Source organism: Scomber scombrus, chromosome 8 (assembly GCF_963691925.1).
Source record: "Scomber scombrus chromosome 8, fScoSco1.1, whole genome shotgun sequence".
NCBI classification, from domain to species: Eukaryota; Metazoa; Chordata; class Actinopteri; order Scombriformes; family Scombridae; genus Scomber; species Scomber scombrus.
In genome coordinates, this window is record NC_084977.1 from 5,052,123 (window position 1) to 5,169,596 (window position 117,474).

Below are 117,474 nucleotides of genomic sequence, written 5' to 3' on the forward strand. Positions count from 1 at the left end.
CAGTGTCTCAATACCATGTAAATAGCTCAACGTACACACACTGATTTTTCATGCATCATGTCATCAAACACAAACAGCCAAAGGGAGTTCTTTTAACAATGTCCAAACTCTCCTTATAGTGCTTTATAAGCCACAGAGTTTAAGGCCCATTATCAGTAATTGTATGTCGACCTTATGCCTTAGAGCAATATCCTTTATTAGAAAAGATGGCATCCTTGACAAACTATGGAAAAAATTCTAACAACAAAAACAACAACAACAACACCACCGATGGAGCTTTTAAACCCCTCAGTTCATTTAAGAGCAGGAGGTTGCGTTATCTGCATCAAAGACTGCTCAAAAATACATTTGAATTTTTAAAAAAAGATTAAGTGGACTCTTGCTTTTGTACCACAGACTGCTAATTTGAAAGTGCTGTATAGTCAAGTGGTTGGAGTCAAATTCAAGATTTAATTTGAGATTTTTAAGCCAGCAGTGCTCTTGTGTGGCAACTTTGTAATTTACATTTGTGACCTATATAGAAATAAAAAGTTTTTTGGAGTCCATAGAAACACTGCAACTTTTCAAATTGTCAACATATCCTAGGACTCTAGGTTTTTATATTTTTAGTTGCACAATTTAAACATATTTTCTAATATGGGAAGGGGAAGTACATTATATAATAAAAATAGGTCTCAGACAGAGGATTTATATGTCTTCAAGATTCAAATATTTTCTTATTTCACATGAATATCTAGTTTATCTTTCTCAAATCACATTACCCGTTTGTGCTCAACAAGAAGAGCGAACCAATGGCCCCTCTTCACACATTGACTTTAGAGAGCAGAAATCACACATTCTACCGCTTTGAAATAACATTCATGAGAATAATAATGCTTCTTTTGTGTTAAGTAGAATTGGTGAGCAATAAAATGCATCCTTGCTCAATTCAATAAACTCAGAGCTTTTGCTGCTACAGCCTTACATGGTCTTGTTTGACAAGTAGCGTGGGTGGCTATTGTTAGCTGATGTTAGCAAACTCAATAGCGCACATTACTGAGTTAGTTTGCTGACTTTATAACTCTTTTCTACTTGTGCTACTGTGATGATATCTTAGTATTTTAGCTAAATGTTAGCTTAGCATTTTAGTTTAGAGTTAAGAGATACGTCTGCTTTGACAAGAATATGAAAATGAACAATGCCGCTTAATGAAGAATGTGAAATGGGTGACTACTCCATTTTATTGTCTGTAACAGTCTGTTTTTGTGTTCTGTTGGGAGGGAATTATTTTCTAAGGCATCTGCAACGGCTCGGGCTACATAAGGAATCGACTAACACAGATGTAGCAAGACCTGTTGTTATAGCAGCATTTTGGTTGGTTAGCTAGCTTGTGAATGGCATAGGGCACTTGTGTAGAAATCATGTGGTGTTTCAGTGTGACAGAATGGGCTTTGACACGGGTTGCATATCCACTAGAATTACCAAGCGGAACAAATAGATACAACAAAACCAAGATACCAAAAGCGTAACCAGTTCAATGTAAATAAGAGTACATTCAACAGCAAAAATTCAAAGTTAGCTGACTCTTTGTCTTTGCTGTCCAACATAAGCCTGCTTCTTTATGGACTACATTGGTCAAACTGTCTTACTGCCCTGATATAACCAATATAACATCAACAATTGTATAATAATGCTGGTTCCAAGAAATATTTTTTGTTTTTGAGAAACTAACAAACCACGACTGAATAAATGCGCATTTTTATGACATTTCGGTCACATTATGTATTCTTAGATTTCATTTTTTGAATTTGAACTGTAGATCCTGCATTTGGGTCATTCTGAAAACAGAGGCCCAGGTGAAATGTATTTAATTCCACAGGACAACAATATGCTACGTGCTAACTTTGGACTAGCCATCTGCTCAACCCAGTGGTTCATGCACAGAATAATGAACAACAGTATTTACTGAAGCACCGGAAGACTATTTAACATTACGTTTTATCCATGTGGATCAGATTGTACCAGCTTTACATAAATCCAATACTAAGACTGTGTGTAATGTCCTTCCTAACTACTTAGCTATTAGCTAGTTTTAAAGTGGTGACTTACTAAATATGTTAGACCATTAGAGGTTCATGTCTTAGCTTGTAAAGACGTTAGTAATGTGTAAATTAATTTCTTGGAAACACTGGTAGTCTAATCAAAAGCAATTAACTATGCTAGCAGAAAGTGACTATAGTATCAATAGCCGTAATATTTCAGTCAAAAATATCAGTTTAGGAGAGCTAAAAACATATTAAACCTTACTGCCAATCATTTGACTTTCATTTTTATTTTATCTGTATATGCACACATGGAGAAATGTGTTTATGTAATTTTGAATGAGAGGGAAATATCAGGTTATGCTAACCTAACCGACATTACTTTGTCATTTAGCTGAATGCTATTCGCACTGCATTTTGTAATTTGTGGTATTGTGTTATTCTTGTGAAATCTAACCTAAAATATTCCCATACATTTCATCTAATTTTTAAACAGCATTTTGTATCTATCATGCTTGAACATATTCCATTAACTTTTTTACTCTTAAATATTAGCGTGTCATATATTAGCAATCTAACGTTAATTTAGTCAAGTCAGTTAGCTACATAACAGTTCAAACTGGCAATTACTGGGTGTAATATTTAGTAACTAATCTCTACATAAGAATTAGTTTGAATGTTTCCAACTATTTTAATTAAGTAATGCTCCACTTATTAAATATTTACGTTATAACTAGGCTATGTTTGAACGTACGATCAACTGGTACAACCAACTCCTCGCAGGGTAGGCTAGCCACTGCAGAAATCTCCCTCCTGGCATCTTGCAAAGTCTTTAAAGCCACCATGTGTAGGATTTGAAAGTATCAGCTGTTGGCAAAAGCAGCACATAAACTGCACCAATTTCGACCAGTATTGTCTCATCTGTGCTAACAAAAACTTTCAAATAGTTTAAAACATGCTGTAAAAATGCCACACATTGCGTCTTCTAACTATTCCTATTGTCACAGAGCAACAGTTGAGAATGTGCAACTGCTACTGTATGTCTGCTTTTTGTATCATCTCAATGAGACTCTGAATAGTGATATACTGCTCAACACTTTTTCTATAGACTTTGATTCATAATACACCATCTCTACAAGGTAAAACGAAAGTGTACGTGGCTTTAATAATTAGAAGACATTTTCTACTGCAGACCATTTTCTAACCTCACAAGACAAACAAATGTGTTGTCATGTGTTTCAGTGTTGCTTTGCAATCACAAACCTCACTTTATCACCATCCTCATAAACGAGAGCATAATAGACTGTTGGTATAAATATACTCCGAGAATGTCTTTTGTAAATAAAAAGCTACAAACCATAAGGCTACAGGACAGAGCACTAACTGTCCATGGCTTGCTCAGATAATGGCAGAGTGACTGAGTGAAAATTACCAGCTGGTGGAAGAGTCACTCAATACCATCTCTCACTGAAAACCACCTAAGGAGATGGCAGAGACACCTATCCCCTTGTACCATGCAGTTCCCCCTAATTAACATAACAAATATAATTAGGCAACAATAATATGATAATTAATATTCATGTAACAACACTATCTTTTGCCAAAGGGTATATTCAGCTTACAGGGATGCGATTTTCAGGGTATTTTTGTTATCAGGATTTTAGGTTTTAGATATAAAACTCCCATTCATGCATTTACCTGATCACATCCCTGACTCAACTGATGAGATAAAGTGTTTCACTTATGATTTAGCTAAAGAGATGCAACTATTTAGATGTCATGTAGATAGAGGATTCTCCAACTTGATCACGTCTGAGGCACACTAGACTACCATTTGATAAATACTTCCCATCTACGATTCCTCATCAGAGCAGATTTCAGTCACTATTACACATCCTCTCAGCTAATCCTCTTAATGAATGAGAGTGAAACTGAATTAAACAAGACATATGCAGGTCACCTTGAAGCACTGGATGGATATGCAGTAATAAGAGTATCGCACAGACTGGATGCGGCAGAAATGAGCTGTTTGGTGTATGCTCCTCACAGCTCAGTTCAATTTACACTCTGCATGAAACAAAGATTTACTGTGGAAAACCACAAGGATAACATGCAGAATGTTTAACTACACTCATTTACATTAAAGAGAATTCTTCGGACTTAAACTGCAGGGTAACCACTCGTGACTTTGTGTTAATTGTAGCTATTTTTAAAGAAGGAAATCTTCCTTCTGTTTAAAAAAAAAAAAACATGCAAACAATGCAGAAGTGTAAATTGAGCTTTAGGATTTCATTGCACTGTCTGGTACAAGTAACCTCTTTTATAGGCGCTGAGAGGGTAGAAGGTGGCCACGACAAACTTCCCATCAAACGTTCGGCCAGTCAGCAGCCTCTGAGCTTCTTTGGAGTCACTGGAGTTAGCATACTCTACAAACACCTGGGGGACACACAAAAGACATGTGGAAGAAGGGAATTATTAAGCATTTCAGTAATTACTTCCATTCCAGACGTATATAAAATACTCTTCTTAGATTAATAATGTGTCTAATATGTTTTTTCAACAAAAAACTGTTCATTTATCTCGTTAAAGTCTTTAAACAATGTGTCTATCTATTGCAGACTGTGGATATATACATGCTTTTAATTTAAAAAATGTTGAACTGGTGGACACAAGATGTCTCCTACTTCACTGTAAAGTCCATTCTCAGTGTTCGTGCACTGGAGGTTTCAGGTTTCCACATCACACTTATATAAGTGATTTGCTCTAAACTAATAGTGATGTCACAAAATCTGTTTTTAAGTACATGCCTTTAACTCAAATCACTGCATTCTAAGTTATTTAGTTATTAATTATATTTTTATTTCTATTGAGCTGGTGCAAATGAATGAGGAAGACTGCCAAACCAAATTTCGTTGTATATGTTCTTATGCAATGACAATAAACTTATCTTATCTTTCAGCAGATAAATATGAAAACAGCTTTCTGGTGTTAAACTCTGCACATACATCATTCTGCAGAATGAAGCTCAAACTTTCAACTGTAGGAACAAGAAAAAAAACTATTTTTGAGAGGAAGGGGACTTTAAGTCACTTAAAAGAATTACACAGAATAAATCTGCTAAAAAAATCCCCTGCATATTGAAATGTGATGGAAGGATTGTGTCAGTGCCACAAAAGAGTGAGATCACCCTTTTTCATCACATTTTAAATCTGATCTTTTGTTTTTATGGCAAAAAAAAAAAGTGTTGTGTGGTGTGCTACTTCCTGATGAAGACTACAGAATGTTTGAAACACGTTTTTTGTTGGGTTTTTTTGACAATGAAATAGCTGTGAAAGATTGTTTTTGTTTTCCAACAGCTGAACTGAAACTGTTCTAAAGTGGCATCCTCATTAAATAGAACAACAGTCTTACCTGTCCTTTCCCTGGGTTCTCCTTGGGGATGAGCAAGGAAACCACTGAGCCGTACTTCTGACACTCCTCTTTCATGTCCTCCAGGATGTCTGTGAGGAACAAAGACAGACACTTTCATTTCTAGTCACTATACACTCATAGGACTCAAGACATTCAAACTTCAACTTAACAGATAAATTGCTTTGTAGTACCTTCATACTCTTCTTCGTTGTGCAGATGGCTGTCATCAATCAGGTTGAGCAGACGCAGGACAGGAGAGGGCAGCAGAACCAGGTCCTCAATGTGAGGAGCTAGAAGACAAACAAACAGCAGAGGTAAATATAGCTGCTGAGAGATGTGTTCATCGTGGTAGACGTGTCAAATATTAAAACATACCAAAGGGAATACTGAAGAATGGGCTCAGCAGGGCAGTTTCAGCTGTGCATCTCTGCTTTGGGTCATTGAGAAGCATGCTGCGTGCACAAAGTGACAAACATCAAGTATAAATCAATGACATTATTATTATTATTATTATTATTATTAATACAGATAATATTCCACTGCACAGTACGGCACATACCATAATAGTCATATCTGAATTACAGTAAATTCATTACAACATGTGGGTGAAATTACCTTTTAATAAGGTCTCTGAGGTGATAGACTGGGATGGCAGGGCACACCAGACTGTTGCTAGCAAATATGTGGTCGACAATGGCCAAACAGTTGTCCTGAAGGAGAAAACACAGAGTGTAGAATATTATTTTACATTCACAACAAGGAAGGACTTTTCCTCACAAATAATATTCAACATTTGTAAAACAATTCAACCATTTCCTGCAGTTTTTTTAAAGCTATTTTGATACTCTGCTTGCAGCACATGATGGTGTTAAGGTGTTAAAACTGACTCAGGTTGGTGGGAAGTGTGTCGTGTGTATATTTGTATATATTTTTTTCTTTTTCAAATAAGCTGAACTGCTCCACAATCTTTCCAGTTTCTGAACAACTGCAGAAGTATTGTTGAGAAACACTAATCTAGTCTCACTCTGTTTACTCTCCATGCTAGAATGCAACTTTTTGCAACACATGAACACATTTCAAGACTTACTGTGACCTTTAAATAATATATTCATACACTGAATTACTGAGTAGGGTTTCGGTTTACCTTCCACTCCTGTGAGCGGACGGTGTCTTTAAGTTTCATTCCTGAGAACATCTCCAGCAGGATGATGCCCAGGCTCCACAAGTCCACGGCGGATGTGCAGCCTGAGTCTCCGTCCATCTCCACCCCGGCCTGGGCCAGACTGTTCTGTAGCTCGGCCTCTGGAGCGCGATACCCGTCTGTCTGGATGTACTTAACGTCCTGCAGGAAGTCACAACGGTTAGAAACATAGTCAGCAGATATCCCAGCTCATCTTTTCCAAATCTATGAATTCCCACACACATACACACACACACCTGGTTTCCTTCTTTGAAGCTGAGGCCAAAGTCAATGAGCTTGAAACACTCGTCGTCAGCGCTCCAGAGGATGTTGCGCGGCTTGAGGTCTGCGTGGACGTAGCCTTCCCTGTGAAGGAAGGCGAGGGCCTCCAGGATGTCTCTGGCACAGTGCTGGACGAGCCACATGGAGTGACCCTGCTGGGGTCTGCCGAAAATACATCATGACATGAAATTAAACACAAAGCTCCTTTGTATATGACAGCTTTATTTATTATATGATCTTTCAATAGTTGTGAGACATTCTTTCAGGTCTGAATGGCTACAGAAACAAGTACATACAGTATACAATTAAAATACTCACATGCTAGGAGGCTTTGTTTTTGGTCTGCACTATAAGGCAGCATTACACTAAATTGCCTCAGTTCATGAATAGCATTAGACCAATTTATCTTATTAATTTCTGCCTTTATTTAATATTGAATCAGTCTGTAAAACCAACATTGAAGATATTTTTTCTTTATCAGTGTTTATCTGTTTAATGAATATTTCTCACTTTATATTTTATCAAGATTTATTCAGTAAAAGAAAAAATTTAAGTCGACAAAAAACACACCAGTACACAATTCACAATAGGGGAACTAAACCAGTTTTGGCCATTAAGCTATTTGCACCACACAATGCTGCATTATGTGTCATGTACTAAATCCATGTGCTGGTATTTGCAGCATATTTGTTTTACCAGTAGATGGAAGTCTGCACAGTGCTTCATTTCACAATCACATACTTGAATGCTCTGAGAAGCAAAAGCACACTTCCATTTAGCTCCATTATATTAAGGGTAGCATTAGATGTTTGTAATGATATTGCAAAACCGGGGCAAATACAGTAGAAACTACCTGCATGGTAAGATGCTAGTGGAAAATAATGAAAATGAATGTTGTCTGGTAACTCGATTGAAGTAGAACATTGATATGGAACAAATGCACAAAATATCAAACATTTTTCAGCAGTTCACGTGTCATCACTTCACGTACCTGCCACCCTGGGTACCACCAATGCCTCTCACCAACAGCTCTGACACGCTGACATCTAAGAGCTCCAGCAGGAGACAGCGGGTGGCAACGCCCATACAGCTGTGGTTGGTGAAGACCCCGTACAGTGTGGCTGCATCGAGAGGAGAGAACAGACGCATCACTGTAAAACACAACGGCCTGTACTGTTGCATTCAGACGACATTAATATATAACCTTAAAATTAGACATTCACTTCAGCTGCTGCAGCATTATACTCAACTAAGAATCATGATTTAGGATTTGATACAAACTGATAATCATCCCTGATCTTTTGTGTGGGAGAAATGTGTGGTACAGCTCATCTGCAGAGTTACACATACAGCTACACATACAGTTTTACAATATGTTATTTACAGAGCTCTCTATTATCAACCATTTTATGCAACAACACAATGACATTTGAAGATTGATATATTAGTGAAATAAATTCTTATTTCCTAGATTATCATAAGCAGAATTTTAAAACATACCCTGACATGTTTTAAAATATCTTAGAGAATACCAGGACTAGTATACAGCATTGACGACAATCAGGTTGCTGTTAAATTGATAGATTTTCTAATGGAGTTTGGCATCTTCCCATTTTAAAGTACTGTAACACTAAAGCAACACATACAGACTATAAACAGGCTTGATTAAAACAATCTAGCTATCATTATTGCAATGCCATCATCATGCAATGTTTCTGTCTCTTATAGAGAGGGTTATAATGACATTTAAACTCCATGTCAGCTAATCCAGGTCTGCTGACAGGTGTTACCCTGCAGGCTTACCGATGTTTTTATGTCCCTGGATGTCCTCCAGCACCGATCTCTCCTTGTGAAACCCGTAATCTCCTCCCTGAGTGTCGGCCTGAAACTCCTTGACGGCGGCGGTGGTGGCTCTGCCTGAGCTGACCCGGTACACCGAGGCCGACACTCCCTGGCCGAGCCGCGACTGGACGGTCCAAATCTCGCCGAAGATCTCAAAGAGCACCGGCTTCATGCTCTGGTCTACGCCGCCCTGCGACCCCATGATAACGGCGCCATTGTCCGGACGAGGTGGCTGCTGTACCTTCGCGCTGGGCTCGGAGGAACCGCAGTGAGCCATCGGGAGACAAGAGGAGGAGGAGGAGGAGGTGGTGGAGGAAGAGAGGCAGCTAGTTGACAGGCGGGAGCAGCTGTAGGAGCATAGCGAGCTAACAGGGTTCAAACATGAACCTTTAGCAACGAGCAGAGGAGCCTTCTACACCCGCAGCCTGCTTCAAACTAAGCACAAAGTCATAGCTGAGCATATTACACCACTGTTTGCTTACTGGAGCTGTCAAAATGAGTTCACAGCAGTCAGCTGACTAAACCTGAGCTAACTGAGCTCCTCTAAATGACTCAACTAGCCTCCGAGTTTACGAACAGAAACAAACCACTTCCACGACGTGCAGGAAAACACCTCCCCCATAACGTACCGGGCTTTATTACGACATTTAGCGAGTTAATAGCTCGGTGGAGTTTATTTGTTCCCACTCCAATGAACTTTTGCTTGAGTTGTGGAAACTCAGGTTGTTGATATTAATCTGACATCCGTTTCTGCTTTCCTGTCAGCTGGTTTGCGGTGCGTGTTTTCCTGCAGTCTGCCCCCTGTCGGTCAGGAGTGTCCCTTCACCTTTCCCTCTATCACCATAATACTGTCCTGCTTCTATCATCACTGTTTTGTAGTGCAAGCCATTACATATGAAATGTAGTTTTGCTTTATCTTTAATCAAGAATCACTCATTATTATTATTATTATTATTATTATTATTATTATGAAACGATAATCATTACCTAATGTTTTAGTAATATACAGTCTCTTTAGTCACCTACGCCCGTTTCGAACATTGAATGGTTATTATTTAAAATAGTTTTTACCGAAAGTTTAAAGTTATTCATATTTATTTATTTCGCTGCCTATATATATATATACATATACATATATATATAAATACTTTTTTTAAAACCTAAACTATTATCTTCTAGCCTTTTAGTCCTAGATTCAGAGCACTAATTCATCAATTAATGAATGTTAACTCACAGTTACTTCATATATTCCTTTATATGTCACCACATGAATTGAGCCGTTCCAACATGTTGAGTGATTATCAGAATTCATGTGTAGAATCCACTTCATATCAATATGTTGAGTATCAGTGACTTGCTCCAGGTGAGTTGTCATGTTCAATAGTGAATAAGTCATTCAAATAATCCTGAAAAAGAAGGCTGAGAAAGGGATTGTATAGATGTAAATTGTCACACATTGACAGATTAAACTAAACTATGAGAACTATGAAACTATGAGTGTCAGGAAGAATCACAGCCGGTCCTCATCCACACAGAAACACCCATGTGAGTGAATCATGGAGGCTGTCGCTTTGTCAGCAGCTCAACCGTGGGCCCCTGGGGGTCTGTGGCCCCTGAACAGTTGACCTCTTTGACCAGTTTGTAACAAAGCCTTACTGCAAAATAACAGTTGAAATCTCTCATCAGCATTCTAACAATGAAGAGCAAAGAGTTAATTTATTACAACTTATTTTGTATAAACCTGTGTATTGATTTTGGTGGTAAAGATATTTTGTATAGATTTTTCTTTTGAATTTTTAATAGATTGAAATGTATTCAGTTCTTGGCAAGTTTTTTATTATGTTGCTCTCAAGGTCTAAAAATATTACACAGTATTATACAAGCTTCATTTCCTGACATCCTGTCAGGTAGGAAATACCCATCAGAATGACCTACTACCCATTATATTGTGCTAAAACCATGGGTAGCACATACTGTCAGGTAGGAAATATCTATCAGAAAGACCTACTACCCATTATATTGTGCTTAAACCATGGGTAGCACATACTGTCAGGTGAAATATCTATCAGAATGACCTACTACCCATTATATAAAGACGATACCCATTTTTTTCACAATTAGCTCATGAGCTAAGTGCTAAATCATTTTTTGTGTGCAAATTTGTACAAATTTCATTTAATTTACCCGTTGATCCACTTCGGCAAGATAGACTATCCTGTAGATCCACTTCAGCAAGATAGACTTTCCAAGGTAGGTTACAATTATGGGCGGGTCCTCTGTGAACTCTGTCAACGCACTGCACATGCGCACATCATGTAGGTAGGTCATTCTGAGAGGTAGGTTACATTTTCAGAACGCAGGTGTTGTATCGAGCTCTGTTTCCCCGTCGAGATGTGTTTCCCCTAGTCCTCAAATGACCCGAAGGGCGAAGGAAGCGCGCGTTCACAAAAAGCTCGCCCACGAGCTGCTGTGCTCGTACACAGAGGCACTTTGGAGAGAGCTAAGGTTCAAAACTGACTTTTTTTTAACGAGTTTTATCTGAAGATGTTGTATTGTAGAAGTGAAATCCAAATTTCATGACTGTCTAGTTATATTTTTAAACTGCACATATGTTTGCGTTTGTATGTCTTTATTAACACAACCAACGATTATCATAGGAAAATCACAGGACTTATCTGTTGTGGGGAAAAGAAGTCAGCAGTATGAATTTGAAAGATGTGTGAGCCTCCTTTCCTATGGAACAGAGGGGGAACGCATCCTGACAGTAATATTCCAAGCTGTCAGGATGCGTTCCCCCTGTTTTAAATGGTCAAATTTAGTGATATCAGCCTGAAAATCACAGGACTTATCTGTTGTGGGGAAAGAAGTCAGCAGTATGAATTTGAAAGATGTGTGAGCCTCCTTTCCTATGAAACAGAGGGGGAACAGTATCTGACAGTAATATTCCAAGCTGTCAGGATGCGTTTTAAATGGTCAAATTTAGTGATATCAGCCTGAAAATCACAGGACTTATCTGTTGTGGGGAAAGAAGTCAGCAATATGAATTTGAAAGATGTGTGAGTCTCCTTTCCTATGGAACAGAGGGGGAACAGTATCTGACAGTAATATTCCAAGCTGTCAGGATGCGTTCCCCCTGTTTTAAATGGTCAAATTTATTGATATCAGCCTGAAAATCACAGGACGTATCTGTTGTGAGGAAATAAGTCAGCAGTATGAATTTGAAAGATGTGTGAGCCTCCCTTCATAGTGAACAGAGGGGGAACAGTATCTGACAGTATTATTCCAAGCTGTCAGGATGCGTTCCCCCTGTTTTAAATGGTCAAATTTAGTGATATCAGCCTGAAAATCACAGGACTTATCTGTTGTGAGGAAATAAGTCAGCAGTATGAATTTGAAAGATGTGTGAGCCTCCTTTCCTATGGAACAGAGGGGGAACGCATCCTGACAGTAATATTCCAAGCTGTCAGGATGCGTTCCCCCTGTTTTAAATTGTCAAATTTAGTGATATCAGCCTGAAAATCACAGGACTTATCTGTTGTGAGGAAATAAGTCAGCCATATGAATTTGAAAGATGTGTGAGCCTCCTTTCCTATGGAACAGAGGGGGAACGCATCCTGACAGTAATATTCCAAGCTGTCAGGATGCGTTCCCCCTGTTTTAAATGGTCAAATTTATTGATATCAGCCTGAAAATCACAGGACTTATCTGTTGTGAGGAAATAAGTCAGCAATATGAATTTGAAAGATGTGTGAGCCTCCTTTCCTATGGAACAGAGGGGGAACAGTATCTGACAGTAATATTCCAAGCTGTCAGGATGCGTTCCCCCTGTTTTAAATGGTCAAATTTATTGATATCAGCCTGAAAATCAAAGGACTTATCTGTTGTTGGGAAAGAAGTCAGCAGTATGAATTTGAAAGATGTGTGAGCCTCCCTTCCTATGGAACAGAGGGGGAACGCATCCTGACAGTAATATTCCAAGCTGTCAGGATGCGTTCCCCCTGTCTGTTTTGAATGGTCAAATTTAGTGATATCAGCCTGAAAATCACAGGACTTATCTGTTGTGGGGAAAGAAGTCAGCAGTGTGAATTTGAAAGATGTGTGAGCCTCCTTTCCTATGGAACAGAGGGGGAACGCATCCTGACAGTAATATTCCAAGCTGTGAGGATGTGTTCCCCCTGTTTTAAATGGTCAAATTTAGTGATATCAGCCTGAAAATCACAGGACTTATCTGTTGTGGGGAAAGAAGTCAGCAGTATGAACTTGAAAGATGTGTGAGCCTCCTTAAATATTGAACAGAGGGGGAACAGTATCTGACAGTATTATTACAAGCTGTCAGGATGCGTTCCCCCTGTTTTGAATGGTCAAATTTAGTGATATCAGCCTGAAAATCACAGGACTTATCTGTTGTGGGGAAAGAAGTCCGCAGTATGAATTTGAAAGATGTGTGAGCCTCCTTTCCTATGGAACAGAGGGGGAACGCATCCTGACAGTAATATTCCAAGCTGTCAGGATGCGTTCCCCCTGTTTTAAATGGTCAAATTTAGTGATATCAGCCTGAAAATCACAGGACTTATCTGTTGTGGGGAAAGAAGTCAGCAGTATGAATTTGAAAGATGTGTGAGCCTCCTTTCCTATGAAACAGAGGGGGAACAGTATCTGACAGTAATATTCCAAGCTGTCAGGATGCGTTTTAAATGGTCAAATTTAGTGATATCAGCCTGAAAATCACAGGACTTATCTGTTGTGGGGAAAGAAGTCAGCAATATGAATTTGAAAGATGTGTGAGTCTCCTTTCCTATGGAACAGAGGGGGAACAGTATCTGACAGTAATATTCCAAGCTGTCAGGATGCGTTCCCCCTGTTTTAAATGGTCAAATTTATTGATATCAGCCTGAAAATCACAGGACTTATCTGTTGTGAGGAAATAAGTCAGCAGTATGAATTTGAAAGATGTGTGAGCCTCCCTTCATAGTGAACAGAGGGGGAACAGTATCTGACAGTATTATTCCAAGCTGTCAGGATGCGTTCCCCCTGTTTTAAATGGTCAAATTTAGTGATATCAGCCTGAAAATCACAGGACTTATCTGTTGTGAGGAAATAAGTCAGCAGTATGAATTTGAAAGATGTGTGAGCCTCCTTTCCTATGGAACAGAGGGGGAACGCATCCTGACAGTAATATTCCAAGCTGTCAGGATGCGTTCCCCCTGTTTTAAATTGTCAAATTTAGTGATATCAGCCTGAAAATCACAGGACTTATCTGTTGTGAGGAAATAAGTCAGCCATATGAATTTGAAAGATGTGTGAGCCTCCTTTCCTATGGAACAGAGGGGGAACGCATCCTGACAGTAATATTCCAAGCTGTCAGGATGCGTTCCCCCTGTTTTAAATGGTCAAATTTATTGATATCAGCCTGAAAATCACAGGACTTATCTGTTGTGAGGAAATAAGTCAGCAATATGAATTTGAAAGATGTGTGAGCCTCCTTTCCTATGGAACAGAGGGGGAACAGTATCTGACAGTAATATTCCAAGCTGTCAGGATGCGTTCCCCCTGTTTTAAATGGTCAAATTTATTGATATCAGCCTGAAAATCAAAGGACTTATCTGTTGTTGGGAAAGAAGTCAGCAGTATGAATTTGAAAGATGTGTGAGCCTCCCTTCCTATGGAACAGAGGGGGAACGCATCCTGACAGTAATATTCCAAGCTGTCAGGATGCGTTCCCCCTGTCTGTTTTGAATGGTCAAATTTAGTGATATCAGCCTGAAAATCACAGGACTTATCTGTTGTGGGGAAAGAAGTCAGCAGTGTGAATTTGAAAGATGTGTGAGCCTCCTTTCCTATGGAACAGAGGGGGAACGCATCCTGACAGTAATATTCCAAGCTGTGAGGATGTGTTCCCCCTGTTTTAAATGGTCAAATTTAGTGATATCAGCCTGAAAATCACAGGACTTATCTGTTGTGGGGAAAGAAGTCAGCAGTATGAACTTGAAAGATGTGTGAGCCTCCTTAAATATTGAACAGAGGGGGAACAGTATCTGACAGTATTATTACAAGCTGTCAGGATGCGTTCCCCCTGTTTTGAATGGTCAAATTTAGTGATATCAGCCTGAAAATCACAGGACTTATCTGTTGTGGGGAAAGAAGTCCGCAGTATGAATTTGAAAGATGTGTGAGCCTCCTTTCCTATGGAACAGAGGGGGAACAGTATCTGACAGTAATATTCCAAGCTGTCAGGATGCGTTCCCCCTGTTTTAAATGGTCAAATTTATTGATATCAGCCTGAAAATCACAGGACTTATCTGTTGTGAGGAAGTAAGTCAGCTGTATGAATTTGAAAGATGTGTGAGCCTCCTTTCCAATGGAACAGAGGGGGAACAGTATCTGACAGTACTGCTGACTTCTTTCCCCACAACAGATAAGTCCTGTGATTTTCAGGCTGATATCATTAGATTTGACCATTTAAAACAGGGGGAACGCATCCTGACAGCTTGGAATATTACTGTCAGATACTGTTCCCCCTCTGTTCCATTGGAAAGGAGGCTCACACATCTTTCAAATTCATACTGCTGACTTCTTTCCCCACAACAGATAAGCCTGAAAATCACAGGACTTATCTGTTGTGAGGAAATAAGTCAGCAGTATGAATTACTCCTTTCCTATGGAACAGAGGGGGAACGCATCCTGACAGTAATATTCCAAGCTGTCAGGATGCGTTCCCCCTGTTATAAATGGTCAAATTTAATGACATCAGCCTGAAAATCACAGGACTTATCTGTTGTGGGGAAAGAAGTCAGCAGTATGAATTTGAAAGATGTGTGAGCCTCCTTTAATATTGAACAGAGGGGGAACAGTATCTGATAGTAATATTCCAAGCTGTCAGGATTTGCTTTACCTGTTATATGGAGCTGCATTTAAGACAGATATGATAAAATAGCTATTTAAATTTAGCCTATAAATGAATGAGCACTCTTCCTTCCAAAAGTCCATAATATTCTAAATGAAAAGTCTCTCACAAAAATAATATTTTTTATTGATAGAAATAACAGTCGTTGGTTGTGTTAATAAAGACGTAAAAACGCAAACATATGTGCAGTTTAAAAATATAACTAGACAGTCATGAAATTTGGATTTCACTTCTACAGTACAACATCTTCAGATAAAACTTTTTTTTAAAAAGTCAGTTTTGAACCTTAGCTCTCTCCAAAGTGCCTCTGTGGTACGAGCACAGCAGCTCGTGGGCGAGCTTTTTGTGAACGCGCGCTTCCTTCGCCCTTCGGGTCATTTCGGACGGGGGCGGGACTAGGGGAAACATCTCGACGGGGAAACAGAGCTCGATCTTCTTTTCCTTCCATCTTTCATACACCCTTTCTTCCTTCCATCTGTCCTTTCTTTCTTTCTTTCTTTCTTGTTTCTTTCTTTCTTTCTTTCTTTCTTTCTTTCTCTCTCTCTCTTTCTTTCTTTCTTTCTTTCTTTCTTTCTTTCTATCTTTCTTTCTTTCTTCCTTCCATCTTTCCTTCCTCCCTTTCTTCCTTCCATCTGTCCTTTCTTTCGTTCGTTCCTTCCTTCCTTTCTTCCTTCCTTCCATATGTCCTTCCTTCCTTCCTCCCTTTCTTCTTCCATCTTTCCTTGCTGTCTTCTCTTCCTTCCATCCTTCCATCCTTCCTTCCTCCCTTTCTTCCTTGCATCTTTCCTTTCTATATTCTCTTCCTTCCTTCCTTCCTTCCTTCCTTCCTTCCTTCCTTCCTTCCTTCCTTCCTTCCTTCCTTCCTTCCTTCCTTCCTTCCTTCCTTCCTTCCTCCCTTTCTTCTTCCATCTTTCCTTGCTGTCTTCTCTTCCTTCCATCCTTCCATCCTTCCTTCCTCCCTTTCTTCCTTGCATCTTTCCTTTCTATATTCTCTTCCTTCCTTCCTTCCTTCCTTCCTTCCTTCCTTCCTTCCTTCCTTCCTTCCTTCCTTCCTTCCTCCCTTTCTTCCTTGCATCTTTCCTTTCTGTATTCTCTTCCTCCCTTCTCTTCCTTCCATCTGTCCTTTCTTTCTTTCTTTCTTACTTTCCTGTCTTCTCTTCCTTCCTTCCTTCTATTTGTCTTTCATTCCTTCTTTCCTTCCTTCCATATTTTCTTCCTGTCTTACTTCCTTCCTTCCATCTGTCTTTCCTTCCTTCCTTCCTTCCTTCCTTCCATCTTTTTAATGGACCGGCCCACATAAGGTCAAATTGGGCTGTATGTGGCCCTTGAATGAAGATGAGTTTGACCCCCCTGCTTTATAATCTGTCAAACACCCAAGAAATAGATAAGTTACAGCAGAGTGGAGAGTTATTTTAATTAGTCAGTGGAGATTTCAGTCTAAATCCAGTAGATGGCGGTAATGCGCCACTGCTAACCAATGAGAAAAAGAGGAGGCGCAGTTCATCCATCCTATACACCACTCATATTTTCACAGTGGAGAAAAAAACCATATGTAAACTGTTTTAACCGGAAACAGAGGAACCTGCATCCCGGAAAGGGAAACGTCACCAACATGAGGTGGTGTTTTTGAACATTTGGCAGGAAGAACACAGTATCACACTTGTCCTGTGACTGCAACACTCGAGGACTACAAGAAGAAGAGGAGCTGACCGTCGCAGGTTTTAAAGTGGTGCAACAGTAAGTTAACGTAGTGACTGGATCATGTGATGTGATTTGACAGCCGGACTGAATCAACCATGCAGTCATTGAAATGTCAGCTGCTAAAACAGATGCTCCGTCGTTTGTGTTGTGACACCGGGCGGCGGGTGAGTGAGTGAGTGAGTCCAGCACGGTGAAAATGTGTCGTAGTGAAGGTTGCAGGTGTGAACACAAACAGAACAGATACAGGATAGAGACGTTAAAACAGGTAGCCTACTACAGCTAGCTGCTAGCTGCTGTTATAGGAAGCGGACCTGTGAGCTGAATTTAATGGACAGTTGTTGTTTACAGCGGAAGAAAATAGTCCCCTGACTGACCGTACAATGTGTATCATTTCTGTATTAATACATTCAAAGGTAAGCTCGTGTTGAGCTCGAAGACATGAGCGAGGTGTGGCTGTTGCGCGTGACTCTTCAGGAAAATCAGCTGACAGAGTCGGATTTAGGAAAGATCCGGAAAATGTCTCTTTGTCTTCTGTGTTTCATAACCTACTGTTATTTATTTATTTATCTCAAGCCAACATTTTTACCCCAAATGCTTCTCACGAGATGCGTTACTTACAACCATAACAACCATAGTAATGCATTACAACCATAGTAATGCATTACAACCATAACAATAACAGCAATATTTAGAGCCCGACCGATACTGGAATTTTGGGACCATTGCCGATACCGATATTAGGAAATTTCCAACTGGGCTCTAATATGAATAAAAAAGAGGAACATTAAAAAAAAATAGAATAAAATGGATACATGTAATAGATTATATGACAGGCTCAGTGCAGTGTGATGTTTCCCCAAACAGCAACATCAACTCCTGCTGCTACAGTAGTGCAGTCAGTTGACAGTTTCACATCAGACAACACTACAAACATGATGTACTACAAGCATAAAATAGGAAGAAAAGACAGCAAAATCAGACATAAAGGTACCAGTACCATATAATCCAAAACACTGAGCCAGTGTCAGCCTTATTAATAAGCAGGATAGTCATACAAAATCATACTCTAGTCATTAATACAGCTGAAAAAACAGCCAGCTATTTATATAATCAATTCATATTTTGAGTCATTTTTTAAGAAAAAATCCAGCTTCTCAGATATTTTCTGCATGGTTTATTTTTTTATGATAGCAAACTGCATATTTTTGGGTTGTGGACTGTTGGTCTGGACAAAAGAAAACATTTGAGATTGCATTTTGAGCTTTGGGAAACAGTGATCGACATTTTAATTAATCAGAAGATTATCAACATGAACGATAATTAAAATAAAACACAAGTTGCAGAATGTTTAACCTGTGAATAGAGATATCAAAAGGAAACTGTATCACACAGTTAAATTCACAATCATAAGAATGTGAAGGTCCTAATATCCTGATAAACTCATCATCGGGATCACAGGAAAGAGGAAAACTCTGATCTGCAAGAAAGCCACTAAATTTAGATTTTTAGACCAGATGTTTTGTCTGTTCATGTGCACAGCATTGAATTTAAATATATAGATCTGAGAGTGGGACTAAGTTTATCTCCTCAAGCTTATCTAACACTATCCTGTTTAGTCATTTGGAAAGTTGCAGCAGCACTTTTAAGATATTTTCCATACCTACCTGAAAGCCAGTATAAAAACATGAGGACTAAATGTGCTTAATTTCCTGGCAGCTGCACTCTAAATGTGCTGCAGTGGTCTAGCGCTGTTTTTGGGACAGCAGACAATTATATTAGTCGACCCTGCAGGACATTAATGATTTTTCTCTGAGTCATCTCAGGATATTAAACCTCAAACTCAGACCATTTTAGATAAGAAAAATCAGCTTCCCCTCAGTGTCCTGATTTTGCTGATACAGCTTAGATCTATTAAATCACCCAGTGTTTCTAACTCTGCCTTTAAGTCTTTATAGTTGTGCAGTATAATATAACTTGTGTGTTTCCTGTTTGTTGCCAAATATAATGAATTCTGTCATGTCTTTTTTTAAATCAGAGGAAATTGTTCTGTTTCTGTCTTGAGACCGTAGGGAAGAATAAGTCAGCAGCAGACAGTGGGCCTGGCCTGTTCTGCTGATTATAGTGCAAAAAAACGGAACCCAGTGTTTAACCAGAACAGAGTGGAGCCTTGCCAGTCAGTTTGTTAGTTACATAACTGCAGAATGGGCAAAACCCTTGCACAACTTGATATCTCTACCACAAACATAAACTGCTATGTAAGATTTTGCTACATCAGCATCTAACACAGCTGTCTCGTGACACCGGCTCTCTGATTGCTGCTGTAAAGTCATTTGATTCATCAGGAAAAGGTAAAACATTGGTGTCTGGTTAAAAGGGTTATCACTTTGACTTTAAAGAAGGGTCTGGGAAATGTCCCAATGTGGAGTATTCAGGTTTTGATATTTGGGTGGTTCCACCGAGATCATTTAGTCAATCCAGATTAGTTTGACACATTTTATACTGAACTTTCCTGGAGATTAACAGTCAGTTCCTCTTTTAACCACAGTACTGATTTGTCCCCAGTGCTTGCTTTTGGCAGCCTTGTTGCAATAGATTTGAATTGTTTCTTGCAATTTTCTGTCGGAGATTGTAGAAAAATGAGACAGTTACGCTCGATAAAGAAATAAATGGCGTATATAAAGGGTGTATCTTACATTAAATTCTTGCTGCTGCAGCTTTAAGCATCAGAGTCAGATCGAATCACGCTCTTCTTGTCATTTTTTAAGGTGCTTCTGAGAGGCATGAATGACTTTGCAGTTCTCAACACGGGGCGGAAGATGCCCCTCCTCGGACTGGGGACGTGGAAGAGTGAGCCAGGAAAGGTACAGCAGCTGCGTCACTTTGAATCTCTTGTTTTTAACCTGTTTGAAAAATATGTTCATGTTCATATAGTTATCTCTGTAATGTCAGGTATTTAAGCTGCACCACTCAATATTTTTGTATTTGCACCACACTTTCCATTTGTACTGCAATTCAAAGAACACACAACATAAAGAAAATAACAAGAGTGACAATGAAAGAGCCTCCTTGAATAGAAAGGTTTTCAAGCCTTTTTAAAGAGTCTGGGGTCTGTGCTGCCTTCAGTTGGTTAAGAAGGCTGTTCCACAAGCGTGGTGCAACAGACAGGGGGGGGGGGACTCAGTCTGGTGTGGAGTGCCAATAAAGAGAGCTTGTTTTGCTGCTCTTTAGCTGGAGGAAATTTGTGTCATCCAGGCTTTTATCTCTGTAAAGGTGCAGTGTGTAAGATTTAGTGGTACCCAACAGTGAGGTTGCAGATTGCAACAAACTGAATACCCCCCCCTCTCCATGTGTGTGTGGAAACCTACAGTGGCCATGAAAAACACGAAAGGCCCTCACTAGCGTTAGTGTTTGGTTTGTCCATTTTGGGCTACTGTAGAAACATGTTTGGTGCATCATGTTGGGCTGCATGGAAGAGGACCTATGTATATATAAAGGGTTCATTCTAAGGTAACACAAACTCATTGATTCTTAGTTTAATTGGACACTTATTAAAACAAATGTATGGACATTATTTTTCATTTACTGCCAAGTCTGTTCCACCAGGTGCCACTAAATTCTACACACTCCACCTTTGAGGCAGGTGTCTTCTGTTTGTGTTAATAGGTAACTGTTTGCTAACATGTTTCAGCTTTATCAAGAGATCATATCAGTGTTGTGTCTGCAGTGTGTGTTAATTGCTACCCAAATATGGAAAATCTGTCAAAAATGAGTTAGTTTCCTCTGAATTTGCAGGGACAAACACTACAAGAGTGAATGTGTACTCAAAGTGAAACTAATGTGTGCCAAGTTCCACACCTTACAAACTGACGGTCATGTCTGGTTATGTACCCTGTCAAGTCTGTGTTTATATTTAACAGTTGTCCTATTTTCCTTCGTCATAGGTGAAGCAAGCTGTCATTTGGGCCTTGCAGAGTGGGTATCGTCACATTGACTGTGCAGCCATCTATGGCAACGAGGTTGAGATTGGAGAGGCCATTCAGGAGACACTTGGCCCCGACAAGGTAGAACAACTGAGACATTTCAATCAGTCTTTAAAAAATGTCACTTCTGTTTCACTTTGTTTTATCGTTGTCTGTACTGATGCTGTCTGTGCACCAGGCCCTGAGACGAGAGGACGTGTTCATCACATCCAAGCTGTGGAACAATAAACATCACCCGGACGATGTGGAGCCGTCCCTCTTGAAGACCCTGAAGGACCTGAAGCTGGAATATCTGGACCTCTACCTCATCCACTGGCCCTACGCCTTCCAGTAAGCTCAACCTCCGCTCAGGTTGAACAATGAGATAATTACCTTGTTATCCCACAAAAACTTCCTTTTGTTTCTATAGATAATGAGATAATTAACACGTAATCAGGAGAAAACAGCTTTTTTTAATCCTCAGATAATGTGCAAATGAATGTTATTATTTCAGGATAGTGAGTAGACCTTGCAAAGAGGCCATATTTTGAGAAAATACTTAGAAAACTAGTTTTGAATTGTTTTCCAGTTCAGTATGTTTATAATCTCTCTTTTAATTGTGGCTTCTTCTTGTTATCCCCTAGACGAGGAGACACTAGTTTCCCCAGAAATGAAGATGGCACCTTGCTGTATGATGACATTGACTACAAGCTGACCTGGGCTGCCATGGAGAAGCTGGTGGGGAAGGGCCTTGTCCGAGCCATCGGCCTATCCAACTTCAACAGTCGGCAGATAGATGACGTCCTGTCTGTCGCTAGCATCAAACCAACTGTGCTTCAGGTACGGGGTGTGGGTCGGCAATGTGCTGGCAAGATTATTTAATGTGTACAGCAGGTTAGCTGTACAGACAGCTGTAGAATGTATTAGTCACTCTGGTATCTCTGTGTTTGGTTGGGCAGGTAGAGGGTCACCCCTACCTGGCCCAGGTAGAGCTACTGGCCCACTGTCGGGATCGGGGCCTGGTGTTGACGGCTTACAGCCCTCTGGGATCTCCTGACCGGGCCTGGAAACAGCCAGACGAACCCATCCTGCTCAATGAGCCTTTGCTTGCCACCCTCGCAGAGAAATATAAAAAGTCGCCTGCTCAGATTATTCTCAGGTGATTTCACAAGCAAAGTTTCTTTCCAAATGTAGCACACATTTGCGAATTCATGTGCATTTCTTTCTACGACATGTATGCAAATGTTAAGTTGTTTAAGTGAAACTTGGCTTTTGGCAAAATTTGGGGGGACAGCACAACGAACTGTAAACACTGTAACATGTTATCACCATATAAAGTTGATAAAGCATGGTGTTGGAAGTGCACATTGCTTTCACAAATCTCAGTTGTATTGTCATATAAACTTGGTCAAGGAACTCTCGAGTGACTTTATGTTCCAACAAACAACAAAATATCAGTTGTTACAATCACAAAATGTTTTGTATTTCCAGGTGGCAGACACAGCGAGGAGTGGTAACAATCCCCAAGAGTGTGACAGAGTCCCGGATCAAAGAGAATATTCAGGTGCAGTAAAATTGCAGTCACAGCAGTTCGCTTCCAAATCATGAGACTTTTCTTCCTGCAAGTGCTTCAAAGTTAAATATAGATGTGAATCTCACTTTTTCATACAACTTGTGTTTTTGTCAGGTGTTTGACTTCACCCTTGAAGCAGAGGAAATGAAAAGTATCACGGCTCTAGATAAAGGATGGCGCTACATTGTACCAATGATTGAAGTAAGTAGACTTTATGTACTGAATCTCCAATGATTAGAATGATAGTGTTAGTTAAAAACGTTTTGTTCTCTAGCTCACTTTATAAGAGATAATATACAGGAGCCAGTGATTACCCTGGAAGGTATGTAAGACTGGTGTTGTACGCTGGTTTAACTTTGGTTGGGGTGTTGCAGGTGGATGGAAAGCGGGTTCCCAGGGATGCGGGACATCCTCACTACCCTTTCAACGACCCCTACTGATGACTCACACTACAACCTGAATTTGTGCCTTCAAAGACCCCCCCACCCCCCATCAACACATCACCCTCCTATACTTCACTTAAAAAAAAAAAGAAAAAAAAAATTTCAATGGTTCTGGCTATTGCTATTGGATTATGTCTTTAGATTATGTCAAACCCTGCACTTCAAGTTACTGTTGGTGATGGAGACTGGGAAGTCTGGTATGCCTGTATACATACTGTACTGTACGTGTTATTTTTTAAATAAACATTTTGTTACTTCCCTTGCAAGTGTCTTTATTAAATCAGCTGATCATAGCAAGGTGAATGAAGGAGAGAAACATTGTTGCATTGTGAAACACTCAATTTCCACTTTTGGGGTCTATTTTATTAAACCAATGCAATCTAAAATAAAAATAAAAAAACATCATAAACACTGAATTCTGTAGCAGTCTCAGCATTGATGTCTTACATTATTTCACCAGCAAAATGGAACTGTGAAAAAAAATGATTTCTTTACATATACAAAAGCTCAACATCCCATAATATACACTGACACAGTGACTTTAAATGTATGGCAAGATTTCATGATATTAGAGTGGACTCTTAAAAAAAGTTTTAATTCACACCTCAATGGTTAACAACACACATCTTAATACATCCCATTGTAAAAAAAAAAAAAGTATTAAATAAGTGTGTATAAAACTATTCTTTTAATAAGAAGTGTGATCCAGGATAGTCGGTGCTGGTGCTCACACAGTCTGGCAGTCTTTCATCTCCTGCAGCACCTCCTGTAAGGCTTCCTCCATTGTCTGTTTGGGAGGTGTGTGCTTACGGATGTACTGTGGAAAGAATGAAGAACAGTTGTAGACCGGGGTGTGTGTGTGTGTGAGAGCATTATCTACAGGTTTCAACATTTTAATCTTTTAATGCAGTTTGAAATCCAGAGTAATACTAATTTAAATTTTACAGATCTATCTCATGTTATGTCTACTATGTGCAGGCAGAAAAATTGTGTATCATCATGCAGAGAGATAAATTATGTGAGCTAATGAGGAAGCAATCTCGTGTTGGGAGAAACTTTGCAGTAAAAACTACTCATGTGAAACAAACAGAATAATCAGGTGTGTGTGTGTGTGTGTGTAGTTACCTCCTTGGTGTCTTCCAGAGTGATATATCTATAGTTTGGTGGCTCCAGGCTCTGCAGCAGGCTGGAGTGCAGATGGCGGCTGCTTTCAATGAAACGCCTCGTCATGGTGAGATGCTGTTTTAGAATTTCATTGAGAGCAAACGCAGCTGGATTGAAGGTGCTGAAAGCTGAGAAGAGGACATGGGACACATGTTAAAAGAAAATGGTACACATGTACAAATCATCACAGGAATTGTAGCAAATGCGAACCAATACTTGTGCCAAGACTCTTCCAGCACCACTAGTGTGAGATAACAGCTGGATTTTCTCACTGCTTCACCACACCAGGTATCATCACTCATCTGACAATCAGCTTTAACCAGAATCTACTATAAGTCTCTGTATTAGACTGTGTTCAATCTGTCACAAGGACTTTAGCAAACTTCATACATGTGGCGTTTTAGTACAACGCTACAGACTCTTTGAATCAGAGTTTAACTTGGAGCGGAAAAATATTAAATTGTTGAGTGTGTCGGTTTCACTGCTCAGCCTGTTCTGTGTTTCTCACTGTATAATAATTTGGGTCAAGTACAGGAAGCAGCTCTCTCCTTGAATCTCAACTACACCAGATTACATACATCAGTTTCAAAAGTAATGTTTTGTCCTAAAAAATTCATTCAAATTCATTCATTTACCCTACAAATGCCATCATTCCATTAAAAATCAATAAAAAATTAAATGAGCCCCAAAAAAGTTAGAATTTTGATATTCCATGATGTTTTCCTTTTATTATTATTAATATCATTATTACAGGTGTATCCTATTTGGCTTAACTTTAAGCAGTATTAATTCAATAGTGTTTCACCTACAGATGGCGCCACAGCAACATGATTTTAAATCATTTAAATGGCCTTACCTACCTACCAGTGGTCATTTGATATAGGATTCAGACTGAATCAAGGTTTAAGTTTCCTGTTGTCAAAATGACAATAAAATGGGTGCTTTCCAGTTTTCCTGGTGTGTTTATGTTGTATGTCATTCTGTTTAACTGGGTCTCACCTTCCACAGTATGAGAGGTCACTGGGGTTGGATTCATGTAGGTCATGCCCACTGTAGGACCCAGAGTAGCCATACCTACAGAGAGAGAGAGAGAGAGGGGGAGAGAGAGAGAGAGAGATAGAGAGAGAGAGGATAGCCAAACATCAGAAACAGAAATACCTGTGTGCTCTATATAGAACCTTCACTATGCAATATGTCTTTGTCAGTTTAATGCTGATCATTTAATGCAGATAGTAAGAGAATTTGACCATGGTGGTGACGATTAGTGGTCTCTCCCTTCTTAAAAACAGAAATATGATGAAGAGTATGGCAGACTAACCGGATGACCATGTGGAAAGCTGTGTCTGTACCGCTGCCTCTTTTAAATCTTTTCTAGTTTGAGTACGCTTTCTTGAAAGACGGGATGATTCCCGGTCACTATGTGAGACTGAGGATCTGGAGGATCTGGAGTCTCTGCTTCTGCTGAATGATCTCTGACTGCGATCCGAAATCTGTGAGTCTGTGAAAGTGCTCGAATAATCGTCTTCTGTCCTCCCACGAGAGACATCCGACTCCGATGCCTCCTCTCTGACCTCTGATACGACCTCCTCTTCCTCTCCGTCTCCTGGCAGGTGCTCCGAAACCTGGCTGGTGCTGTAATCTGGCTCCGTCCTGCTCTCGCTCTCAAAGTCGCTTCGGTAGTCCACCTCACCCTCTTGTTCCTCTCCCTCCTCCTTCAATCCCTGTAGCTGCTTATATCGGTTTGGGGATCTAGAAGCAGGGATGCTGTGTCTGGCTACCTTCTGTTTACCCAGCAGGCAGAAAGCAAAAAGATTAGTCTATTGAACCCTTTAGGTTTAAAAAAAAATCTCATATACAGTGCTGTTCAATACTAAATCAACAAAACAATCACATAGGTTAAGGATGTGGGACACACTGTTTTACCATGTCAGTGTATTTTTATTCATTACTGCAGGGCTCTGTGGAAATAAAATGTCTAAATCAGTCAAATTTAGTGCTCTATCCCTTAAAATTCATCTTATTTTCATAGGTTTAACCTTTTAAAATGTAAATCAATCATACAAGAGTGAGAGTTCACATAAGTGGTCAGGCAGGCTTTTAACAGGTTTAATCAAATGATCTATATTAGTTATATGGTTGTGTAAATGAAGGTAAACGTGGAACATTACTCAGACTGTTGTAAATGTCTATTGGCTTCTTCTGTGTTCAATGTTGATCTACCTGCAAAACACTGCTGCATGTGTTCATAGATTAGGTTTTAATTGCAGCTTGTTGCAGTTTTGACTGCTTTCACTTTCACTCTAAAAACCCACTGTATTCTACATGCTTACCACCAATAAACAGCCACACAAAATTAGTAGCTAGCTGGTGAACACAGTGAAGCACATAGGCATTAAGGAGCCAGATGTTTCTTTCAGGAGTTGGTGGAGGCTAAAATGGAGCTAAAAGCAGAGTCAGTATCACACTTGAATTCATCAAATGCCCAGAAACATGACTCCAATTTGCTGCTAATGTCTGCTGGATGTGTATACAGGGCAACTGTTTGCTAGGAGACCAAAACAGAGCTAAAAGGTGCTACAAATGAATGCTAACATTGCTCCATGTCTGTTTGAGCACAACTAATTTGTAACTTTACTTGAATCCCCCGTACTTTGTTGACTTTCTTAATTTCCCATCTCTTTTGCTGGTGTTTCCTCAGAGAATCCAAGAGAAGCTGGGACAAGGTCATCTAATGTCATCACATTAATCTTGAAGTCTGCTGACAAAAAGTCACATTGATAGAATTTAACACAGTGATAAATAGGGTATATCCACTCAACTGGCAACAACAGCACTGCTAGTACTACTTGTCATAGCATATTTTTCTTGATCTCTGTTAGTTATAACTTTATAGAGTGATGACTTCTGTACCTGGTTGTCCATCTAGGGTGCATGAGATCAAGAGTGAAGAATAAAATGGGATTAATGAACAAAATTGAGCACATCATGTATGGAATTAATAGCAAACAATGACTACAATTAGAAAAATTCTCTTAATCATAGTTAATGACGACACTAACAGCGATCTGAACTTCTCTCACCTTCAGAGGAAGCCAAACTGATCTCACTGTGTGGATCTTCGGAGCCAGGCCCAACAGGGAAGAGCTCCTCCAGAGAGAGCACCTCTCCATTAGCCGACATAGAGGAGAGGGAACGTGGTGGACTCTGAGCTCTGTGAGGAGATGGGGAGACAGAGGGAGGAGGGGAGGGAGACAGCACAGAGGGGCTGAAGCGGGCCTGAGCCTGGCCGGTGAATCGAAAAGGAGAACTGTGGCGAATAGGAGAGGCAGGAGAATGAGGTGGTGCTGTGTTGGCAGCAGCAGGAGGAGGAGGTGTGGAGTAGAGCCTCTGACTGCTTCTGCTTGACATCTGTAGAAGACCCAAAAATAAAGATGGAGGAGGGCAATAATGGCGATGAGAGTCAATGGAAAGATGAGGAAGTTTCAAATTTGTGGGACATTTATGGAGAAGTTTCTATTCAAGCCAAACTGAAAGAAAGACCTAATCTCAATGTCCCCCCCGAACCCTAAACCCTGAAGCCTCATAGACTTAACTGACGTCACCTAGTAAGTGCTTGAATGCGAGAGGCTGCAAGGGCTCCGAATGGTATAAATAGGAATGGGACAACACTTCACGTTACCATGACGACATTAAAACATGTTCCAGACTGTTGTGGGTTTGGGACTTTATATTTTACCCTTTGTGATTTTCATCATGGCCCAGGCACTTTAGATACAATATTTAATACTTTATTGTCATATCAACATGAATGATTGGAATTTTGTCTTGGAGGGCTCATTTGAACAAAAACAGAAAGAGACAAAAAGAGTAACACCCAACCCATAAGTTAATCATGTGCACGACAGGTAAGTAAGAGACCAACTGCCTGATTTCTTCCAGGCTCTTGCCTTACTTAGTGGAAAAGAATTATTTGCCCAGTTATCAATTTACTTGTTTTGAACTGAGCATTCATGCCAGTATAATGTGAACTTAGACTTAGAAGCTCAAAATATCCCATCAACATGATTCTTATATCACTGGAACACTAAACCTTGTGTCCATTCATGAACAGATACTTGCTCTGTGTTGAAGACCTGTGGACAAACAGGTAAAGAAAATCCTAACCTGTGTGTGCTGTTCTTGTAGTGAGCCACATCAAAGATCTAAAGATCTAAATCTGAAAGAATTTCAAATCTTAAACTTTGTTATAACATCTTCATAAAAGATCACCTCTAACTCATATAGAGCCACTGACATGCCAGCTGGTTGCATCAGCATAGGCACTCTTGAAAATAGCAATATACTGCATGCCTTGCAGTGACTAAGCCATCAGCCTGTCATTAAAGTTAGAGGATGCATATGGTTTCACAGTTAAAAGGTACCTTGTCCGCCGTTCTCCTAGAAGAGGGTCTCTCTCGTCTTAACAAGCTGTTGTCTGTTGAATCTGAAGAGTCTCCGAGCAATTTCCTCATGTCCTCTTCATCACTTTCCAGACTCACACCTCTCACTATTCTCACTGATTTTGACTCCAAACCCACCGAAGGCACTGATGCAGCTCTGGACCTGGATCTGAAAGCAACATCTGGGCCTTTTGGAGACCCAGGAGCAGCTGCTGCAGTATCAGTACTATCAACAGCTACAGCCGCCTTGCTCTTGAGGAAACGTTTCCCCTTCTGGGTCTCCTCAGTGCTGGACTGTGCTGAGATCAGCACAGGGGCCTCAAGGGACTGGGAGACTACTGGTGGTGGTGAAAACCCCATGTCTGAGGTTAGATTGTGGGCAGGTATTGGCCCCTCTCTTGTTTGTTCCTGAGCCTGCTTCCGACTACGGATGCGGTTCTCAATTTGAGCCAGTCTTCTCAAAGCAGCTGTCTGGGAGCCACGCTGGGAAGAAGACACATATCTGAGCAGAGAGAGTGGAATGAAGAGGGAAATACATATATGAGGTTCAGCAGCAGAGGTGAATATCTGAACCATATAAATATGGATGTTATAACATCTTCCCAAAAGTGAAGCCAAAACATGTCGATCGCCTCCTGGTGGCTGGGTGCAGTATTGGTCATAAGTCCAGCCCCTTCTATGTTAACGGATGGGACATGAGCCAAACAAAAAAAAAATCAAAGTACACTTTAAATCAATTTTTCCCAAAGATGGTTTCTGTCATTTTAGGTTATACTTATCACGCTGATACGTCCAAGTGCTTATTTTTCTTATAAGTCTGTTTTTCATTAGTTATTTGACAGGCGTGAGAGCCACTCTCAGACCTCCGTTGGGTAGCAAGGGGCATCCCACCGATCGACTCTATTGCTCAGACTCTGGCTCCAAATGATATCACACAAGCAAATGATATCTCCTCCCAAAAAGGAGATATTTTGGCTTCACTTTTGCATAGTGGCAGGAAGTGGGGACATACACACATGTCTATATTTACATACATTCAATGATCTGATCTCTTGATTTTAAGTTAAGTATGTTCCATCAACCTGGCCAGGGACTACGGGTGGAAAAAAGCAACTTGCTTAAAACACTTCGGTAAAGTTAGAAAGAGATTGGCAGATTCGAACTTCAGCTATCAATAGCTCACAAACGAAACATTGTTAAAACATAAAAAATGTCTCTTTCCTATCGTAGTAAGGTAGACTATTGACTACAAACTCATTTTCGCCAAAACAAGCCGTCCTCCAGGCTGCAGGAAATATATTGCTCTCTATGCGGAGAGGCGAGCGCTTAGGGACCGTCTACAAAGTGCAGTACCAAAGCGAAAAATATTCAATATCTCCACTTTTATTCACTGTAGTCTCACCAAATTCACTCCACACACCAACGGTCACCTGATAATCACACTACAACAGTTATTGTTACAAAATGTGCTTGTGTATAATACTTCAATATCATCACTGTCATGTGCAGTCGTTCCATTGATTTCCCTTCAATAGCTTCAATATTATACACAGTAGTCTTCACTATATTCACTCCACACAACAAGGGTCACCTGATAATCACACTACAACAGTTATTTCAGAAAAAAAATCTTTTTGCATATTTTTGGGGAATTTTATTGTGAAAAATCATCAATAGCGTTAATATTATACAGTGTAGGATGACCGAAATCAGGATACACAACAAGGGTCACCTGATAATCATACTACAACAGTCATTTCAGAAAAAAAATCTTTTTGTTTATTTTTGGGGAATTTTATTGTGAAAAATCGTCAATAGCGTTAATATTATACACTGTATACTCACCAAAATCATGCTACACAACAAGGGTCACCTGATAATCATACTACAACAGTGATTTCAGAAAAATGTGTTTTTGTTTATTTTTGGGGAATTTTATTGTGAAAAATCGTCAATAGCGTTAATATTATACAGTATATACTCACCAAAATCATGCTACACAACAAGGGTCACCTGATAATCATACTACAACAGTTATTTCAGAAAAATTTGGTTTTGTTTATTTTTGGGTAATTTTATTGTTAAAAATCGTCAATAGCGTATACCCCATCCTGAGGAGGGCGGAAAGGGCGCAGCTCAAGAGATTGGTTGGCGTGGGATTCAGACCAGACCTTAGGATGGAATGCAGGATTAGGGCGCAGCAGCACTCCAGCATTCCCAGGCAAGAAGCAGAAGCACTCTTCATGCACGGAAAGGGCATGTAGCTCACCCACCCTTTTTGTCGAGACAATAGCCAACAAGAATGTAGTCTTGAGCGAAAGCCATTTCAGCTCAACCGTTTCCAGAGGCTCGAACGGCCCATGCCGCAAGGCTGAAAAAACCATCTCCAAATCCCATGGGGGGACACCCGGCCTCCTGGGAGAGGGAGCAACCCTACAAGCCCCCCTAAAGAACTGAGCAATAAGGTCACAACAACCCTGTGCCAGTTTACGAGGCCCAACATGGGCAACCTTTATGGCTGCCACCGTCCCCCTCAACGTCGAGGGAGACTTGCCTGCCTCTAACAGCTCCTGAAGGAACTGAAGGATACCAGGGGCCATACAAGAGAGGGTATCCACGTGTCGTGAGGGACACCATGATTGAAACACCCCCCAACGATAGGAATAAGCAACCCTGGTCGAGGGAGCCCAGGCCCCCTGCAAAGTACCCACTACAGACTGGGGGAATACCAAGGCTAGAAATTCGTCTGGGGCCAATTGGGGGCCACCAGGATGAGGCTGGACTCTCTGTAGGAGTTGGTGCAGGAGGAGGAAGGGAGGGAAGGCATACAGGAGGCCCAGTGGCCACTGATGTGCCATCGCATCCGTCCCTAAGGGAGGATTGTCCCTCCCCATGGAGAAAATGAGGGGACAATGAGTGTTCTCCCTAGATGCAAAAAGATCTGCCACGGCTGTGCCGTAGCGATCCCATATTCCGCTCACAACCTCTGGATGCAGCTGCCACTCTCCGGGGAGGGGTCCCCCCCTGGAGAGCCGATCTACAGCAAGGTTCTCCCGACCCGGCACGTATGTGGCCCTCAGGGACTTGAACTGGGGATGAGCCCACTCCCATATTGCCCGAGCCAATCTGCACAGGCCTAAGGAGAACACAAATGCCCATGACCCTTGTTGTGTATAATGATTTTGGTCATCCTACACTGTATAATATTAACGCTATTGACGATTTTTCACAATAAAATTCCCCAAAAATATGCAAAAACACATTTTTCTGAAATAACTGTTGTAGTACGATTATCTGGTAACCCTTGTTGTATAGCATGATTTTGGTGAGTATACAGTGTATAATATTAACGCTATTGACGATTTTTCACAATAAAATTCCCCAAAAATATGCAAAAAGATTTTTTTTCTGAAATGACTGTTGTAGTATGATTATCAGGTGACCCTTGTTGTGTAGCATGATTTTGGTCATCCTACAGTGTATAATATTAACGCTATTGACGAATGGAATTCCCCAAAAATATGCAAAAACACATTTTTCTGAAATAACTGTTGTAGTACGATTATCTGGTGAACCTTGTTGTATAAAATGATTTTGGTGAGTATACAGTGTATAATATTAACGCTATTGACGATTTTTCACAATAAAATTCCCCAAAAATATGCAAAAAGATTTTCTTCTGAAATGACTGTTGTAGTATGATTATCAGGTGACCCTTGTTGTGTATCATGATTTTGATCATCCTACACTGTATAATATTAACAGGATTGACGATATTTCAAAATAAAATTCCTCAAAAATATGCTTTTTTTTTCCTGTAATAACTGTTGTAGTATGATTATCAGGTGACCATTGTTGTGTAGCATGATTTTGGTGAGTATACAGTGTATAATATTAACGCTATTGACGATTTTTCACAATAAAATTCCCCAAAAATATGCAAAAAGATTTTTTTTCTGAAATGACTGTTGTAGTATGATTATCAGGTGACCCTCGTTGTGTATCATGATTTTGGTCATCCTACACTGTATAATATTAACGCTATTGACGATTTTTCACAATAAAATTCCCCAAAAATATGCAAAAAGATTTTTTTCTGAAATGACTGTTGTAGTATGATTATCAGGTGACCCTTGTTGTGTATAATGATTTTGGTCATCCTACACTGTATAATATAAAAGCTATTGACGATTTTTCACAATAAAATTCCCCAAAAATATGCAAAAAGATTTTTTTCTGAAATGACTGTTGTAGTATGATTATCAGGTGACCCTTGTTGTGTATAATGATTTCGGTCATCCTACACTGTATAATATTAACGCTATTGACGATTTTTCACAATAAAATTCCCAAAAAATATGCAAAAACACATTTTTCTGAAATGACTGTTGTAGTATGATTATCAGGTGACCCTTGTTGTATAGCATGATTTTGGTCATCCTACGGTGTATAATATTAACGCTATTGACGATTTTTCACAATAAAATTCCCCAAAAATATGCAAAAACACATTTTTCTCAAATGACTGTTGTAGTACGATTATCTGGTGACCCTTGTTGTATAGCATGATTTTGGTGAGTATACAGTGTATAATATTAACGCTATTGACGATTTTTCACAATAAAATTCCCCAAAAATATGCAAAAACACATTTTTCTGAAATAATTGTTGTAGTATGATTATCAGGTGACCCTTGTTGTATAGCATGATTTTGGTGAGTATACAGTGTATAATATTAACGCTATTGACGATTTTTCACAATAAAATTCCCCAAAAATATGCAAAAACACATTTTTCTGAAATAATTGTTGTAGTATGATTATCAGGTGACCCTTGTTGTGTATAATGATTTTGGTCATCCTACACTGTATAATATTAACGCTATTGATGATATTTCAAAATAAAATTTCCCAAAAATATGTTGTTTTTTTTTCCTGAAATAACTGTTGTAGTATGATTATCAGGTGACTATTGTTGTGTAGCATGATTTTGGTGAGTATACAGTGTATAATATTAACGCTATTGACGATTTTTCACAATAAAATTCCCCAAAAATATGTAAAAAGATTTTTTTCTGAAATGACTGTTGTAGTATGATTATCAGGTGACCCTTGTTGTATAGCATGATTTTGGTCATCCTACGGTGTATAATATTAACGCTATTGACGATTTTTCACAATAAAATTCCCCAAAAATATGCAAAAACACATTTTTCTCAAATGACTGTTGAAGTACGATTATCTGGTGACCCTTGTTGTATAGCATGATTTTGGTGAGTATACAGTGTATAATATTAACGCTATTGACGATTTTTCACAATAAAATGCCCCAAAAATATGCAAAAACACATTTTTCTGAAATAATTGTTGTAGTATGATTATCAGGTGACCCTTGTTGTATAGCATGATTTTGGTGAGTATACAGTGTATAATATTAACGCTATTGACGATTTTTCACAATAAAATTCCCCAAAAATATGCAAACTTTTTTTTTTCCGGAAATCACTGTTGTAGTATGATTATCAGGTGACTATTGTTGTGTAGCATGATTTTGGTGAGTATACAGTGTATAATATTAACGCTATTGACGATTTTTCACAATAAAATTCCCCAAAAATATGCAAAAACACATTTTTCTGAAATAATTGTTGTAGTATGATTACCAGGTGACCCTTGTTGTATAGCATGATTTTGGTGAGTATACAGTGTATAATATTAACGCTATTGACGATTTTTCACAATAAAATTCCCCAAAAATATGCAAAAAGATTTTTTTCTGAAATGACTGTTGTAGTATGATTATCAGGTGACCCTTGTTGTGTATCATGATTTTGGTCATCCTACACTGTATAATATTAACAGGATTGACGATATTTCAAAATAAAATTCCCCAAAAATATGCTTTTTTTTTCCTGTAATAACTGTTGTAGTATGATTATCAGGTGACCATTGTTGTGTAGCATGATTTTGGTGAGTATACAGTGTATAATATTAACGCTATTGACGATTTTTCACAATAAAATTCCCCAAAAATATGCAAAAAGATTTTTTTTCTGAAATGACTGTTGTAGTATGATTATCAGGTGACCCTCGTTGTGTATCATGATTTTGGTCATCCTACACTGTATAATATTAACGCTATTGACGATTTTTCACAATAAAATTCCCCAAAAATATGCAAAAAGATTTTTTTCTGAAATGACTGTTGTAGTATGATTATCAGGTGACCCTTGTTGTGTATAATGATTTTGGTCATCCTACAGTGTATAATATAAAAGCTATTGACGATTTTTCACAATAAAATTCCCCAAAAATATGCAAAAAGATTTTTTTCTGAAATGACTGTTGTAGTATGATTATCAGGTGACCCTTGTTGTGTATAATGATTTTGGTCATCCTACAGTGTATAATATTAACGCTAATGACGATTTTTCACAATAAAATTCCCAAAAAATATGCAAAAACACATTTTTCTGAAATGACTGTTGTAGTATGATTATCAGGTGACCCTTGTTGTATAGCATGATTTTGGTCATCCTACGGTGTATAATATTAACGCTATTGACGATTTTTCACAATAAAATTCCCCAAAAATATGCAAAAACACATTTTTCTCAAATGACTGTTGTAGTACGATTATCTGGTGACCCTTGTTGTATAGCATGATTTTGGTGAGTATACAGTGTATAATATTAACGCTATTGACGATTTTTCACAATAAAATTCCCCAAAAATATGCAAAAACACATTTTTCTGAAATAATTGTTGTAGTATGATTATCAGGTGACCCTTGTTGTATAGCATGATTTTGGTGAGTATACAGTGTATAATATTAACGCTATTGACGATTTTTCACAATAAAATTCCCCAAAAATATGCAAAAACACATTTTTCTGAAATAATTGTTGTAGTATGATTATCAGGTGACCCTTGTTGTGTATAATGATTTTGGTCATCCTACACTGTATAATATTAACGCTATTGATGATATTTCAAAATAAAATTTCCCAAAAATATGTTTTTTTTTTTTCCTGAAATAACTGTTGTAGTATGATTATCAGGTGACTATTGTTGTGTAGCATGATTTTGGTGAGTATACAGTGTATAATATTAACGCTATTGACGATTTTTCACAATAAAATTCCCCAAAAATATGCAAAAAGATTTTTTTTCTGAAATGACTGTTGTAGTATGATTATCAGGTGACCCTTGTTGTGTATCATAATTTTGGTCATTCTACACTGTATAATATTAACGCTATTGACGATTTTTCACAATAAAATTCCCCAAAAATATGCAAAAAGATTTTTTTTCTGAAATGACTGTTGTAGTATGATTATCAGGTGACCCTTGTTGTGTATCATGATTTTGGTCATCCTACACTGTATAATATTAACGCTATTGACGATTTTTCACAATAAAATTCCCCAAACATATGCAAAAAGATTTTTTTCTGAAATGACTGTTGTAGTATGATTATCAGGGGACCCTTGTTGTATAGCATGATTTTGGTCATCCTACGGTGTATAATATTAACGCTATTGACGATTTTTCACAATGAAATTCCCCAAAAATATGCAAAAACACATTTTTCTCAAATAACTGTTGTAGTACGATTATCTGGTGACCCTTGTTGTATAGCATGAATTTGGTGAGTATACAGTGTATAATATTAACGCTATTGACGATTTTTCACAATAAAATTCCCCAAAAATATGTAAAAAGATTTTTTTCTGAAATGACTGTTGTAGTATGATTATCAGGTGACCCTTGTTGTATAGCATGATTTTGGTCATCCTACGGTGTATAATATTAACGCTATTGACGATTTTTCACAATAAAATTCCCCAAAAATATGCAAAAACACATTTTTTTTCAAATGACTGTTGTAGTACGATTATCTGGTGACCCTTGTTGTATAGCATGATTTTGGTGAGTATACAGTGTATAATATTAACGCTATTGACGATTTTTCACAATAAAATGCCCCAAAAATATGCAAAAACACATTTTTCTGAAATAATTGTTGTAGTATGATTATCAGGTGACCCTTGTTGTATAGCATGATTTTGGTGAGTATACAGTGTATAATATTAACGCTATTGACGATTTTTCACAATAAAATTCCCCAAAAATATGCAAACTTTTTTTTTTCCGGATATCACTGTTGTAGTATGATTATCAGGTGACTATTGTTGTGTAGCATGATTTTGGTGAGTATACAGTGTATAATATTAACGCTATTGACGATTTTTCACAATAAAATTCCCCAAAAATATGCAAAAACACATTTTTTGAAATAATTGTTGTAGTATGATTACCAGGTGACCCTTGTTGTATAGCATGATTTTGGTGAGTATACAGTGTATAATATTAACGCTATTGACGATTTTTCACAATAAAATTCCCCAAAAATATGCAAAAAGATTTTTTTCTGAAATGACTGTTGTAGTATGATTATCAGGTGACCCTTGTTGTGTATAATGATTTTGGTCATCCTACACTGTATAATATTAACGCTATTGACGATTTTTCACAATAAAATTCCCCAAAAATATGCAAAAACACATTTTTCTGAAATGACTGTTGTAGTATGATTATCAGGTGACCCTTGTTGTATAGCATGATTTTGGTCATCCTACGGTGTATAATATTAACGCTATTGACGATTTTTCACAATAAAATTCCCCAAAAATATGCAAAAACACATTTTTCTCAAATGACTGTTGTAGTATGATTATCTGGTGACCCTTGTTGTATAGCATGATTTTGGTGTGTATACAGTGTATAATATTAACGCTATTGACGATTTTTCACAATAAAATTCCCCAAAAATATGCAAAAACACATTTTTCTGAAATAATTGTTGTAGTATGATTACCAGGTGACCCATGTTGTATAGCATGATTTTGGTGAGTATACAGTGTATAATATTAACGCTATTGACGATTTTTCACAATAAAATTCCCCAAAAATATGCAAAAACACATTTTTCTGAAATAATTGTTGTAGTATGATTATCAGGTGACCCTTGTTGTGTATAATGATTTTGGTCATCCTACACTGTATAATATTAACGCTATTGATGATATTTCACAATAAAATTCCCCAAAAATATGCAAACTTTTTTTTTTTCCGGAAATCACTGTTGTAGTATGATTATCAGGTGACTATTGTTGTGTAGCATGATTTTGGTGAGTATACAGTGTATAATATTAACGCTATTGACGATTTTTCACAATAAAATTCCCCAAAAATATGCAAAAACACATTTTTCTGAAATAATTGTTGTAGTATGATTACCAGGTGACCCTTGTTGTGTATAATGATTTTGGTCATCCTACACTGTATAATATTAACGCTATTGACGATTTTTCACAATAAAATTCCCCAAAAATATGCAAAAAGATTTTTTTTCTGAAATGACTGTTGTAGTATGATTATCAGGTGACCCTTGTTGTGTATAATGATTTTGGTCATCCTACACTGTATAATATTAACGCTATTGACGATTTTTCACAATAAAATTCCCCAAAAATATGCAAAAAGATTTTTTTCTGAAATGACTGTTGTAGTATGATTATCAGGTGACCCTTGTTGTGTATAATGATTTTGGTCATCCTACGGTGTATAATATTAACACTATTGACAATATTTCAAAATAAAATTCCCCAAAAATATGCTTTTTTTCCCCCCTGAAATAACTGTTGTAGTATGATTATCAGGTGACCCTTGTTATGTATCATAATTTTGGTCATCCTACACTGTATAATATTAACGCTATTGACGATTTTTCACAATAAAATTCCCCAAAAATATGCAAAAAGATATTTTTTCTGAAATGACTGTTGTAGTATGATTATCAGGTGACCCTTGTTGTGTATAATGATTTTGGTCATCCTACACTGTATAATATTAACGCTATTGACGATTTTTCACAATAAAATTCACCAAAAATATGCAAAAAGATTTTTTTCTGAAATGACTGTTGTAGTATGATTATCAGGTGATTCTTGTTGTGTATAATGATTTTGGTCATCCTACAGTGTATAATATAAAAGCTATTGACGATTTTTCACAATAAAATTCCCCAAAAATATGCAAAAAGATTTTTTTCTGAAATGACTGTTGTAGTATGATTATCAGGTGACCCTTGTTGTGTATAATGATTTCGGTCATCCTACACTGTATAATATTAACGCTAATGACGATTTTTCACAATAAAATTCCCAAAAAATATGCAAAAACATATTTTTCTGAAATGACTGTTGTAGTATGATTATCAGGTGACCCTTGTTGTATAGCATGATTTTGGTCATCCTACGGTGTATAATATTAACGCTATTGACGATTTTTCACAATAAAATTCCCCAAAAATATGCAAAAACACATTTTTCTCAAATGACTGTTGTAGTACGATTATCTGGTGACCCTTGTTGTATAGCATGATTTTGGTGAGTATACAGTGTATAATATTAACGCTATTGACGATTTTTCACAATAAAATTCCCCAAAAATATGCAAAAACACATTTTTCTGAAATAATTGTTGTAGTATGATTATCAGGTGACCCTTGTTGTATAGCATGATTTTGGTGAGTATACAGTGTATAATATTAACGCTATTGACGATTTTTCACAATAAAATTCCCCAAAAATATGCAAAAACACATTTTTCTGAAATAATTGTTGTAGTATGATTATCAGGTGACCCTTGTTGTGTATAATGATTTTGGTCATCCTACACTGTATAATATTAACGCTATTGATGATATTTCAAAATAAAATTTCCCAAAAATATGTTGTTTTTTTTTCCTGAAATAACTGTTGTAGTATGATTATCAGGTGACTATTGTTGTGTAGCATGATTTTGGTGAGTATACAGTGTATAATATTAACGCTATTGACGATTTTTCACAATAAAATTCCCCAAAAATATGCAAAAAGATTTTTTTTCTGAAATGACTGTTGTAGTATGATTATCAGGTGACCCTTGTTGTGTATCATAATTTTGGTCATTCTACACTGTATAATATTAACGCTATTGACGATTTTTCACAATAAAATTCCCCAAAAATATGCAAAAAGATTTTTTTTCTGAAATGACTGTTGTAGTATGATTATCAGGTGACCCTTGTTGTGTATCATGATTTTGGTCATCCTACACTGTATAATATTAACGCTATTGACGATTTTTCACAATAAAATTCCCCAAACATATGCAAAAAGATTTTTTTCTGAAATGACTGTTGTAGTATGATTATCAGGGGACCCTTGTTGTATAGCATGATTTTGGTCATCCTACGGTGTATAATATTAACGCTATTGACGATTTTTCACAATGAAATTCCCCAAAAATATGCAAAAACACATTTTTCTCAAATAACTGTTGTAGTACGATTATCTGGTGACCCTTGTTGTATAGCATGAATTTGGTGAGTATACAGTGTATAATATTAACGCTATTGACGATTTTTCACAATAAAATTCCCCAAAAATATGTAAAAAGATTTTTTTCTGAAATGACTGTTGTAGTATGATTATCAGGTGACCCTTGTTGTATAGCATGATTTTGGTCATCCTACGGTGTATAATATTAACGCTATTGACGATTTTTCACAATAAAATTCCCCAAAAATATGCAAAAACACATTTTTTTTCAAATGACTGTTGTAGTACGATTATCTGGTGACCCTTGTTGTATAGCATGATTTTGGTGAGTATACAGTGTATAATATTAACGCTATTGACGATTTTTCACAATAAAATGCCCCAAAAATATGCAAAAACACATTTTTCTGAAATAATTGTTGTAGTATGATTATCAGGTGACCCTTGTTGTATAGCATGATTTTGGTGAGTATACAGTGTATAATATTAACGCTATTGACGATTTTTCACAATAAAATTCCCCAAAAATATGCAAACTTTTTTTTTTCCGGAAATCACTGTTGTAGTATGATTATCAGGTGACTATTGTTGTGTAGCATGATTTTGGTGAGTATACAGTGTATAATATTAACGCTATTGACGATTTTTCACAATAAAATTCCCCAAAAATATGCAAAAACACATTTTTTGAAATAATTGTTGTAGTATGATTACCAGGTGACCCTTGTTGTATAGCATGATTTTGGTGAGTATACAGTGTATAATATTAACGCTATTGACGATTTTTCACAATAAAATTCCCCAAAAATATGCAAAAACACATTTTTCTCAAATGACTGTTGTAGTATGATTATCTGGTGACCCTTGTTGTATAGCATGATTTTGGTGTGTATACAGTGTATAATATTAACGCTATTGACGATTTTTCACAATAAAATTCCCCAAAAATATGCAAAAACACATTTTTCTGAAATAATTGTTGTAGTATGATTACCAGGTGACCCTTGTTGTATAGCATGATTTTGGTGAGTATACAGTGTATAATATTAACGCTATTGACGATTTTTTACAATAAAATTCCCCAAAAATATGCAAAAACACATTTTTCTGAAATAATTGTTGTAGTATGATTATCAGGTGACCCTTGTTGTGTATAATGATTTTGGTCATCCTACACTGTATAATATTAACGCTATTGATGATATTTCACAATAAAATTCCCCAAAAATATGCAAACTTTTTTTTTTTCCGGAAATCACTGTTGTAGTATGATTATCAGGTGACTATTGTTGTGTAGCATGATTTTGGTGAGTATACAGTGTATAATATTAACGCTATTGACGATTGTTCACAATAAAATTCCCCAAAAATATGCAAAAACACATTTTTCTGAAATAATTGTTGTAGTATGATTACCAGGTGACCCTTGTTGTGTATAATGATTTTGGTCATCCTACACTGTATAATATTAACGCTATTGACGATTTTTCACAATAAAATTCCCCAAAAATATGCAAAAAGATTTTTTTTCTGAAATGACTGTTGTAGTATGATTATCAGGTGACCCTTGTTGTGTATAATGATTTTGGTCATCCTACACTGTATAATATTAACGCTATTGACGATTTTTCACAATAAAATTCCCCAAAAATATGCAAAAAGATTTTTTTCTGAAATGACTGTTGTAGTATGATTATCAGGTGACCCTTGTTGTGTATCATGATTTTGGTCATCCTACGGTGTATAATATTAACACTATTGACAATATTTCAAAATAAAATTCCCCAAAAATATGCTTTTTTTCCCCCCTGAAATAACTGTTGTAGTATGATTATCAGGTGACCATTGTTGTGTAGCATGATTTTGGTGAGTATACAGTGTATAATATTAACGCTATTGACGATTTTTCACAATAAAATTCCCCAAAAATATGCAAAAAGATTTTTTTTCTGAAATGACTGTTGTAGTATGATTATCAGGTGACCCTTGTTGTGTATAATGATTTTGGTCATCCTACACTGTATAATATTAACGCTATTGACGATTTTTCACAATAAAATTCCCCAAAAATATGCAAAAAGATTTTTTTTCTGAAATGACTGTTGTAGTATGATTATCAGGTGACCCTTGTTGTGTAGCATGATTGTGGTCATCTTACACTGTATAATATTAACTCTATTGACGATTTTTCACAATGAAATTCCACAAAAATATTCAAAAACACATTTTTCTGAAATAACTGTTGTAGTATGATTATCAGGTGACCCTTGTTATGTATCATAATTTTGGTCATCCTACACTGTATAATATTAACGCTATTGACGATTTTTCACAATAAAATTCCCCAAAAATATGCAAAAAGATATTTTTTCTGAAATGACTGTTGTAGTATGATTATCAGGTGACCCTTGTTGTGTATAATGATTTTGGTCATCCTACACTGTATAATATTAACGCTATTGATGATTTTTCACAATAACATTCACCAAAAATATGCAAAAAGATTTTTTTCTGAAATGACTGTTGTAGTATGATTATCAGGTGATTCTTGTTGTGTATAATGATTTTGGTCATCCTACACTGTATAATATTAACGCTATTGACGATTTTTCACAATAAAATTCCCCAAAAATATGCAAAAAGATTTTTTTTCTGAAATGACTGTTGTAGTATGATTATCAGGTGACCCTTGTAGTGTATAATGATTTTGGTCATCCTACACTGTATAATATTAACGCTATTGACGATTTTTCACAATAAAATTCCCCAAAAATATGCAAAAAGATTTTTTTCTGAAATGACTGTTGTAGTATGATTATCAGGTGACCCTTGTTGTGTATCATGATTTTGGTCATCCTACGGTGTATAATATTAACACTATTGACAATATTTCAAAATAAAATTCCCCAAAAATATGCTTTTTTTCCCCCCTGAAATAACTGTTGTAGTATGATTATCAGGTGACCATTGTTGTGTAGCATGATTTTGGTGAGTATACAGTGTATAATATTAACGCTATTGGCGATTTTTCACAATAAAATTCCCCAAAAATATGCAAAAAGATTTTTTTTCTGAAATGACTGTTGTAGTATGATTATCAGGTGACCCTTGTTGTGTATAATGATTTTGGTCATCCTACACTGTATAATATTAACGCTATTGACGATTTTTCACAATAAAATTCCCCAAAAATATGCAAAAAGATTTTTTTCTGAAATGACTGTTGTAGTATGATTATCAGGTGACCCTTGTTGTGTATCATGATTTTGGTCATCCTACGGTGTATAATATTAACACTATTGACGATATTTCAAAATAAAATTCCCCAAAAATATGCAAAAAGATTTTTTTCTGAAATGACTGTTGTAGTGTGATTATCAGGTGACCCTTGTTGTGTATCATGATTTTGGTCATCCTACGGTGTATAATATTAACGCTATTGATGATATTTCAAAATAAAATTCCCCAAAAATATGCTTTTTTTCCAACCTGAAATAACTGTTGTAGTATGATTATCAGGTGACCCTTGTTGTGTAGCATGATTTTGGTGAGTATACAGTGTATAATATTAACGTTATTGACGATTTTTCACAATAAAATTCCCCAAAAGTATGCAAAAAGATTTTTTTTCTGAAATGACTGTTGTAGTATGATTATCAGGTGACCCTTGTTGTGTAAAATGATTTTGGTCATCCTACACTGTATAATATTAACGCTATTGACGCTTTTTCACAATAAAATTCCCCAAAAATATGCAAAAAGATTTTTTTCTGAAATGACTGTTGTAGTATGATTATCAGATGACCCTTGTTGTGTATCATGATTTTGGTCATCATACACTGTATAATATTAACGCTATTGACGATTTTTCACAATGAAATTCCCCAAAAATATTCAAAAACACATTTTTCTGAAATAACTGTTGTAGTATGATTATCAGATGACCCTTGTTGTATAGCATGATTTTGGTGAGTATACAGTGTATAATATTAACGCTATTGACGATTTTTCACAATAAAATTCCCCAAAAGTATGCAAAAAGATTTTTTTTCTGAAATGACTGTTGTAGTATGATTATCAGGTGACCCTTGTTGTGTATAATGATTTTGGTCATCCTACACTGTATAATATTAACGCTATTGACGATTTTTCACAATAAAATTCCCCAAAAATATGCAAAAAGATTTTTTTCTGAAATGACTGTTGTAGTATGATTATCAGGTGACCCCTTGTTGTGTATAATGATTTTGGTCATCCTACACTGTATAATATTAACGCTATTGACGATTTTTCACAATAAAATTCCCCAAAAATATGCAAAAAGATTTTTTTCTGAAATGACTGTTGTAGTATGATTATCAGGTGACCCCTTGTTGTGTATAATGATTTTGGTCATCCTACACTGTATAATATTAACGCTATTGACGATTTTTCACAATAAAATTCCCCAAAAATATGCAAAAAGACTTTTTTCTGAAATGACTAGTTTAGTATGATTATCAGGTGACCCTTGTTGTGTATAATGATTTTGGTCATCCTACACTGTATAATATTAACGCTATTGACGATTTTTCACAATAAAATTCCCCAAAAATATGCAAAAAGATTTTTTTCTGAAATGACTGTTGTAGTATGATTATCAGGTGACCCCTTGTTGTGTATAATGATTTTGGTCATCCTACACTGTATAATATTAACGCTATTGACGATTTTTCACAATAAAATTCCCCAAAAATATGCAAAAAGATTTTTTTCTGAAATGACTGTTGTAGTATGATTATCAGGTGACCCCTTGTTGTGTATAATGATTTTGGTCATCCTACACTGTATAATATTAACGCTATTGACGATTTTTCACAATAAAATTCCCCGAAAATATGCAAAAAGACTTTTTTCTGAAATGACTAGTTTAGTATGATTATCAGGTGACCCTTGTTGTGTATAATGATTTTGGTCATCCTACACTGTATAATATTAACGCTATTGACGATTTTTCACAATAAAATTCCCCAAAAATATGCAAAAAGATTTTTTTCTGAAATGACTGTTGTAGTATGATTATCAGGTGACCCTTGTTATGTATCATAATTTTGGTCATCCTACACTGTATAATATTAACGCTAATGACGATTTTTCCCAATAAAATTCCCCAAAAATATGCAAAAAGATTTTTTTTCTGAAATGACTGTTGTAGTATGATTATCAGGTGACCCTTGTTGTATCATGATTTTGGTCATCCTACAGTGTATAATATTAACGCTATTGACGCTTTTTCACAGTAAAATTCCCCAAAAATATGCAAAAAGATTTTTTTCTGAAATGACTGTTGTAGTATGATTATCAGATGACCCTTGTTGTGTATCATGATTTTGGTCATCCTACACTGTATAATATTAACGCTATTGACGATTTTTCACAATGAAATTCCCCAAAAATATTCAAAAACACATTTTTCTGAAATAACTGTTGTAGTATGATTATCAGGTGACCCTTGTTGTATAGCATGATTTTGGTGAGTATACAGTGTATAATATTAACGCTATTGACGATTTTTCACAATGAAATTCCCCAAAAATATGCAAAAACACATTTTTCTGAAATAACTGTTGTAGTACGATTATCTGGTGACCCTTGTTGTATGGCATGATTTTGGTGAGTATACAGTGTATAATATTAACGCTATTGACGATTTTTCACAATAAAATTCCCAAAAAATATGCAAAAAGATTTTTTTTCTGAAATGACTGTTGTAGTATGATTATCAGGTGACCCTTGTTGTGTATCATGATTTTGGTCATCCTACAGTGTATAATATTAACGCTATTGACGATTTTTCACAATGAAATTCCCCAAAAATATGCAAAAACACATTTTTCTGAAATAACTGTTGTAGTACGATTATCTGGTGACCCTTGTTGTATGGCATGATTTTGGTGAGTATACAGTGTATAATATTTACGCTATTGACGATTTTTCACAATAAAATTCCCAAAAAATATGCAAACAGATTTTTTTTCTGAAATGACTGTTGTAGTATGATTATCAGGTGACCCTTGTTGTGTAGCATGATTGTGGTCATCTTACACTGTATAATATTAACTCTATTGACGATGTTTCACAATGAAATTCCCCAAAAATATTCAAAAACACATTTTTCTGAAATAACTGTTGTAGTATAATTATCAGGTGACCCTTGTTGTATAGCATGATTTTGGTGAGTATACAGTGTATAATATTAACGCTATTGACGATTTTTCACAATAAAATTCCCCAAAAATATGCAAAAAGATTTTTTTCTGAAATGACTGTTGTAGTATGATTATCAGGTGACCCTTGTTGTGTATCATGATTTTGGTCATCCTACACTGTATAATATTAACAGGATTGACGATATTTCAAAATAAAATTCCCCAAAAATATGCTTTTTTTTTCCTGTAATAACTGTTGTAGTATGATTATCAGGTGACCCTTGTTGTGTATAATGATTTTGGTCATCCTACACTGTATAATATTAACGCTATTGACGATATCTCACAATAAAATTCCCCAAAAATATGCAAAAAGATTTTTTTCTGAAATGACTGTTGTAGTATGATTATCAGGTGACCCTTGTTGTGTATCATGATTTTGGTCATCCTACACTGTATAATATTAACGCTATTGACGATTTTTCACAATGAAATTCCCCAAAAATATTCAAAAACACATTTTTCTGAAATAACTGTTGTAGTATGATTAACAGATGACCCTTGTTGTATAGCATGATTTTGGTCATCCTACACTGTATAATATTAACGCTATTGATGATTTTTCACAATAAAATTCCCCAAAAATATGCAAAAAGATTTTTTTCTGAAATGACTGTTGTAGTATGATTATCAGGTGACCCCTTGTTGTGTATAATGATTTTGGTCATCCTGCACTGTATAATATTAACGCTATTGATGATTTTTCACAATAAAATTCCCCAAAAATATGCAAAAAGATTTTTTTCTGAAATGACTGTTGTAGTATGATTATCAGGTGACCCTTGTTGTGTATAATGATTTTGGTCATCCTACACTGTATAATATTAACGCTATTGACGATTTTTCACAATAAAATTCCCCAAAAATATGCAAAAAGATTTTTTTCTGAAATGACTGTTGTAGTATGATTATCAGGTGACCCTTGTTATGTATCATAATTTTGGTCATCCTACACTGTATAATATTAACGCTAATGACGATTTTTCACAATAAAATTCCCCAAAAATATGCAAAAAGATTTTTTTTCTGAAATGACTGTTGTAGTAAGATTATCAGGTGACCCTTGTTGTGTATAATGATTTTGGTCATCCTACACTGTATAATATTAACGCTATTGACGATATCTCACAATAAAATTCCTCAAAAATATGCAAAAACACATTTTTCTGAAATAACTGTTGTAGTATGATTATCAGGTGACACGTGTTATGTATCATAATTTTGGTCATCCTACACTGTATAATATTAACGCTATTGACGATTTCTCACAATAAAATTCCCCAAAAATATGCAAAAAGATTTTTTTTCTGAAATGACTGTTGTAGTATGATTATCCGGTGACCCTTGTTGTGTATAATGATTTTGGTCATCCTAAACTGTATAAAATTAACGCTATTGACGATTTTTCACAATAAAATTCACCAAAAATATGCAAAAAGATTTTTTTCTGAAATGACTGTTGTAGTATGATTATCAGGTGACTCTTGTTGTGTATAATGATTTTGGTCATCCTACACTGTATAATATTAACGCTATTGACGATTTTTCACAATAAAATTCCCCAAAAATATGCAAAAAGATTTTTTTTCTGAAATGACTGTTGTAGTATGATTATCAGGTGACCCTTGTTATGTATCATAATTTTGGTCATCCTACACTGTATAATATTAACGCTAATGACGATTTTTCACAATAAAATTCCCCAAAAATATGCAAAAAGATTTTTTTTCTGAAATGACTGTTGTAGTATGATTATCAGGTGACCCTTGTTGTGTATCATGATTTTGGTCATCCTACAGTGTATAATATTAACGCTATTGACGCTTTTTCACAATAAAATTCCCCAAAAATATGCAAAAAGATTTTTTTCTGAAATGACTGTTGTAGTATGATTATCAGATGACCCTTGTTGTGTATCATGATTTTGGTCATCCTACACTGTATAATATTAACGCTATTGACGATTTTTCACAATGAAATTCCCCAAAAATATTCAAAAACACATTTTTCTGAAATAACTGTTGTAGTATGATTATCAGGTGACCCTTGTTGTATAGCATGATTTTGGTGAGTATACAGTGTATAATATTAACGCTATTGACGATTTTTCACAATAAAATTCCCCAAAAGTATGCAAAAAGATTTTTTTTCTGAAATGACTGTTGTAGTATGATTATCAGGTGACCCTTGTTGTGTATAATGATTTTGGTCATCCTACACTGTATAATATTAACGCTATTGATGATTTTTCACAATAAAATCCCCCAAAAATATGCAAAAACACATTTTTCTGAAATAACTGTTGTAGTACGATTATCTGGTGACCCTTGTTGTATAGCATGATTTTGGTGAGTATACAGTGTATAATATTAACGCTATTGACGATTTTTCACAATAAAATTCCCCAAAAATATGCAAAAAGTTTTTTTTCTGAAATGACTGTTGTAGTATGATTATCAGGTGACCCTTGTTGTGTAGCATGATTGTGGTCATCTTACACTGTATAATATTAACTCTATTGACGATTTTTCACAATGAAATTCCCCAAAAATATTCAAAAACACATTTTTCTGAAATAACTGTTGTAGTATGATTATCAGGTGACCCTTGTTGTGTATCATGATTTTAGTCATCCTACACTGTATAATATTAACGCTATTGACGATTTTTCACAATAAAATTCCCCAAAAATATGCAAAAAGATTTATTTTTTTTTCCGAAATGACTGTTGTAGTATGATTATCAGGTGACCCTTGTTGTGTATAATGATTTTGGTCATCCTACACTGTATAATATTAACGCTATTGACGATTTCTCACAATAAAATTCCCCAAAAATATGCAAAAAGATTTTTTTCTGAAATGACTGTTGTAGTATGATTATCAGGTGACCCTTGTTGTGTAGCATGATTTTGGTCATCCTACAGTGTATAATATTAATGCTATTGACGATTTCTCACAATAAAATTCCCCAAAAATATGCAAAAAGATTTTTTTCTGAAATGACTGTTGTAGTATGATTATCATGTGACCCTTGTTGTGTATCATGATTTTGGTCATCCTACGGTGTATAATATTAACGCTATTGACGATATTTCAAAATAAAATTCCCCAAAAATATGCTTTTTTTCCAACCTGAAATAACTGTTGTAGTATGATTATCAGGTGACCCTTGTAGTATAGCATGATTTTGGTGAGTATACAGTGTATAATATTAACGCTATTGACGATTTTTAGCAATAAAATTACCCAGAAAAATGCTAAAAGATTTTTTTTCTGAAATGACTGTTGTAATATGATTATCAGGTGACCCTTGTTGTGTATAATGATTTTTTGTCATCCTACACTGTATAATATTAACGCTATTGACGATTTTTCACAATAAAATTCCCCAAAAATATGCAAAAAGATTTTTTTCTGAAATGACTGTTGTAGTATGATTATCAGGTGACCCTTGTTGTGTATAATGATTTTGGTCATCCTACACTGTATAATATTAACGCTATTGACGATTTTTCACAATAAAATTCCCCAAAAATATGCAAAAAGATTTTTTTCTGAAATGACTGTTGTAGTATGATTATCAGGTGACCCTTGTTGTGTATAATGATTTTGGTCATCCTACACTGTATAATATTAACGCTATTGACGATTTTTCACAATAAAATTCCCCAAAAATATGCAAAAAGATTTTTTTCTGAAATGACTGTTGTAGTATGATTATCATGTGACCCTTGTTGTGTATAATGATTTTGGTCATCCTACACTGTATAATATTAACGCTATTGACGATTTTTCACAATAAAATTCCCCAAAAATATGCAAAAAGATTTTTTTCTGAAATGACTGTTGTAGTATGATTATCAGGTGACCCTTGTTGTGTATAATGGTTTTGGTCATCCTACACTGTATAATATTAACGCTATTGACGATTTTTCACAATAAAATTCCCCAAAAATATGCAAAAAGATTTTTTTTCTGAAATGACTGTTGTAGTACGATTATCAGGTGACCCTTGTTGTGTATCATGATTTTGGTCATCCTACAGTGTATAATATTAACGCTATTGACGATTTTTAGCAATAAAATTCCCCAAAAACATGCAAAAAGATTTTTTTTCTGAAATGACTGTTGTAGTATGATTATCAGGTGACCCTTGTTGTGTATAATGATTTTGGTCATCCTACACTGTATAATATTAACGCTATTGACGATTTTTCACAATGAAATTCCCCAAAAATATGCAAAAACACATTTTTCTGAAATAACTGTTGTAGTACGATTATCTGTTGACCCTTGTTGTATAGCATGATTTTGGTGAGTATACAGTGTATAATATTAACGCTATTGACGATTTTTCACAATAAAATTCCCAAAAAATATGCAAAAAGATTTTTTTCTGAAATGACTGTTGTAGTATGATTATCAGGTGACCCTTGTTGTGTATAATGATTTTGGTCATCCTACACTGTATAATATTAACGCTATTGACGATTTTTCACAATAAAATTCCCCAAAAATATGCAAAAAGATTTTTTTCTGAAATGACTGTTGTAGTATGATTATCATGTGACCCTTGTTGTGTATAATGATTTTGGTCATCCTACACTGTATAATATTAACGCTATTGACGATTTTTCACAATAAAATTCCCCAAAAATATGCAAAAAGATTTTTTTCTGAAATGACTGTTGTAGTATGATTATCAGGTGACCCTTGTTGTGTATAATGGTTTTGGTCACCCTACACTGTATAATATTAACGCTATTGACGATTTTTCACAATAAAATTCCCCAAAAATATGCAAAAAGTTTTTTTTCTGAAATGACTGTTGTAGTATAATTATCAGGTGACCCTTGTTATGTATCATAATTTTGGTCATCCTACACTCTATAATATTAACCCTATTGACGATTTTTCACAATAAAATTCCCCAAAAATATGCAAAAAGATTTTTTTTCTGAAATGACTGTTGTAGTATGATTATCAGGTGACCCTTGTTGTGTATAATGATTTTGGTCATCCTACACTGTATAATATTAACGCTATTGACGATTTTTCACAATGAAATTCCCCAAAAATATGCAAAAACACATTTTTCTGAAATAACTGTTGTAGTACGATTATCTGTTGACCCTTGTTGTATAGCATGATTTTGGTGAGTATACAGTGTATAATATTAACGCTATTGACGATTTTTCACAATAAAATTCCCAAAAAATATGCAAAAAGATTTTTTTCTGAAATGACTGTTGTAGTATGATTATCAGGTGACCCTTGTTGTGTATAATGATTTTGGTCATCCTACACTGTATAATATTAACGCTATTGACGATTTTTCACAATAAAATTCCCCAAAAATATGCAAAAAGATTTTTTTCTGAAATGACTGTTGTAGTATGATTATCATGTGACCCTTGTTGTGTATAATGATTTTGGTCATCCTACACTGTATAATATTAACGCTATTGACGATTTTTCACAATAAAATTCCCCAAAAATATGCAAAAAGATTTTTTTCTGAAATGACTGTTGTAGTATGATTATCAGGTGACCCTTGTTGTGTATAATGGTTTTGGTCACCCTACACTGTATAATATTAACGCTATTGACGATTTTTCACAATAAAATTCCCCAAAAATATGCAAAAAGTTTTTTTTCTGAAATGACTGTTGTAGTATAATTATCAGGTGACCCTTGTTATGTATCATAATTTTGGTCATCCTACACTCTATAATATTAACCCTATTGACGATTTTTCACAATAAAATTCCCCAAAAATATGCAAAAAGATTTTTTTTCTGAAATGACTGTTGTAGTATGATTATCAGGTGACCCTTGTTGTGTATAATGATTTTGGTCATCCTACACTGTATAATAATAACGCTATTGACGATTTTTCACAATAAAATTCCCCAAAAATATGCAAAAAGATTTTTTTTCTGAAATGACTTTTGTAGTACGATTATCAGGTGACCCTTGTTGTGTATCATGATTTTGGTCATCCTACAGTGTATAATATTAACGCTATTGACGATTTTTCACAATGAAATTCCCCAAAAATATGCAAAAACACATTTTTCTGAAATAACTGTTGTAGTACGATTATCTGTTTACCCTTGTTGTATAGCATGATTTTGGTGAGTATACAGTGTATAATATTAACGCTATTGACGATTTCTCACAATAAAATTCCCAAAAAATATGCAAAAAGATTTTTTTTTTGAAATGACTGTTGTAGTATGATTATCAGGTGACCCTTGTTGTGTAGCATGATTGTGGTCATCCTACACTGTATAATATTAACCCTATTGACGATTTTTCACAATGAAATTCCCCAAAAATATTCAAAAACACATTTTTCTGAAATAACTGTTGTAGTATGATTATCAGGTGACCCTTGTTGTGTATAATGATTTTAGTCATCCTACACTGTATAATATTAACGCTATTGACGATTTCTCACAATAAAATTCCCCAAAAATATGCAAAAAGATTTTTTTTTTTTTCTGAAATGACTGTTGTAGTATGATTATCAGGTGACCCTTGTTGTGTATAATGATTTTGGTCATCCTACACTGTATAATATTAACGCTATTGACGATTTTTCACAATAAAATTCCCCAAAAATATGCAAAAAGATTTTTTTCTGAAATGACTGTTGTAGTATGATTATCAGGTGACCCTTGTTGTGTATCATGATTTTGGTCATCCTACGGTGTATAATATTAACACTATTGACGATATTTCAAAATAAAATTCCCCAAAAATATGCTTTTTTTCCCCCCTGAAATAACTGTTGTAGTAAGATTATCAGGTGACCCTTGTTGTGTAGCATGATTTTGGTGAGTATACAGTGTATAATATTAACGCTATTGATGATTTTTCACAATAAAATTCCCCAAAAATATGCAAAAAGATTTTTTTTCTGAAATGACTGTTGTAGTATGATTATCAGGTGACCCTTGTTGTGTATAATGATTTTGGTCATCCTACACTCTATAATATTAACGCTATTGACGATTTTTTTACAATGAAATTCCCCAAAAATATGCAAAAACACATTTTTCTGAAATAACTGTTGTAGTACGGTTATCTGGTGACCCTTGTTGTATAGCATGATTTTGGTGAGTATACAGTGTATAATATTAACGCTATTGACGATTTTTCACAATAAAATTCCCCAAAAATATGCAAAAAGTTTTTTTTCTGAAATGACTGTTGTAGTATGATTATCAGGTGACCCTTGTTGTGTAGCATGATTGTGGTCATCTTACACTGTATAATATTAACTCTATTGACGATTTTTCACAATGAAATTCCCCAAAAATATTCAAAAACACATTTTTCTGAAATAACTGTTGTAGTATGATTATAAGGTGATCCTTGTTGTGTATAATGATTTTAGTCATCCTACACTGTATAATATTAACGCTATTGACGATTTCTCACAATAAAATTCCCCAAAAATATGCAAAAAGATTTATTTTTTTTTCCGAAATGACTGTTGTAGTATGATTATCAGGTGACCCTTGTTGTGTATAATGATTTTGGTCATCCTATACTGTATAATATTAACGCTATTGACGCTACAGTGTATAATATTAACGCTATTGACGATTTCTCACAATAAAATTCCCCAAAAATATGCAAAAAGATTTTTTTCTGAAATGACTGTTGTAGTATGATTATCAGGTGACCCTTGTTGTGTATCATGATTTTGGTCATCCTACGGTGTATAATATTAACACTATTGACGATATTTCAAAATAAAATTCCCCAAAAATATGCTTTTTTTGCCCCCTGAAATAACTGTTGTAGTAAGATTATCAGGTGACCATTGTTGTGTAGCATGATTTTGGTGAGTATACAGTGTATAATATTAACGCTATTGACGATCTTTCACAATAAAATTCCCCAAAAATATGCAAAAAGATTTTTTTTCTGAAATGACTGTTGTAGTATGATTATCAGGTGACCCTTGTTGTGTATAATGATTTTGGTCATCCTACACTGTATAATATTAACGCTATTGACGATATCTCACAAGAAAATTCCCCAAAAATATGCAAAAAGATTTTTTTCTGAAATGACTGTTGTAGTATGATTATCAGGTGACCCTTGTTGTGTAGCATGATTTTGGTCATCCTACAGTGTATAATGTTAACGCTATTGACGATTTCTCACAATAAAATTCCCCAAAAATATGCAAAAAGATTTTTTTCTGAAATGACTGTTGTAGTATGATTATCAGGTGACCCTTGTTGTGTATCATGATTTTGGTCATCCTACGGTGTATAATATTAACGCTATTGACGATATTTCAAAATAAAATTCCCCAAAAATATGCTTTTTTCCCCCCCTGAAATAACTGTTGTAGTATGATTATCAGGTGACCATTGCTGTGTAGCATGATTTTGGTGAGTATACAGTGTATAATATTAACGCTATTGACGATTTTTCACAATAAAATTCCCCACAAATATGCAAAAATATTTTTTTTCTGAAATGACTGTTGTAGTATGATTATCAGGTGACCCTTGTTGTGTATAATGATTTTGGTCATCCTACACTGTATAATATTAACGCTATTGACGATTTTTCACAATAAAATTCCCCAAAAATATGCAAAAAGATTTTTTTTCTGACATGACTGTTGTAGTACGATTATCAGGTGACCATTGTTGTGTAGCATGATTTTGGTGAGTATACAGTGTATAATATTAACGCTATTGACGATCTTTCACAATAAAATTCCCCAAAAATATGCAAAAAGATTTTTTTTCTGAAATGACTGTTGTAGTATGATTATCAGGTGACCCTTGTTGTGTATAATGATTTTGGTCATCCTACACTGTATAATATTAACGCTATTGACGATATCTCACAAGAAAATTCCCCAAAAATATGCAAAAAGATTTTTTTCTGAAATGACTGTTGTAGTATGATTATCAGGTGACCCTTGTTGTGTAGCATGATTTTGGTCATCCTACAGTGTATAATGTTAACGCTATTGACGATTTCTCACAATAAAATTCCCCAAAAATATGCAAAAAGATTTTTTTCTGAAATGACTGTTGTAGTATGATTATCAGGTGACCCTTGTTGTGTATCATGATTTTGGTCATCCTACGGTGTATAATATTAACGCTATTGACGATATTTCAAAATAAAATTCCCCAAAAATATGCTTTTTTCCCCCCCTGAAATAACTGTTGTAGTATGATTATCAGGTGACCATTGCTGTGTAGCATGATTTTGGTGAGTATACAGTGTATAATATTAACGCTATTGACGATTTTTCACAATAAAATTCCCCACAAATATGCAAAAAGATTTTTTTTCTGAAATGACTGTTGTAGTATGATTATCAGGTGACCCTTGTTGTGTATAATGATTTTGGTCATCCTACACTGTATAATATTAACGCTATTGATGATTTTTCACAATAAAATTCCCCAAAAATATGCAAAAAGATTTTTTTTCTGAAATGACTGTTGTAGTACGATTATCAGGTGACCCTTGTTGTGTATCATGATTTTGGTCATCCTACAGTGTATAATACTAACGCTATTGACGATTTTTCACAATGTAATTCCCCAAAAATATGCAAAAACACATTTTTCTGAAATAACTGTTGTAGTACGATTATCTGTTGACCCTTGTTGTATAGCATGATTTTGGTGAGTATACAGTGTATAATATTAACGCTATTGACGATTTTTCACAATAAAATTCCCCAAAAATATGCAAAAAGATTTTTTTCTGAAATGACTGTTGTAGTATGATTATCAGGTGACCCTTGTTGCGTATAATGATTTTGGTCATCCTACACTGTATAATATTAACGCTATTGATGATTTTTCACAATAAAATTCCCCAAAAATATGCAAAAAGATTTTTTTCTGAAATGACTGTTGTAGTATGATTATCAGGTGACCCTTGTTGTGTATAATGATTTTGGTCATCCTACACTGTATAATATTAACGCTATTGACGATTTTTCACAATAAAATTCCCCAAAAATATGCAAAAAGTTTTTTTTCTGAAATGACTGTTGTAGTATGATTATCAGGTGACCCTTGTTATGTATCATAATTTTGGTCATCCTACACTGTATAATATTAACGCTATTGACGATTTTTCACAATAAAATTCCCAAAAGTATGCAAATAGATTTTTTTTCTGAAATGACTGTTGTAGTATGATTATCAGGTGACCCTTGTTGTGTATAATGATTTTGGTCATCCTACACTGTATAATATTAACGCTATTGACGATTTTTCACAATGAAATTCCCCAAAAATATGCAAAAACACATTTTTCTGAAATAACTGTTGTAGTACGATTATCTGTTTACCCTTGTTGTATAGCATGATTTTGGTGAGTATACAGTGTATAATATTAACGCTATTGACGATTTCTCACAATAAAATTCCCAAAAAATATGCAAAAAGATTTTTTTTTTTAAATGACTGTTGTAGTATGATTATCAGGTGACCCTTGTTGTGTAGCATGATTGTGGTCATCCTACACTGTATAATATTAACCCTATTGACGATTTTTCACAATGAAATTCCCCAAAAATATTCAAAAACACATTTTTCTGAAATAACTGTTGTAGTATGATTATCAGGTGACCCTTGTTGTGTATAATGATTTTAGTCATCCTACACTGTATAATATTAACGCTATTGACGATTTCTCACAATAAAATTCCCCAAAAATATGCAAAAAGATTTTTTTTTTTTTCTGAAATGACTGTTGTAGTATGATTATCAGGTGACCCTTGTTGTGTATCATGATTTTGGTCATCCTACACTGTATAATATTAACGCTATTGACGATTTTTCACAATAAAATTCCCCAAAAATATGCAAAAAGATTTTTTTTCTGAAATGACTGTTGTAGTATGATTATCAGGTGACCCTTGTTGTGTATAATGATTTTGGTCATCCTACACTGTATAATAATAACGCTATTGACGATTTTTCACAATAAAATTCCCCAAAAATATGCAAAAAGATTTTTTTTCTGAAATGACTTTTGTAGTACGATTATCAGGTGACCCTTGTTGTGTATCATGATTTTGGTCATCCTACAGTGTATAATATTAACGCTATTGACGATTTTTCACAATGAAATTCCCCAAAAATATGCAAAAACACATTTTTCTGAAATAACTGTTGTAGTACGATTATCTGTTTACCCTTGTTGTATAGCATGATTTTGGTGAGTATACAGTGTATAATATTAACGCTATTGACGATTTCTCACAATAAAATTCCCAAAAAATATGCAAAAAGATTTTTTTTTTGAAATGACTGTTGTAGTATGATTATCAGGTGACCCTTGTTGTGTAGCATGATTGTGGTCATCCTACACTGTATAATATTAACCCTATTGACGATTTTTCACAATGAAATTCCCCAAAAATATTCAAAAACACATTTTTCTGAAATAACTGTTGTAGTATGATTATCAGGTGACCCTTGTTGTGTATAATGATTTTAGTCATCCTACACTGTATAATATTAACGCTATTGACGATTTCTCACAATAAAATTCCCCAAAAATATGCAAAAAGATTTTTTTTCTGAAATGACTGTTGTAGTATGATTATCAGGTGACCCTTGTTGTGTATAATGATTTTGGTCATCCTACACTGTATAATATTAACGCTATTGACGATTTTTCACAATGAAATTCCCCAAAAATATGCAAAAACACATTTTTCTGAAATAACTGTTGTAGTACGATTATCTGTTGACCCTTGTTGTATAGCATGATTTTGGTGAGTATACAGTGTATAATATTAACGCTATTGACGATTTTTCACAATAAAATTCCCAAAAAATATGCAAAAAGATTTTTTTCTGAAATGACTGTTGTAGTATGATTATCAGGTGACCCTTGTTGTGTATAATGATTTTGGTCATCCTACACTGTATAATATTAACGCTATTGACGATTTTTCACAATAAAATTCCCCAAAAATATGCAAAAAGTTTTTTTCTGAAATGACTGTTGTAGTATGATTATCATGTGACCCTTGTTGTGTATAATGATTTTGGTCATCCTACACTGTATAATATTAACGCTATTGACGATTTTTCACAATAAAATTCCCCAAAAATATGCAAAAAGATTTTTTTCTGAAATGACTGTTGTAGTATGATTATCAGGTGACCCTTGTTGTGTATAATGGTTTTGGTCACCCTACACTGTATAATATTAACGCTATTGACGATTTTTCACAATAAAATTCCCCAAAAATATGCAAAAAGTTTTTTTTCTGAAATGACTTTTGTAGTATAATTATCAGGTGACCCTTGTTATGTATCATAATTTTGGTCATCCTACACTCTATAATATTAACCCTATTGACGATTTTTCACAATAAAATTCCCCAAAAATATGCAAAAAGATTTTTTTTCTGAAATGACTGTTGTAGTATGATTATCAGGTGACCCTTGTTGTGTATAATGATTTTGGTCATCCTACACTGTATAATATTAACGCTATTGACGATTTTTCACAATGAAATTCCCCAAAAATATGCAAAAACACATTTTTCTGAAATAACTGTTGTAGTACGATTATCTGTTGACCCTTGTTGTATAGCATGATTTTGGTGAGTATACAGTGTATAATATTAACGCTATTGACGATTTTTCACAATAAAATTCCCAAAAAATATGCAAAAAGATTTTTTTCTGAAATGACTGTTGTAGTATGATTATCAGGTGACCCTTGTTGTGTATAATGATTTTGGTCATCCTACACTGTATAATATTAACGCTATTGACGATTTTTCACAATAAAATTCCCCAAAAATATGCAAAAAGATTTTTTTCTGAAATGACTGTTGTAGTATGATTATCATGTGACCCTTGTTGTGTATAATGATTTTGGTCATCCTACACTGTATAATATTAACGCTATTGACGATTTTTCACAATAAAATTCCCCAAAAATATGCAAAAAGATTTTTTTCTGAAATGACTGTTGTAGTATGATTATCAGGTGACCCTTGTTGTGTATAATGGTTTTGGTCACCCTACACTGTATAATATTAACGCTATTGACGATTTTTCACAATAAAATTCCCCAAAAATATGCAAAAAGTTTTTTTTCTGAAATGACTGTTGTAGTATAATTATCAGGTGACCCTTGTTATGTATCATAATTTTGGTCATCCTACACTCTATAATATTAACCCTATTGACGATTTTTCACAATAAAATTCCCCAAAAATATGCAAAAAGATTTTTTTTCTGAAATGACTGTTGTAGTATGATTATCAGGTGACCCTTGTTGTGTATAATGATTTTGGTCATCCTACACTGTATAATAATAACGCTATTGACGATTTTTCACAATAAAATTCCCCAAAAATATGCAAAAAGATTTTTTTTCTGAAATGACTTTTGTAGTACGATTATCAGGCGACCCTTGTTGTGTATCATGATTTTGGTCATCCTACAGTGTATAATATTAACGCTATTGACGATTTTTCACAATGAAATTCCCCAAAAATATGCAAAAACACATTTTTCTGAAATAACTGTTGTAGTACGATTATCTGTTTACCCTTGTTGTATAGCATGATTTTGGTGAGTATACAGTGTATAATATTAACGCTATTGACGATTTCTCACAATAAAATTCCCAAAAAATATGCAAAAAGATTTTTTTTTTGAAATGACTGTTGTAGTATGATTATCAGGTGACCCTTGTTGTGTAGCATGATTGTGGTCATCCTACACTGTATAATATTAACCCTATTGACGATTTTTCACAATGAAATTCCCCAAAAATATTCAAAAACACATTTTTCTGAAATAACTGTTGTAGTATGATTATCAGGTGACCCTTGTTGTGTATAATGATTTTAGTCATCCTACACTGTATAATATTAACGCTATTGACGATTTCTCACAATAAAATTCCCCAAAAATATGCAAAAAGATTTTTTTTTTTTTCTGAAATGACTGTTGTAGTATGATTATCAGGTGACCCTTGTTGTGTATAATGATTTTGGTCATCCTACACTGTATAATATTAACGCTATTGACGATTTTTCACAATAAAATTCCCCAAAAATATGCAAAAAGATTTTTTTCTGAAATGACTGTTGTAGTATGATTATCAGGTGACCCTTGTTGTGTATCATGATTTTGGTCATCCTACGGTGTATAATATTAACACTATTGACGATATTTCAAAATAAAATTCCCCAAAAATATGCTTTTTTTCCCCCCTGAAATAACTGTTGTAGTAAGATTATCAGGTGACCCTTGTTGTGTAGCATGATTTTGGTGAGTATACAGTGTATAATATTAACGCTATTGATGATTTTTCACAATAAAATTCCCCAAAAATATGCAAAAAGATTTTTTTTCTGAAATGACTGTTGTAGTATGATTATCAGGTGACCCTTGTTGTGTATAATGATTTTGGTCATCCTACACTCTATAATATTAACGCTATTGACGATTTTTTACAATGAAATTCCCCAAAAATATGCAAAAACACATTTTTCTGAAATAACTGTTGTAGTACGGTTATCTGGTGACCCTTGTTGTATAGCATGATTTTGGTGAGTATACAGTGTATAATATTAACGCTATTGACGATTTTTCACAATAAAATTCCCCAAAAATATGCAAAAAGTTTTTTTTCTGAAATGACTGTTGTAGTATGATTATCAGGTGACCCTTGTTGTGTAGCATGATTGTGGTCATCTTACACTGTATAATATTAACTCTATTGACGATTTTTCACAATGAAATTCCCCAAAAATATTCAAAAACACATTTTTCTGAAATAACTGTTGTAGTATGATTATAAGGTGATCCTTGTTGTGTATAATGATTTTAGTCATCCTACACTGTATAATATTAACGCTATTGACGATTTCTCACAATAAAATTCCCCAAAAATATGCAAAAAGATTTATTTTTTTTTCCGAAATGACTGTTGTAGTATGATTATCAGGTGACCCTTGTTGTGTATAATGATTTTGGTCATCCTATACTGTATAATATTAACGCTATTGACGCTACAGTGTATAATATTAACGCTATTGACGATTTCTCACAATAAAATTCCCCAAAAATATGCAAAAAGATTTTTTTCTGAAATGACTGTTGTAGTATGATTATCAGGTGACCCTTGTTGTGTATCATGATTTTGGTCATCCTACGGTGTATAATATTAACACTATTGACGATATTTCAAAATAAAATTCCCCAAAAATATGCTTTTTTTGCCCCCTGAAATAACTGTTGTAGTAAGATTATCAGGTGACCATTGTTGTGTAGCATGATTTTGGTGAGTATACAGTGTATAATATTAACGCTATTGACGATCTTTCACAATAAAATTCCCCAAAAATATGCAAAAAGATTTTTTTTCTGAAATGACTGTTGTAGTATGATTATCAGGTGACCCTTGTTGTGTATAATGATTTTGGTCATCCTACACTGTATAATATTAACGCTATTGACGATATCTCACAAGAAAATTCCCCAAAAATATGCAAAAAGATTTTTTTCTGAAATGACTGTTGTAGTATGATTATCAGGTGACCCTTGTTGTGTAGCATGATTTTGGTCATCCTACAGTGTATAATGTTAACGCTATTGACGATTTCTCACAATAAAATTCCCCAAAAATATGCAAAAAGATTTTTTTCTGAAATGACTGTTGTAGTATGATTATCAGGTGACCCTTGTTGTGTATCATGATTTTGGTCATCCTACGGTGTATAATATTAACGCTATTGACGATATTTCAAAATAAAATTCCCCAAAAATATGCTTTTTTCCCCCCCTGAAATAACTGTTGTAGTATGATTATCAGGTGACCATTGCTGTGTAGCATGATTTTGGTGAGTATACAGTGTATAATATTAACGCTATTGACGATTTTTCACAATAAAATTCCCCACAAATATGCAAAAATATTTTTTTTCTGAAATGACTGTTGTAGTATGATTATCAGGTGACCCTTGTTGTGTATAATGATTTTGGTCATCCTACACTGTATAATATTAACGCTATTGACGATTTTTCACAATAAAATTCCCCAAAAATATGCAAAAAGATTTTTTTTCTGACATGACTGTTGTAGTACGATTATCAGGTGACCATTGTTGTGTAGCATGATTTTGGTGAGTATACAGTGTATAATATTAACGCTATTGACGATCTTTCACAATAAAATTCCCCAAAAATATGCAAAAAGATTTTTTTTCTGAAATGACTGTTGTAGTATGATTATCAGGTGACCCTTGTTGTGTATAATGATTTTGGTCATCCTACACTGTATAATATTAACGCTATTGACGATATCTCACAAGAAAATTCCCCAAAAATATGCAAAAAGATTTTTTTCTGAAATGACTGTTGTAGTATGATTATCAGGTGACCCTTGTTGTGTAGCATGATTTTGGTCATCCTACAGTGTATAATGTTAACGCTATTGACGATTTCTCACAATAAAATTCCCCAAAAATATGCAAAAAGATTTTTTTCTGAAATGACTGTTGTAGTATGATTATCAGGTGACCCTTGTTGTGTATCATGATTTTGGTCATCCTACGGTGTATAATATTAACGCTATTGACGATATTTCAAAATAAAATTCCCCAAAAATATGCTTTTTTCCCCCCCTGAAATAACTGTTGTAGTATGATTATCAGGTGACCATTGCTGTGTAGCATGATTTTGGTGAGTATACAGTGTATAATATTAACGCTATTGACGATTTTTCACAATAAAATTCCCCACAAATATGCAAAAAGATTTTTTTTCTGAAATGACTGTTGTAGTATGATTATCAGGTGACCCTTGTTGTGTATAATGATTTTGGTCATCCTACACTGTATAATATTAACGCTATTGATGATTTTTCACAATAAAATTCCCCAAAAATATGCAAAAAGATTTTTTTTCTGAAATGACTGTTGTAGTACGATTATCAGGTGACCCTTGTTGTGTATCATGATTTTGGTCATCCTACAGTGTATAATATTAACGCTATTGACGATTTTTCACAATGTAATTCCCCAAAAATATGCAAAAACACATTTTTCTGAAATAACTGTTGTAGTACGATTATCTGTTGACCCTTGTTGTATAGCATGATTTTGGTGAGTATACAGTGTATAATATTAACGCTATTGACGATTTTTCACAATAAAATTCCCCAAAAATATGCAAAAAGATTTTTTTCTGAAATGACTGTTGTAGTATGATTATCAGGTGACCCTTGTTGCGTATAATGATTTTGGTCATCCTACACTGTATAATATTAACGCTATTGATGATTTTTCACAATAAAATTCCCCAAAAATATGCAAAAAGATTTTTTTCTGAAATGACTGTTGTAGTATGATTATCAGGTGACCCTTGTTGTGTATAATGATTTTGGTCATCCTACACTGTATAATATTAACGCTATTGACGATTTTTCACAATAAAATTCCCCAAAAATATGCAAAAAGTTTTTTTTCTGAAATGACTGTTGTAGTATGATTATCAGGTGACCCTTGTTATGTATCATAATTTTGGTCATCCTACACTGTATAATATTAACGCTATTGACGATTTTTCACAATAAAATTCCCAAAAGTATGCAAATAGATTTTTTTTCTGAAATGACTGTTGTAGTATGATTATCAGGTGACCCTTGTTGTGTATAATGATTTTGGTCATCCTACACTGTATAATATTAACGCTATTGACGATTTTTCACAATGAAATTCCCCAAAAATATGCAAAAACACATTTTTCTGAAATAACTGTTGTAGTACGATTATCTGTTTACCCTTGTTGTATAGCATGATTTTGGTGAGTATACAGTGTATAATATTAACGCTATTGACGATTTCTCACAATAAAATTCCCAAAAAATATGCAAAAAGATTTTTTTTTTGAAATGACTGTTGTAGTATGATTATCAGGTGACCCTTGTTGTGTAGCATGATTGTGGTCATCCTACACTGTATAATATTAACCCTATTGACGATTTTTCACAATGAAATTCCCCAAAAATATTCAAAAACACATTTTTCTGAAATAACTGTTGTAGTATGATTATCAGGTGACCCTTGTTGTGTATAATGATTTTAGTCATCCTACACTGTATAATATTAACGCTATTGACGATTTCTCACAATAAAATTCCCCAAAAATATGCAAAAAGATTTTTTTTTTTTTCTGAAATGACTGTTGTAGTATGATTATCAGGTGACCCTTGTTGTGTATCATGATTTTGGTCATCCTACACTGTATAATATTAACGCTATTGACGATTTTTCACAATAAAATTCCCCAAAAATATGCAAAAAGATTTTTTTTCTGAAATGACTGTTGTAGTATGATTATCAGGTGACCCTTGTTGTGTATAATGATTTTGGTCATCCTACACTGTATAATAATAACGCTATTGACGATTTTTCACAATAAAATTCCCCAAAAATATGCAAAAAGATTTTTTTTCTGAAATGACTTTTGTAGTACGATTATCAGGTGACCCTTGTTGTGTATCATGATTTTGGTCATCCTACAGTGTATAATATTAACGCTATTGACGATTTTTCACAATGAAATTCCCCAAAAATATGCAAAAACACATTTTTCTGAAATAACTGTTGTAGTACGATTATCTGTTTACCCTTGTTGTATAGCATGATTTTGGTGAGTATACAGTGTATAATATTAACGCTATTGACGATTTCTCACAATAAAATTCCCAAAAAATATGCAAAAAGATTTTTTTTTTGAAATGACTGTTGTAGTATGATTATCAGGTGACCCTTGTTGTGTAGCATGATTGTGGTCATCCTACACTGTATAATATTAACCCTATTGACGATTTTTCACAATGAAATTCCCCAAAAATATTCAAAAACACATTTTTCTGAAATAACTGTTGTAGTATGATTATCAGGTGACCCTTGTTGTGTATAATGATTTTAGTCATCCTACACTGTATAATATTAACGCTATTGACGATTTCTCACAATAAAATTCCCCAAAAATATGCAAAAAGATTTTTTTTTTTTTCTGAAATGACTGTTGTAGTATGATTATCAGGTGACCCTTGTTGTGTATAATGATTTTAGTCATCCTACACTGTATAATATTAACGCTATTGACGATTTTTCACAATAAAATTCCCCAAAAATATGCAAAAAGATTTTTTTCTGAAATGACTGTTGCAGTATGATTATCAGGTGACCCTTGTTGTGTATCATGATTTTGGTCATCCTACGGTGTATAATATTAACACTATTGACGATATTTCAAAATAAAATTCCCCAAAAATATGCTTTTTTTCCCCCCTGAAATAACTGTTGTAGTAAGATTATCAGGTGACCCTTGTTGTGTAGCATGATTTTGGTGAGTATACAGTGTATAATATTAACGCTATTGATGATTTTTCACAATAAAATTCCCCAAAAATATGCAAAAAGATTTTTTTCTGAAATGACTGTTGTAGTATGATTATCAGGTGACCCTTGTTGTGTAGCATGATTGTGGTCATCTTACACTGTATAATATTAACTCTATTGACGATTTTTCACAATAAAATTCCCCAAAAATATTCAAAAACACATTTTTCTGAAATAACTGTTGTAGTATGATTATAAGGTGATCCTTGTTGTGTATAATGATTTTAGTCATCCTACACTGTATAATATTAACGCTATTGACGATTTCTCACAATAAAATTCCCCAAAAATATGCAAAAAGATTTTTTTTTTTTTCCGAAATGACTGTTGTAGTATGATTATCAGGTGACCCTTGTTGTGTATAATGATTTTGGTCATCCTATACTGTATAATATTAACGCTATTGACGCTACAGTGTATAATATTAACGCTATTGACGATTTCTCACAATAAAATTCCCCAAAAATATGCAAAAATATTTTTTTCTGAAATGACTGTTGTAGTATGATTATCAAGTGACCCTTGTTGTGTATCATGATTTTGGTCATCCTACGGTGTATAATATTAACACTATTGACGATATTTCAAAATAAAATTCCCCAAAAATATGCTTTTTTTGCCCCCTGAAATAACTGTTGTAGTAAGATTATCAGGTGACCATTGTTGTGTAGCATGATTTTGGTGAGTATACAGTGTATAATATTAACGCTATTGACGATCTTTCACAATAAAATTCCCCAAAAATATGCAAAAGGATTTTTTTTCTGAAATGACTGTTGTAGTATGATTATCAGGTGACCCTTGTTGTGTATAATGATTTTGGTCATCCTACACTGTATAATATTAACGCTATTGACGATATCTCACAAGAAAATTCCCCAAAAATATGCAAAAAGATTTTTTTCTGAAATGACTGTTGTAGTATGATTATCAGGTGACCCTTGTTGTGTAGCATGATTTTGGTCATCCTACAGTGTATAATGTTAACGCTATTGACGATTTCTCACAATAAAATTCCCCAAAAATATGCAAAAAGATTTTTTTCTGAAATGACTGTTGTAGTATGATTATCAGGTGACCCTTGTTGTGTATCATGATTTTGGTCATCCTACGGTGTATAATATTAACGCTATTGACGATATTTCAAAATAAAATTCCCCAAAAATATGCTTTTTTTCCCCCCCTGAAATAACTGTTGTAGTATGATTATCAGGTGACCATTGTTGTGTAGCATGATTTTGGTGAGTATACAGTGTATAATATTAACGCTATTGACGATCTTTCACAATAAAATTCCCCAAAAATATGCAAAAAGATTTTTTTTCTGAAATGACTGTTGTAGTATGATTATCAGGTGACCCTTGTTGTGTATAATGATTTTGGTCATCCTACACTGTATAATATTAACGCTATTGACGATTTTTCACAATAAAATTCCCCAAAAATATGCAAAAAGATTTTTTTTCTGAAATGACTGTTGTAGTATGATTATCAGGTGACCCTTGTTGTGTATAATGATTTTAGTCATCCTACACTGTATAATATTAACGCTATTGACGATTTCTCACAATAAAATTCCCCAAAAATATGCAAAAAGATTTTTTTTCTGAAATGACTGTTGTAGTATGATTATCAGGTGACCCTTGTTGTGTAGCATGATTGTGGTCATCCTACACTGTATAATATTAACCCTATTGACGATTTTTCACAATGAAATTCCCCAAAAATATGCAAAAAGATTTTTTTTCTGAAATGACTGTTGTAGTATGATTATCAGGTGACCATTGTTGTGTAGCATGATTTTGGTGAGTATACAGTGTATAATATTAACGCTATTGACGATCTTTCACAATAAAATTCCCCAAAAATATGCAAAAAGATTTTTTTTCTGAAATGACTGTTGTAGTATGATTATCAGGTGACCCTTGTTGTGTAGCATGATTGTGGTCATCCTACACTGTATAATATTAACCCTATTGACGATTTTTCACAATGAAATTCCCCAAAAATATTCAAAAACACATTTTTCTGAAATAACTGTTGTAGTATGATTATCAGGTGACCCTTGTTGTGTATAATGATTTTAGTCATCCTACACTGTATAATATTAACGCTATTGACGATTTCTCACAATAAAATTCCCCAAAAATATGCAAAAAGATTTTTTTTTTTTTCTGAAATGACTGTTGTAGTATGATTATCAGGTGACCCTTGTTGTGTATAATGATTTTGGTCATCCTACACTGTATAATATTAACGCTATTGACGATTTTTCACAATAAAATTCCCCAAAAATATGCAAAAAGATTTTTTTCTGAAATGACTGTTGTAGTATGATTATCAGGTGACCCTTGTTGTGTATCATGATTTTGGTCATCCTACGGTGTATAATATTAACACTATTGACGATATTTCAAAATAAAATTCCCCAAAAATATGCTTTTTTTCCCCCCTGAAATAACTGTTGTAGTAAGATTATCAGGTGACCCTTGTTGTGTAGCATGATTTTGGTGAGTATACAGTGTATAATATTAACGCTATTGATGATTTTTCACAATAAAATTCCCCAAAAATATGCAAAAAGATTTTTTTCTGAAATGACTGTTGTAGTATGATTATCAGGTGACCCTTGTTGTGTAGCATGATTGTGGTCATCTTACACTGTATAATATTAACTCTATTGACGATTTTTCACAATAAAATTCCCCAAAAATATTCAAAAACACATTTTTCTGAAATAACTGTTGTAGTATGATTATAAGGTGATCCTTGTTGTGTATAATGATTTTAGTCATCCTACACTGTATAATATTAACGCTATTGACGATTTCTCACAATAAAATTCCCCAAAAATATGCAAAAAGATTTTTTTTTTTTTCCGAAATGACTGTTGTAGTATGATTATCAGGTGACCCTTGTTGTGTATAATGATTTTGGTCATCCTATACTGTATAATATTAACGCTATTGACGCTACAGTGTATAATATTAACGCTATTGACGATTTCTCACAATAAAATTCCCCAAAAATATGCAAAAATATTTTTTTCTGAAATGACTGTTGTAGTATGATTATCAAGTGACCCTTGTTGTGTATCATGATTTTGGTCATCCTACGGTGTATAATATTAACACTATTGACGATATTTCAAAATAAAATTCCCCAAAAATATGCTTTTTTTGCCCCCTGAAATAACTGTTGTAGTAAGATTATCAGGTGACCATTGTTGTGTAGCATGATTTTGGTGAGTATACAGTGTATAATATTAACGCTATTGACGATCTTTCACAATAAAATTCCCCAAAAATATGCAAAAGGATTTTTTTTCTGAAATGACTGTTGTAGTATGATTATCAGGTGACCCTTGTTGTGTATAATGATTTTGGTCATCCTACACTGTATAATATTAACGCTATTGACGATATCTCACAAGAAAATTCCCCAAAAATATGCAAAAAGATTTTTTTCTGAAATGACTGTTGTAGTATGATTATCAGGTGACCCTTGTTGTGTAGCATGATTTTGGTCATCCTACAGTGTATAATGTTAACGCTATTGACGATTTCTCACAATAAAATTCCCCAAAAATATGCAAAAAGATTTTTTTCTGAAATGACTGTTGTAGTATGATTATCAGGTGACCCTTGTTGTGTATCATGATTTTGGTCATCCTACGGTGTATAATATTAACGCTATTGACGATATTTCAAAATAAAATTCCCCAAAAATATGCTTTTTTTCCCCCCCTGAAATAACTGTTGTAGTATGATTATCAGGTGACCATTGTTGTGTAGCATGATTTTGGTGAGTATACAGTGTATAATATTAACGCTATTGACGATCTTTCACAATAAAATTCCCCAAAAATATGCAAAAAGATTTTTTTTCTGAAATGACTGTTGTAGTATGATTATCAGGTGACCCTTGTTGTGTATAATGATTTTGGTCATCCTACACTGTATAATATTAACGCTATTGACGATTTTTCACAATAAAATTCCCCAAAAATATGCAAAAAGATTTTTTTTCTGAAATGACTGTTGTAGTACGATTATCAGGTGACCCTTGTTGTGTATCATGATTTTGGTCATCCTACAGTGTATAATATTAACGCTATTGACGATTTTTCACAATGTAATTCCCCAAAAATATGCAAAAACACATTTTTCTGAAATAACTGTTGTAGTACGATTATCTGTTGACCCTTGTTGTATAGCATGATTTTGGTGAGTATACAGTGTATAATATTAACGCTATTGACGATTTTTCACAATAAAATTCCCCAAAAATATGCAAAAAGATTTTTTTCTGAAATGACTGTTGTAGTATGATTATCAGGTGACCCTTGTTGTGTATCATGATTTTGGTCATCCTACACTGTATAATATTAACGCTATTGACGATTTTTCACAATAAAATTCCCCAAAAATATGCAAAAAGATTTTTTTTCTGAAATGACTGTTGTAGTATGATTATCAGGTGACCCTTGTTGTGTATAATGATTTTGGTCATCCTACACTGTATAATAATAACGCTATTGACGATTTTTCACAATAAAATTCCCCAAAAATATGCAAAAAGATTTTTTTTCTGAAATGACTTTTGTAGTACGATTATCAGGTGACCCTTGTTGTGTATCATGATTTTGGTCATCCTACAGTGTATAATATTAACGCTATTGACGATTTTTCACAATGAAATTCCCCAAAAATATGCAAAAACACATTTTTCTGAAATAACTGTTGTAGTACGATTATCTGTTTACCCTTGTTGTATAGCATGATTTTGGTGAGTATACAGTGTATAATATTAACGCTATTGACGATTTCTCACAATAAAATTCCCAAAAAATATGCAAAAAGATTTTTTTTTTGAAATGACTGTTGTAGTATGATTATCAGGTGACCCTTGTTGTGTAGCATGATTGTGGTCATCCTACACTGTATAATATTAACCCTATTGACGATTTTTCACAATGAAATTCCCCAAAAATATTCAAAAACACATTTTTCTGAAATAACTGTTGTAGTATGATTATCAGGTGACCCTTGTTGTGTATAATGATTTTAGTCATCCTACACTGTATAATATTAACGCTATTGACGATTTCTCACAATAAAATTCCCCAAAAATATGCAAAAAGATTTTTTTTTTTTTCTGAAATGACTGTTGTAGTATGATTATCAGGTGACCCTTGTTGTGTATAATGATTTTGGTCATCCTACACTGTATAATATTAACGCTATTGACGATTTTTCACAATAAAATTCCCCAAAAATATGCAAAAAGATTTTTTTCTGAAATGACTGTTGTAGTATGATTATCAGGTGACCCTTGTTGTGTATCATGATTTTGGTCATCCTACGGTGTATAATATTAACACTATTGACGATATGTCAAAATAAAATTCCCCAAAAATATGCTTTTTTTCCCCCCTGAAATAACTGTTGTAGTAAGATTATCAGGTGACCCTTGTTGTGTAGCATGATTTTGGTGAGTATACAGTGTATAATATTAACGCTATTGATGATTTTTCACAATAAAATTCCCCAAAAATATGCAAAAAGATTTTTTTTTCTGAAATGACTGTTGTAGTATGATTATCAGGTGACCCTTGTTGTGTATAATGATTTTGGTCATCCTACACTCTATAATATTAACGCTATTGACGATTTTTTACAATGAAATTCCCCAAAAATATGCAAAAACACATTTTTCTGAAATAACTGTTGTAGTACGGTTATCTGGTGACCCTTGTTGTATAGCATGATTTTGGTGAGTATACAGTGTATAATATTAACGCTATTGACGATTTTTCACAATAAAATTCCCCAAAAATATGCAAAAAGTTTTTTTTCTGAAACGACTGTTGTAGTATGATTATCAGGTGACCCTTGTTGTGTAGCATGATTGTGGTCATCTTACACTGTATAATATTAACTCTATTGACGATTTTTCACAATGAAATTCCCCAAAAATATTCAAAAACACATTTTTCTGAAATAACTGTTGTAGTATGATTATAAGGTGATCCTTGTTGTGTATAATGATTTTAGTCATCCTACACTGTATAATATTAACGCTATTGACGATTTCTCACAATAAAATTCCCCAAAAATATGCAAAAAGATTTTTTTCTGAAATGACTGTTGTAGTATGATTATCAGGTGACCCTTGTTGTGTATCATGATTTTGGTCATCCTACGGTGTATAATATTAACGCTATTGACGATATTTCAAAATAAAATTCCCCAAAAATATGCTTTTTTTGCCCCCTGAAATAACTGTTGTAGTAAGATTATCAGGTGACCATTGTTGTGTAGCATGATTTTGGTGAGTATACAGTGTATAATATTAACGCTATTGACGATCTTTCACAATAAAATTCCCCAAAAATATGCAAAAGGATTTTTTTTCTGAAATGACTGTTGTAGTATGATTATCAGGTGACCCTTGTTGTGTATAATGATTTTGGTCATCCTACACTGTATAATATTAACGCTATTGACGATATCTCACAAGAAAATTCCCAAAAAATATGCAAAAAGATTTTTTTCTGAAATGACTGTTGTAGTATGATTATCAGGTGACCCTTGTTGTGTAGCATGATTTTGGTCATCCTACAGTGTATAATGTTAACGCTATTGACGATTTCTCACAATAAAATTCCCCAAAAATATGCAAAAAGATTTTTTTCTAAAATGACTGTTGTAGTATGATTATCAGGTGACCCTTGTTGTGTATCATGATTTTGGTCATCCTACGGTGTATAATATTAACGCTATTGACGATATTTCAAAATAAAATTCCCCAAAAATATGCTTTTTTTCCCCCCCTGAAATAACTGTTGTAGTATGATTATCAGGTGACCATTGCTGTGTAGCATGATTTTGGTGAGTATACAGTGTATAATATTAACGCTATTGACGATTTTTCACAATAAAATTCCCCACAAATATGCAAAAAGATTTTTTTTCTGAAATGACTGTTGTAGTATGATTATCAGGTGACCCTTGTTGTGTATAATGATTTTGGTCATCCTACACTGTATAATATTAACGCTATTGACGATTTTTCACAATGTAATTCCCCAAAAATATGCAAAAACACATTTTTCTGAAATAACTGTTGTAGTACGATTATCTGTTGACCCTTGTTGTATAGCATGATTTTGGTGAGTATACAGTGTATAATATTAACGCTATTGACGATTTTTCACAATAAAATTCCCAAAAAATATGCAAAAAGATTTTTTTTTTGAAATGACTGTTGTAGTATGATTATCAGGTGACCCTTGTTGTGTATCATGATTTTGGTCATCCTACACTGTATAATATTAACGCTATTGACGATTTTTCACAATAAAATTCCCCAAAAATATGCAAAAAGATTTTTTTCTGAAATGACTGTTGTAGTATGATTATCAGGTGACCCTTGTTGTGTATCATGATTTTGGTCATCCTACACTGTATAATATTAACGCTATTGACGATTTTTCACAATGAAATTCCCCAAAAATATTCAAAAACACATTTTTTCTGAAATAACTGTTGTAGTATGATTATCAGGTGACCCTTGTTGTATAGCATGATTTTGGTGAGTATACAGTGTATAATATTAACGCTATTGACGATTTTTAGCAATAAAATTCCCCAAAAATATGCAAAAAGATTTTTTTCTGAAATGACTGTTGTAGTATGATTATCAGGTGACCCTTGTTGTGTATAATGATTTTGGTCATCCTACACTGTATAATATTAACGCTATTGATGATTTTTCACAATAAAATTCCCCAAAAATATGCAAAAAGATTTTTTTCTGAAATGACTGTTGTAGTATGATTATCAGGTGACCCTTGTTGTGTATAATGGTTTTGGTCATCCTACACTGTATAATATTAACGCTATTGACGGTTTTTCACAATAAAATTCCCCAAAAATATGCAAAAAGTTTTTTTTCTGAAATGACTGTTGTAGTATGATTATCAGGTGACCCTTGTTATGTATCATAATTTTGGTCATCCTACACTGTATAATATTAACGCTATTGACGATTTTTCACAATAAAATTTCCCAAAAGTATGCAAATAGATTTTTTTTCTGAAATGACTGTTGTAGTATGATTATCAGGTGACCCTTGTTGTGTATAATGATTTTGGTCATCCTACACTGTATAATATTAACGCTATTGACGATTTTTCACAATAAAATTCCCCAAAAATATGCAAAAAGATTTTTTTCTGAAATGACTGTTGTAGTATGATTATCAGGTGACCCTTGTTGTGTATCATGATTTTGGTCATCCTACACTGTATAATATTAACGCTATTGACGATTTTTCACAATAAAATTCCCCAAAAATATGCAAAAAGATTTTTTTTCTGAAATGACTGTTGTAGTATGATTATCAGGTGACCCTTGTTGTGTATCATGATTTTGGTCATCCTACACTGTATAATATTAACGCTATTGACGATTTTTCACAATAAAATTCCCCAAAAATATGCAAAAAGATTTTTTTCTGAAATGACTGTTGTAGTATGATTATCAGGTGACCCTTGTTGTGTATAATGATTTTGGTCATCCTACACTGTATAATATTAACGCTATTGATGATTTTTCACAATAAAATTCCCCAAAAATATGCAAAAAGATTTTTTTCTGAAATGACTGTTGTAGTATGATTATCAGGTGACCCTTGTTGTGTATAATGGTTTTGGTCATCCTACACTGTATAATATTAACGCTATTGACGATTTTTCACAATAAAATTCCCCAAAAATATGCAAAAAGTTTTTTTTCTGAAATGACTGTTGTAGTATGATTATCAGGTGACCCTTGTTATGTATCATAATTTTGGTCATCCTACACTGTATAATATTAACGCTATTGACGATTTTTCACAATAAAATTTCCCAAAAGTATGCAAATAGATTTTTTTTCTGAAATGACTGTTGTAGTATGATTATCAGGTGACCCTTGTTTTGTATAATGATTTTGGTCATCCTACACTGTATAATATTAACGCTATTGACGATTTTTCACAATAAAATTCCCCAAAAATATGCAAAAAGATTTTTTTCTGAAATGACTGTTGTAGTATGATTATCAGGTGACCCTTGTTGTGTATCATGATTTTGGTCATCCTACACTGTATAATATTAACGCTATTGACGATTTTTCACAATAAAATTCCCCAAAAATATGCAAAAAGATTTTTTTTCTGAAATGACTGTTGTAGTATGATTATCAGGTGACCCTTGTTGTGTATAATGATTTTGGTAATCCTACACTGTATAATATTAACGCTATTGACGATTTTTCACAATAAAATTCCCCAAAAGTATGCAAAAAGATTTTTTTCTGAAATGACTGTTGTAGTATGATTATCAGGTGACCCTTGTTGTGTATCATGATTTTGGTCATCCTACGGTGTATAATATTAACACTATTGACGATATTTCAAAATAAAATTCCCCAAAAATATGCTTTTTTTGCCCCCTGAAATAACTGTTGTAGTATGATTATCAGGTGACCCTTGTTGTATAGCATGATTTTGGTGAGTATACAGTGTATAATATTAACGCTATTGACGATTTCTCACAATAAAATTCCCCAAAAATATGCAAAAAGATTTTTTTTCTAAAATGACTGTTGTAGTATGATTATCAGGTGACCCTTGTTGTGTATAATGATTTTGGTCATCCTACACTCTATAATATTAACCCTATTGACGATTTTTCACAATAAAATTCCCCAAAAATATGCAAAAACACATTTTTCTGAAATAACTGTTGTAGTACGATTATCAGGTGACCCTTGTTGTGTAGCATGATTTTGGTCATCCTACACTGTATAAAATTAACGATATTGACGATTTTTTAATATAAAAAATCTCAAATTATATCAAAACTAATTTCCCCAAAATAAATGTTGTAGTGTGATTATCAGGTGACCCTTGTTGTGTATCATGATTTTGGTCATCCTACACTGTATAATATTAACACTATTGACAATATTTTAAAATAAAATTCCCCAAAAATATGCAAACTTTTTTTTTTCCTGAAATAACTGTTGTAGTATGATTATCAGGTGACCCTTGTTGTGTATAATGATTTTAGTCATCCTACACTGTATAATATTAACGCTATTGACGATTTCTCACAATAAAATTCCCCAAAAATATGCAAAAAGATTTATTTTTTTTTCCGAAATGACTGTTGTAGTATGATTATCAGGTGACCCTTGTTGTGTATAATGATTTTGGTCATCCTACACTGTATAATATTAACGCTATTGACGCTACAGTGTATAATATTAACGCTATTGACGATTTCTCACGTTAAAATTCCCCAAAAATATGCAAAAAGATTTTTTTCTGAAATGACTGTTGTAGTATGATTATCAGGTGACCCTTGTTGTGTATCATGATTTTGGTCATTCTACGGTGTATAATATTAACGCTATTGACGATATTTCAAAATAAAATTCCCCAAAAATATGCTTTTTTTCCCCCCTGAAATAACTGTTGTAGTATGATTATCAGGTGACCATTGTTGTGTAGCATGATTTTGGTGAGTATACAGTGTATAATATTAACGCTATTGACGATTTTTCACAATAAAATTCCCCAAAAGTATGCAAAAAGATTTTTTTTCTGAAATGACTGTTGTAGTATGATTATCAGGTGACCCTTGTTGTGTATAATGATTTTGGTCATCCTACACTGTATAATATTAACGCTATTGACGATTTTTCACAATAAAATTCCCCAAAAATATGCAAAAAGATTTATTTTTTTTTCCGAAATGACTGTTGTAGTATGATTATCAGGTGACCCTTGTTGTGTATAATGATTTTGGTCATCCTACACTGTATAATATTAACGCTATTGACGCTACAGTGTATAATATTAACGCTATTGACGATTTCTCACGTTAAAATTCCCCAAAAATATGCAAAAAGATTTTTTTCTGAAATGACTGTTGTAGTATGATTATCAGGTGACCCTTGTTGTGTATCATGATTTTGGTCATCCTACGGTGTATAATATTAACGCTATTGACGATATTTCAAAATAAAATTCCCCAAAAATATGCTTTTTTTCCCCCCTGAAATAACTGTTGTAGTATGATTATCAGGTGACCATTGTTGTGTAGCATGATTTTGGTGAGTATACAGTGTATAATATTAACGCTATTGACGATTTTTCACAATAAAATTCCCCAAAAGTATGCAAAAAGATTTTTTTTCTGAAATGACTGTTGTAGTATGATTATCAGGTGACCCTTGTTGTGTATCATGATTTTGGTCATCCTACACTGTATAATATTAACGCTATTGACGATTTTTCACAATAAAATTCCCCAAAAATATGCAAAAAGATTTTTTTCTGAAATGACTGTTGTAGTATGATTATCAGGTGACCCTTGTTGTGTATCATGATTTTGGTCATCCTACACTGTATAATATTAACGCTATTGACGATTTTTCACAATGAAATTCCCCAAAAATATTCAAAAACACATTTTTCTGAAATAACTGTTGTAGTATGATTATCAGGTGACCCTTGTTGTATAGCATGATTTTTGTGAGTATACAGTGTATAATATTAACGCTATTGACGATTTTTAGCAATAAAATTCCCCAAAAAAATGCAAAAAGATTTTTTTTCTGAAATGACTGTTGTAGTATGATTATCAGGTGACCCTTGTTGTGTATAATGATTTTGGTCATCCTACACTGTATAATATTAACGCTATTGACGATTTTTCACAATAAAATTCCCCAAAAATATGCAAAAAGATTTTTTTCTGAAATGACTGTTGTAGTATGATTATCAGGTGACCCTTGTTGTGTATCATGATTTTGGTCATCCTACGGTGTATAATATTAACACTATTGACGATATTTCAAAATAAAATTCCCCAAAAATATGCTTTTTTTCCCCCCTGAAATAACTGTTGTAGTAAGATTATCAGGTGACCATTGTTGTGTAGCATGATTTTGGTGAGTATACAGTGTATAATATTAACGCTATTGATGATTTTTCACAATAAAATTCCCCAAAAATATGCAAAAAGATTTTTATTCTGAAATGACTGTTGTAGTATGATTATCAGGTGACCCTTGTTGTGTATAATGATTTTGGTCATCCTACACTCTATAATATTAACGCTATTGACGATTTTTTACAATGAAATTCCCCAAAAATATGCAAAAACACATTTTTCTGAAATAACTGTTGTAGTACGATTATCTGGTGACCCTTGTTGTATAGCATGATTTTGGTGAGTATACAGTGTATAATATTAACGCTATTGACGATTTTTCACAATAAAATTCCCCAAAAATATGCAAAAAGTTTTTTTTCTGAAATGACTGTTGTAGTATGATTATCAGGTGACCCTTGTTGTGTAGCATGATTGTGGTCATCTTACACTGTATAATATTAACTCTATTGACGATTTTTCACAATGAAATTTCCCAAAAATATTCAAAAACACATTTTTCTGAAATAACTGTTGTAGTATGATTATCAGGTGACCCTTGTTGTGTATAATGATTTTAGTCATCCTACACTGTATAATATTAACGCTATTGACGATTTCTCACAATAAAATTCCCCAAAAATATGCAAAAAGATTTTTTTTTTTTTCCGAAATGACTGTTGTAGTATGATTATCAGGTGACCCTTGTTGTGTATAATGATTTTGGTCATCCTACACTGTATAATATTAACGCTATTGACGATTTTTCACAATAAAATTCCCCAAAAATATGCAAAAAGATTTTTTTCTGAAATGACTGTTGTAGTATGATTATCAGGTGACCCTTGTTGTGTATCATGATTTTGGTCATCCTACACTGTATAATATTAACGCTATTGACGATTTTTCACAATGAAATTCCCCAAAAATATTCAAAAACACATTTTTCTGAAATAACTGTTGTAGTATGATTATCAGGTGACCCTTGTTGTATAGCATGATTTTGGTGAGTATACAGTGTATAATATTAACGCTATTGACGATTTTTAGCAATAAAATTCCCCAAAAAAATGCAAAAAGATTTTTTTTCTAAAATGACTGTTGTAGTATGATTATCAGGTGACCCTTGTTGTGTATAATGATTTTGGTCATCCTACACTGTATAATATTAACGCTATTGACGATCTTTCACAATAAAATTCCCCAAAAATATGCAAAAAGATTTTTTTCTGAAATGACTGTTGTAGTATGATTATCAGGTGACCCTTGTTGTGTATAATGATTTTGGTCATCCTACACTCTATAATATTAACGCTATTGACGATTTTTCACAATAAAATTCCCCAAAAATATGCAAAAAGATTTTTTTCTGAAATGACTGTTGTAGTATGATTATCAGGTGACCCTTGTTGTGTATAATGGTTTTGGTAATCCTACACTGTATAATATTAACGCTATTGACGATTTTTCACAATAAAATTCCCCAAAAATATGCAAAAAGTTTTTTTTCTGAAATGACTGTTGTAGTATGATTATCAGGTGACCCTTGTTGTGTATAATGATTTTGGTCATCCTACACTGTATAATATTAACGCTATTGACGATTTTTCACAATAAAATTCCCCAAAAGTATGCAAAAAGATTTTTTTTCTGAAATGACTGTTGTAGTATGATTATCAGGTGACCCTTGTTGTGTATAATGATTTTGGTCATCCTACACTGTATAATATTAACGCTATTGACGATTTTTCACAATAAAATTCCCCAAAAATATGCAAAAAGATTTTTTTCTGAAATGACTGTTGTAGTATGATTATCAGGTGACCCTTGTTGTGTATCATGATTTTGGTCATCCTACACTGTATAATATTAACGCTATTGACGATTTTTCACAATGAAATTCCCCAAAAATATTCAAAAACACATTTTTCTGAAATAACTGTTGTAGTATGATTATCAGGTGACCCTTGTTGTATAGCATGATTTTGGTGAGTATACAGTGTATAATATTAACGCTATTGACGATTTTTAGCAATAAAATTCCCCAAAAAAATGCAAAAAGATTTTTTTCTGAAATGACTGTTGTAGTATGATTATCAGGTGACCCTTGTTGTGTATAATGGTTTTGGTCATCCTACACTGTATAATATTAACGCTATTGACGATTTTTCACAATAAAATTCCCCAAAAATATGCAAAAAGATTTTTTTTCTGAAATGACTGTTGTAGTATGATTATCAGGTGACCCTTGTTGTGTATAATGATTTTGGTAATCCTACACTGTATAATATTAACGCTATTGACGATTTTTCACAATAAAATTCCCCAAAAATATGCAAAAAGATTTTTTTCTGAAATGACTGTTGTAGTATGATTATCAGGTGACCCTTGTTGTGTATCATGATTTTGGTCATCCTACGGTGTATAATATTAACACTATTGACGATATTTCAAAATAAAATTCCCCAAAAATATGCTTTTTTTGCCCCTTGAAATAACTGTTGTAGTAAGATTATCAGGTGACCATTGTTGTGTAGCATGATTTTGGTGAGTATACAGAGTATAATATTAACGCTATTGACGATTTTTCACAATAAAATTCCCCACAAATATGCAAAAAGATTTTTTTTCTGAAATGACTGTTGTAGTATCATTATCAGGTGGCCCTTGTTGTGTATAATGATTTTGGTCATCCTACACTGTATAATATTAACGCTATTGACGATTTTTCACAATAAAATTCCCCAAAAATATGCAAAAAGATTTTTTTCTGAAATGACTATTGTAGTATGATTATCAGGTGACCCTTGTTGTGTATCATGATTTTGGTCATCCTACACTGTATAATATTAACGCTATTGACGATTTTTCACAATGAAATTCCCCAAAAATATTCAAAAACACATTTTTCTGAAATAACTGTTGTAGTATGATTATCAGGTGACCCTTGTTGTATAGCATGATTTTGGTGAGTATACAGTGTATAATATTAACGCTATTGACGATTTTTAGCAATAAAATTCCCCAAAAAAATGCAAAAAGATTTTTTTTCTGAAATGACTGTTGTAGTATGATTATCAGGTGACCCTTGTTGTGTATAATGATTTTGGTCATCCTACACTGTATAATATTAACGCTATTGACGATTTTTCACAATAAAATTCCCCAAAAATATGCAAAAAGATTTTTTTCTGAAATGACTGTTGTAGTATGATTATCAGGTGACCCTTGTTGTGTATCATGATTTTGGTCATCCTACGGTGTATAATATTAACACTATTGACGATATTTCAAAATAAAATTCCCCAAAAATATGCTTTTTTTCCCCCCTGAAATAACTGTTGTAGTAAGATTATCAGGTGACCATTGTTGTGTAGCATGATTTTGGTGAGTATACAGTGTATAATATTAACGCTATTGATGATTTTTCACAATAAAATTCCCCAAAAATATGCAAAAAGATTTTTATTCTGAAATGACTGTTGTAGTATGATTATCAGGTGACCCTTGTTGTGTATAATGATTTTGGTCATCCTACACTCTATAATATTAACGCTATTGACGATTTTTTACAATGAAATTCCCCAAAAATATGCAAAAACACATTTTTCTGAAATAACTGTTGTAGTACGATTATCTGGTGACCCTTGTTGTATAGCATGATTTTGGTGAGTATACAGTGTATAATATTAACGCTATTGACGATTTTTCACAATAAAATTCCCCAAAAATATGCAAAAAGATTTTTTTCTGAAATGACTGTTGTAGTATGATTATCAGGTGACCCTTGTTGTGTATCATGATTTTGGTCATCCTACACTGTATAATATTAACGCTATTGACGATTTTTCACAATGAAATTCCCCAAAAATATTCAAAAACACATTTTTCTGAAATAACTGTTGTAGTATGATTATCAGGTGACCCTTGTTGTATAGCATGATTTTGGTGAGTATACAGTGTATAATATTAACGCTATTGACGATTTTTAGCAATAAAATTCCCCAAAAAAATGCAAAAAGATTTTTTTCTGAAATGACTGTTGTAGTATGATTATCAGGTGACCCTTGTTGTGTATAATGGTTTTGGTCATCCTACACTGTATAATATTAACGCTATTGACGATTTTTCACAATAAAATTCCCCAAAAATATGCAAAAAGATTTTTTTTCTGAAATGACTGTTGTAGTATGATTATCAGGTGACCCTTGTTGTGTATAATGATTTTGGTAATCCTACACTGTATAATATTAACGCTATTGACGATTTTTCACAATAAAATTCCCCAAAAATATGCAAAAAGATTTTTTTCTGAAATGACTGTTGTAGTATGATTATCAGGTGACCCTTGTTGTGTATCATGATTTTGGTCATCCTACGGTGTATAATATTAACACTATTGACGATATTTCAAAATAAAATTCCCCAAAAATATGCTTTTTTTGCCCCTTGAAATAACTGTTGTAGTAAGATTATCAGGTGACCATTGTTGTGTAGCATGATTTTGGTGAGTATACAGAGTATAATATTAACGCTATTGACGATTTTTCACAATAAAATTCCCCACAAATATGCAAAAAGATTTTTTTTCTGAAATGACTGTTGTAGTATCATTATCAGGTGGCCCTTGTTGTGTATAATGATTTTGGTCATCCTACACTGTATAATATTAACGCTATTGACGATTTTTCACAATAAAATTCCCCAAAAATATGCAAAATGATTTTTTTCTGAAATGACTGTTGTAGTATGATTATCAGGTGACCCTTGTTGTGTATCATGATTTTGGTCATCCTACACTGTATAATATTAACGCTATTGACGATTTTTCACAATAAAATTCCCCAAAAATATGCAAAAAGATTTTTTTTCTGAAATGACTGTTGTAGTATGATTATCAGGTGACCCTTGTTGTGTAGCATGATTTTGGTCATCCTACAGTGTATAATATTAACGCTATTGACGATTTTCCACAATGAAATTCCCCAAAAATATGCAAAAACACATTTTTCTGAAATAACTGTTGTAGTATGATTATCAGGTGACCCTTGTTGTATAGCATGATTTTGGTGAGTATACAGTGTATAATATTAACGCTATTGACGATTTCTCACAATAAAATTCCCCAAAAATATGCAAAAAGATTTTTTTTCTAAAATGACTGTTGTAGTATGATTATCAGGTGACCCTTGTTGTGTATAATGATTTTGGTCATCCTACACTCTATAATATTAACCCTATTGACGATTTTTCACAATAAAATTCCCCAAAAATATGCAAAAACACATTTTTCTGAAATAACTGTTGTAGTACGATTATCAGGTGACCCTTGTTGTGTAGCATGATTTTGGTCATCCTACACTGTATAATATTAACACTATTGACAATATTTTAAAATAAAATTCCCCAAAAATATGCAAACTTTTTTTTTTCCTGAAATAACTGTTGTAGTATGATTATCAGGTGACCCTTGTTGTGTATAATGATTTTGGTCATTCTACACTGTATAATATTAACGCTATTGACGATTTTTCACAATAAAATTCCCCAAAAATATGCAAAAAGATTTTTTTTCTGAAATGACTGTTGTAGTATGATTATAAGGTGACCCTTGTTGTGTAGCATGATTTTGGTCATCCTACAGTGTACAATATTAACGCTATTGACGATTTTTCACAATGAAATTCCCCAAAAATATGCAAAAACACATTTTTCTGAAATGACTGTTGTAGTATGATTATCAGGTGACCCTTGTTGTATAGCATGATTTTGGTCATCCTACACTGTATAATATTAACGATATTGAAGATTTTTTAATATAAAAAATCTCAAATTATATCAAAACTAATTTCCCCAAAATAAATGTTGTAGTATGATTATCAGGTGACCATTGTTGTGTAGCATGATTTTGGTGAGTATACAGTGTATAATATTAACGCTATTGACGATTTTTCACAATAAAATTCCCCAAAAATATGCAAAAAAAATGTTTTCTTGAAATGACTGTTGTAGTATGATTATCAGGTGACCCTTGTTGTGTAGCATGATTTTGGTCATCCTACACTGTATAATATTAACGCTATTGACGATTTTTCACAATAAAATTCCCCAAAAATATGCAAAAAGATTTTTTTATAAAATAACTGTTGTAGTGTGATTATCAGGTGACCGTTGATGTGTGGAGTGAATTTGGTGAGACTACAGTGAATAAAAGTGGAGATATTGAATATTTTTCGCTTTGGTACTGCACTTTGTAGACGGTCCCTAAGCGCTCGCTTCTCTGCCCGCAGCAATAGTCTACCTTACTACGATAGGAAAGAGACATTTTTTATGTTTTAACAATGTTTCGTTTGTGAGCTATTGATCCCTGAAGTTCGAATCTGCCAATCTCTTTCTAACTTTACCCAAGTGCTTAAAACCCGGTGCAATGCATCTCTCCTTGTTTTATACAGGGTTAATGTTTTATTGCGCACTGTCGCTGTTCAAATAAAGATTTAAAACATTAATTTAAAAAAAGAACAGGATCAGTAGAATCAAGGGTTGAGGTGACAGAGTATTCACTTTTTCCAATCTAGTGCTCTATAAACGGTTTCCTTAGAACCATACCTGTGTTCAGGCCCCTGCTCCATCTGGCTCTTGTATACAGGTGACTGGCTGCTGTTTGTTACAGGTGGTGGAGCCTTCTTCAGGAACCTGCTCCCTCCTCCTCCTCCTCCTCCCAGAGAGCTCTGAGGCCTGTGATCCTGGCAGAGGAAAACAAGGAAGGCTCAGACAGCATCACATCAAGTGGACTTTACAGATGTCCCACTGTGTTGAGGTTTTACAAGTAGTATCCTTCAGTTGTTTACCATGGTAGGTTCTCCTTCTCTTCTCTGGTGATTCTTCCCATCAACAGATGCCACAATGTCAAGTCCATGCTCAGAAGCAGAGCTGACTGAAGACAGGTCACTCAAGTTTGACAATAACGTGTGTGTATTTGGGGGCACCCCACCTACAGCACCCTAGGGAGAAGGGAATCACGGTGTTTCAATGTGTGGATTGCTTAAAATATCTCTAATAATAATACCACGAGAATACATGAAACTCACTGTATGTATGGGTGTTTTGGCTGTTGGCTCCTGTGTTGACTCAGGGTCTCCTCCGTTGCTTCTCTTCCCGGACAACAGCGCCTGAGCTCGGTCTAGAGCGCTGCTACGACCGCCTCGTCTCCACATCTTTAAACTGGTGCTCCTCTGGACGCTGTATCACTAGCGGTTAGCCACTTCATACACTTTAGTATATATTAATAAATAAAGTGTGCATTTGTAACATGTTGTGCAAGTTCGCCACAGAAGAATTGGTTATTTTCCTCAAGTTGTAGTCGCTAACTGCTCCTTCTGGCGTCCTTCGTCTCCATGGAAGTTTACTCTCCCTTCTTCTTCTTCTTTAACCATCATGGCAGTTCATGTCCACTACGGGAAACAGCGACACCAACTGTTCATTGTGTGTATTTTTTAAGAATTTATACACAGTCCTGAAGAAATATATATTTCCTAGAGGTGTAATAGAAAAAAGTGTAATGGTTAAGTTTGACTCTGCTCTGTTCAGATTCCTGTTGAAGACAGACTGTCTGGAAAAAAGTTGATGTGTCTTTTGTTGGTTTTTATTTTATTGCTAGTGGTCACATTCTTATTTGGGGTGTTTTGATCACTTAGATTATTTTTGAAACACTTGTGTGATTTACACACGCAGGAAAAAAATGTTATGGTTTGCATGTCAAAATGTGTTTTTGCATATTTCACACAAAATTACAATTCTAGACAAGGGAAGAACATAGGCTTTTAATTCTCTTATCTATCTCTAAAAACATGAACATGTGCATCAATTAAATGGTGCCTAAATGGTTATTTGGTCAATCAAGTATAGCACAGTGTGTGGATCTGAAAAGTAAATATATAATTTCAGAACAATGTCAACAGCATTTGATCAACTTTGCAGAGAACAAAATGGATAAAACCAACAACCTGCAAAATCACACGTAAATCAATTTCACCAGATGACTGGGCACTCTATGTCTGCAACTGTGTTTAAAATCAGTGACTTTGATTTAGCTGTGACTTTGATTTGCTATTAGCAAGCTGAAAAGAGATGTCTGATTGTTTAAACTCTCCCTTAGTTTGAGTCACCAGGTACTTGTTTCAACATGTTTTTGTTATCCTGGCCTTGGTATTCATCCTTTGTTATTAAAATATATTGTCCTTGTACATAACCACCTCTGCATTTGTTCATTCTTATTCATGTGGCCTGTATGCATTGGAACTATCTGCCTTGTATCAGAGTGTTAGCTCCAATTTGACAAACAGAATCCTCTACATTAGTATACTTCTCTGTGAGATGATCCATATACGTACAGTGTGCTTAGCCAAAATGAATTGATAATTGTCTGATCGTGGACTAGGCTATGCTGAGGTGCTGAAGATGCAACTGTGGTAATGTGGCAGGCAGGGTTGCAGCTACCATTGAAGGCACTGAAGTCAAGCCCTGTCTGATGTTCGAGTAGTTGGTTGACCCACCACTTTGGTCCATATTGAAATATCTCACCAACTATTGGATGGATTGCTAAGAAAATTGGTGCAGACATTCATACAAGCAACAATCAAGGCTGTAGACACTTTGCTTTGTCACTGTAATAGTTGATATGCAATTCAATAATCTAAGTGCTGTTTTTTGTTACATTTTACAGAATTGCTCCACTGTAAATCCTGCTTACATGTGTCCTCTCTGTGTCTCTGTCTAATAAAGTTGTTTCTGAATGGTAGAAATGCCCATGTGTGTCTAGAAGGTCACATCTTTTTTTATTTCAAGATGCAACGCTTTTTCCTGCCTCAGATTTTCTTGCCTTTAGAGCAGCAACAATTATACCCTAACCTCTAAGTACCTTTCAGTACTGTCTTGTAGAGAAGAAGAATGCAAATGGGAACAAAAGTACTTTTATTTGACCCCTCGGATGAATAAATGCAGTTATGTAAGTATAATTCCCTAATATTACAAGTTGCCACGACTCCATAGTCCTGTCAACTTGTCAACACAGTAATGAGTCCCCTTTCCACCTTTATTTTGACATTAGATGCTTATATTTGATGCATGTCATTGTTTTTATGTTTCATGCTTGTGTTCTGATGTTACATTTTTTGTGAGAGCTCCACTTTTTTAAGCTGACTGTTTATTCAGCTCAACCTTCGTGGTTTACACATACAGGACTTCAACCACTCCATGTGGTTGAGCCATATTGTTTATAGTCCTCTCTTTGTGTTCCCTTTGCACACGTGACTTCACCCACTCCACTACTGACTGATTATACATATGGATGACACATCGCCACTTCCTGCCGCTAAGCAAAAGTGAAGCTAAAATGTTCTTTCATCATTTGGGTCTGAGTCTGTTCAGAAGAGTCAGGTGGCAGGGTGTCAACCCACAGGACATGCTAAAGAACTCTGGTACCAGTCTGGATCCTGCTGCCCCAGGTTCAGATACTAAATCTGCTGACAGTGAGCAGACTTAGTGTTGAAGTGTGGTCGTGAATGAATGACGGAATTTATCTGAGGTACTTTTTTATTTTGGGCTTCACTGATTAAGTCAAACACAATTTGCGTTGTATTGTATACCACAGGCTAGTTCTTGCAGAGTGGAAAATAGACTTAAAAATGTGAATATTTACCTTTTGCTCTGAATTTATTTATTTATTTTTAAGTTATGTTGTGTTGTTTGTAAGTCAAATTTTATTCAAGGCCAAACTTAATCCACAAGTGAAGAGGAGTATGCTGGAGCTCATGGAAAGAGCAGAAACACAAAACATGGAGAATCTCAACAAAAATAACTTCTGACATTGCACAGCTCACAACCTTGATCACTGAAGGGTTATCTCTTCTGAGGCAAACGTTACTGTCACAATAAGCCACCATATTACGCCCAACGCAAAGCACTTACACTTATGCACAAATAAATGCACTCACACCTCCACATAACAAATCACATACAGTCTCACCTCCACCATCAAACACACCACACCACAACATCCTGCTTACTCCTCCTACATGCAGGCTCTGTTCCAAGATAATGAGCTATTTGAGTAAATACTAAAGTAGCAATTAGTCTCTTAATACATGTCATATCTAACAGCAATGTGACAACATGTTTATGTATAACTATTTAACTATATATACCTACATATGTATATGTATATATGTGTGTGTGTGTGTGTGTGTGTGTGTGTGTGTGTGTGTGTGTGTGTGTGTGTGTGTGTGTGTGTGTGTATATATATATATATATAGCCCAACTGTTTATCTGGGTCTGCCACATATCTTAAAATTTGGCACATTCTTGTCAACTTAGCTGCTGGCTGAGACAAACCAGTCTCAGTCCCTTTACCTCTACCAGTGGTACCTGCAGGCAGTGAGTCACATCAGCAGCAGAGGCAGGAGGAAAGACTGCCTGCATAGAGTAGCTGTACACACAGATCACATAGATTGTGTTTCTTAGACAATCTGGCAAACTTGGATACTGTCAGACAACCATACAAAACTTAAGTATCAGTGTGTATGACAATTGTTCATAATGAATATTGAGGGCCATGCAAATTACAGGAGTTTTCCAACAACAAAACGTGAGCACAGCAGGATAAGAAGTTAAAATATGGGAGAAACCTGGGAAAAACGGGACTGTTGGTAGGTCTGCTTCTAAGCGCTCCAAACGTTGCCTTCAATCGCCCCAAAGCAATTACCATTCTCTGTCTGAGCCGGGGAGAAGGGGCCAACTTTGAATATTGCATGTGCTCAAACTCCAATCCTATATAGTATACCTTTAATGCTGGGATAAAGAGTGAGTCATTAAACTGCATTATACATGCATCGCAGCTAAACCTATACAGCCTCCAGACAGATGAAAGCACATCAGCCTGAGCTGCTTCGCACTGCTTAAAAATAAATTAATAAGAAACTCTGTGTATCATCTTTAAATATATGCTTATGTATCATTCACAACTTTAATGTTGCTCACTAATTTCAAAGCACTTTCAAAGTTAATTGGGAACTTCAGCTTCAAGCCATAAAGAAGAAGATGATTTAGGGATCTGAGTGTGCTGTAACAAAACCTTTGAGTTTATTTTGCATCTACAAGATGTTTGGCTCCTTTGTGAAGCACTTGTATGAATTGCATAGTAAGTAATAAGAGATATGAAGTAAGCAATATGATGTCCTAGATATAAATCTATGTTGACTGTGCCGATGCTGACTGATATGACTGAAAAGACTGAATACGTCACACAATAGAGAGCAAATAATCTGAGCAGCTCTAACTGCAGCTTCGGCGCCCGGATCCATAAAATATGCATTAGCCGAGGTAAGGGGAAAAAACATTTAAAGACATTGGTGCAGCGAGATCAAAGTTAAGTTGAGCATCAAAGGAAAGGATGCAGCACACAGGCATGTGCAGTCATAACTTTAATAACTTTGGAAAAAACACATTTATCAGTAAGAGGCACTTAAGCTGCCAAATATCTTGCTATATATACAATGATGTGAAACAGGTCACTAACAAGCTCGTTAAAACAGAGACTGACATCACATGAATATTCATAAAATCAAGTGAGCAGTGAACATGAGAATTCACAACAACAACAACAACAACAACAAAAATGATGGTTTCTTCTTTTTCTTGTAAATATTTTATCTTGCTTTTTCGAAACCAAACACAACACAAATACAGTTGCAAGTGTCCAAGCAGACTGAAAAATCCCCAAATTTGACACTTTTAGAGCAGACGGCCAGATGCAGATTACTTGTGAGACTGAAATGATGAAAGAATTTTACGAGAACTGCGAAAACATAAACTTGATTGTTACAGCGCCACCTTGAGGTCAATGAAGGTCATTAAATGTGACTGAGTAGTGGGTGGAATTTTCAACCTGCCTGTCAGTTTTTTGGTCTTCTTATGGTTTTTGCTCCACTCTAAGATTTGATCTTATTCCTATTTATGACATCAACTGGGTTTTACTGTACTTCCATCTTATGTTACATTAATGTTTTTTTTTGTTTTTTTTTTACATGTTTGTATGTTCTTTTCATGTGAAGCACTTGGTTCATGTGATGATTTATTTTGTTGTAAAGCACTTTGAGCTGCATTTCTTGTATGAAAGGTGCTACACAAATAAAGTATTATTATTAATAGAAAAAATACATTTTCACAGGGTCACCATAGGCAACCTTTGACTCTAAACGACCTCAAAAAACACTTGAAAACATATCACATGCAGGAATTAACACATTGTTGTTGGGGATTTATGGAGAGACATGGTTTCCATACACGTCTCACAACATGAGGCAATGACATCACATGGGCAAAATTTTGGAGAAAAAAAAGTCACACATGGTTTTTGGTGTATTGTCAAATATTTTGGTGAAATTTGTTCAAAATGGGATGAAATAGAAAATGATGTACTTAGGCTTAAGTACAAATTACAGAAAGATATTTAATATCACAAGCACAGAATTTGACATACATGTATTGTAGATTTTAGACCACAAGAGTTCACAGCAGATGGGCAGAAACTGCAGGATGCATACACTTTGGTGCAAGGACATATTTGAACAGGTGAGCTTGTTTAAATGAGTTTAAACCACGAGACCATCAGGACAAGACAGGTATCTTTCTCTTCATTCAAGCACTTTTGAAAATCTTGATTACTGGAAAAAAAATCTTTGGGAGGGGTTGGCCATTTTCCTGTCATTGACCTTGGGGGTCTGCCGTGGCAGAGTCTCAAGATCATTGAACTCATCGCTGAATCAGGAGATAGCAACCGTGCATCATCCTCCCACATCTATGCTGTTTCTATGCATCTATGCCCTTTGAAAACTCAGTATCAAATGACTGGGGCCAGCTAGGCTTGTAGTTTGATGGCTCCACACATAATCATACAACTGGAGTCAAGGTTACTGCTATTTCTATTAAGCATGTGCTCCGCCCTCTAACAGGCTTCATTATGGGTTATTAGCAAAGGCGAAGGCACTCAGGGATTAGATGTACCCAGGCCCAGCTGTGCCTTAACTGACACTAGCTTGAAACTACTGTAGCTAACCAAAAAACAGCAGCACTCAAGCACCACCTTCCTAAAGGTCTCGCACCACACTGCAAAAGAACCAGAAAACAAGCTAGACACTTACCAACACATCAGTCCACACCAAATGAGGCCCCCCCAGACAGTGCATTGAGTACTGAATGGGACACCAAACCAGCAGTCACATCCCTAAGAAATGACTGCACACTGGGCGTTCTCCTTGGTTGCAAACGGGTCTGCCACTGGTCATCCCAACTGTCACCAGATCTATGTAGCTATGTCTGGCAAGATGCTCCACTGTCCTTCGGGACATCCTGTCTTCTCCCCATATTGAGGGACCCTATAATGTGGTGGGCCCCAGTCACATCCCCTTGTGGAGATAACTGGGTGAGTCCAACCGAAATGTTACATCCCTCTGCACCAGTGCAGTGATGAACAGTAAAATTCTACTAAAACAGCATCTTTTGACCAGGAACATTGAACAGAAGTAGAAACAAATGAACTTTATGGAGGTTAAAGCTGCGTCTGGGTCAAGCAGAAGCAAGAATCGTGAGAGTCCGGTGTCGGCATCTGTGAAACACAAGATGCACAGGACTTGCTAATAGACATATTTTCATACTGAGATGCTGGGGGGTGAACTTCTAAATGTAACTTCTACTACATTTCTCAAGGTGATTGAGTAAAAAAAGGAGGTGAGCAGTGTAGATGCTGGGGTTGAGAGGATGCTGCGTGGTTTCCAACCCCCTGATTTGGCGGTGAGTGCAAAGATCTTTCTCAGGTGCTGTAGCAGGTCCTCAAGGGGTAAAAAAATAACAAAGCCTATTAAAAGGCGGAGCATGTACGAAATAGAATCACGTATTTCAAACTCCTCACCAGTCTTTGTCAAATCTGAGAAAACAACCCTGATGATGTCGTCAACTTAAATTGATCTTCATGTGTAAAATCTGAGTAACAGAAGGGTCTAGAAAGCTATTTACCCGATGTTCTCCTTCACACCATTAACAGCAGAGAAGGTAAAATAAGAAGAAGAATTCAGAAAGGGCACAAAGAAAACTTTTAAAAAAACAGAGCATCTGGGTAAACTCAGTACCCCAGAGATTTCTATTGTTTGTGGAGCTCACTCTGTATGCCAGATTCAACAAAAACATCTCTGAGTCTGCAATGTCAATGGTTACTTTTCATTCAGAGAATGCACTGAGCTTATTTCTCAGTTGGTCTCATTTTGAGAACAAGGGATGAATTCTGCATGTGTTTTTTCCACCGTTTTATAGAAACTGGAATGCTGAACGAAAATGCAAATGACAACCTCTGGACTTTGGGGAGCTATCAAGGGAAATTAGCTCAAATACATTTCTTATAACTTATATATCGTCTTATCTCAGTCATGTTCTTGTCTGTATTATGTTCTTGTAATTGTTCAGCTCGTATGGGTCAGTACTTTTATTGTTTTTGTTGGCTTGTCTTTAAACTTTGTTTCAAGCTTTGTGCACTGATGAAACAGCACATTGACGCATGTCCTGCCTTAGAGGCAAGTGACAAAACAGTAGTAAAACAGTTTTTTCTGTATGTTGATTATCAGGTGAAAAATTGCTCAGCACATATGACAACAAATACTTTAAATGATTCACCAAACTAAAGCTAATAAATACAAAAATGTGAAGCAACCGTAAACACATCTGTTTTCATTTGAATTTTTATATGCTGAAATTTCCTCGTAAGAGTTTGTAAACACAGCTGTGTTCAACATAATCAAAGATAACTTTGTTTGATTATTTGGAAATCTAAATTCATCCCACTCTGTAGCCTTCTACTGAGGAAGGATACAATATAGTGAACAGATTGGTGCAAGAATCAAAGTTAAAGTTCGTAGCTGGTCAAAAAGTCCAAAAGTGTGGCAGTCTATGTAGGACCTTCGACATTGATAGACGTGACAGTAGCCATGAAACAGCGCTGGAAAAGGCGATCAGGGTCTGGTGGCTGGTTGTCACAGTCCAGCTTGCCTCTCAGGAAGTGTTTCCGGAGGCCTTGAGGGCCAGCAGGGGCGCTGATCTGACTTGGTCCTGGTCCTTGTGGACTTGATCTAGAGTCTGGAAGACAGAAACATATTTTAAATGTAATGCTATTTGAAGGAAAATTACAGTTTTAAAACTTGGGGTTTACTTTCATAGCTCAGGTCATGGGTGCTATCATTTATGGTAAAGTTGGACTCACAAAAGTTACTGCTCTGAATATGGCAACAAACTCAAGTAGTCAGACGTTAAGGTTGTAAACAAGTTGACAGATTAGCAAAATCAGCTACTTCTTCATTTGGAGGGAAAACCAAAAATGAGTGTTTTGTTGACTGTGATGAACCAGTAAAAAAATGCTAATCATGTGGTTAAAGTAAGCTTAATTATCACATGGTTGATAAGTATGACTGTTAATCATTAAAGGCAACGTTTCATTTATTTATACATTTTTAAATTTAAGTAAAAAAAGTAATCCAGAAATAATGGTAACTATATTGAATCACTGCCAAGACATAGCAACATTGAAGGTCATCATTGATGTCATTGTTGACGTCATTGAAATAAATCGACTTGTAACTAATGGTGGAAAATGTCTGGAATAGTGAAAACAAAGATGAGCCAAGGACAAAAAAAGCTCCACAACAGGAAGAGCTGAATTGGGTATATATAAGACTTAATGCTTACAGAGTTCTGTTTCATTGTCTGCTGCATGGACCACCCTCGGTTTACTTGTGTAACGCTTAATACACAGTAATCCTGTGTCTCAAATTGCATACTTCAGTATTTATACTTAATATTTTGAATGCATTCAGATACATTAGTATGAGAAAGAGTATGGAAAAATGCAGTGCACTATGGGCCTGATTTACTAAAGGTTTGCGTGTGTAGAAACGTGTGCAAACTTGACATCACCCGCAAATAATGTGCAAGCTGATTTACTAACGCAGCGCACTGAGGTTTGCGTCTTTCAGCTGTGCAAGATAGTACGCGCTGTCCATTTAGTACGTTTACCATAATGAATATGTAATATGAGGCATTTCAACCCCAGTGTGCAAAATACCGGGAGGAGAAAATGCAAATATGTTATTTAGCACACGCATTGTGATTTACCAAAGGACGTTGTAATAACACTGAACATCACCACGTTATACAAATGCATTATACATGTGTTAGTTGCACTAAGTACCACTATACTGTTATCACATATAAACTATCAGTAGGTTTCTTGGGTTAATTAAGCAATCTGTAATGATTTGGTACCATGACCAATAACGCGAATGCTAACGCTAGCCTGCTAACTAGCTAACAGTCATTTCCTGAAACTGCACAACAGCTGTGTTTGAATTGAGACAACACCAACCTTTGCGCACTACACAAGTAAGTAGGTTATATAGTGTACACAGTGGATTACACAGAAGTGTGATAATAGAAGTATGTGATTTGAGACACAGCATAGATCATTGATTGCATTGAACTCTGCCTGATTCAGTGTCTCCATGATTGTTGGAGTACTTTTCTTTGTTTATGGGATAAATATGTTGTGGAAGACCTGATGTTTTATTTTCCTGAAGTTTTTCCTGAAGTTGAACCAGGAAGTAGAGTTGTAAACTTTGACGAATGCTAAAGTAATTTTACCATTCATCTACATGTTCTTTTCCAAATAAGTTTGACTAACCTGCAGGTTTGTTTTCAAGCCGTGTGAACACCGATGCTTGTTGCCCCATAGAACCTATTTTTTTAGTAACGTTGCAGCATTTCTTGTTCTACAAGCAATCATGGTGAGTAAAATGTTATCATGGTTGTTTTTAAGGGCTGATTATGAAGTCTTTAGAGTCAATTTTTAACATTTGACTATAAGCTTAACAACTGAATTATATTGTATTGCGGCATTACAAAGACGGCTAAAACAGCATTTAGGCTATCATTATTATTATTACTATTATTGAAAAATTAAATGACTATATAAAGTGTAGAAAAATACAAATATTAAAGAGCAACAATTCATTTTTTTGCCACCTGGGGGCAGCAGACATATCAATGCCTTATAAAGCTGTTGTGGTTTGTTTATAATTTCCTCTGCCCACCAGATTAATATAAATCTGATATTCACTTGCAGTTCAGCACTGTTTTGGTCTCTACCCTTTAGCTGCTGAAGTTTCCCCCATCTCCCCCTTCACCAGCTGTCAGCTTTTTGATGATGAGTAGTGTAAAGTACTTTATCAGAGCTTTTTTTTTTGCTGAAAACAACTAACGAGAGTGGATAGTTTGAATCAAGACATAAAGTTGTGTGCTATAAAGCAAAATCAATGAGCTGAAGGTCACTAGAACTCTTTCTGAGCTGAAGGACACTAAAGGCACTCTAAAGAACAGGTACAAATTCTGTCACTATGAGTGAGTCACTGTGAGTACAGCTTTAAGAAATGTTGTTTTGGTGGCTACATTCCTGCTGTCAAAGTTTTCATTCTCTTTAATACCATCAGACAAAGAGAAAACAGTAAAGACCACAAAAGAAACATGTTCCAAAATGTCATATTTTCAATTTAAACGTTAATTTTTTTCCAAGATACAAAACTTCAAACAGTCCCTCAGTGCTGGAGTGTGTTATCTCTGCTCCCACAGCAGATACTCAAGAGCGGACACAATGACAGTTTGCTCGCAGAACTGGGGTAAAACTCAGCCTTTTCGACAAAGAAATAAGAAACAGTACAGACACAGGACAATACAGTACATACACATAGTATATAGAGTTTAGATTGTATCAACAGTCTTGAGAAAGGCCAGGAAGGACAAGGACAGCCCACAGTAGTTATTTGGATTTGAGCCATGTCATATGAAATATAATTAACAATGAAGTCTAACACTATTGTATATTAAGATGACACCATCTCATCTGCCAAAAATGTAGTTCATACTGTACCTAACGTACTGACATGGTATCCATCTTCTAATCTAATTCATGGCAATAAAGCAAATAAACTTGATTTTTTTTTAAAGAACAAACAAAGAATCATGGTTAGATTGTTTTTGTATTAATGAAAAAAAGAAATTCTGCAAAATGACTAATAACACTAATCATTACTGATGATTTAAATATCTTCTCACTATTTCACTGTAAGAGCAACTGTAGTGTTTTGCTGTTATAATGAATTCAGTTTGAACACCTGAAACAAAGCTCAGGGTAAAGACAAGTCTGTTGGTGTGGGAGGGGTTCACGTTCTTTAAAAAAAAGACCACATAACTCCATTGTTTCTGAAAACACACACAAACAGCCTAAATAAAGGGCAACCTCATTAACAATAAAAGAGAAAAATGAGCACAATAGATATTTTAAGCTTACAAAGGGAGTTTGTGTTGTTAGATCTGAGTTGAGGGTTTCCTTTGCTCAGTTTCTTTTAGGGTTTTTATCCTCTGATGAAATGCAAATTCAGAGATCCATTTGCTTTGACCTGCAGGTTAAGTGTTGTATTGTTAAACTTCATCTTCTAAATGCTATTGGACTTCTTTAACATAAGCTTGATCCATAGTCTGCAAGTGTGTAATAAGTATGAAGAGACGTATGGACATGTCCTTGCACAAGGGCAAAATTGTCATCAAGTAATGAGACTGCACTAAAACAGCTGGAGAAAATGATAAGAGCAGTTTCTCAAATGCACCAAGCATAAAAGCAAAGCATCTTGTGCTTATGAATATGTTGCTGCAATCTTTCAAATCTTTTCTTGCTGATCGATTGTAACCTGAATTTATTTGGTGCTCATTTAATAGTTCCTTAATTATGGTCAAAATAAACCAAAAAAAGCATTGAATATATGAGCAGTCTTGCTAAGTCTAGTTCCTTGTTTCATTTGAGCACAGATGCTCTATTTCCTCAAGTATCCTTTCAAAACCATTCTGCTCAGTCGTTAATAAATGTCAGAAGGTAGCTCTTAAATAATTCAGTGTATTTTTATTGATGTTTTAGTAAAAATGCACCCTGGAGAGATACCGAAATGTAGTGAGTACCTGGTTCTCGGAGTGGCAGTCCATTGTCCAGACCTCTGGGTTTGGTGGTGATGAACAGATAGCAGAGGACGCAGAGAGTGATGATGAACGCAAGGAGAACCACCGCTGCTACAGAGAGACCCGTTAGAGCTCCGAGACTATAAGACATAGAACAAAGACACAGTAGTGGTATCACCATAATGCTCTCAGTATACTGTACAGTAGAAGGGAAATAACATACAGTAGATGCATAACATCCAATAGCATATATTTGTAGTGTTAGTACATGTTAAATTGGAGAAATATTGCTTTGATATCCATTATGATAGTTGGTCGTGATCTCATCAACTCAGTTGTTGAAATTTGTAAGAAGCAGAGAGACTTAAATGGGGGCAAAGATCACAAGCCTCCTACAGCTTTCAAAAGAACTTCAATTCAGCAGAAATAACCTCAAACTTGTTTTTCAGTAAGTAAGTCTTTGTCTTCCCCTGGAATACAAAGCTGTAGCTCCCCGTAACTGTGTTTCTCAAAAATTCTACAACAAAGGCAGTGAGTAAAAGTGTTATCATGACCAATATTCATCAAACACAAGAAGCTAGCAGCTCTGTGAGGCTGGGTTTTGGCACAGAAGTGTTTTGAGTAATGTCATGCTAACCGGCTGATGTTTAGCAGATACACTCTGATTTCCAACACTGTCACACTAACACTAACACATTTTAATTGGCATGAAACAGAAAGTACAGCCAAGGCTGATGGGGGTGTTACAAAAATTTAGTCATGAAGCAAAAAATCTAAACTGAAGGTGACACTAAATGAACAGTCAGAGGGTCGCCAGAGGGGGCCATGAATGTTTGACCAAATGTCATGAAAATCCATCCATTATTTGTTAAGACATTTATCAAAACCAAAAATGAGGGGCACCCCGATGGCCAAATGTTTAAGGCGCATGCCACATAACCCCAACATACATACTGTAGTTCAACTTTCTAGCCAGGGGGACCTTTGTTGCATGTTATCCCTAAGTGGCTCAAGCCAGTGTGGAAGTATTTCAAAATGTCACCAACAGTCAATTGATGGTCCAATAGACTTCCATACAAAAAGCCTAAACTCCTCTCTATGAATATTAAGATCCTCTAATATGTGTGCTGGTGGTCATTTTTGAAAGAATTGCTCCCTTAAGATTTGAAGGCTTATGGTTGCTCTGATGTTTGCTGTGTTGGCATTGACTGGCAGCTGTGATTGACAGTTGGCTCATCTGCTGCTCTCCAGGGCTCCAGGACTCGCCAATCCTGGTTAAAAGGTTTCTGGTTTACTGTTACCATACTTGACTACGATAACAGCCCAATGCCTGCCATGAAGTAGCTTACTATTTGATGTCTTTTGTAGGTGTAAACATTTTGCAATCTTGTATTTAGTATAAAGTTGGTCAATAGTCACTGGCTGGCACAACTGGTTAAAAAATGAAAGTTCAGACAGGAAGACCACCTTTTTGTATGCTCACATCATAGTTTTATTTCTCATTCTTTAGTCATCCTGATCCTTCATACAGCTCATACTGATCTCTGTCAAAGCTCATATTTTCCTTGCTGTTATTTCTGGAGCATCAATCGACACATCAGCTGTTCACATCACCTGGTCAAGTCTAACCAATAGCACGGTGACACACCTTCATTGTCAGCCTATCATATTGCAGCTGTCTATTTAAACGTTCTCCTTCTCTGCTCAGGTGCTCTCTTGATACTGTTTTGCGCAACCCACCACCTCCCCATCACCACCCAGTCTTCAGATTCCTCAAAGCAACACTTCAACTTCATCAGCCCAATCAGTTTCAGCCTTAAGATGACTTGTTGTGATTTGGCCCGAGATTGATTGATCGGAGTCATCAGTCACCACCACCAGTGTCTGGACTCCATGGGGGGATCTATCATGCTGATGCTCAGGACTTACGTCCTTCCATTCAAAAATTCTCCCTGCAGAGTCCAAGCGCCAAAGACTATGACAATACCTTTTCATTAATATCATCTGCATAATAAACATTATTTTACTTCATCTCTGGTCTCTCCTGATTGAAATACGTGTTCAGCTCTTGTACTTTTTGGATGCTCTAATCTTGGTCAACTCATACTGAATCACACTGAATCGTGAGTGGAAGGTGGGATGTTACAGAAGTCCCTGAAAATCAAAATGCTGAATGAAAAATGCATATTTGGTATGAATGATCAGAGCCTAATATTAGACATCTAGAGCATATGTGAATATATCAGCAAACTCTGAGTTGACTCAGAGCTGACTCTAGAGATGTTTACAGTATTTGTTTGTAAGTGCTATGTGCTTTAGTGTAGTGTGGGAATGATGTGTGGTGCAGCATATGAACACCTACTCTGTACCTTCAGAACAGTGAGGCACTCCCTGCAGTGTTTCAATGGAATTATTGTTACATATAATGACACATAATGATGCAGAATGGCCAGGAATATGCTGCATGGGGCCAGCTAATTACACTGGACCAAACCTACTGAGATGATTTGTTAACATGTCACGTCAATTGCATTTTGAAACATTACAAATGGATTTAAAGCCCATTATAAAGCAGCATACATTTATTTTAACACAGATAGGCTTCACACACTTACATTTGATAACATTACTAATTATATAATGACATATTTAGGATCCACATACTGTATACTCACACACAATACTGTGCATTACAATGTGATTTTGTGTGTAAAATGCACTTTCTATGTAATGACTTAAATAGTCCATTCACCAAAGTTCAAAAACACATTACCTCACTTATCTTTAGTGGCACCTGGTCATGCAGATCAATTGGATTTTATTTTTTATTTAGTTTTGAGATGTCCACAAAATCTCTCCACACATGATACAATGGAGACAATTGGAATCTTGTTTGTGGTCAGCATTGGAGAATTACATCCACACATCCACTCAGTGTGAACAGTTCATTAGAACTACTCTCTAATCCCTAAACTAGTGACTATAGGAGGTCTGTGGATTACTGTATCTGTGGAGTAACACGGGCCCAATGGGAAAGACACATAATAACATGAGCCGCCACAGAGTACATTTAATCCACCTAGATTGTACTAAGGGCACATTTATCAAATCCTGGAAAAATAAAAGCTCAACTCTATGCACGAGAGATGCCAGCAGAGGTAAGTGAGGTGAATGAGGTAATGTAAATGCAAATGAGGACTGAGAGCATTTTGAGCAAAAGCACTCATTTAGAAAAATGTATTATATATGTGGAAAAAGCCTGAGTTTGTGCCTTGCATGGCCAGATCTACCATAAAGGCGATCTGGGCCAAGTGCCCAGGGGCCCTTGAGCAGAGAGGAGCCCTCAAGGATGGGAGAAAAAAAAGCGTGCACTTTCTTTTGTTTTTTGTTTGTTTGGGCTTGACCCATTCTATTGATGTTGATAATTATGGTGATAATCACTGTTAGAAACCTATATCCAAAACAAAATATGGAGAAACAAGGTTTCCACCTGACAGCAGCTTTTTCCAATTGGAATAAAATAAAAAATGTTTGGGGGGCAACAGCTTCAGTGCCCAGGGGCCCCTTGGGGTACTAAATGCAGACTCAGTGCCTTTCATACTCTAATTGTAATTAGGCCTGCAAGTAATGATAATTTTCATAATGGATTCATCTTATTATTATTTTTCTGATTAACTGATTAATCGTTTTGGTCTGTAAAACATCAAAATAGTCCTCACAACATCCCGGAGTCCACCGTCATGTCACCAAATGTCTTAATTAATCTTAACCACAGTCCAAATCTAGCCTAAATATATTCAAAATTCTGTAAAGAATGACATGAAAAAGCAGCAAATACTCAAATATGAAAATCTGAAACCATCACATTTTGTGCATTTGTGTTTATGAAAAGACTTGGTCAGTCAGTCGACTAAACGATAAACCATTGCAGCTGTAAGGGGTTATACATGACAGGTTGAAACTGTATCAATGAGACATCATCTACCAACACTGAACATAAACTAATCTGGATCACAGCCAATAGATAAGCTGTTCTAACACTGGTAAATCTCCCATTTCCAAGTCTACCACTCAACCTGCATCATAATTGACAGTTATTTTCCTGTTAAAACATTTTGAAAGACATTAAAATTCCATAACTTCCCTCTTTTTGATTGAAGAAAGATCCACTGGGGCTAAAGGCTACATCAGAAGTCTTCCTAATAAGTCTTCCGTATCTCACTGATGACAGCTAATTAGCCTGATTAGAGCCAAACTGAGACAAGCTGTGAAATGCCATCAACAGGTTGGCTCCTGAACACAGAGCGCTGATATATACAGTTAATGATGTGCTTTCCAATGTACACATGTACGCTTTTTTAACCTTTAAAAGATCAAATTTGCTATAAAAGTCTTGATCAACTATTTTGAGCAGAATTGCTGTTTACTGCAGGGGGAATCATGCCTGATGATGCTCAGCTGTTTTGCGTTATAATGTAGCGCTGTGAAGATGCTGAGTGATGATGAAGATGAAGATACACAAGGTGGTAAGAAATTCAAGACAATACTTTAATTTGATTGTGTTTCTCTCTCCTTACCTTAACCACCACATGTATCCATACTCGTATGGGAAAAAGCTGTTGGGGTCATCACAACAGTACTTCAAGTCACTGAACCCGCAGCAGAAAAGTGCCGTGGTGTCACTGTCCGCTTTGGGACACGTGAAGCCCTCCACGAGCACGTTTTCTTTGCTGTAATAACTTTCGCAGTCCGAGCTCATGTCAGAAACACTCTGTCCGCACAGGAGCAGCCGGCTGCGGTGCGGCGCGCATCAAACCCCGCTCTCACTCCATCCATCTCCCACTGCAACCTCCGAGCACCGTCACACATGCTGTGTGCACTAACAGCTGCACCTCCACCCACCTCTTTCTCTCTCTCTCTCTCTCTTATTCTCACCCTCATTAAAATCCAAATTCAATGGGCGTTATCATTAGGTATACCCAAAAATACAAAGCACTGATGAATACTGACATTAATGTAATAATCTGAATACAAAGCAAAAGAGAACTGGATCTATCTATCTATCTATCTATCTATCTATCTATCTATCTATCTATCTATCTATCTATCTATCTATCTATCTATCTATCTATCTATCTATCTATCTATCTATGTCTTAATTAATAATTCAGAAAAAACGAAAGAGAGGTATAAGATATGTCCTTTTAAAAAATGTCTTATTATTTTAACATTGGCAAAAAAAAAAGAAAAGTTATTTATTGTGTGTATGCATGTGCGTGTTACCACAAAATACACATTATAATACAAATAACAAGAATAACAATAAAAATAAAATATATCACTAATAACAGAAATAGAAATAATATGTTCTCTATCTATCTATCTATCTATCTATCTATCTATCTATCTATCTATCTATCTATCTATCTATCTATCTATCTATCTATCTATCTATCTATCTATTGTTCGTCATCTTTTTGCATGGCATATTTCATCTGTATCACTATATTAAAGGATAGGTTCACACTTCTTTAAGTACAGTATGTTTTTAAAAAAAAAAAAAGAGGTTTTCTTCACTGTAATCATTCCTCCTGTTCATACTGACTATTAAAAGATCTTCAGATGTGCTTTCAATGGAAGTGATGGAGGACAAAATCCACAGTGTGTCCACACAGTCATTTAAAAGTAGATGATCAGCTTCTATCCAGCTTCATCAGTCTGAGTTAGTCATATCATGTGGATATCTGACACATTTACAGTCTTTTTAGCATCAGATTCCCTCTTAGTGTTTCCCTGTTTAGCTGTGGTGGAAGTATAGTAACAAAAAGAGGAACTTTGGTACTAAAAACACTGTAATGTTGAAACATAGAAGATGAAGATTTGACTCATTTGAATGACTTGACCTGTCATGAGTGCACTATGAAGGTTTGCGTTGTCTGGTTCTGTCTCCAGTGTGTGTTTGGTTTCTTTTTCCTTTTTAGAGAATGTAGCTGCTGTTATTACATACTGTATATTGCCTACTGTCAAATCCAATATTAAAGACCAAAAGGCTCAGTAATTTTCTCAAACATCTTGCCACTGCAGTTTTTAAGCAAATATAAGTCAAACAGGAGGAAGTAGCGGATATGATGATGACTAATTTCAGCTGCAAGTTAATACGCATTTGATGTATTCTTACCTGACAGTATTTCTGGCAGCAGGACGGTGTTTGTGTGTGATTGAGTCATAATAAACTACAGTGTGTGTTGGGAAGGAAATTACTGCATGAATATGTATAAATGCTTGTGTGAACCTCTGAAAGTGACAGTCATAGAAACCAAATGTGTGCCTCTGAACAGTATGTTCCTGAGAGAAAGAGAATGCAGCTTCATATTAGCTTCAGATCAACTTTTAAATATATTATTGCACAAAAGGAGGACTGTGGATTTTGGTCTCCGTCACTTACATTGTAAGTGCATTTTGAAGAGATCTTCTAATGGTCAGTATGAACAGGAGGAATGATCATTCATCATTAATCACTATTAATTTGGGCATCTGACTAAGACAGGCTTCATTGTGAACACAGTGCATGACTATTGTAATATATTGATTTATTATAATTGAAGGGTCATACAAGAAAGGCAGCTTTAGGTGCTTTACAAACAAAAGAAATGACATGCACCAAAGTGCTTCACATGAAAAGGACATAAAAATGGCATAAAAGCATGTAAAAAAATACATTAATGTAACATAAGATGAACAATAAAGCCAACTTGATTAACATTAATAGTAATAAGATAAACATGAAAATGCAATATATAGAATGTGAGCTTCGGTGATGGTAAGCTGAGATGCATTAAGCAAAAAATCAAAAAGTATTTTGCCCTGTGTACACATCTATAAATCAATGCCTTGGTCTCTGAAGCCATAAGCAAACAAAACCTTCCTTTTCCCAGTTGACACAGTCTCACCACCAGTCTTGACTAACAGAAAAAAAACCCTTTTTCTGCTTGACATAGAAAGTCTTCTCACAGTTTTAACCTCACTATCGGTCTTATCTGTGTTGGGTGCAATCCAAAACTGCCCCAGAAAAAAACTACCCAAAGTGGTTCTGTGGGAGTTACAGTCACACGGCACAGTCTTCTTCCTCAGCATCGATGTAACATGAGATGGAAAATAAAACCCAGTAGAAATACGACTTAGTAAAGTGAAAATTCAATATATAGATTGTGTGCTTCAGTGGTAGTAATTTGAGATGTAATGAGCTAAAACGCTGTGTACACAATCTGTAAATCAGCACCTGGGTCTTTGAGGCCATAAGCAAACAGAACCTCTCTTTTCCCAATGGACACAAACTCACCACCCGTCCTGATTAACCCAAGTAGACAAAAACAGCACAAACACAAACAGACGTGACTGTGGGTCTCATCTGTATCAGGCAGAAAATTAAAGCTACCCAGGAAAAAAACTACCCTTAGTGGTCTGACCTCAGATTTAATCAAGGGAGTTAATTTCCCCAGATGTTTTGGGGCTGAAGAGAAGAATTTCAGTTTTATGCTCATTTAACTCTAACATATTATTGCTCATCCATTTATTTATTGCGTGAAGACAGTTAGCAATGGCTGCCGCATAATTTGGTTCAGCAGAGATATACAGTTGAGTGTCATCCATGTAACTATGTAAACATACGTTATACTCTCTGATGATGTCACCAAGTGGCAGCATGTACAGTGAGAATAATAATGGACCAAGGCAGCTCCCTGTGGAGCCCCAAAGCAGGGAAGATTCTGTCAATCTTTTTTCTTTAAAAAAAAAAGTATAATAGACTACCTACAACCTCTGAGTACTAGTTTCTAGTACTCAGAGGGGTTAGGGAATATTACATCAAAAACATTTGTGATTGACCATAAAAGCACATCTCTCTCTACAGCATCTGATTCATCTTTCCATCCACCAGCCTGATAAATCGCTACACCAATCTGCTCCATTTCACTTCACTTCACTTCACTGCATGACCCGACCTCCCTACAGGCAGTATGTGTCTATACCCAACATATTAGATATTCAGATTTCATTCATATCATTCAATCATATGGGGTGATGGGGCAGCTTATCTGCTTACTCCCACAGGTATTAGTCCCAATAATTTAGCACTTGAATAATTTAGCACTTGAATAATTTAGCACTTGAATACTCTATGAATGACTTCTTTCACGAATGGATGCAGGACGAATCAGCAGTTAATGAAACTATAACAAGGACCTGCGGTGATGACATAAACATAGTAATGATGAATGAAATATTAAAGAAATTCACAATTATATAATTTAATATACTAATTTAAATTACAGTCAGTTTTTTATGGAGATTTATCACAACAGATATTGGATGGATTGCTGAAATGTCTTTTATACAGATATTCATGGTGACCTAAACAATGAATACAGATTCTGGAGATCCCCCCCTTTTCCTCTATCACCACCATGACATTGACATTTGAAGTTCAGAGTGAGTGACATGAATAACAACTATCGGATGAACGGCTATGGAATCTGGAAAAGACCTTCATCTACTCCTCAGGATGAATTGTTAAACCTTTCGTGATCCCTTAACTTTTCATTTGGTAGCAATTTTCAGGAGAAAATTTAGATCTGTCTTCAGTTCAGTATGTTCAGCCCATTGCTACTTAAAGTTATGCACTACATAACAGCACATAGCTCATATTCAACACTGTTTCTGTGGGTTTTGTGGTTTTTTAATGAATTTAATTGAATGAGGAAGTAAAGAACTGCGTAGCTGACAATGATGTTTCCAGTCCTCAGTGGAGCTTCACAGCTAAAGCTTATGATTCATTCATTGACAGTGAGGATTCTGTTCAAATATTCAGTGTTAAAGATTGGTTTGTACACACACTGAATACATACCAACAGCCTCAGCCTCAGGCCTACTAACACACTTAACAAAGACAGTGATCATAGTAAACATTATGCATGCTAAACATCAGCATTGTCATTGTGGGCATGTTAGCATGCTGATGTTAACATCATCATACATCATGACAATATTCTACAGAGGAACCATTGAGAGCATCCTTGCGCACTGCATCACTGTCTGGTACGGGAACTGTACAGCTGCTGGCCGGAAGTCCCTGCAGAAAATAGTAAGAGCAGCGGAGAACATAATAGGTGTCTTTCTTCCCTCCATAGAGAACATCTCCACTGATCGGTGTGTAAGAAAAGCCACCAACATAATAACTGACCCCTCCCATCCGCCCATGGGAAGGAGGCTCCAGAGCATCCATGCAAGAGCCACAAGTCTCTGCAACTGTTTTCCCCCCCATGCCATCAGAACTCTGCACCCCCTTCATATGCTGCCCTCCACCCCCTCCTCCAACACCATGAGATGACACATCTGGACACAAATGCACCAGCACTTTAATACATGAGCACTACCTGTCCTTTAACCTCATTGCACAAGTAAACACATCAGCACTTCCCTTAAAAGCTGCTCTTTTTTTTAATGTTTTTATGTTTTTAAAAGTCTTCTTTTTTAATGTGAAAACAACTGATTTGGCAAGAACAGCATTTTGCTTCTATGTATGTTGTGTATTTAGAAGTGACAATAAAACTGATCCTGATTCTGATTTTACTCAAAGTACATGGATGTATTAAGAGATGTGGCGCCGCTCAGCTTGCTGTCCAAAAAGCATTTTCACCATAGACCGCCATTATAAAAGAGTTGACAGAACACCTCTAACTGCAAATAAGGTCCATTATGACTCTTTCTATTATGAATTATTCAAATATGTGACACCATCTCATTGTGAAGTGTACAGGCTGAGTGGGAACCTCGAGGAGAAACACTCCTTCTCTGGCTCTCAACTGGTCTCAACAATTCATCAACATAACTAAACTTCCAGTGGCATCCAGTTGTTATAATACATCCATGGTACAGCCTCACAGAATTTATAGTAAGGCTGAAGACTTTACAAATATTTGTAGGATCCATGATCAGTGTATAGGAGTATGTTTCATGTGAGACTGACTGAGCTTCAGACTGATGGCACTGGATGTAAAATGCATGCAACAAGTGTACAGTCTCTTTTCATGATCCTGTGTAGATGACAAATACTTATCCCACTAACAAAATACATCTTGTGTATATCTATCATCTTATATGGTTTGACAGTAAACAGCAGGAGCTTCTGTGCAACACTAATACTGGAAAATTGTCAAAATAGGGACTGAGGCAAGTGGACAAAATGCAAAAGACTGACTGAGGCAGGGCTGCAGAAGAAGGTTTTTTCTTCTTTGGCCGAGGATAGAAAAACCAAAAATAGTGCTGAGCAGAACAGAACTAAATAGACTTGACAAACCTGAACAAAACAAAAAAACTGAGGAGTCTAGACAGTCTGGACCCAACAAAAACTAAAGAGAAAACCAAGACTTGACTACTAACAGAACTAATGGGGGAATGGGGAACAGGTGACTATACATGAGTGCAGACTGGGAATGATTTACTAGGAAGGACACTGGAGTAGGGCAGGGCTAATGAAGCAGATGCAGGGCAGGTGTGGAGAGAAAAATGGGCTGGGGAGGATATGTTGGAACACAGCAGGGAAACAGAGCAAACTGAAAATCAAAACCCAGAAAACACTTACCAAATACAAACAAGCAAAACCAAATGACCAGAAGGACTGAATAAGTTATGTAGTAGACATGCACATCTGGAATAAGAAATCAGGTGCTGGAGCAAATATATCTAAATCTGTAACAGCAGGAAAAAGTCCACACACAGCAGCTCACAATGCAGGTATCATTTAATAAGATATCACAAGTGATGTTTTGAGCCTTCTGCTTTTCTTCAGACTAAAGACAGAATGTATAGTCGCCTTAATCTTAAATACACAAAGACCGGGGTCACCTGACAGTCACAAGATGTGCCAATCCCACTCAAAATATATGTACACCTGGAAAAATATTGAGTGGGAGCTAGAGCCAAAAGATGTCTATCAACTTGTAGCATGTAGTAAAAACATTTTGGAATTTGAGGATGCGTTCCACATGAATAGTAATTTTGGTGGGGTTTTCTTTCTAAATTATTAAAAATGTTCATATTCAAGTTTTGATGACAGCATGTGCTATCATATTATATAATAGAATATGGGTCAGAATATGATGTTTTTCGTGACCATGTGGTTTAGTCAAATTTAAAGGGGTTAAAATTTGAAAATAAACGTATGAATAACTTGCATTCAACTTTTTTGTGGACCCAGCAAATTTCTGCTTTTAATCCATTTTGAGAGAATATATTAGATGATTATGGCAAAAAATGTCTAAGTGGTGTAACCATAAAAAATAATTCAACTTGCCTAAAAATGCTAAATTCTCAATAAAACACAATATCAACTAGTTTGGCATGATCTTACATTATAACTTTTTATATTAAATAAAGCAAATTGAATACATTTGTTCTAACTAATACATATAATCTGGGGAGTCATGTCAATCAGGAACCACCTTAACTTTTTTCCAAAATTAAATAATTATTTGTTTCAGCACACTTAAATACACTGTAGGTGATAAAATATTTAATATTTATCACTGTTTTGTGGTTACACCATTTGACATTTTCAGCAGCATTCAGTGTTTTGTTAAAAATGGTGCAAATGTCATTTCAAATGACATAAAACAAAAAAAAAATACAAAATGTACATTTTAACAAACATCTTGCCAACCCTTATCTTTATATATTCCTGGTAGCTTATATAATATGCACTTTACATATAATATCATCATGGACTTCTAATGTCAAATGTATGTAGGCTACTGTCTGTAAAACTGCTGTGTATGTGGGTGTGTGTGTATGTGAGTGTGTGTGTGTGTGTGTATGTGTGTGTGTGTGTGTGTGTGTGTGTGGGGGGGGGACTTACTCAGTCATTATTAACTGTCTTTGTACTTTTTGTACCGTACTGCCCTGATGACACTACTAATTTCATTGTAAATTGATCTGCTTTTTATATATAATATAATATAATATAATAATCATGCATCATATTGTAAGCTTTTGCCTGAGCTGAAGACGTGTCAGCACATAAAACCTTAATTAATCTAAAATCTGAGTGAGGTCCATGCAACGATAATATCCTCATTTCTTTTGGGATCAACTCGCTTGCATATTGTGGTTTAATTAAAACCATGATGGGCTCCTATTACCAGAAAGAATAGGACGATTACATGGGGAAACATGTCACAGGATTATCTAATAGATTGTCTTAATTTGAGTATATATGCAGCAAAGACAGAACATTTTGTACTCATGAGTGGAGGACAAGTTGCTTCCCTATTTACTGAAGATGCAGCATCCAGGCAGGACTTCCTAACTACTGAGGAGTGTCGGTGCAGCTGAAGAATAACATAGTGAACATATGCCGATAATGAATTCCATCTTGGTCGACACATCTCAGCCCGTCTGCAGTTAGCTGATGAAAAAACAAAACTTCAGCGTGTAGCCAAGATGTAACAGGGACCGTCTGGTTATATTTTCAGTTGTCACAGCAACACCATGTGGAGTTTTAATCACAGACAATTAACCATACTGTCAATGTTAAAAAAGCCTGAAACAGTCAGGTTTTTCCTTGATAGTCCATGTCAATTAGAAATCAAGCTGTGTCCATCTGTCCATTGAATTTAAGTCAGATGATATTGTGTTTCTTGGTCATGTTAAGAGACGCAAAGATTGAGCTTATATTAAAGGTCAGACTCAAATGGAACATCCCAGCCGTGATATCGCAAATAGCACATGGCTGACTCTTTAGAATAACATCATCCACAGCACAGAGCAGTGTGCTGGTTCTGGCAAAGGTCATGCTATGCAAACAACAGTGGAGGAAAGTTTAACAGTGTTGATTTTGCTATATTTGCCGCTCATGTCGGATGGACTGAAGCTCCCTCTATCAGGAAAGTTGATCATTGAGGAAAGAGCTTGAGGCTACAAAACTTGAATTAATGAGGATATTTATTGCTCACACAGAACTTGGAAGTATTTATATTTCTTATTGAAGCCAAAATTAAATATCAGGGTTTTATTTAAGAAATGTAATTCCACTAAAGAACTGTGGGCTTTGCTATTTTTTGATATCAGTTAAAAAATGTGTGTTATGTCACTGGGATGTTTGATCTTCACTTTGCAAAGTTTGACACCTGATTATTCATCATTTAAAGGAGGAAAGTTTCTCTGTTCCCTTAAATGTCAGTTTAAGACATGTTCTCAAAAGCATGATTCGTGACATCACAACTAGTTTGGATCAATCATGGTCCAGTTCGCAGCTTACACAAATGTTTATTGGAAAATGTAAAACCTGCAGTCGACAGAGACTGAGAATGGATTTTTCTCAAGTAGCAGTTAAACTTTTAAAATGAACAATATTTGTGATTTTTTCAGAGAGGGAGAAGGAGTTGGTGCAGTTTGAAGGATTTTAATGAGGTAAAGGACTTTTTGAAGAACCATGCATAGAAGCAAATTATTATTCTGAGCAGAATATTTTCATTTTAAAACAGGAAGGAGTCTTTGAAATACTTTCACTTTATAAACAGCAAAATGTCTAATAGTAACAAATTATTTTTGATATTTGACATTATAAGTTATCAGTAAAAATCTCTCATATCAACTTACTTAAAAAAAAAAAAAAGCATATTTCTTTTTTTTTTAAAGGGCCAACAGAGCTTCAGTGTGTGGACTGTGAAGATCGGTTAGGAGTTGTATTGTGTTGTCTGAGGCTTTAGAGGAGCTGTCTAAAATGATGGGTTATCTCAGCCTGGGCTTGGGGACTATCATGGCATCATCTGCTTAGGTTGTTGTGTATTCTCTCTGTTCATCTGCTTTATCACTAACTCTACTGTCATTGCAGATCTTGCCATTACCTTGCCCTTCAATCACTTCATTCCCCTCACCTTAGCTTCCCCACCCTCTTCCACAGCTGGCCTTCATCATCCTCAGCCTCCCACTCAGTCTCCCTTTTATATACAGCCCTTTCTCATTTACTCTCTGTCAGATTGTAAAGCCACATGACCTGCTCTCATCCTGCCTGCTCAGTTCTGCCTGACACTTGATTTTTGACTCTGAACACATTTCTATGTCTGATATAAGTCTTGCAAATGCCCCCAGTTTGAAAGAAACTGGCTATGAAGTTGCATTATGGAAGTGTAGGATCCTAGGATGTGTAGGGTTTTTTTGTGAGTAAAAGTCAGCATATCTGAGCCTCTTTCTTCTTTCCTCTTGAAGAAAAATACAAAATCTCTGTAGTTATCTCCGTATTAACAATAGTGTGAGTTTGCTGAATCACAAAAAGGTAAGGTAGAATAATAAAGCATTCATTTTCTCTGCTCCTGTAGAAGGAATGACTTATTGTATCTTTTGTTGTGGTGGAAAGTATATTCACTCAAATACTGCACTTTAGTACAAATGTGAGGCTTCTTACCAAAGCATTGCACCACAGGAGGGATGATGATTCGTTGTAGTATTTCAGTCAGCAGTAACAGTGATCAGCCTGATGGGGGCACCATACTTAAAGGGCAAAAATGTCTGCATCAGTAGACTGACAGGCAACAATCAGAGGGCTCCACTTTATATCACATGATATACTAAGGAAGGTGATTCTTTGCTGCTGTATCAATGAGATTCCACTGGGATCATAAGCTGAATCTGACAAGAATTTTGTTCTTGCTTGTCCTTGTTTCTGTAGTCGTGTCCGTGTAGCAGGAGGCACATTTAAAAAAAAAAAAAATAATAAAAATTATTCAATCAACCATGACACTGGCAAATGATTAAAAAATCTGACATGCCTTGACACAGTTTATAGAATGGAAGAGATGGAAGAGAAGCCATTGTTACCCAAGAACAGAAATGAAAGGTTGTGCCTTTTCTAAGTTAGAGCGTTGACTTCAAAGAATCTTATCACTCGATACAGACACACAAGCTACTGTAAAAGAGTGAGCCTGAAGAGTGGTGTGAAAACCTCTTTATCTGTTTCACCCTGACACCTGAAAGGGTTATTATGACCACTCTATGCATGAATATACCCCAGTACACATGGCAGGATATGCTTCAGCGTTCTCTTTCACATAGGCAGGCACACACACACACACGCACACACACACACACACACACACACACACACACACACACACACACACACACACACACACACACACACACACACACACACACACACACACACACACACGCCTTCCTGCTGCCAGCAATACTGACAGGTATGAATACACCAAATGGGTATTAATCTGCAGCTGAAAATAGTCACCATCATATCTGCTATTACCTCCTGTTTGACTTATATTTGCTTAAAAACTGCAGAAAAATTAAGAGAAAAATTACAGAGCCTTTTTTTTTTTTTTAAATAAATGACTTTATATTTGTGATGAACGTTTTCAGTAGGAACTAATGAGTTTATAGGGCTGATTTCCACCAGCAGGATAGGGAAGGAAGAAATGATTGGGAATTGGACTAACGGTGTTAGTTTTGGTTTTCATTATGGGATTTGACAGAAGGGAATATTTAGAATAATACCAGGCATATTCTCTACAGGGGAATACTAAGAGGGAATTTGATGCTAAAATGACTGTAAATGTGTCAGATATCACGTGATATGACTAACTCAGACTGCTGAGGCCTCATATAAGCTTCACATCTTTTAACCCTTTAATACTGTTCGGGGTCAAATGTGACCAATTTTTACATTTTAGAGCTTTAAAAATACCCTATACTTTTCCTAATGTGACCCCAAATATGCAAGAATGGAGATACAATGCATCATTTTTTATTTTCTTGCAACTGATACACATTTTTCTAAATGTGTTTATTCATCATATTCTACAAAATGTTCTTCTGGACCATAATACAGTGATTGTGAATGTCTTTTTTCCCCACAGATAAATGTAATACACTCTGTTTGCTATCTGACAGCTTCATTAAGGATTAATCATTTATTAATGACTGATGGGGAATTGGAGCACAGACTAATTATGACTCAACTGTGTAAATATTAGCAATATGTAGGGGTTAAATGACTGTGGATTTTGGCCTTCATCATCCATCATTACAAAAAGCTAATATGAATTCCTTATGCACGTACACATATCTAACACAGCTATTTAAAGTCTACCTGAAATCATATAGAGTAGATCATCCATTTTTATAATCACAAATGATGTTAAAGATCATAATTATTATTATTATAATTATTATTGCTGGTTGTAATATCAGCTGTAGTTATTGTGGGTGTTCAGCATGGCAGCTTTAGTTTAATGCTGTATTACAAGATGTAAAAACAACAACCTGGCCTTGAGTACAAACATTACAATGAATGCTTACATGAGTTTCTCTGTGCAAAGGTTGAAGTAATGTGCTGCATTCAGCATTTGTATTTACTAGGGCTCATGTTTCTGCATTGTGTGTCATGCACGAAATGTAAAATAATAGAATTTTAAACATGCAAAAAAAAATGTTTTCCTTCTGTGTCCCCATGAGGTTGACATTTGTGGGTTTAAAGGAAATCTTTCGACATCTGTTGGGTGGATGCCATGAAATTTGGTACATACACTGATGTCCTCCTAAGGATGACTTGGAACAATGTAACTGATCCCTTAACTGTCCAAAAAAAGCACTACATTTGAATTGATCCAATACCTGCAAAACAAATGCTTTCCCCACCAGCCTCAGCTGTGCTTTGTGTTTCTCTTCCAGCTTAAAGCGTCGCTGTGTCAAAGCAAAGCCTCATAAAGCTGCTGTAGACTTTTAATCTTGTTTCTCAAAAGAGAGCACATCACAATTGACAGGGCAGGAAATTAATTTTACTTGGCTTACATTAAACTTTGATTAAATTAGATGTATTAGATTGTTATGATTATAAAATACAGCAAGGTTTCAGCAATTGCATGGCCTATTTTTTTTTTTTTTTTTATCCCTAGATTGGTTCAGAATCTGATTGTGGATGATGTTTCAAGAGAAATTTGACATATTGTCCAGATTGAAAACCTCCATGTTTTTTTTTTTTTTCTATTTTGAAAGTCAGAGTCAAAGACCAATCGCAGCCCATCGAGTGATACATTTATCCAATCAGCTGCCAGTAGGCTTTGTGTTGATGGAGAGAACTGTCAGTCATCTAGTGAACAGCTTACTTGAAATGACATCTGTCCCAAGCAGATGCCTAATGAGCCTTAGCAGACCACAGCGAGAGTCTGGCTTTGTGAGACTATTGCAAAAAGAAAACAAAACTGGTTGAATCAAGGTTGCATCCAAAGGGACTCAGTTTGCATCAGAAAGAAAAAATATGATGTCTGTTTTTAGAATTTAGATGTAGAAATGATTATGACGTGTTGCTGCTTGGTCAACTATTATATGTTTAATTCAGAACATTTAACTAACACTTAAACTACATAAGACTACACAGTGGTGTATGTCAGTACAGTAATATAAACTTTGTGGTTGTAATCATTTGGAGAATGAGGCTGCTGGAGGATCACGCTCTGCAGACTGATTGCCTGCTGCTCCGAGGTAAAGGGCAGACGAAGGTTGTGAGACTACAACCTCAATACTACTCCTGATGACATCAGAGACCCACGCTGTCATCACTGTATTACATAATCACAGAGCAAACACAACACAACACAACACCCTTAGCCATATTCCACATAAATCAATCTGAAGAAACTCCGTACGGCAGGTTTTAACGCGTGACTCATACATGTTATCGCTTTGGGCCTAATTGGTGCATTTTTTCTGCTGGATTGGAGGCGTGTGAGCAACTGAGTTTAGTTTTTTTAATGAATGAATGCATGTCAGCTTCTGGGAGGTTGTCTAATCCTGTGTAATCCCTGCCTGATGAAACCAGATAGAGTGGAAATATTGGCAAAAAAGAGGGATTAGTGACCATAGAGTCTGGCAAAACATGTGATAGCAGCACGAGCACATACTTTACTCACACATATGCAGCTCTCGGCTGGCACACGTACACAGGCAACACGCCACGGCACTGGGCTTTATTCATGATTCTTCCCTATGTAATAAAAAAGACTGAGAGGAATGTGTGTGTGTGTGTGTGTGTGTGTGTGTGTGTGTGTATGTGTGCTATCAGGGGTTTGGGGTTCTCTGCAAAGCATCTTTATATTTTGCAGTAGAATGGAAGCTCATGATGGAGGAATATGGTTTTCTTGCTCATATGGTATTGGAAAATAGGAATTCTAAGTAGGAGATGTTGTAATACCCTTAAGAATTTATTGCATCATGTTTGTTTTCCATCGTTTATCAAAAACTCAATTATGGCAATATTTTCCCTCATAACCAAGTTTTTAAAAGTACACCTGAAGCCAAATGGGAGGTATGCACTGCAAAAAAAAAAGAAGAAAAAAAAAAGAAAAAAAAAAGAAAAAAAGGGGGGGGGGGGGGGGGAATTAAATTGACAAACTGAGCGACCTGACTGCTGCACACATGGTCTCATCATGAGGACAGACTGTGAAGGACAAAGCGACCTGAATCACTCTGGCTTTGGGCAAACGAAAGATTAAAACTCCTCTCTGGGTGAAATAAATAAATAAAAATGAAATCTGTGCAGCAGAGAGGGGCCAGTTCAGGCAAACACACAGCAGGAGTGTGTCTTCAAAGTACAATCATAGTTTCCACCACCTGGACTGCACAGAGGCTAGCCCGAGGTGCTTTTTTAGCTGTTGTTCAACTTTTAAACTCAGTCATTACACATTCAAAATATTATAATAATTATATAATGAAAGAAGTATTTGACATTTTATTCTCGTTCTTGCTGAGAGTTAGATGATCAATCTCATGTTGCTAAATATGGAGCTACAGCTAGGAGTCAAATAATACACCTACACATCTATAGCTTACTATGCACCATGTTGTATCTTGTTTATTTAATCTACACAATGAAAAAATGATAAATTGTGGTTTTACAGGAAGTAACTAACAGGAAGCCAGCTGAGGGAACATAGAGCTGAGGGAACATAGGGCTGAGGGAACATAGACACACTCCCTTTAAAGCGCTAACATGTTCTCACGTGGCTAGCATTTGACATTAGCTACACTAGTTCACCAGCTACTGTAGCTCTGCGATTGTTCATAATATGTCCCACTTTCTCAATAATTCTAAAAATTAAGCAATTCCTGTAGTCAAACTTATTAAGCTGCAATTACAAAGTAAGTATAAATCATTACTATAATACTGTGCCTTGTAGGCTTGTTTAAAATTCAATAAAATTGTAATGAGTTTTGGAAAAACCTGTCTTAAAATTGAATGTACAATCAACCACATTCTATCCTTCTAGAGATTAACATCCAAAAGTAAATGACAGCTGCGACAACAACTCATGAGAGAAATTATTATGAATCTCACGTGACAAGCCAGGACTCCAGTACTCTGACAGTTACTCTACATATACATACACAAACGCATTTTCTGTTAATCCCCCCTGGCTATTCTCATAAGGCATTTATACATACATTACTGAATGAAATCCATCTGAATTGTAAAGCCTTTATGCACACTACTTCTGTACCACGCAGCAAAACGGAGGTATCTTTTAAATACAGCTTGTCATTGGACACAGCTGCAGGTCCTTCTGGACAGGCAGTCACGCGATGTCAAGGTGGTAAAATGACTCTATACCAGCCATCAGGATGTATTTTTACAACTCAAACATGTCACTAAACTGATGGGATAAAGACTAGGTTGGGCAAACCTCCTCCCTCTTCCTTTGTTGAAACTGCAGGAAACTAAATTGACAAAATTAATGGTTTTCACTTTTGAACAGTACAAAAAGCACTGTTTCCCTCCAAGAGAGACAAGGATTAGAAAATCCATAGCTAAAATTGCAGTTAATCTCCTTACACACTGTACAATAAAACAGTGTTTATTCTGCTAGGCTGCAACAGCAGACTGACTGACTGACTGACTGAGTCACTGACTGAGTCATGACGTTACACCACTGGTCAGTCAAAGGCGGCCAAGGCAAAGTATCCCAGAGTGCATTTCACACCAACTGGCAGTGATGGCAAAGATTAAGCAGTTGTAATTTATGTTGTAATTTGTGCTGTAAAACCGTGAATATGTCACGTTATTAAGTTTCAATATCGTTTCAGGTGAGAAAGTAACCATGTAGATTCCCAATATGTGGTTTTTATCCAAATAATGCTTATTTGTAAATCTGCTGCAATTTTTTTGGAGTCGCTACCTCTCAAATCAGCAGCCCTGACTCCCGCGATGAACGAGATGTCGACGTCTGTCATCATTCCAATAGAACATGATCTGATGATCCGATCTGTGCGGCTCTTTGGTGATTTACCGCTGGCTCTAATGTCTCT

General features: G+C 35.3%; 4 protein-coding genes across 4 annotated transcripts; 1 reads left to right on the top strand and 3 right to left on the bottom strand.

Annotated features, from left to right (window-relative positions):
• Positions 1 to 3,819: 3,819 nt before the first annotated feature.
• Positions 3,820 to 9,367, bottom strand: uhmk1 (U2AF homology motif (UHM) kinase 1). The gene is made up of 9 exons (XM_062424352.1): positions 8,698 to 9,367; positions 7,886 to 8,015; positions 6,870 to 7,056; positions 6,577 to 6,774; positions 6,048 to 6,142; positions 5,808 to 5,884; positions 5,624 to 5,722; positions 5,433 to 5,521; positions 3,820 to 4,457 (listed from the first exon to the last, which is right to left on the bottom strand). Exons 1-9 carry the CDS (start codon positions 9,011 to 9,013, stop codon positions 4,311 to 4,313), a joined length of 1,338 nt encoding a protein of 445 aa, XP_062280336.1. The 5' UTR covers positions 9,014 to 9,367; the 3' UTR covers positions 3,820 to 4,310.
• A 7,818-nt stretch (positions 9,368 to 17,185) lies between these two features.
• On the top strand, positions 17,186 to 23,568 carry akr1a1b (aldo-keto reductase family 1, member A1b (aldehyde reductase)). Its single transcript, XM_062424510.1, has 9 exons — positions 17,186 to 17,377; positions 20,107 to 20,202; positions 21,283 to 21,402; positions 21,500 to 21,651; positions 21,945 to 22,140; positions 22,260 to 22,459; positions 22,792 to 22,864; positions 22,988 to 23,074; positions 23,248 to 23,568. The coding sequence occupies exons 2-9, from the start codon at positions 20,122 to 20,124 to the stop codon at positions 23,311 to 23,313; spliced, it is 975 nt and encodes a 324-aa protein (XP_062280494.1). The 5' UTR covers positions 17,186 to 17,377; positions 20,107 to 20,121; the 3' UTR covers positions 23,314 to 23,568.
• A 113-nt stretch (positions 23,569 to 23,681) lies between these two features.
• c8h19orf44 (chromosome 8 C19orf44 homolog) lies at positions 23,682 to 85,381 on the bottom strand. The gene is made up of 10 exons (XM_062424179.1): positions 85,098 to 85,381; positions 84,858 to 85,010; positions 84,616 to 84,752; positions 28,902 to 29,421; positions 27,561 to 27,888; positions 27,147 to 27,235; positions 25,799 to 26,261; positions 25,480 to 25,554; positions 24,442 to 24,608; positions 23,682 to 24,133 (listed from the first exon to the last, which is right to left on the bottom strand). Exons 1-10 carry the CDS (start codon positions 85,221 to 85,223, stop codon positions 24,044 to 24,046), a joined length of 2,148 nt encoding a protein of 715 aa, XP_062280163.1. The 5' UTR covers positions 85,224 to 85,381; the 3' UTR covers positions 23,682 to 24,043.
• A 7,617-nt stretch (positions 85,382 to 92,998) lies between these two features.
• On the bottom strand, positions 92,999 to 101,863 carry LOC133985142 (protein shisa-like-2A). Its single transcript, XM_062424711.1, has 3 exons — positions 101,682 to 101,863; positions 97,108 to 97,244; positions 92,999 to 93,186 (listed from the first exon to the last, which is right to left on the bottom strand). The coding sequence occupies exons 1-3, from the start codon at positions 101,861 to 101,863 to the stop codon at positions 92,999 to 93,001; spliced, it is 507 nt and encodes a 168-aa protein (XP_062280695.1).
• Between the last annotated feature and the right edge of the window lie 15,611 nt (positions 101,864 to 117,474).

Excerpts from the sequence above, each read along its gene's own strand:
- uhmk1 (XM_062424352.1), bottom strand. The coding sequence starts at position 9,013 with ATGGCTCACTGCGGTTCCTCCGAGCCCAGCGCGAAGGTACAGCAGCCA. Across the intron at positions 8,016-8,697 it reads CCAGGGACATAAAAACATCG|CCACACTGTACGGGGTCTTC; the intron begins GTAAGCCTGCAG and ends CTCTCGATGCAG. Across the intron at positions 7,057-7,885 it reads GGTGGTACCCAGGGTGGCAG|ACCCCAGCAGGGTCACTCCA; the intron begins GTACGTGAAGTG and ends TATTTTCGGCAG.
- akr1a1b (XM_062424510.1), top strand. The coding sequence starts at position 20,122 with ATGAATGACTTTGCAGTTCTCAACACGGGGCGGAAGATGCCCCTCCTC. Across the intron at positions 22,141-22,259 it reads TCAAACCAACTGTGCTTCAG|GTAGAGGGTCACCCCTACCT; the intron begins GTACGGGGTGTG and ends TTGGTTGGGCAG. Across the intron at positions 22,460-22,791 it reads CCTGCTCAGATTATTCTCAG|GTGGCAGACACAGCGAGGAG; the intron begins GTGATTTCACAA and ends TTGTATTTCCAG.
- c8h19orf44 (XM_062424179.1), bottom strand. The coding sequence starts at position 85,223 with ATGTGGAGACGAGGCGGTCGTAGCAGCGCTCTAGACCGAGCTCAGGCG. Across the intron at positions 84,753-84,857 it reads GAGAAGGAGAACCTACCATG|GATCACAGGCCTCAGAGCTC; the intron begins GTAAACAACTGA and ends TTCCTCTGCCAG. Across the intron at positions 27,889-28,901 it reads CTAGGAGAACGGCGGACAAG|ATGTCAAGCAGAAGCAGTCA; the intron begins GTACCTTTTAAC and ends GGTCTTCTACAG.
- LOC133985142 (XM_062424711.1), bottom strand. The coding sequence starts at position 101,863 with ATGAGCTCGGACTGCGAAAGTTATTACAGCAAAGAAAACGTGCTCGTG. Across the intron at positions 97,245-101,681 it reads GGATACATGTGGTGGTTAAG|TCTCGGAGCTCTAACGGGTC; the intron begins GTAAGGAGAGAG and ends TATGTCTTATAG. Across the intron at positions 93,187-97,107 it reads ACTGCCACTCCGAGAACCAG|ACTCTAGATCAAGTCCACAA; the intron begins GTACTCACTACA and ends TCTGTCTTCCAG.